General features: G+C 38.7%; 8 protein-coding genes across 18 annotated transcripts in view; 4 read left to right on the top strand and 4 right to left on the bottom strand.

The window, feature by feature from the left end:
* Positions 1 to 2,571: 2,571 nt before the first annotated feature.
* On the top strand, positions 2,572 to 9,502 carry LOC135468659 (tetratricopeptide repeat protein 1-like). Of its 2 annotated transcripts, XM_064747031.1 has the most exons (7): positions 2,572 to 2,731; positions 4,162 to 4,260; positions 5,075 to 5,596; positions 6,565 to 6,738; positions 7,797 to 7,982; positions 8,383 to 8,437; positions 8,956 to 9,502. In XM_064747031.1, exons 3-7 carry the CDS (start codon positions 5,111 to 5,113, stop codon positions 9,078 to 9,080), a joined length of 1,026 nt encoding a protein of 341 aa, XP_064603101.1. In that variant the 5' UTR covers positions 2,572 to 2,731; positions 4,162 to 4,260; positions 5,075 to 5,110; the 3' UTR covers positions 9,081 to 9,502. The 2 variants fall into 2 exon arrangements, with proteins under 2 accessions (XP_064603101.1, XP_064603102.1); XM_064747032.1 differs by lacking the exon at positions 4,162 to 4,260.
* An 11,561-nt stretch (positions 9,503 to 21,063) lies between these two features.
* LOC135468580 (PWWP domain-containing protein 2A-like) lies at positions 21,064 to 33,880 on the bottom strand. Of its 2 annotated transcripts, XM_064746917.1 has the most exons (3): positions 33,713 to 33,880; positions 31,542 to 33,559; positions 21,064 to 22,541 (listed from the first exon to the last, which is right to left on the bottom strand). In XM_064746917.1, exons 1-2 carry the CDS (start codon positions 33,859 to 33,861, stop codon positions 31,555 to 31,557), a joined length of 2,154 nt encoding a protein of 717 aa, XP_064602987.1. In that variant the 5' UTR covers positions 33,862 to 33,880; the 3' UTR covers positions 21,064 to 22,541; positions 31,542 to 31,554. The 2 variants fall into 2 exon arrangements, with proteins under 2 accessions (XP_064602987.1, XP_064602986.1); XM_064746916.1 differs by lacking the exon at positions 21,064 to 22,541 and having other exon boundaries at positions 31,491 to 33,559.
* A 2,747-nt stretch (positions 33,881 to 36,627) lies between these two features.
* LOC135468018 (histone H1-delta-like) lies at positions 36,628 to 37,737 on the bottom strand. Its single transcript, XM_064746021.1, has one exon. It carries the CDS (start codon positions 37,689 to 37,691, stop codon positions 37,077 to 37,079), a length of 615 nt encoding a protein of 204 aa, XP_064602091.1. The 5' UTR covers positions 37,692 to 37,737; the 3' UTR covers positions 36,628 to 37,076.
* Positions 37,738 to 42,110: 4,373 nt separating this feature from the next.
* LOC135466220 (xaa-Pro aminopeptidase 1-like) lies at positions 42,111 to 62,067 on the top strand. Its single transcript, XM_064743623.1, has 23 exons — positions 42,111 to 42,249; positions 43,670 to 43,806; positions 44,216 to 44,279; positions 45,280 to 45,384; positions 46,333 to 46,373; positions 47,046 to 47,097; positions 47,649 to 47,792; positions 48,155 to 48,250; positions 49,616 to 49,697; positions 51,035 to 51,200; positions 51,527 to 51,571; positions 51,892 to 51,978; positions 52,670 to 52,720; positions 52,867 to 52,925; positions 53,939 to 54,016; positions 54,405 to 54,476; positions 55,093 to 55,153; positions 55,601 to 55,670; positions 56,166 to 56,270; positions 57,032 to 57,103; positions 57,878 to 57,954; positions 58,158 to 58,256; positions 59,222 to 62,067. Exons 1-23 carry the CDS (start codon positions 42,237 to 42,239, stop codon positions 59,339 to 59,341), a joined length of 1,896 nt encoding a protein of 631 aa, XP_064599693.1. The 5' UTR covers positions 42,111 to 42,236; the 3' UTR covers positions 59,342 to 62,067.
* A 1,262-nt stretch (positions 62,068 to 63,329) lies between these two features.
* Positions 63,330 to 75,922, bottom strand: LOC135466631 (major facilitator superfamily domain-containing protein 10-like). 2 transcript variants are annotated; one of them, XM_064744223.1, is made up of 13 exons: positions 75,831 to 75,922; positions 74,780 to 75,028; positions 74,166 to 74,262; positions 72,426 to 72,529; positions 70,655 to 70,813; positions 69,495 to 69,686; positions 68,937 to 69,033; positions 68,617 to 68,728; positions 67,800 to 67,855; positions 67,597 to 67,649; positions 67,226 to 67,316; positions 66,357 to 66,494; positions 63,330 to 65,865 (listed from the first exon to the last, which is right to left on the bottom strand). In XM_064744223.1, exons 2-13 carry the CDS (start codon positions 75,005 to 75,007, stop codon positions 65,765 to 65,767), a joined length of 1,428 nt encoding a protein of 475 aa, XP_064600293.1. In that variant the 5' UTR covers positions 75,008 to 75,028; positions 75,831 to 75,922; the 3' UTR covers positions 63,330 to 65,764. The 2 variants fall into 2 exon arrangements, with proteins under 2 accessions (XP_064600293.1, XP_064600294.1); XM_064744224.1 differs by lacking the exon at positions 75,831 to 75,922 and adding an exon at positions 75,702 to 75,819.
* Positions 75,923 to 84,803: 8,881 nt separating this feature from the next.
* Positions 84,804 to 107,835, top strand: LOC135467932 (uncharacterized). 2 transcript variants are annotated; one of them, XM_064745863.1, is made up of 10 exons: positions 84,804 to 84,873; positions 97,808 to 97,896; positions 98,313 to 98,542; positions 99,563 to 99,691; positions 100,439 to 100,645; positions 101,538 to 101,792; positions 102,119 to 102,271; positions 104,467 to 104,652; positions 105,289 to 105,336; positions 105,803 to 107,835. In XM_064745863.1, the coding sequence occupies exons 2-10, from the start codon at positions 97,857 to 97,859 to the stop codon at positions 105,911 to 105,913; spliced, it is 1,359 nt and encodes a 452-aa protein (XP_064601933.1). In that variant the 5' UTR covers positions 84,804 to 84,873; positions 97,808 to 97,856; the 3' UTR covers positions 105,914 to 107,835. The 2 variants fall into 2 exon arrangements, with proteins under 2 accessions (XP_064601933.1, XP_064601932.1); XM_064745862.1 differs by lacking the exon at positions 84,804 to 84,873 and adding an exon at positions 84,953 to 84,995.
* Positions 107,836 to 110,721: 2,886 nt separating this feature from the next.
* Positions 110,722 to 126,674, bottom strand: LOC135466697 (uncharacterized). Of its 6 annotated transcripts, XR_010444148.1 has the most exons (6): positions 126,544 to 126,674; positions 118,946 to 119,392; positions 117,904 to 118,017; positions 117,538 to 117,665; positions 116,863 to 116,960; positions 111,338 to 112,514 (listed from the first exon to the last, which is right to left on the bottom strand). XR_010444148.1 is itself a non-coding variant. In XM_064744342.1 (4 exons), the coding sequence occupies exons 2-3, from the start codon at positions 119,366 to 119,368 to the stop codon at positions 117,904 to 117,906; spliced, it is 537 nt and encodes a 178-aa protein (XP_064600412.1). In that variant the 5' UTR covers positions 119,369 to 119,392; positions 126,544 to 126,674; the 3' UTR covers positions 110,722 to 111,310. The 6 variants fall into 6 exon arrangements, 2 of the variants coding, with proteins under 2 accessions (XP_064600412.1, XP_064600411.1); XR_010444146.1 differs by having other exon boundaries at positions 111,335 to 112,514; positions 116,863 to 117,665; XR_010444147.1 differs by lacking the exon at positions 111,338 to 112,514 and adding an exon at positions 113,989 to 116,222 and having other exon boundaries at positions 116,863 to 117,665.
* A 709-nt stretch (positions 126,675 to 127,383) lies between these two features.
* Positions 127,384 to 144,179, top strand: part of LOC135466179 (peroxisomal N(1)-acetyl-spermine/spermidine oxidase-like) — a 24,679-nt gene continuing 7,883 nt past the window's right edge. Inside the window, exons 1-4 of one of the 2 annotated variants that reach the window (XM_064743561.1) lie at positions 127,384 to 127,813; positions 136,529 to 137,440; positions 137,708 to 137,725; positions 142,292 to 142,418. In XM_064743561.1, coding sequence (XP_064599631.1) covers positions 127,618 to 127,813; positions 136,529 to 137,440; positions 137,708 to 137,725; positions 142,292 to 142,418 — 1,253 coding nt within the window. In that variant the 5' untranslated portion in view covers positions 127,384 to 127,617. The remainder of the gene's footprint in view (positions 127,814 to 136,528; positions 137,441 to 137,707; positions 137,726 to 142,291; positions 142,419 to 144,179) is intronic. The other variant, XM_064743562.1, reaches the window with a different exon arrangement.

Genomic DNA, 144,179 nt, shown 5'->3' on the forward strand with positions numbered 1-144,179 from the left:
CCTGAAAAATCCCTCAAGATAATGCTAAAAACAAATACAGCCATAATGGGGACATTGGGAAGCAAATCAAGATACAATTGTCCTACTTCATTCTTGATTTCAAGATGACAGTCCCCATAAACTAACATGTTTACAGATGATTTAACTGAACAACTACAGGTATGTCTTGAAATTCTAAAAAGTTCCCACTCCTGTTGTATGAATTCTTAGCATTATTGTTCATGTCTTTTTCCAGGTGTAACTGATAACCATGGATTGCCATAGAGTTAGAGGGTTAATTTTAAGTTCTACTGTTTTGTAAAATGATTTTTATTTAGTTAGAATTATCATAAAGTAGGTGGCACAGGGCATGTTATGATATAGAACATTTTCATGTTGGGGTAAATAGCAAAACATTATTTTGAACTAAATCCCACTTTGGCAGACATTACCGGTTACTAGACATCTCTGTCACTTCGCATAATAATAAAAGTCTCCATCTGAGCTGCTTGAACTGTCTTCAGAGTCAGTGTCATCGTTAGACGGATTGATTGGTTGTTGGCTAAAGCATCTGCCGAAGTAATCTGCTGTGAAGTTCGCTTCATAATGTAAACACTTACTACAATGACGAAAATCCACGCATAGCGTAGCCAGTATGTTTTGTGTTCCCTGATTGGTTTGTCAACCGTCGTGTAGCCACATGTTATATTATTGGGCCATGATATGTGTACACACACAAATAGGTCTAGCGGGAAGTTCTTCTGGAGTTCCAACTAATTAAGACCAGCATTTGTCAACCTATGAGTTGTCAATAAAGATCAGGGTAACAGATCGCTTGCAGGCAGCCCTTTCAATTCACCATTTTGCCTTAGCCAAAAAAAAATGCTGAGGCAAAATAATAATTCCTCGGCAAAAATAAACTTACCTTGGCAATAATATTAAAGATAATAAATACAAACACATTAATTCAGCACTGACTGTCAGCTAGAACTGGTTTAGGACTAGGAGGTTTAGCTATGTGTCATCTGTCACCCTAGGACAGCTTTGCAATGAATTCACAATTTGGTTACATGGTCAGTTTTACAGAAACATTACATTTTTTGATAACGTGAGTACCTCGAACCAAATTGTCGGAAATTTGTGAAACAAAAACAAAAGTTTCCTGAATTCAGTGAAAAGTTCTCAGAGTAACAGTCCTGGCAAATTTTGCACACTATCGAAAGGACTGAACCATCGTTGGCAAATTTACATTCATTACAATCAATACCCCATCCAGCCACAGTCCTTTTTCTTCACTTTTTCTTTTCTGACAGCCACGTGGTGTGTCACCTTCCTGAGATCTCATGCCACGGATCATCCCTGTACTGAGCATTGTACTATTTTTATACCATCACTGGCAACCCCTGTCCGATAGTGTAGATGTGTTTAGGCCATAATGATAACTAATTTCTACGCCTAAAACAACATTTTATACTTGAATTAAATCAAATTTTATTTGACAACACAAGAATCAAAGATTTTGTGTTCACACCCCTTGGCAATTTTTTTTGCTGTGGCAAAGCGATCATACTTCAGCATTCACTTCGGAAATTGTCGAATGCTGAGGGGAATTGAATGGGCTGTGTAGGTATATTATTTGGTGGGTTGAAACTTTGCCCAACACACCTGGCAGTACGACCAAAAACAGGCGTACCTAAGCCTAGGCTTTTATGGAGAGGCATGAAAAGAGGGACAACTCGTAGTGCGAACAGGTTGCTTAACCAAACTTTGGATATGTTCAAATTGAGTTTATGTAAAATTTTGCATACTTCATTCACAAAGCAACATCAAACTGAATAAATATAACCAGTTAGTGAGCTTTTTAATCAATCGACAGGCTGAATACTGCCACGCTATTAAGGTAGAACAGCGTGGTCATCTGGGATTATTCCAGGAGGGTTTGAAGCTGATCTAGCAGCTCGGTACGGTAGTACATTGTTAAATCTGCTGTCTGCTTCACTCGTGGAGCTAGTGGTAGCAGCACAGTGGGTACGGAAAGTAGGTCTTTAGGTTGGAGTCTTTTATTAGGGCGGAGACTTGTTCGATAACAAAGACAATTGGTCTGAACCTTCGTTGACTGCGAACTGACACTGTCGAGACTCCAACGACTCGAAGCCAGAATAAGAAAAGTAGCTGGGAGTCTTTCGGGGCTACAATGTAGCCTATAGTGTTGTTGTTGATGTACGGAAACAATATATGGCTCCGATGAGTGCCAGCTTCGCAGGGCTTGCAAGTAATTTGACAGCTTAAGCAACACACAGATACACTGGAAATTCAAAAAATACATACCGCTTTGTATTCGTACTGCTGCGATCTGGCAGCAGCATCGGCCATGGTGTGCTATGGCCAGGAAATATATCCTCAGCCAGCAAAATTGGAAAACAACGTTGATCAAACGTGGCGGAAGTGCAGCACTGCGCAAGGCTGCAAGTTCCCACAAACTTCCGGTTTAAATTTAAAGTCACCGAAAACTTAACTTTCTCTGTCAAAATCCTGAAAGAACAGGACGGATAGAAAATGCATCATTCTTTTCTGTGTCTCTATTACTTACTGGTTCATCGTGTGTAAATTTTAAAATATTTGTTTTGCAAAGATTGTTGTTGGTTGTCTCCCTTGATAATCATCTCTTCTGCTGGGAGTAGGGAAACGATAACGAAACTTCTGACACAATCGAGAGGAGATAATGCCAATCGACTATTAAGGCGATTTTCCGGTAATTATTAAGTATTTTAGTTGTGTGTTTGTTGTTGTAAAATGTTGCCGATAGTTTTTTTTTTATATAAAACTGATTTCATTTAGCAAAAGAATCAACATGGTCAGTAGTTAAACCAAAAGTGGGAGCTAGCCCGCTCTTTACCCTGCGATGGAGCTGCACGTACCTCTACACCTTCGCTAACACTACGGGGTAGAGCTACGCAATTCTGTATTTGATTTTCTTGAAGTAGTATCAGAGTTCTGCCAACTCTCACCTCAGGCACGTTTCTCGTGTCTCCAGCGAAAGTACAGACCGTAGGTGGCAGAATCGCCTGAACGCCATTTATACCTATATAACAAGGTAGATGACTTCAATCCCTAGGACAGAAGACCTAGGCCTAACTTTCATAACTGGACATAAAACATGGAAGTCTAATCTCAACCAAATGACATTCATTCCAAAGCTGACACACTAAGCTTTACATTGGTATTATATGAATTTGCAAAAAAAACATGCTTTCACTTGGCCACACGAAGCCGGAAACCTGTAAGCTTGTAGGATTTTTGTTTAGTTGGACAAATCCGGTAAAAGGGAAAAGACCGCCAAGCAACAGTTCTGGGTTGATCTCTCAGCAATAAAAGCTGCTGGCGCCACCATATTTCAGCGCTCAACCAACTGATATTTATGGAGGGAAAGAGCCCTAGATTTGTCGGATCGACGGTAAAGAACATTCACTGCTGTACAGGCATCAAATCTTCCATAGCATAAATTGGTGTCAGCTGCATGTTCCTACAAATTAACTAACCCAATCTTAAAAATTAAACGTTGAGGTCTATTTACAAGAATTTCTGATATTTACCTGCCTTAATGTTTAATCATTGAATTAAAAAAACCCAGTCCTCCACAGATTGCTTTGCAGAACAGACCATCTGGATTTTTTAATTCAATGATTAAATGTTCAGGCAGGTAAATATCAGAAATGGTTGGAAATAGACCTCAACATTTAATTTAATTGAACAGAGGTTGGTATTACCAAAAATTGTCCATGGCTTGATAGCTCATTAACTGCTATGGTATAGGATCGGAAAATGTGATTATTTTTCGTGAACAGGCATGATTGCCATGGACCCTTTTGCTTTGGCAAGTCTCACAACAGGTTAGTTAAGTGCAGAGATCACACGGTTGATGTTGCCCATGTGAACAGCAGTAAATGTTCCTTACCGTCAGTCTGACAAATTAGAGACTCTTTCTTTCCATAACTCTTGAAACTGCGTTGCTCGATAAGAGTTACAACGTTCCACAGCTATCTTTTTACTGAGCTGGTGGAGCATTATAGCCAGTGGGGCAACCAATGGTTAACCATACACCGTTTCATGCAGTGTCCGATAAGTCCTTTTTGAATGGTGCCAGCAGTCCAAAATGTGTTAACTGTGGCTTTTATCTCTTAGCTCACCAGTACCTTGAACAGGTATATTCCACTTGGTAATGGCACACCAGCTACGAAATCACGGGATGGCCACTGCTGAAGCATTTTGCTTACACAACAGGTATGGGTCTTGAAAATTTGTCTTTCGTGGATGGCGCATGCTCATTAAACCTGAAATCACGGGCAGTCTTGTTTTGAAATAGTTTGCAGTGTCATGAATACGAGGCTGGTATGCTGTTACAGAGTCGAATATACCTGGGATGTTGAGTTTCACAGTCTCGAATTAGACGCTAGCTTTTCCCCAGAGAAGCACAGTGATCCACCGGTCCTAAACGCCTACGCATGATAAATGTATCGTGAGATTGCTCTGACGTTAGGAAAAATTTTGTTTGGTGAAGGATGCCCCCAAACCAACGTCAGAGTGCACTCCATTTAAAAACATGATGCAGTCGCAACAAAAATTACCTAACAAATACATCTGCACAACCTGAAGTTTGCACACAGTTATGTTCCTTATCTTTCAGTTTGTGTGTGTTGATTTGTCGCTAGCACCATGCTAATCTCTTTCCTTCCTTGACCCGGTGGGCATTGAGGTTCCTTAGTGATGCTTAAAATGATTCGCTGTACTGACAGCCTTGACATATTTGACAAAAGCAAATAACTCCATCAGGTTTTTAAATGGCGTGTGCTATGAAGTTGGTTTGGGGCCACCCTTGGTCAAACAAAACTTTGCTAAACCTAGTGCCAAGTAATCCTGGTAGCCCTTTGTTGATGTTGAGGTCAGTTATTTTTATTAAAACAGTCTTTTGTTGTATCAGTATTATGAAATTAGATATCAGTGTTAGATTATAAATAATTTGTTAGATTATAAATAGATTATAGATTATATTAGTTAGATTATAAATAATTTGATTTTTAACTTACTGATGCTCCAGGTTATTCCACTGAAGCAGAAAAGCATAATTCTCATCATGGAGAGCAACCAAGAACAAGCAGCAGAGGAAAGGACAGAGCTCTCCAAGAAATTGGAAAACTTGGTATTCGTAGATGCAGAGGAAAATGTTGTGGCTGAAAACCCTGTATTTAGATCTGGTGCTAGTGGTGATTCTTTGGATGCCAACAATGAACAAGTGTCTGACTATGAGAATGTTCATCAAAAACCTTCACTAGCTGATCGTCTTAATAAAGAGTTGGATGAGAACTCTGAGCTCTCACAGTCTGATACACACAGTGCCATGTCAGGCCATGTCAGTGACTCTTGTTCAGAAAACAAGAAGAAAGCAAAGACTGTTGAGTTGTCACGAGGCGATAATTCTAGTGACGCAGAGCAGACAGAAGATGGTGAAGATGTAAGTGATGGGGAGGATGCTTACCACTCAGCTGAGGAGGGTGACATTGTGATAGATGAAGAGAACCTGAGAGAAATTGAGGAAACATTAACAGAAGAAGAGAAACTTGTAAGGAAGCTCTTTAATATCATATGTTTTGAGTTTATGTGGATTGTTCATTTGGAACCATGTGGTATTTATTTAGTGCATGCTTTGACTTTTAGTTTAAAAGAAACTTCTGGTTACCGTTTTTGTATTGCCCTGAGTCATTATGAAGATACCCAGTCTCTAGAGATGGAGTTTACTAGGGTTCTGAAAAGGTTCTACAATGATATGCTTTGACTAAAGGCCTAACACTTATGTGTCGTCCATTGTGGATTCCAGAAATTTGTTACTGATATGAGGATAGGATATCTGGTTGAAAGTTTGAGCACTTTTGCGTAAATCCATGCAAAATATTTTTCCCAAAACTCGTGATCTTTTTTGTTTGTACAAGAGTGAGGACTAAGTTAAAGTGATTTTCTAGAGAAACTGTGAAAATCTGATTTAGATAATCAGTTATTTAAACTAAAAATTCCTGGGTTCCTATTGTTATTAGTGTACACTATTATAAAATGTGTGTTCGATTTGGGTTTAATGTCTTTTACAACATGAATATATTCATATCATGATGGTGTCTCCTTGTACCAGGCAGGACCCAATGCTGGCTTTTGTTGTATTGTCCTTTCTCACTGGAAAGCCATGTCGAAGACACCTGACATGATGCCCAACCCACTAATATTATACTGACACTGCCTGGGCTGACCAGTACTGACCAGTACAAAAAGGGAGGTAGTACCAAGATTACTGATGTTACTGAAGTGTTAAGTATGACTTGAATCAAAATTGAACCCTGGATCTGCTGGTTATGAGGCAGTTGCTCTATCCACTATACCACCACAGCCTGTGAACTTCATGAGTAGATACTGTGTTGTGTGAAAATATACATAATGATCTGACACAAGCTGAACAAATAATTAAAATCCATGGTAGTCTTTTCACATTTATTAATTTATGTCATTGTGTTGTTTAAGTTTTGCTTGCTTTGCTGTTTACAGAGCAGAAGAGAAGATGCTCAGGCTTTGAAAGAAAGTGGAAATAATCTCTTTAAGGAAGGTGAATATGCAGAGGCCATCAAGGCTTATGGAAAGGGCCTCCAGTTATGTCCTCCATCGTTTGCCAAAGACCGCTCCATCATGTATTCCAACAGAGCCGCCTGCCACATGAGATCAGTAAGCTATATTCTACTATTTAATATTTCCTTTTGTGGTATGTTTATCTTTATGAAAGAATTTTCCACTTATTCAGCAGAGGTTAAGCATGTATGGATGAAGGTAGTCTGGAGGCTGTTTCTCAGAAGTGTCCGAATTTTACGACGGCGTAGGCTAACTTTTTTGGGCTACGTCTGTTTCTCAAAGCATGTCTTAAATCTCTCCAGCAGGCGTAACTTCTGCGACCTGTCAGCAACCTAGTTTGGACAAGAACTGGAACTCTTCAGTGAAAAAAGGACAAAAATGTGCATTCACCGACATAGATTCTACAACAGCAACATTAGCTTCGACAAAAGGCAGTTACACGCACAATTACTTCTCTGGTCTATTTTCTGTAGCGGGTTTCTGAAACATGCATAATAATTTGGCAGGTGCTATTTGCAGCTTTTTCATTGTTACGACCCACCTACAACATGTCATCGTCAGCGCAAAATTCGTGACCTGTCGAGGGCGTAAATTTGTTTGGAGAAACGGTGACGTTGTAAGTTTTATGACTTAAGACTGGCTTAAGTTTACGACCGTCGCTTTTGAGAAACAGCCCCCTGGATTGTACCACTGCTCTTTACCAGATTTCTGACAAACCTATTGCCTGTGAACTACCCATTACTTGAATAGCCAGAATGGGCCTATGTTTTTCTAAGGTTGATTATCGCTTGAAATTAAAGTTACATTCAACCATAATTATCAAAGACAGATCAACATGTTTTAAAATAAATTTTGCGGAATGAATGAATGATTTGATGTTATATGCAGTTGGCAATACCGGTATTTTGCAGAAACTGGGGCCACTTTCATAAAGCTTCATAGGTCATGTTTCTGTTGAATCTTTTCATCAGAGACAAAATGCTTATTTACAAAATTTTGTGAAAAGGGACCGAGAGCAAATAACTGTACAAAATAAAGTCAACTACATCACTTTTTATTTAATTACTGATTCACTTTCTGTTTTGTTGAGTGCCTCAGACAGACAAAAAAGGAGTTCAAACCCAGCATATGTGACTTTTATTTGGTATTTGCAGGAGAATTTCGAAGAGGCCATAGAAGACAGTACAAAAGCCTTGGAGCTGAACCCAAACTACATGAAGGCATTGTTAAGACGGGCCGAGCTGTACGAGAAGACAGAGAAACTGGACGAGGCTCTGGCCGATTACACTCAGGTTGTGAACATGGACCCATGTCAGCATGCTGCCAGGATAGCTTGTGCGGTATGTCTCCAACACTCTCTTCTCCAGAAATATGGAATCAGCTCTAGCTAGAACTACGTTCAACTTCATTAATCCAGTATTTTTTATTATTCTTTTTTTATAAGAATTGGCATTGTCTAGGTTAAAATGTGACAAGATGACATACGTTTAATTTTATGAAAAATTGATTTTGCGAAATTTTATGGAACTGGACCTAAATGTTTATTAATATATACTGTAATATATTGCACATATTAATATGTGCAGTATGTTACTGTATCATTATCTTGTTACTGTATCATTATCATGTTACTGTATCATTATCTTCTTATTGTATTATTATCTTCTTACTGTATCATTATTTTGTTACTGTATCATTATCTTCTTATTGTATCATTATCTTGTGACTTGTGAATTGTAGAGACTGCCTGATCAAATCAAGGAAAGAAATGAAAAGATGAAAGAGGAAATGTTAGGTAAGTCCATCTTGACTTTCAAAGTCAAATTGCTTCTATCTTGTGTGATAACAGTAACACCAACCTTGCAGTGCATAAGTTGCCTGAAGACGTGCAGATAACCATTGCTCCTTGTTCATTTTGTTACGTGTACCGGGTAAGGAAACTATGTTTGTTTGAATTGCTTTGCTGTTTGTTTGTGACTGCAAGTCGTGCACTGATCATGTCATTCTCAGTAATGTAAGCATGTCTGTGTGTTGTTCACTGAACTGCCTCATTTTTTCATCCTGCGGATAGAAATGGGTTTCCCCAAGGCTCCTCGCAGCTTCCCCCTACTATAATGCTGGCTGCGGCAGTATAAGTGAAGTATTCTTGAATATGGCGTAAAACACCAATAAAATTAATAAATAAATCAATAAATAAGTAAATAAATCATTTTGTCATATTCTTGTATTGTTCCATCATGCATGGAATTACCTCCCTTTGATAATTTGTTTCTGTGATACTGTGTACACTTGTACATTTTCTTTTATTTTCAGGTAAACTTAAGGACCTGGGCAACATGATTCTTAAGCCATTTGGCTTGTCAACCAATAACTTTCAACTACAACAGGATCCAAACACAGGAGGCTACTCTGTACAGTTTAACAACAATGGAAAATAACCAGACATGATTGATACAAATGTTCTATACTCTGAATTTAATTAATACTGAACTATGATGTGATGTTAGGCATTCGTATAGTCTTAATTTTCCTTTGAATGATATTGACTTCTTTCTCCATAATCCAAAAATGTAAAGAAAGAGTTAAAGCAAAAGTGAGTTAACAATGTTCAGTGAAAATAACTCAAATCAAGGAAGCCTTACATATTGAGCCCATTCACAATATAAAGTAAATGAGGCATTATTGGAGACTAAAGTTGACACCAGGCTTACTGTATTTCACCTATTAATAATTCACTTTCAGCAACACATTAAGGCATTAAAATGATGTTTTTGATGTTAACACTTAAGTTTTCCGGATAAGAAATTAATAAAATTTCACAAAAAGGTGGTCCTATTAGGTGAATGAATCTGTCAGAATCAAGCAAAGTGTGCCTCTTGAAAAATGCCAAACTTTTGGTAAAATGCACAAAATGATAATACACATTTGAGCAGCTGAGGTCTAACCTCCCTTGATGCCAGAGAGTCATTATATGTGAACAGCTGAGGTCTGTCCTAACTTGATGCCAGTGAGTCATTATATGTGAACAGCTGAGGTCTGTCCTCCCTTGATGCCATTGAGTCATTATATGTGAAAGCTGAGGTCTATCCTCCCTTGATGTCAGTGAGTCATTATATGTGAACAGCTGAGGTCTATCCTCCCTTGATGTCAGTGAGTCATTATATGTGAACAGCTGAGGTCTTTCCTCCCTTGATGCCATCATATGTGAACAGCTGAGGTTTGTCCTCCCTTGATACCAGTGAGTCATCATATGTGAACAGCTGAGGCCTTTCCTCCCTTGATGCCAGTGAATCATCATATGTGAACAGCTGAGGCCTTTCCTCCCTTGATGCCAGTGAATCATCATATGTGAACAGCTGAGGTCTATCCTCCCTTGATGTCAGTGAGTCATTATATGTGAACAGCTGAGGTCTGTCCTCCCTTGATGCTAGTGAGTCATTATATGTGGACATCGGAATTAATATAGCCACTTTCAATTAAACACATCCATGACACATAGCTGTTAATGGGTGGTTGTGAGCGTTGTATAGAGTCAAGTGGATTTATCAAATGCTGCAAATTTGTACCACAAACCACTCCGTGGGAATGGGGCTTTACTGGGTATACCTGTCATTTATCCAGGTGTATTGATTATACAGCCAACCACATATTTCTTATGATTGCTTGGGACTAAGACACGTGGTTCATTTGTTCTGTGTGAGTATAGGTATTTTTCTTCAGTTGCTGTCTTGTAAACAAAATGGTTCAGAATATACGCTATGCTATGTTTCTAAGAAGCTTTCCATCTCCTGATCTTTGATACAACGCGCAACTTAGTGGTGCAAAGTGTCATGCTTCTTGACCTATGAAAGGTTAAACCACAAACAGGCATCAAGTTACATGCCATGTGTATCTATTCTCTGTGCCAGGCTGAACTGCTGTGTGATTAATAATGGTATTTATTAAGACAGGGATGTATGAGTGGATGATATGTTTGCAGTTCCGAATTTTATTGTCATAGTGAATCTATGTGAGATGTCTGTTGTACATTTTAAACGTGGCAATAAAGTGATTCATTTTATTTGTAATCCATCAAAAACAAATGTGAATGTACTTGTACTTTGTGAGTGTTAGTATGTGCTAATGTGAAAGTTACCAGTGTCAAAGGTAACATCTGACTTCCCAGATTTGAATTTGAAGGTGAGAGGTGGCATATGAATTTGTCCCTTGGAGACTGTCATGCAGCCTCTTAGAAATGACTGACTGATTGAGTGGTGTTTTAATGCCGTACTTTAAGTTTTCAGTTAGATGATGGCAGTCAGGTTTATGAGTGGAGGAAACCCAATATGTAAGCCACCTACCTTCCCCAGACACCGGACAAACCTCCTGGCTTAAAACTGCAGCAGAAATAATGAGAGCTGGATTCAAAAATGTTAATAGTCTCAGCAGGCCTGTTCCTTGTCTGTATGAGCCATAGAAGAACCTTTTTGGAAATGAAAACCCAACAGAGTTCAGTGCAGGCTTATGTTGCTTACTTCTGCCAGACAAATTGAGGACTGAATTAGAGGTGTACGTGGCCTAGCGTGTAGCATACCAGCGAAGCACGATGACACAGGAGACTTGCATCAATGCGTTTGCTTAGACTTCAAGTTCTGTTGAAATGCTGGCTTTATCTCTGGTTATATGTGTGAAGGCTTGCAACCTGCAGATGGTCATGGAATTCCCTCAGGCTCTCTCCCCACCTTTGGGAAGGTCCAGAGGAAATAAGTGACATATTCTTGAGATCGACATAAACCACCAATCACATAAATAAATAAGTATCTAAATATATGCCAACAAACTGTGATGTGTTGGTCAGAATATCCAAAATGGGTTACAAGAACACAGAGATGCTAGCTGCCTTGTACTCAAATCTGTTCGAGAACCCTGTACTTGATTAATTCATCTAAAATGATTCCGAGATAAACGTGTCCAAGAGACAAATATCCAAAAGAGGCGACAAAAGTTGACAATGTTGAATAGATGTAGCCATTGGCTGCAAACCATCTACTTGACCTTTAGGAAAACCCAGTGCCTTGAGATTCTTGTAAGGATCCAAATGTACATGAACCTGTCTTGTTCGCAACCTGTGGATGGTCATGGGTTTCCACCCACTATAATGCTGGCTGCTGTCGCATAAGTGAAATATTCTTGAGTACAGCATAAAACGCCAATCAAATAAATAAATAAATAAATCACATTCCACCCCCTCTTCCCTACACACCAGAGATGTTTCACCCATCTCCCCCTTCCCTACACACCGAAATGTTTCACCCACCCACCCCTTCCCTACACACCGAAATGTTTCACCCATCTCCCCCTTCCCTACACACCAAAATGTTTCACCCTTCCCTACACACCAAAATGTTTCACCCTTCCCTACACACCGGAGATGTTTCACGTTTCACCCATCACCACCCCCCACCCTTACACACACTATGCAAGTACTTATATATAGTTGACTCATCGTGAGTGTCAAGCCAAATTAGGATATCCATTTTTCTCTCTTTGGTTTGACTATGTTCAGGATTGAACTCTGACAACCAGCATGGAAGCATGAATTTCTGACCAGCGCATGTTCGTTACCACAACGAACTAGATGAGCACAGAATATTACATAGAGTGCTCAGTGGAAACACTGAATTATAAATATGCTTTACAAGGACCATTTTAATAGATTTAGTTGGTTTGCTTGGGGTCATTTCACTGAAGGTTTCTCCTTGGGGCAGCCCTATGCCAATGCCAACACCAGGCATGATGCCTCCATCTGATCACGGTATCCTGACACCAGGCTGACCAGTACTTGGCCTACCGTCATCAGTTGTGCGCCAAACAAGGAAGCAGATTAATAAGTCTTGGGTATGACCCAGTTCAAGATTTAAATCTTCCAATGAAGAGACACTCTTCCTCTGTATTTTGTTAGCAGATTCTGCCAGAGGCTAGAAAGCTGTTGTATTTCATTCCTTCTCCTAAAGCGACAATTGGCGCACAGAAGGGCAATTTAAAATGGCTGATCACTGAAGAGTTTTCTCGCCCTGGGATCACAAAGCAATCTTAGACTTTAAATTTTAATCATTAAATTTGGTATGTTCCTTTCTGTGAGTTTAACTGAATTTTGTTGTGGAATAACATACATGTACCTATAATTTACATTGTGAAGCAGTTTCTTAACCATGTTACGCTAGAAATAACAATTTTAAAGTGATTTGAAATGTTGACTTCATGATCTTGGAGCCTGAGCTAGATGAAAGCTTTTGAGAGTCAATTTCAAAAAAACATTGATGAATGTATTTATTTTACTTGTCACACCAGAATATTACGGCCATATTTAAGAAAATTTTATTTTAATTCTTTCTTTCTATTGAAACTTTGCAAATAACCCTTCTTGAATAAAGGACAGTAATCAGCGGAAGGTCCAGCACGATTTTAGACCTGACTTCTTACTGGAGCAAACTTGCATGTGATGCACTTGTAAGATTACCAGGCTGAAATTCAAACATAGTGGAGTCCTCACTGGACACACCTTGTTCATGGACTGGAGTAAAGCAGTGATCTAATAAGAGAAACAAAGAACACTTGTCAGTTGAAAGGATCGCTGTTTATTTCAAAACGCAACTTTTCATTTTTTTAACAAGCTTGATGCAAGCTGACACAAAACCAAGTTACATGTTGATTGCACGTTTGTCTTGTACCTGTACTGTCAAATACATCCACATCAAAGTGACAGCAGACACAGTACTCTATATACATACAGGTCATATATACATGTACATAAGATACCTTAAGAATTTCTGCTTATTTGGTATATAGGCAACTTTGGCTGAGAAGCATTCATTGTTTCTATAGCATTATCACAGGTCACACTACAGGCTTAACATAAAGCCAGACTACTCCCAACTCCAGCACTGATACAAATTACATTGTAGTAACAACAGAAATGTGACTCCATAATATTTCTAAAACGCATCATTCCATCAAAACAAAAGTAGAAATAAAATTACATCCCAAATTCCTTTCTTTCACCCAGTGTATTAACAGACAAGTAACATTTCAAGCACACTTTTTTCACACTATCTTCTTCCCTGGTTAATCAACTAACATAACTTGTGACCAAAATATTTAAACCGGTACTTTTCTATATACAATACATATTTGGAAGGCAGAGATACTATATCTTCCATACTTTTTACTTTTGGACACGAAAATATTTATGAGTTGCAACGCTGCAAATAGAGAATGAGTGAAGCAAGAGAGTTGTAAATCTAACTAAACTTTGTTTTGTATAAGATTTTTTGACAAATAAAGATCACTATACATGTACATCCTGTCTCTCTTTGTACAAGTAGCTACATCTGAAGTGAACCAAATGGCAAATGTTGGCAAATGTAGACAAATATACAGTATCGCTACAGGTCACAACAAACTGGATAGAATCTGTAAAATTGGGTGTTGTGCCATGAACTTCATCTGCTATAAGCTGTGTAGTATATGACATGACCCATCCATATGTATATTATATCAATTACCTAAAATGAAGTAGCCAGTACATACATGTGTAATGTTAATTCTTATGGTACCACTACTTTAAAAGTAGGACTTCAGTGCACACAATAATTCTTACACAAATTCAGATTTTATCAGGTCCTGGGAATCCTGTGATAATTACATAAGGAAATAAGTTTACAGCTAAGCCACAATGAAAAGCGCCATCAAAAGCTGTCTCGGGTATGCTTGCCATTTCACAACAGGAAATTGCCATCAAGAAACAATACCTAAGTAACAAAAACACACAAAATACTTCCGGCCAGTCATAGTTGCACATGAAAAGGATGAAGATGTAGTAAAGAAACATAACTAAAAAGAAATAAGACACATTCCCGCTACTCGATCCTGCAGCTGGTCATCATTACATGAGAGAAGGCTAGAATTAACTAAGCAGTACTACAATAAGAGTTGGAAAGGGACGGGGGGGGGGGGGGGGGGGGGGGGTAATCACACAACAATTATCTTGTCTGTATTTCCAATGTAGTAACAGTTAAAATTTATCTGTTAGGCTTCAGTGGTACCACTAGCACTATTTTCAAGCACAAAATAAATATGGGTTGGATTTGAACTCATTTCTCTTCCATTTATTAACTGATTTGATTGATGTTGTACTCTAGAATGTCATTATATACTTTTGGTCAGCCTCTACGGTGGGTGAGCGCTTTCCTCCATCCATCCATCCATCCATCCCATATAAGGTACAGTATTTATCATAAATTAATACCATACTGAAGAATACAGAATAGCTCATTACTGCCATCATATAGATGTACATAATGAGTGAAAAAGGAGTATAGCAACTGGTCCCATCATGCCTATAAGGGCAGCCATCATTTCCACAGGGTTCAGGGCCATGGGTTTACACTTCACAGCTCCAGCTGTTGCCTAGCATATTTGAGGAGAGGAGGGGAAGGTAGGAGGGGAGGGGGGGTGGGGGGGGGTGGCGGGGGGGTTGTCAGGCCCTGGGGTAATGAACCAGGCTCCCCTTGCTAAGAGGACCCAGTCTGAGAGACACACTCAAGCCATGCAAATTAAGTCCTGTTGTCCCCAGTCATCAGCAGTCATCAGGAGTCGGGCTCTCACACGACATCTGGAACATATTAATAGTGTGTCACTCTTAGTTATGAACCAAGCTTAAAGGGAGTCTTTTCTTTCTTGACACTTTATGCGATCCAATAAAAAAATTGTAGGAAGTTTATTAAGAGATGATAGAGAGGCACTGTGACGAGTGTTTTAGCCGAAAACATTGAATAAATCTCTGATTTGGGCCTGATGTCATGTTGTCACTTTTTCTTCTTATTAACCCCCATTCTTAACCCAGCTATCATTCATGTAGAAATGGCACACACAAGGAATGTGTGTTGTAGTTAACACCGATATGTAAATGCATGGGGTGTGGTAAAGTGTAGTCTTTGCTACAATGTCAAGATGTTCAGCTGGTAGAAATCTTATTTACTTATTTATTTGATGAGTGTTTTACACCATGCTCAAGTACATTTCACATATATACGACAGGTTTTGTACCACATGCATGATCAATCTGAACCAGACACTCCTTAACAGGACTGTTGTTCTTAATTGTACAGTATTACATTAATATAACTGTGATTTATCTTTTTTTGCTGTAATACAGTTGTTCAAATTGAGACAGGTGTGTAAACAGGACAAGAGGTTAATGTGTAAAAAACAGTATCATATTAGAAGCTGATTTTATTATTGAACCGGCCATCTTTGAGCCAAGTTTGTGGATAACCCACTGGGTGTCTGTTGTTAGAGGTGTCATAAGCTTGGCTGAGGCCCTTGGCTGGTAAGGTCATACAATGGGCCATATACACAAACTTACCTCAAAGATGGCTGCCATTGCAAATCATCTATTACATTTCCAGGTGATTCATACCTGACTCGCTTTCAACTTTTATGACTTTCTAAACAAAAATCAATACAGCTCAAGTACATTTCAGAACTTTGCCAGATGCTGTACACACGTTCACCAGTGATGAAAGGCAAGAAAGCGGTCAGGACTTGTGTCCATGCTAATTCTGGCCTCCAGGGAGCTGCATTAAGAGGTGGCCAATGTGGAAGACCATGCTCATTACAGGCATGCAGTGGAGGCTGGAGAACAAAGGATATGCGCACTGTCTTCTTAATTGACCTGTATTCAGAGTAGGAAGGTGGAAGAGACATGGGATGGAGGAGGTGGGGGTTGGGGGGAAGGTAGGGGTGGGGGTGGGGGGTGAAGGGATAAAGAACAATGGTCTTCCTATGACCTGGCCATGGATAAAGGAGGAGCTGGCTAGTTTTAGGGACAAAGAACATCCATGTGCCACAGAAGGGTTTATACATCGAGTCAATAAACCAGGTACATATATGTAACTGAACTCCTTAAAATGGGTACTCAAAATTAACCTTATGGTCATGGTCTCAGCTAAGCTAATAATATTTATGATACCAACATGTTTAATGCTACACAGGTCTACCTGTCACAGATCAAAGAACAGCTGCTCCTAATAGCCATTCAATGCAATCCCACAATTTTTATCATAACACGTTGAACATTTGAAGTGACTTTAAGCACTGAAACTGATGTATATCACCCTTCAGCTTTGCTATTAAAACTTTATGAGGGATACTGACAAAAGTAGTTTAATGCATGTAGCCTACAGCAGAAATGTAGCGTATCCCATAATGTTTTAGGTATAAGAATAAACATTACCATACAGCACATGTAGCTCACACAAATCCATAGAACAGATGTTTGTCAGTCTGCCATCTGTCTGCACAGTACATAATCCTACTGAGATGTGTCAGAAACAAATGCACATAATGAGGAGCATATAACAGAAATAGGCTACCTAAAAAAAAATCACCCACAGAAGATACCAACAGCATTACATCAGCCAAAGTTTATTTAAAGCAGCCAAATGGAAATGGTTAAATTTACTTTATATCCTCATTTAATAGCTGCTTGTATGAAGAGCTAAAATTGAAACAAGGCATAATTTACCAAAATGTTTGATATGTAAGCTTGTCTGTGAAGCTGAAAACAATTAATAATGTGTTAAAACAAGCAGGTAGCAAAAATTGTTTTTGCCTAGGGGTGATCTTGATCTTAACATGAAAGTATCAATTCCAACCTAATATAACAGTATTCACTTTCAGCCTGATACCTTTGTTCACAAACCGTCGATTAAAACGAAAACAGTAACACCAATCCTTAACATATCAGCAAGTGATCGGAGTTCATTCAAAGGCTGCTATCAACTGTATCTTAGCGTACAAGCTATAGCAAAAGTGTGCTTTACCTGCCACTTTAATACTTCTGAGAAATGTATTTTTTCATAATTTTATCTTGTATTCTCTAGTTTTTCACAAATGAATCTTGCACACAATAAGAAAGGACACACATTCCAACATGAAACAAAGGTAAACTAGTGAACTTACCCATGAAAAAAACAGCGGAAATACCTGCACAAGTACACAAAACAATTAACCCACATCTAAACAAACACAGATTTCCAGTTTAGCTTAGGTTTATGTATCAGTATACAGCCAGTACGTATGATAATAAGCTACAGCTAATTCAGGTATAAATATTTAGCCCTCTAATCTTTGATACGTAAACTATCAATTCCCGAATTTTATTTACAGGTATTTACTTGATATGTGTTTTGACACCATTCAAGACTTTTCCACCTTCAATGATATGACAACAGGTAATGATGGTGCTTGGTGCTACAGGTCATTTAGTTTCATTGTAATTTAAATGTTGTACAACATCCCATATATATAACTAAAAACGAACTTGTACTACTTTTCTGGAACGTCCATGACGATGCATCATAGCGGGGTGGTTTCATAAACAATTCCTTTACAAAACAACAAACAGTGGATGCAGCACCAACTTCATTCACCCATGTACAAATAAGAAAGTAAATCACTTTTCGAGACTTTCAACAAATCAAAAAAGAAAGATACATTACTAGTGATACAAATTGTAACCTGGAATCCATGTCCATGCTGCATCACACTTCCACAGGCATGCTGTTCAGATACATACACATGACAAGTAAACCATATATGCACACACACTTACTCCTCAACCTTTCCGCATATTAAAGCGCATCTTTAAGTGTGGTTTATGCACATTTGGAGACAAAATTGTAACACTGATCGTGTTGGCCAATTTCTGGGCTTCAGGGAAAGTATAATTTTATCCGCGTACATGGAATATTGCCCCCAGCGTATGCTTTAACAAACATCTTGTACATACCTGTATGTGAAAAGGTTGAAGAAATACATTGTATATATATATCTGTAAAAAGAGATATCTACAAAATGCCCAATCCTCAAAGATCTGCTATCACCTTTTAGTATACCAACTGATGACACTGTGAATGGAAAATAACCATTTTCATACATTTGGGATAGAAGACTGGCACATTCAGAAGTATCAGTCTCCATGCTATGCCTGTATAAAATGCTTACCTGCATGATATTGTAGTGTGTGTACTGGTATATCTGAGAAATGCAGTGAAAATGTTAATGTTGAACAAACTGTCAAAACATCCAGTAGCAGCATTTTTGTTATTACAAATGTGACATTGCTAACTATAGTCACAATTAAAATGGAAGTGAATGTACATGTAGCATGAAATGTATGCTGAAATTAAGATGACATTTTAAAACTGTCACCAGTAATTAAGACACATGTACCAATAAGCTGAAAAATCACATGATTGCTTTTTCTCTGAAAATCTGAAGGTTTCTGTCATTAAATTTCAAATAACATAGTTTTATATACTACATGTATCTTGTTAAAATGCATATAGATTGGTAATAACATGTGAATGAATTGCAGACACAGGCTGCATTAAACATTCCGATCAGATTCATCTATTGTAACTGTTCCATAAGCAAACTACCATACACTATATAAACTAAATTTATACATGGAAACTTCTGATACCCGTTTTAACTGATGATCTGACTGATGATTGATGGAAGATGACGTTTACAGCTTATTTACACAAAACCTAGAAATATTAACAGTCAACTGAATGAGATAATACAACATATAAACATCCCAAAGCAATTTTAGAACAGACATGACTTAAGTATAACAGTGTGGATTGTACTTGACAGTATATATATCCAGTAGGCTACCTGTAAATAGCTACCAGGCCACATGTACACACACAGTAGGCTTCAACTACATGTACACGTTACAATTACCCAGGGGCTATACATCACTGTTTATGTGTATGTACCAGGATTTGGTGTGAGCTACCTGGGTCTAATACAACATATTAGTCCGGGGAGCTACTATAGGGAGCGTCCTACGCCATCTGGTTCTGTCAGTAGTACAATGTTTCATTGATGTATTTGCAAGAACACAAAAAAACAGGAGACTGTTTAGCACAAACCTCGTGAAGACAAGCACAAGGATGTACTTTTACACACACATACATTTGTTGTCAGACCTGATATCAATATTTATAATGAAGATATAGACAGCGAATGAATGTTTCATGTGGAAATCATAAAACACAATGTCCCCAACCTAAAATTAAACTTAAATTATCAAATTTCCTGTTTACCAAGATACTCAAATCAGAGTACATGTACAGGTTCTTTACAAAAAAAAAAGTCAAGCTTAATGTATGTGAAAGCTACACGAAATTAGTCTTAAAAGAGTTGTAACAATATATTAAAGCTTCAGGTAACTCATTCTCTTGTGGACCTTTGTTCTGGAGCAGTTACAGACATTAAGCCAATGGGTAATCACAACTCATGGCATGTAATCACATGTAATATGTACATGTAGCTAGACAGGCCAGTCTATAGGATGGGGCTGGCTTATGTTCGTATGGATGAATCAATAATCCGTACAGAACGAACATTCTCCGTATATATTTCAGTCGGAATGTCGATATTCAATCCATATACCATATACCAATACCGATAATCCTACATGTACATGTACACATTTGACAGTCACAAAATGGAAACACACAACAAAATACACATAGCAATACTGACAGCTGAATACACATGTATTGTACAGGACAGTCCAACTGCTTGTGCAGTGCATTATACCCACACCTCTCCTCATTAATAACATGCATGATCATTACAACAGGTGATTCAAAACAACGCATTGTCTCCTCCAAATTCTTTCCCAAGATGTTGTTCCTCAATCTGGGCAATTATACTGTCCAATGTTTTGGAGCAGAAATCCAGTAGACCCAATGATAAGGGTTTCCTGTTGTGTTTTGGCATTCAACAAATTTCAATATCTGTCCATACATTTTCTATGCATCCATACAGGCATGTGGGCATGAAATTACACGTCATCTCTAATACAGAAGTGCTAGAGATTATATATATTGTCTCCAGTACAGAATTGTAATTTAATTGAAATTATACAAGGTTTTAAGCAGGGTAGCACATGAAATAACAAGTGGTCCTAGCACTGGTAGCACATGAAATTACATGTGGTCCTAGCACTGGTAGCACATGAAATTACATGTGGTCCTAGCAGGGTAGTGCATGAAATTACATGCGGTCCTAGCAGTGGTAGCACATGAAATTACATGTGGTCCTAGCAGGGTAGTGCATGAAATTACATGTGGTCCTAGCATAGCAGCACATGAAATTACATGTGGTCCTAGCAAGGCAGCACATGAAATTACATGTGGTCCTAGCAGTGGTAGAACATGAAATTACATGTGGTCCTAGCAAGGCAGCACATGAAATTACATGTGGTCCTAGAAAGGCAGCACATGAAATTACATGTGGTCCTAGCAGTGTAGCATCAAATTACACGTGGACTAGTATAAGAAAAACTACTGTGGTCACTATTGTTGTAATGCAAAATATCTGTAGATTTGTTCAGAATGTATCTATAAATAGTTCACCAATCGCCTAAATGGTTTGAGGCGCATGGAATATATGGTTACAAACTGTCGGAGGGAAACTCCATACCTTTCACTTGATCGACTATTTGTCAATGCAACATTTTTTATGCCATGAATGAATCAACTGATCAGATCTTTGATTAGAGTTAAATGTGCACCAAATCTGTTGCAGCTTTGGAACATGTACAATGCAGATGAAAGCAAACCTGTCTGATTAAAAGTTGTGAAAATGCATTTTACAGAAGGTGTGTTAGTCATTAGCATATGTGGGATCTACATGCAGAAACCAAAGCACAACCCTGTAGTGCAACCCTACACATACCCTACATGACCTAACATTTGGCATTTTTAGACAGAAGCAAATAAGATGTTATAAATTATAATTTTTGGTACTAAAACATACATTTTTCCAAAAGACTATCATACAATCTTCCAAGCAAACCTCAAAACACCTTTCTATGATCCAGAGAAATCTCATGATCAGGGCAAATGATGATCTTATGCATGGATGAAATGTTAGGTCCCTCAACACATACACAGAGAGCTGTGCCAAAAGACTTAGCAGCAAGATCACAAAGCTGTCTTAAGCTTAGTATAAATTTAACATTTAGCCTGTACTTGTTTCCTTAGTCCTGATCTCAGGTTTGACTAAAACACTAATTTTCCTCTCGATCCATGTTCATTTCCTCTGGATCATGATCATTTACTCCCATGCAGGGTGTTCCAATAAAAATTTCAATCATGGTTAGTCAAAAATTTAGCACAACAAATACTTCTGAAGTTAAGTCTGTGCTAAGCCTAATCCCGTAGATCATTACCCTGTGGCCGAAAGTTACCACTGAGTACATGTCTACAGCATTCTATGCCACTGGAATACACTGATGCTGTCTCTCTTCTTCTGTTTTTCAAAAGTAATCTTCTCTGGATCATTTTTTTATGGGGAATCAGACAATGAATTATTCAGTACACAACAAAAACAAGTCAAATGGTATTCTTAAAGTCATGTAAGCATTGATACAGCTGTAGTTTAGCTGACCTGATTGAAAGCTGATGAATCAAAATGGGCATAACTTCTAGCTTGATATTGTAACAGGTGAGGGAAGTCTTCTTCATTTAAAAACTGACAAGATTTTTGCAAAATACTGACAAAAATGAGCAAAAGAATAATGAATAATGAAGGTTGCCGTGGCAACACAGATGAAGTGAACACCACCTGGCATCAGAATGCCCTAACTCGGTGAGTTAATTAGCACAACATCCAGGTGTAATGGATGAGGGACTATGTGAGAATGACTGACTCTGACCATAGACAGCACTGACAACCTGGGAAAGAGATGTGCACTCATCTCTGTTTACACATACACATACATCTGGAAGCACAACCGTAAGATCTTTGCACTGTAATTGGCAGAATCCCATCTGAAAAAAGAAATAAAACCATAAAAAATTACCACATTGTTATTACCAGCATTTACCGCTTTAAATTTAATCATAAGAAAATTCAGATAATTTACATCCCACCATAAATATGAAATCCTTATACAAGGAGCAAGCAGGATTTTGAACAGGTACCAATTTGATTGGTGTTTTATGCCATACTCAAGAATATGCTACATTACATAACCACATACATATAAATTATAAATGTCATAAGGTATATATATTAAGTTAATCTGAAGTGCAATCATCTCATAAAAAATACTGTCAAACACATACAGACATTTGTAAAAAAACTGTGCCGTGTACATCACATTGCAAATGCATTATCCTAGCTAGGGTACATTAGCACAAATTCATATATGTACATGTATATTCATGAACTGAGACCCTTCAGGCCATTTGGCATATGATGGATATTTTTCTGCTGTCTTCTTTAGTGTATCTGACATCTAAATTATCCAGAACCTCTAAAATCAGAAACATCTCACAATAAAACACCACAGGTCCCTGAGTGTAATTTCACTGACATACATCTGACTGTTTATTTTCATGAAAGCCAGTGAAAATTTTAAGTGGGCCTGTTTTATCTCTTGGTGCAGACTGCCCTGGGTTATGAATTAAAAGTGGGACCATAAGACTCTCTTTGGGACACTTAAGTGCTGGAGACTGAGGCAGGGAGGGAGAGAGGCAGGGAGGCTGCCAAAGTATCTCTAGACAAGAGCAAAGGGTCAAATGTGACATGCTGCCCTGTGAGACAGCTAGCCCAGCCATGGGTTAATCAGGTCTCTGTCCATGTGCTACTGCTAGCCACACACTCAGTGCCTTGGCAAATTACTATATAGTGGGGCATTTACTCTGGCATGTTCAGCAGTAAAACAAGCCACATAAACCAGGTAGTGCCTGGAGGTCACATGCTTAGGCCTTAATTAAATGTACATGTGTACAGGCCATACCGAATAACATGTGCATGTAAAAGATCAGATATTTACATATCCTTCATTAAAACATAAATTGTATTGTGCACAGTGTCAATTTGATACAACCACTTGAATCCTGAAGTCCTGGGGCAGACATGAAAGGATCCCTCTAGATATATGTACAGACGTCCTCATGAACAAACAGAGGTTGCAGTAGATATAAGCTCAGACATATGGAGCTGCACAACGCATCTACACAATGTACATATAGTAACAAGCTTCTGAACACCTACATTTAGCACCTTGTATGCACATGTATGGAAGAGGAGAAATGCCACTTGTTCACTCAACACAATAGTGTTACAAATGACAACAGCACATATACACAATGGAACAGCATTAAATAAAGCACAAAATTGTAAGGAAGCTTAGAATTTATGTACCAAAAAATTACTGGTACATCCACTCATACAAAACATAGTGTGTGTGTATGTACATCTTGACTCTACAACATGTAGGTGAAAGAGTGTTATAATTTCTAAGCTTAGGTAAGCAGCATATGTACAATAACTGGAGCAAGACTTGATTTAATGCACCGTATCTGGAAACACCACTGTTTGCACTGAAAAGTCCAGTGTTAAGAGATGAAATTGTTGACAATGCAGTTATTCATTAAAATCTTCTAAACTGAAAACAGGCCTTCTACAGGAAGGAAGATATGGAGCTGTGGATACAGGACAGAATTTTGTTTATTTATTTGATTGGCGTTTTATGCCCTATGCAAACCCTCAACCATCCACTGGTCAGGTTGCTGACAGACCCGACCATGCACGCTCAGCAAGAAAGTTGCACTCATACGAATTGTTCAGTTATATACAACAGGCATTCAGTTTTATAGCTGGAGGAAACGTGCAAGCCCCAAACAAACTTTTCCAAAGTGTGCATGAGATTTTCAGCCATAAAGTTATCCCAAAACATTTGCTACATTGGGGGAAGGCAAGTGACAACCAACCCACTTGTTAGTAGCCATCCTTAAAAAGTTCTTTGATTTATTTGTTTATTGGATTGGTCTTTTATGCTGTACTCAAGAATATTTCACTTATACGACAGCAGCCAGCATTATGGTGGGAAGAAACCAGGCAGAGCCAGGGGGAAACCCACGACCATTCGCAGGTTGCTGACAGATGTAAAATTTCTTTGTAATGGGTAACCCAACTGAACGCAATCAGAGAAATAGGGTAGGTCGCTAGGGATTTTTTTTTTTTTTTTTTTGGCCTTACTGCCAGCAGAGCCCAGAGTACAAGGTTCCAGGGCAGGAAATTAGAAGTCAGAGAACCAGTGGCAATTGGTAGCTCCAGTCAGACCTATCATCAGCCTTCACTCAACCATCGCTGATAACAGGCATCATTCCTAGCCCTACCCAGTATCCCATTTTGTTCTGATAATAGTTATCTCTGCAAATCCTTAATCACATACCCTCTTTTGCAGACTTCTTGGCAAAAATTTACTGCGCCCTTTTCCTAATATGATTTCAATATCCTGTGACATTTATTAAACCAGAAGTTACTGCATGGAAAAACATCTGATATTAACACATCTGATACCACTATCTTTTTATCACTTTTTTCAACACATTTTTTTCTCCAACAAAATCAGTTCTGCACCGTCATATTATACACAGCCACCTTGATTTACAGATGTACATACATTATGGTATAATAATAACATTAATGGTACACGGACATCTAAACTTAACAATGAATTCACTCTTACAGCTGTCTCAATAGAAAAACCATGAAGATTTTCAACTTGAACATACACTCCCGTACATGTACAACCTAACACATGGGCCGCCAAAAGTATGTATATCCAGGATTATGATATTTATTAATTTATCTGCAAAGGGTTTAAGGCAATATTGAAGAATTTCTCATTTGTAGGACAACAGTTAGTGTTACGGGTGGAAACAAGGGTGCTCTGAGTAAACCACTTGTCTTTAGCAAGTAAGAAAGTAAACTTTGGTAAAAAGTTCAACAAAGGCTATGATTGCTATGCAACATTGAAAATAGCTACTTTATGTAAAATGTAACAAATGGCACAAAAATTATACAACTCAAAGGATGGCAGACAACATGTTTAAGCTACTAGTGTTGGGCTATGGTGTGCATATATACATGGTACAATTTACAAAGGTGATTCTCAGTCAGTAATTTTACCTTCAGTTTTAAGGCTTAACACTGCGGGCAGGTGCCCTTCGCAAAGTCAAGTACACTCTAAGGTTAGCAAGTACACACTATGTATGGCTGCTGATCCGTTAAACTACGGTTGCAAGTAAACACCTGTACAAGTAGATGTCTGTAACAACTTGTTAGGAAATTCTTTGCTTTGATCTCCAGCTTAGCCACACTTAGTATCAGGAAAGCTAAACAACTTGTTCATGTGTCCAGAAAGACATGCATGTATTAGGATTTAAACTCTATGAATGTAATAAAAAATATTGCAATGCTTCATGCCACTGACTGAAAAGCTATGCACATGATTTTTTTTTATGACATGATTTGTATGTTGGAAAAGTAATACAGAGTCAGTGGGAAAGCATGTGAGTGGGCACCTTACCTCACATGAAATTTTATCTTATGCTAGCTTAGCCCCTAACCAGAAATGACCAGGCCATGAAATGATTCATGGTTAGGTAATCATCAGCCAGATACCCTCCTGTAAGTACTCTTATAGCCAGTGAAGTACATGCTCCACAAAGCCTCTGAGCAACAATCAACTGACAGGGGTCACTACGAGAAAACAACTCCGCCATAATTACAAATATGTTCACCTGGGTATCTTGATCTACCCTTCAAAAAAAGGCCATACTCTTAACTTTTTAGTGGGCTTTTCGCAGCTGAAATTATTGAAAGTTGGACAGCCCTTTCTTTTTATCAGCCAGAGCAAACACCAAAAAGAAAAAAATCCCTCCCAACTCTATCCTACCTTTTTCATACCAGGATTGGCAATTTAAAGCTCAGCTCAGGTGTGGCTATTTCATACAGCTGATGACTCATCTTCTCATGAAATATGTTACAGGCGACATTACACCTACAGACCGACATCGTAATGCTGATACATGTATAATATTATCGCTCCATGACTACAAATACCTTTAGACAGATCAGGTACATGAATGCAACTTGTCCAACTCATGTGGTCTTCTGGGACCAGTTTCACAAATCTGCGTACTACATATTTTCAGCGTACATTTGTTGTACAATATTTTACAAGTCACTATTACTGTCCTATATGTGCAATTATCGTACATGTATGACATCTTTGTGAGACTGGGCCCTGTTCAGCATTATGCCTTAGTATACATGCACATGTGCATGTTTTTCAGTACAAGCAACCCGCACAATTTTCATAGGTGAACCAGATGTTCTACATGAAGTAGCACATGTACGTGGTAAAAGATTTCCCACACCAACTTTGAAAAAGTTATAAGACCTAAAAATTAAACCAACAAATTTGGCAACATAAAATGTTTCTACTGGCTAAAGATTTCCACAAGAACTATTAACCAAACAGAACAATGATGGCTATGACAGCTTGATATCTATTCTGTAATGAGTCTTGTAAACCGTACAACTGTTAGAACGGGATGACATCACTTGTAGGGCCTCGCGTAGTCATGGATGGGTCCGATTTACCTTTGGGATGATCAACATCTCGGGATATTAACAGTCAGGTGCCCTAGGACCATAAGCATTGTAAAAGAGTGGCTGGATGGGCGAGGTACAATAAATAAATTTTTTTCTGAAATTTTACAGTTTATCCTAACGGGCTAAATGGGACCCAGCCATGACTACACAAGGCCCTAAGAGCATTGTCACCCAGGGCTATACAACTATATAAAAATATCTTTATTATGCTGTTCAAGAAGCCAGGAAGACATACACAGGTGGTGGATCTCAAAACATTTACATGATATTATATGGTTAAAAGAATGATTATGGCTTCGCGCCACATCAGCAATATTTCAGCGATTTTGGGGTGACATTTACATATACACTACCATTATAAGTTACACACTATACATTTGAAATCAGTGATGTCCAAGTCAGCCTGGCCAGTATAAAGGTACATTTCTTAGAACTACAACACTTTTGTAACATATACAGTACATTTTCTGTATATATCGTTCCTCAAGACTGCAAACATTACTGACAATACCAAGTACAAGTATTGACCTTAAATTTAAAAAAAGACAAGCTTGTGCCCTATACAACCATAAAAAGCTACACCAGGCCTGTCTGGTTATTTCCATGAGAACATGTGCAGTAGTCAGTCTAATCACAGCTTCGCTATCATGTTTAAAAAAAGTAAAAGGAGGGAGGGGGGAGTTGTCTTCCAGTTCAAAAATAAAGCTGTGTAAATTTAAACACTGCTGAGTGCACATGATCTGATCATCAGAGAAGATCAGCCCAAGCTCAAACTGCAGGCAGACAAAGCCTCTAGCTTCACATTGATTTTTCCCCTGACATCCATACCATGACTTCCCACAGGAGAAAAAGTCACAGGCTTCTGACTTGGCAGAGATCCGTTTGATCAACAGAAATCAGTCTTTAGTTAGATGTCTTATGACATGTGCACTCTCTGATCTTGAACAAATGCCCAAACATATTGGTATCAGACTCTCTACATGAAACAGACATATAAATACTGCAAACAGCTAATATTAAGTTGACTCTTCACATCTCATGGATGTACATGTATCTTCAAGTCCAAAGCAGAGTACTGCACATGTGCTTAATGATTCCTTGCTTGGTTTCTGTCTTTCAGTAAACTAAAATCACTTGATTCCTTGTTACCTGTCATAAGAGTTATGAGAACTGGATACCATTTTAACAGGTGTATTTAAGATAATCTCACACTTTGTTACAATGTCTAGCAAAAAATGAAATACTGAATTTTGGTGTAGGGGTTGGGGGAGAGAAATGATTTGCCTATACCAGTCACTCTGTAAATCGGTACATGTATGTATATGTGAAAAGTTCAATAAAATCCACTCAATCAAAACAATCAAGGAAATTGTTATTATGGAAAAATAATCTTCCTTGGTGCTCAGTTTTTAGCTCTCTTATCAGACACTTGTGTTACAATAAACATTCTGAAAAGACATGGCCCTGTCCTAATATCACATGTTTGTTTGTCTGTTTATTTGATTGAGGTTTAACATCCTTTCAACACTGTTTTGGTCATATAAGGATGGTGCCTCCTTTTAGCAGGCCGGATCCAATACCAACATATTAATTTATACTAAGTGTTGCCTCACTGAAATGCCATGCTGGAGACATCAGGCACGACACTCTGCCAAGTCACATTTTATGACACTGCATCAACTCATACTTGGCCTAGAGTATACACTGTACATTCCTCTGAGATAGTTCCAAAATTACCCATTTTAAAGTCTTCGGTGTAAGTCAATTTGGGAATGATACCCAGATCTGCCGGCTACAAGGCAGAAAAATATATCACATGTAATGCTGAATGCCTGCTGTTACACATGCTGATGTACATGTGAATTACTGATAGATTTACAAGTACTTTGGCCATGGATCAAAATGCAACACTCTCACATCTACATGTACATCTACATTTACCAGTTCAAAAGGTATATGCTAAATTTATCTACCCTTTCAGATATAGGTACTTGAATTAGGGGTTAACATACAGGCCTATTTTGAAGTCCTATATGAATGCAACACTGTAACTAACTTTGTTCACCTGGCACAGCAGTTATATGTATATTGCACAGTATGCCTTATGGGAAAAACAACATCTGTATGTATCTACATATATTTCTACAATGCATGGCCTTCAGTTACTCCCACACAAAAATACACTTCACAATAACATTGTACATGTTTCTCTTAGTATAAATACTCAGAGTGCTGCTACAAAAAACATTTTTTATTACATGTATTTGTGTTCAATGTCATCTTACAAGATATTTTACTTATGAATACATGTGGTCATATGTGGGAACAACCTGCGGATGGTCGTGTGTTTCTCTTCTAAGCTTTGCCTGGCTTCCTCCCACCATAATATTGTCCGCTGTCATATAAGACAAATATTCTTTTAATCAATTAAAAAATATAATAAACTAGAATCCTAGAAACTAGCATACTCCACAAAAAAAAAAAAAAAACCTGTTCCATTTTTTCCAAAAATAAAATAAAGAAAATCAAGAAAACCTTAAAAGAAATGACAGAAAGTCATGTTGCTTAATTTGGCTTCATATACATGTAGATTATTTCACGGGCTATTCATGGCGTGCACTGATTGCACGACTGGTACATCCAGTTTGAATGGAGAAATGTAGTAATCAGAAGAGAATACCGTGTAAATGGAATTCCATTGTTGCACTAAGTACCTGAACAAGAGTAATTATGAAAATAATTACCTGATTGTAACTGAACTTAAGTTTACACAAGTTTAGATTATAGCAAAGATGTACGGTAAGTTTTGGGAGGAGATGCATGGACCAAATCTGAATATGTACATGGTATAGCGCAGTTACGCGTAGACCCAAAAGAGGGTAATTATGAAAATAATTACCTGGCTGCCATTAAACTTGTGCATGCACAAGTTCAGATGATAGGCAAGAGGTATGATAAGTTTCATCGAAATTGGCCCAATGGTTTGGGAGGAGATGTAAGGACAAAATCATGTCTAGACAGACATGGTGATTTCAAGAAGTGACTTCACTGATCTTTGTTATGAATGTAATATCATTGCAGTAATCAAGGGTGAAGCTGGACAGCCTAAAGGCAGTGTGTACATTTGAACTACAATAAAAATCACTAAAACAAGGAAGGATGGCCAACCATATAAATAAATGAATAAACTGAGATCTGGCATTATAGATCAGAATTAGTGACTGGCAAGTTTTTTTGAATTGGTGCAGGACATAAATTAATAGCAAATCTTGCCTTTCTCCACATTATTAAAAAAATGTACATGACAGTTTTGTCCTGTATCAAACAGTTGACACAGGACAAAATAATGTTTGCCGCAGACATTGTCCTTGCCCTACTGCTTATTTCCTGGCTTGAGACAACACAATATGAATGAAATGATGAACATAGTATGTTGTAATAATGATATGTGTACCTTATATGTTAGCCAACATGTGCACTGTCATGAATGTATGGACCTGCATTTTCTTTTTCACTTGACACCTTTAATATATCACCAGATTGCCATTTTATCCTGATGATAAGATGCCGTTACCAAGGTTACCATCAGAGTCTAATAACAGAACATTCCTCACTGGAAGAGAACCACCATAGCTGTGGAGATTGCCTACCATGATATTTGTCTTGGAGAGTGCCAATAATTAAAGCACAAAATAATAAATTCTTGTCTTCTAATGTAGAGCTGAAATAATTACTTAAATAAAATATTTTTGAGCATTTAATATGACTGCTTACATCTACCTGAATACCAGGCAGTCCTCATATAACTACAAAACAATGAATCTCTGTACATGTCTGCCTATGTATACATGTATGCACATGTTGTCTTATGTCTTTTCTTCACCCCCTTTCACTCGATCAACTTCACACTTTGCAGGTGTATTACTGGTGACCCAAAATAGTGAGGTGTTGAATAAAAAAATGTGTTCTGCGGTATCACTTACTTGGAAAGTCAAGTAACGTACTCCCACTCATTCAAAGTGGGGAGTACCATACTCTTTCTGACAAAAAATTATCTGTAGCAATGATATAAAAATATTTCATTGTGAAACAAACCTTCAGGGCTTCACACATTGTCCAAACCTTTCCTGACAGTGACAAACGTCATTGCAAGATTGCATGTTCCAAACTCCAAATAGCACAAGGTTACTGCTTTTGCTGGTTCGCTGCTTCTCAGATGTTCATGGTGAAAGGCAGAATTTTCAAGGAATTGATATCGAACATAACTTTATAAAATTAAATCCCCCTGAACTTTACGTGTCCCAAAGCACTGTTGTATGTATGCAATGTTTAGTCATATAATAAACTACACATACCTTTAAAATTTCATCACAGGTCAAACTCATCAAGATCAATGTCCTGGCTTATATTCATACCACTCTGAGAAGCCATAGTTGCCTGCTTAATGGCCATCTTGTAAGGACCTCGCTTCTTTTTGTTGTAGCGTATTTTGAAATCCTCGAGGAAAGGGAACAAGTCTGAGCACTGCATGTGAGAGGTAGTTGATGACCCAAACCAAGAGACATGAGCTAGCTGTGTGATCACCACACTGTTGTCTTTCTGGCTGACCGAAATCGACAACACCCGGCCTGGCCACCAAGGAAAGCCCTGAATCTTTCCCCAAATAATGTCTCCCACAGAAATCAACCTACCCTCAGAGGTCACGCATTTTAGCACGCTTCTAGTTTGAATTCGCATCATCAGAGAAGGTTTCAAGTTCTCCACCGAATTCATCTCTGCCTCTTCCTTGAAACGAGTACTCTCGCGTAAGTTTTCTGTGAAGTCATCGTCTTCATCTTCACCATAGTCCGACTCGAGATTTAAATCAGACATACAATCCATTGGTTCCTTCTCGTCTGAACTTGGCTGAGAACTGCAGTTCGACAGAGCTGGAGAATTTTGTAAACTGCTGTAATTTGACAAAGCGGGTCTTTCCGATTCACTATCACGTTTATAGTCACTGTCCATATTCCCACGGTTACCATCCTCCACAAAATAGTTCCCGTTGCTACCATGGAGCTCCTTGACACCCATAAGTTTGGGTTCAAGACTTGACAATCCATCTTTGGGCCTCCATCGATAAAGCAGTCTCGGTCTATCACGTTCACATGTTGCTTCCTTTTCAATGTCATTTTCACTGTCAATTCTTGGAGGTGACACATTAATGTTTTCTTCTGAGGTGCATTTGAACTGTTGCTCAGCACTATAGCTTGTTGACGAAAGAGGTGAGCGAGCTACCATTGGGGTGGGTCGACGCTCTACAATATCATGACTGTGTCGGTGTTTGTGTTTTTTCTTGTGTTTGTGATGTCGCTCTGGGTGAGTGTTTTCCGAGTGTTCACCATATTTCTCTCGATACCTTGCCTTCTTCATTGCCTTTTTTCGCTTCTTATGTTCTGCTTTCTGAACATTTTCAAAAGGTTCTTTTTCTGCTGCTTTTGTGTCTTCTAAAAATGTACCTGGACTCTGAATTTCTAAAACGGGCATCTCTAAATGAACCTCGTTGTCAACTTCTGGTTTCATGACCTCATTTTCGACCCCATGGTCATTCTCATTGTCCAACAAGGCAGCATCCTCTTCCTCACATTCCCCTTCAGATTCTTTGATTTCATGGAGGCGGGGTGGAATTTTGAGAACTGTCCCTTCACCTATAGAGATCTTAATAATGGGACTAACTTTAGGAGGTGCTGACAAAGCTGTTGTGTTGGCTTCTGCTAGCGCTGAAGCCACATTACCATGATCAGCAGTTGATTCAGCTCCTTCATCAGTGTCCGATGTCTCACGACAAATGATTGTTTGTTTGAGCTTTGAGGAGTCTAACCGCTGAAGCTTAACACGTGGAAACGTATCCATTACAGGTATAAGTGGTCTCTTGCGTAATTCTATGCGCTGTGGCTTCTGCTTTATGGGTCTTCCCCTAGATTTTAGAGAATGTGGACCACTATGTTCCGTAACTTCGTTCTCGTTTTCACGAGAAGCTGAAGTGCTGCGAGCATTAGAGTTGTTGTTTTGTCCCTGATCATGACAAGAAGCCTTACATTTCGTACACAAAACCTGCCGAGGTCTAAGTCTTATGTTTCGCACTGTCTTGTCTTTAAAATGTCTTGTGCTTGCTCGTTTTGCCATTTCAGTAAGTTTACCCCCGACTTTCGACAGGTCCTGGTTATATGTATGTCGAAGAGGTAGTGATGACATCTCTTGTTGCTTGGTAACATCTTTTTCTTTCCCTTTGGAGTTGTGAAAATTTACAACTGTCACCCCTGTTGCTTTTGTTTTTGGCCCTAAACTATCCCCCGCCTGCCTCAAGGGAAGGCTCACACCATGTGGGATATTCCTATAAAGCAAGCAAAATTAAAAGTTTCATTAAAAATGTTTGTTTGAAAGTTTTTCAATTTTTTCATGTCTTGGTCATTCATTTGAGAGGTTGAGTATGACAGAAGTTTTCTACACGTAAATTGACGATATTTAGAAGCGTGATTCGGGTTACCTCTTGCTCGTGTCCAGCAAAATCCCTCGGAAGCATCTAGAATCATGTTCGAGGCAAACGACGAGCACATCGGCCAGAGCTTCTTCGATCAAAACGGGCAGTTTGGCGCCTTTGAATATGGGTCTGTGTCGCAGTTTCAAGTCCGCCATTTTACATGGGAAACTGCCATATCTGTATTTTCCTTTGCACAGCTAACACGAGGGATGATGTGCGCATGCGCAGACACGTACTATACAGCCGTCAACGTTTTTCGTCAGTTTAACAGCAGTTTCAGGGTAAAATGCGATGTGCAACCGAAAATAAAATATATACGGATATATTATGAAGAACGATGTACTAAGTCGCATACCATTTATTGTATATATATACCCTCCTAAGTGCTGAGTTACTCTAACGAGTGTAGCATGTATGTATGCCGCCTTACTCTTGCCGGAATCTGGGTCAATGTCATTCTGGCCTCTCAATTTTACGACGGCTCTATTTAGTGCATATACACAGATCTAGTAAACTTTCTTTCAACGGTATCATCTTGAAATCAACATTCTCCTAACCTTTCATGTGAATGAAGCACAAAACCATGAGAGAGTGTAAAGTATACATGTAGGCTATATGAAACTTGAAAAGAGCAGATAGATTTAACAGCCTGATAAAACATAACAACAGCGACAAAGGGCCTACTGAATTTTGCAGGTAGACATGGCCGAATTTTATCTCAGGAAAGCTCTACTGTTTTCATGTGCTCAAGGGTGACATTTAATTTTATTTCAGCAGCAGTAAAATAATATATGCATTGTGTGATGAAGGTACATATTCCCGAAGGTGAGGCTACGAGTAAAAAATTCATGCGCGCCATATGTTATTTAATAGGTGTGGTCTATGCTCCGATAAAACAATTTCCATTCATCGAAATGTGAATTTGGAGTTTGAGCCTGGCTAATTGGCCTGTGATATTTAACGGTTTGTCTATTTTCCCAGCTCGCGCTATACGGGCATCTTCGCTGAAAGTAGGAAAAGACGACTTCGAGGAGCTTGATGGAGGAAGGTTGCCGGAGTTACTCCCCTTGTTTCTAAACGCACACGTGCTGCCAGCTCTACAAAGGTTTCGTTTTATTGTAAAGAAATTTTTACCTATTCTACTGTGAAGTTACAAGTTAAACTTGTAACTTATATCTAAATGTCTCTAATATAGCCTCCTAGAGCTTCCAAAAAATTTCAAGATTCAAACGACTGTTAAGACCAGGACTTGCTCTTTTATAGTTTTACACGAAACTAATTGTGATGACCATTATGGTAATTATTATAGGGGACACCATTTCAAAGTAGGACGCTATATTGAATTATATGGACTTGTCGGCGCGTGCCTGTATAAATTTCAGATAGACGACCTTATAGATCTATCTGTTTATTGTAACGTCTGAATCAGATGGCGTACTCGATTGCCTTCAGAGGTTGACAAAAATACTCCTTGCATGTTTGATGGGCGGGGCGTGGGTGGGGTGGGGTGGGGGAGTGTTAAAACCTGAATCGAGCAAATCCAATAGTAATTTTAAAGGATTAGCGTAAATGTATATTGTGGTTAGAACACTGTTTGCAACCTTGTATATCGTGTCATTTCCTGTTTGAGGGAAGATCATTGGATTATAAATCAAGAATGTATAAACCGGACGAAAAAGTGACCGAGAATTTCCTTACCGCTTGAGTGTAAGTTTGACTGCAATCAACATTATTTGACATCCTCTGTCCGTGAGCAACTGCCCTATCGTATGCACACCTATATGAGAAAACCTATACATCGTATGTAAACATATTAAGCACTGAACTCCAGCTTAGAAACTGTACATCTGAATTATTAATCGTGTAAATAATGTAACCAGTCATGTAAAATAACATATTTACATTCATACATAGGCACTACGATTCCACTACAGATCAAGTGTAAATGCCGATCGATGATGCAGGTTCTTGACCTTTAAGGTCTCATGTTCAAATACACGCCTTGCTTCTCCAGCTGCAGCAAAAGCTAAAATGTTTGTCAGCTCCCTGGCGAAAGGCTGTGGTTTTCACAGCGAACCCCTTGAGGACGCCTTTATATACGCCAACCGCTTCGGAGTTGCAATACTGGGTTGTTTCGGAGTTCGATGTCAACGCTGTGTATGCTACACATGTAGCAACAGCCCAAAACCAGTTATTCCAAGCTTGGGGTTACACTATTTTTTCGCGGTCCTGGGTGACCACTCACTATCCCTAACATTCGACCTAAGGGCGGCTCATATTTATACCGATATTCAGAAATCGATTGCCATGCACTGTTTTGTTAATCATGCCTTACATAGCGGATTTCTTGGCTAAACGTAGGGGCCTATTTACATTCCTACTGTCGTTGCGCAGACTAACGTTTGTAGATATATTTGATTGGTGTTAAATGCCTTAAGAGTATTTCACTTACACAACGGCGGTCAGCATTATGATGGGAGGAAACCTACGACCATCGACAGGTTGCTGCTAGATCTCCCTACATACCGCCCTAGAGGAAGCCAGGTTGAGCTGGACTTGTAGCAACGGCGTTGGGGAGAGGATCCTGGGCCGGATCGCTACAACATTGAATTGCACGCTAACCACCAGGCCACGGAAGCCTTTATTGCAGTTTGACATCAATCAAATGAACAAGTCAAAATCGCTCCCAATTTTTTGTGGACGGTATTTGTTGGACGATCAGAATATAGACAAATGCTTACCCGCATATACGGCTGTATACCGGTAGCCGTGTCCTTTCAGGAAACGGACAAGGTAAAGGTACATCTATTGCCGCTTTGGAAATACTTCGTAGTGCTAACCACCTGCACAAGAACACAGAAATCGACAGGCACAAATCGACATCACTCGAGTACGAATAGTTTAACGTAAAATATAACAGAACCACACACATTTGCTGAAATCACGGAGAACAGTCCGTGGTCATTTTACTAAAAAAAAAAAAAATGATAAACTTAACAATGGGGATGATATATGAAGGAGATCATATGAAATAACTTATTAGCACATGCACTATACATTTTGTTGGATGAAGATCGATGAAAAGAATGTACATGTCAGTAAATCGAAACGTCTTTGCACTTGTCAGTGCCAGCACTGTTAGTGCCTGCAACCTTACACGAAAGGTCCATGCATAGGTCCTTTGATTATGCCAGTGCTCACATAGCACTCAAAAGTAATCACATTCCTAACGGTTCTGTCCGTGAACATGTTTAGCACTCTACAGTGTAACTTTTCTAGTATTCAACACGAGCACTTAACACTGTTAAAATAACAAGGTTAGATGGTTTGACGTTGATAAAATGTTCAGATGTTTGCCATCTCAGATCCTTCACTTCTTCTTTGGCGCGGCTTTTGTCTTCTTTGGCTTGGCTTTGGCGGCTTTTTTGGCGGGCGACTTGGCTTTCTTGGGCTTTGGTTTTGCTACTTTCTTCTCCACCTTGGGCTTGGCGCTCACCTTCTTCGTCTTCTTCACTTTCTTCTCTCCCTCCTTCTTTGCTTTCTTCGCTGGAGATTTCTTGACTTTCTTGACCACTTTCTTGGTCTTTGGTTTGATTCCAGTCGGTTTCTTCAGTTTCTTTGGTTTTTCACTCTTCTGTTGTCCCAGGCGAAATGACCCAGATGCACCTGTACCTTTGGCTTGTTTCAGGGTTAGGTTCTTCACTCCAGCTTTCAGGGACATCTTCAGATGGCTGTTCACAATTTTCTCATCTTTCCCAACATTGTAATTTGCCATAATGTACTTGAGAATTTTCTGTCGGGAAGCGCCCCCACGTTCCTTCAGTGAAACTATTGCATCGCGGATCATCTCGCTGTATTTTGGGTGGTTTGCTGGTTTCTTGGGCTTGGAAACCTTCTTCTTGGCTGGGCTTTTGGCGGCCTTAGCGGGCTTTGAAGGTGCCACAGCCTCTGCTGGTGCATCCACAGCGACAGGTGCATCAGACATCGTGTAGCTGTGTGTTACCTTCGGACGAACGTGCTCTAACCCCGTCTGACTGTCAGCTGAATGTAGTCAATACACCGTCTCAGGTCGACGTGAACTAAATAGTTAGAGCGCGGACCTCGTCGAAAGCACCCGGGAGAGACGAGCACTCGCGTCTGACAGTTCTTCCTTATGTGCTTTCTACCTGTTTTCATACCCAGTTTATAAGCATTTCCTAATAATGTCGATACTGCTTTCTATGCTCTATGCATTCTTGACATATCAGAGTAGTATATTTCAAAAGGATTTAAGATATTTCTCTGTCTTAGGAGTAAAAAACAAGCAATAAGCGCCTAGGTACCATCCCGTTGAAAGTATCGGGCTCGCTTTGTTTTGCAATAAACAATGCTTTGACGCTCTTGTTTTGTCTTCAGTTTTGCCAGGTGATAGAATGATAATGTAATGATGTCTTTGTAACACCAAAAATATGACCAGCAATGTACAAATCTAGTTAGAACCAGTCAAACAGGCCAACGGTAACACAGTCTAATCTTTCACTCCGCCATCTTTGTTTGACATTTGCTATCATAGGTTAGAAAAATTTTCTGAAAGTGCTTTTTACACATAGTTTTATTTATTTATGAGAGTACCAATGCAAAGATCGTGAAAATATGACTTAGAGGGACTAATCACATGACTTATCTCGTCCCAGTAAGTTTAATTTCCGTCCATCAAAAACACACCCATATTAAGGCTTATGACGAGATCTGCGTATTTCTGGTCTTGGTGGTACTAATAGGCTATCAAATTAAACACACAAAAAGAACTGTTTTGTCTGGTTTTGGGCTATGTTTAAATTCGTTTGAAGATATTTTAAATGTATTATGCTCACAGGATAGTCAGTATGTTGTATTATTCCCCAAATTCACGCGAAGTAAACGAACATAGCCATTTCGTTCTGCCTTCCTTGGCTACACATAAGGCCATGTCTAACAGCCATTCAAAAATACCACATCACGGTTTCACAAATTCTTCAGTTTAACACATGAAGTGGAAATATTTACTACAAACAGAATTTTTCAATAATTTTAATGTTTTATTATTTGTATATAACAGACAAAAATATCATGACACAACATCATTTTACGCCATGCATATATATGTCTATTGTGTGAATACAGACAAAGATATAGCCTTTATCAGTGAAGGCCGTTCACTGAATGAGCCATATTTCCAGTTTTGAATGATGCAATTTTGGTTCTTAAATATCAAATATCAACTACATTATATAAGATATGATGTATCTTGTTGGTATATGTAAATGTCACATTTTTAAATTTCCATATTGCCCTGTAACACTATTGTTTATAACGTTACATTTTTTTATCATATTTGCATTCAGTAGAAGCGAACTCTTAATACTTCAAAACTATCATGAGAACACGACTTTGAAGTTTACGTACGCAATACTTTTTATAATCAAACACCTGTGACGTATATATACATTATAATTTTAAGTAAATAATTAAGTAACAAACAATGTTGAAAATAAAACATTTTTTATTATTATTTTTTTTAATAAAGGAGACATAGTAGCCATTATGTATCTTATATTATTATATTATATTATGTCTTATTATTATGGGCAAACTTCATAAATAAAGCATTTAATTATTGCTATACATTATGTCAGTCGATTAACCAACCAATCGATAAATCAACCAGTTAAACAAGAGTACCAACACATGCATGTATGAACCAGACTGGTTGCTTGCGATTTATAATCCCCAGCTTTCGTATGGGTTCAGATCTATAACAGCTTTAGACTGCATATATATACTGTATCGCATTGGCCGGAAAACAAGGCCGTAAATGCATCCGTGTTCATTTTTATCAACGTGTACGTATATGTACACACACACACACAAAGGAGTGTACATGTACGTGCATGAATATGACATGTGGGTATGTAAGAGCATATTTATCTAGCTCCCAAGTTCGAATCTGGAATAAACTAGCCTAACCGTATATCTACACGTCAAACTCCATGTGTTATATATACATTCTGTCTGGGCTAATGCTGACCGAGTTGTGTGCGCGAACGCCATAGCTACAGGGCATTATGTAGCCCTAGCTTGATTAGTGAGGTTGTAGGTTCGAATCCAACTTACGCCGCAGACTGGATTGTCGCGTAATTGACGTATATACATAGGTTTAACCATGTATAAAGGGTGATTTAATAATCAATTATTATTTTTACATTTATTGAAAATCATCATATTTGTGGAAAATGTGGGACAATGTTGACAATTGATGACATGTTTACATGCTCGGAACGCCTTGAAAAATACGATATCAGGAAAAATCAAGATCGGACAAAAAAAGGGAGATTTTCAGTTTTATCTTCATTCCATGTCTTATATATGTTATTGTCGGCTCGCTTGTAAAAAATAAAATTGGTGTCGCCTTAGCCTTTTCGTCCCTGTACAAAAAATAATTACACACACTTTCCGAGCTACATTTATTCATCACGTGCAAGCTTGCAAGTTTCTTTACAGTGAGGTCACGTAGCTTAATTTACGCAATATAGTGCAATTGGACAGACGTTCAATGATATTAGCCTGTAAAACTATTTATTTTAGTAAAAATGAATGTGTTAAAATAGAAAAATTGCCCCAAATGGATAGACAGTGGTAAAGGAATGTAGCAATGGATAGCCCCAGTGTTCGTATAATGGCGTGTGCACGTCTAGACTGAGTCTCCTTTTGAAAGTTAATGAAGCAAAGTCGCCCCCAAAAACGAAGGTTTGTGAATTGATTGTTTTGAACAGTCATCATTATGTTGTAAATATAAGGACAAACTTCAAGTTACAAGATGGTATAGATGTACTATTTGAATCTCAAATTACCGACAGCGCTGATGACAAATGGACATGCACCGTCCGTTTTCGGCATGCATCTAAATAACGCAAAAAAAAAGCCTTAATTGCATCTTGTCAAGTCCAAGGTTTCTTATATAGCTGCAGAAAAACAATCCGATTTATATGCATGTGTGCTGCAGTAAGAACTATAACTTCACATCTGTGACCTATATATGTTGGAATGTATATATGCATGTCAAAAGAATTTTGCACCTCCAGTCCATGCATTTCGATTGAGGAGACCCGTATAAATGGGACAACACATACAGACCTCCAGCATCTTCCAGAGTTAAATGTGGCCAGTTAATAAAAAACATATTTTTCAAAGTTTTTTTTTAAATGGGCAGAGCCTGGGTGAAACCCACGAACATCCACAGGTTACGGGTAGACTTTCCTTATGTAGGGCCGAAGAAGAGGCCAACATGATGAGCTGGACTTAATCGCAGAGCAACCGCGTTGGTTTGAGGCTTCTGGGTCATTGCGTCGCGCTGTCACACTGACCACATCGGCCCCGGAGGCCCCACGTGGTTTGAAGTGTAACCATCGCGGTATAGACACATAGTGTAGACCGAACAGGTGTGATTTTAATTTTTGTTACACCCGATTTACAACTCAGTATAAGTAGCACGTCAGCATATATACAGTTTTAAACTAAACAAGGCATCCTTGTCACAAGGCCCAAATTAAGGATACTTATGAACATGGATAACTGTGTACCAAGGAGACGTTTATCAGCAACAATGGCAGTCATGACATATATATATACAGGCGCTGCAAAACAGGACACAAAAATTCAACCTCTCAGAACCCCCCTTTTTTTTTCTTGGCTGAAGGACATCGTGCTATGATGCTAACGCAAGGAAAAAGCCATTTACGCTTATGATTTTATTGATTTTAAATGAGAAGTTTTAGTAATTGGGTGTATTTTACCAGTAGAGGAGGGTACCACTTTTATTCAGCTTTATAATTTTGACTGCAGACCAAACTGCTTTGTAAAGCCATATACTAACAATGCGTGGAGACCAGAATGCTGTGAGTGTAAAAACAAAACGTAAATGCCTGCAGCCGGGATCGAACGCTTTTCCTGAATCATTAGATCTATCAGTCAACGGTACTCATTTATGATAATCTTGTGAATACATATTTAACATATAGCACAATCATGCACCTAAAGCCCCCCCCCCCCACCTTTTTTTAAAATATAAATATTCATTGTCATCATTTAACCCTAAGAATGTACCATGACGAAAAAACGTTTCGTGGCATTCTCCACGCCCTGGGATTGTTCATCTTGACTCGTACATTTCTGGGGCCTTTGGCGGCATTGGGTCCTCGAAACCAGATCGGTCTAGCAAAGTTGAGCGCAGTGCAGAAAGTATTAGTTCGACAGGTGATTTTGGAGCTTATGTGTGGTCACTTCAGTTTAGTCTAGATGGCCTAGGAGCCATCTGTTTCGTTCATGTGTTGGTGTCTAAGTTTTACTGTGAAGTGGATCTAAGTTGTGTTTGTGTGCCATTATCTTGTGGCCTTCATTAACCTAATCTCAGTACGTTCAGCTGCACAAGTCTTGTGAAATTGTGGAGACAAAACGAGTTGTTAGAGATGTTGCTAGACATGTAATTGGTAAATGGTTTACGATTCAGCCATGCATGGTCACCAGCCGTAAGTAATGCCTTCCATGGTGTAAGCTGGGCTGGGTTTTCAATGATGATGTTTTTTGTTTTGTTTTTTTCCTCAAACAGGTTGAACAATTTTAGAAAAAAAATTAAATACCAGTACTTGTTTGAGGAGAAGTGCAGAAGCATTTCAGATATGTGGCACTAAGGCCAATTAAGGCTCAGAAAAATGGCTGCTCTCTAGAATGAAGGGGATGGGGGTAGGGGGAGAAGGAAGGAGGTGTTGCATCAACCAGCCACCACCCTCTTTCATGGGTCGATGTCCTCCGTTCATCTGTGTGAACATCATATTTTTGGAGTTCAGACCAAGATCTGGCCACATGTAGGCCCATATGTAGGCCTACAGCCTTTTATTTTCAGATTTCTGTGACAGGATACAAGATGTGTCAACGAGTGTGTTTTGTACACCAGGCCTCAGGATCATGAAGCAAATCTTAGATTTAAGTCAAAAATTCGAATAACATTGTTGTTTCTTAATTTATAAGGTCCAAATTATGCTTGAGGGCGAAAATTCTGGGTAAGTTATTGTCCAACAATTTTCAGCTAAAATAGCATAAAGGAACAAGTTTAATGCTTGAAATTTTGACTTGTCTAATATTGCTTCGTAATCCTGGGGCCAATGACATGTAGGCTGATAATGGCAATTTTGTTAGGTAGTGAAAACTCTAATGTGTTACTCAAATAAAGCTGTGCGTATAATGACTGTGTTTGTCCATAAGGTATATGTACAGACATAAGACATCAAAACCAGCCAGGGAGTGGATGGATAGATGGATTATGTTTAGAGAGGGCATGGAGGTACACCCAGTAAAGGAACTGATGCTCTGATTACTATATTTCTATGTTCATTATGAACATACAGGTAGCACTGTGTATCTTTACCTGTATTTAATGAGGAAATTTATATATAATGTGGATACCACATAAAAATAATCAGTTAAGCAGATAAAAAGGATCACTATGCTAAAGTACTTTGGCTCTGTACATGTATGTAATAAACCTGATCAGTACATCTTTATGAACCAGGAAGTTGTGTGAAAGTAGCACAAAATTTGATCACATTAGTAGCAGTAAATTATTACAAAGATCAGATTTAATTAGATTTGTTTTTATGAGAAAGGGCATTAAGTTAAAACAGATGTATGGTATGTCAGCATTACTTCATTTAAGAAGGTCTATGGAACATACAAGAACCCAGAGAACATGGGTGTTGAAAGCAGCTTATAGTTTGTCTGTAAGCTGTGCATTTTTAGGACGGGCAAACTTTGTTACACATAATCCGATATTAATACAAACACAGCAGGTTTTAAAGATCCCTGGAACAGCAAGCTTAAGATGCTACAGTCTCCACTGACTGCATTTGTCCTGTATCAGTGAGTACAGCTCATAGTTTTATTGTACTTCAGGCAGGAGAAGGACAACTTTCAAGATGGCAGCTAAGACGACGAATCTGCTGATGAAACTACGCAGCCTGATGAAGAATCACAGCTACGTCTCTGAGCCTCTACACGCTTATATAATACCTACTGGCGATGCACATCAGGTGAACAGTTCTCTCTTCAAATGTTATTATAATGGCTTTGTTTTGTCTCTGACTGTACGTGGGAAGGTCTGCCAGCAACCTGTGGATGGTCGTGGGTTTTCACTAGGCTCTGCTCGGTTTCCTCCCACCATAATGCTGGTCGCCGTCGTACAAGTGAAATATTCTTGAGTACAGTGTAAAACACCAATCAGATAAATAAATCTTTAACATATACAGTTGCAGAGAGTGTCCACATTTCTGATAAAACAGATGAATTTTCAATTTTATCTTTCATGCTCTCCTCTGCCCATAATAAAAAAAAAATTCAGTGTGGCCTACCAGGCTATATCTGAGGATATGAATTTAGTGGTTGAAATCATTTGTCCTTTGTGAAAGTACTTTTCATTATAACATTTCTTCATGTTTTTAGAGTGAATATGTTGCACCTTGTGATTGTCGGAGAGAATTCATTACTGGCTTCACAGGTTCGGCAGGTAGGTTCAGCAAGTGATACATACAAATAATTTCATCTTACAGCAAGGTAAGAAAGTGATACATTAATGGTAATCGTTATTAAATTGGAATGACACTTTGCTGGGGAAGTGCTGATTCTAGTGCTGAAATTTAGCTTAGACCACAGCGCATCCCGACTGACATCAAGGATCGCCAAATCAGGCAACAGATTGCCAGCAATACATGTCAACCGTCCAACCTGTAGACGGCCGTTGACATAGACGGTAGTTGACTGGCAAATATTATAACTTATTTACTTAACCACTTCCTAAATAATATCCACAAAACTGGCAGTGTATTGCTGGGAATATTTACATTTGAGACATGTTATTTGAGACTTTCTCATTTTTATTGGTGTTAATATTTTTTGCTTAAAAAAATATAAACTGTGAAAGGATTGTGAATCTGAAAATGCATAATTTGGGTTGGCTCGCATCTCATACAGTTAACAGTGAAGAAGTGTTTTCACTGCAACCACCGACCTCTGAGCAGTATGAAGACTTCAGAGTTGAACCCAGTTGTCACAGCGTCCTGAGCAGCTGTAAAGTCATGTGTTTTTTCCAGCACCTGGGAAAGGGCTGTAGGTTACTCCAGGCACTCAGGTCTCTTGCAACCAAATTCTTGAGAATGGCTATGTAAGCACCAGTCTAGTAAATCAGTAATTTTGAGTAAGTACTTGTCAGGAGGCTGTTGTTTCACAGATTCCTTCATCCATTAACCTGTATGTGTTCTAATCATGAGAATTACTTCTCTGAATGCATTAATATTCAAGTAATACATACTGGCCCCAGTGACTTAGATGGTAGAGCGTCGGGGATGTTAGATCTAGGGTCAATCCAGTGGAAATCTGTCAACAGGGAGGCACATTACACGTACGTGCACTCTACGGACTCCTTCGTCATCATATGACTGAAAAACTTAAGAACAACATTACAACATAAGTGCTCGCTCATTCACTCAAATAACATGTTGTTGTTGTAGGTACTGCTATCGTGACAGAAAAGGCAGCGGCATTGTGGACAGATGGACGATATTATCTGCAGGCAGAGAAACAGATGGATGAAAACTGGAAACTTATGAAAGACGGTAAAAGGAAAATTAGCCATAGTACTTATATTCTAATCCAATGTAGGTATATATCTGATTGGTCAGCTGGAAGAAATTGCAGCCATGAAACTAGCATTGTCAGACGCAACTTACAAACAAATGAGCTGAGCACAAATGCTATGAGCGATGTGAGGTCTTCCTGCGGTAACCTCATAGCGCCCACAAACATCGAAAGGGGAAAAGGACTACAACATAACGTAAAGAAAGGGCACAGTGTTGCCACACTAAGTAGTTGTTGGCTTGACATGACAGACAGTTAGCATGTCCTAAATCGTACAAAAGCTCCATCTAAAGCAGCATATTTTAATGTTATCAGGCCCCAGGATCACAAAGTTGTCCTAGACTTAAATCGGACTTTGTCTTCCAAACAGTTTATTTTGCTAAAACTGTAACTTATCTCAGTAATAGAATACCAGAAGTTCAGATGAAGTCTGACTTAAGTTAAGGCAGAAGTTTTGCTTAATTTGATTACAATGGGAATAACCCTGTTGTATTAGCTGAATTGCAGATGTTAATGGAGGTTTTTACTGTTACAAATATCTTTTACAGGCCATGTGCTAATGCAGTTTGCAACAGTATAACTAACTTTATTGTTAGCAATTCAGAAAATACAGGAAGGTTAGCCCCTAATGACAGTCACACAGACAGTCATTAGATATGAATTACAGATATTAATGTAATTGATAATCTTATTCATATGGTGTAATTTACTTTTTTTTAATTCCGTTTCTGTATAGTAATCCTCGCAGATCTGGTTTGACTGTATTACAGTGGAGACAGAAAATCCTAGCATTTGCTGAAATCAGATCATAGATCCAGGATATCTCCATCTGAACACCCACTCTTTAGGCACTGAAATACTGCTAATGTTGCTCTGAGCACTTTACCATTCATTAATACATACCTGCGTTTTCTCCCTTTATACAGGGTTACCTGATACTCCTTCCCAAGGGGACTGGCTGATTAAGGTATGGCACATGTCCTCCACCTCAAACTTCAGTTTAATATAAGATTATTTATCTTCACTTAGTTATATTCAGAGGTTCTATTTTTATTTATTTATTTATTTGATTGGAGTTTCACTTATATGACTGCGACCAGAATTATGGTGGGAGAAAACCCACAACCATCCGCAGGTTGCTGGCAGACCTTCCCACGTATGGGCGGAGAGGAAGCCAGCCTGAGCTGGACTTGAACTCACAGCAACCACAGAGGTTCTGTAAGGCTCAGTCTAATGTTTATTCATTGAATGGTCAGATTACTTTTATTTTGTTCAGCGCATAGATCCCACAGTGAGGGTTTCTGTACTATATTATATACATATCTTCAGGTTCTCAGGCATTTTTTTTAAGATTTAATTACAACATAGTAATTCACTATTTAAAGTGACCTTACATTAAAATAAATCTTTATATACCTCTGTGTATGTTGGTAATAATTACCTCAAAATGAAATAACACAAAGATAGTGCACACTGGACGACAAAACATAGCGCTAAATTGTTCAGCCATGTGTCAAAGGCTTGTTAAGCTAGAGATTTCTCATCACATCCTGTCCCCATGTTATATAAGGTATGTGTCTGCATTGTCATTGCTGTAGTATTTGTGATAATTGTAATGACAGTAACAGTGTGTTTTCAGGTATTACCTGAGGGAGGAAGAGTTGGCGTGGACCCCTTTCTACTCTCAACAGGTAAACAAAATCCCATCATATAACTTATCTAAAAACCTTTTGTCTCTGGCAGTATGTGGGAAGTTCTGTCAGCAACCCTGGCCGTGATTTTCTCCTGAGGTATGCCTGGTTTTCTCCAACATTAATGCTGGATGCCGTTGTAGATGTGAAATTTTCTTGAATACGGCATAAAACAGCAATGAAGTAAATAGATAAATTACAAAAAACTTCTTAGCAGAGACTTGCACAAGGAAAATTCTTCTTAAATGTCTTATTCAAAATACCTTAACTATATGAACAAAATATTATTGACTTATCTTAATTTAACTGTGAGAGGGATTCAAAATGTCTGCTTGTTATTTGTATTCTCCCTATGTGTGGTACCATATTTTTCTACATATTGCAGTTTATATGTTGTTTTGATCCATTAGTTTTCGCTTCAGTAATCGAGAAGAGTTCGCTTTATTTTGACTGAAATAAGGTGATGGTAACATTTAGCATTTGTTCACTCAGTGAAGTTATTCCACTATGCAGTGATATGGTCCTTCAGGAGAATTTGAATCCCTTCACAGAAACCTGGAAGCCATTGTCGAAGCAGCTGCGGTTAGCTGGCCACAGCTTAGTTCCTGTGGGTCAGAACCTGGTGGATTTGGTGTGGATAGACCGTCCTCCTCCCCCCAACAACAACCTCATTGTCTTGTCTGATAAATATACAGGTAATGTGTGCTATTAATATTTGTACACTTTAATAGTTCAGCCAGGTGTATGGCTAGGTCACATGAGTGTTGGGTTCAGTCCCATTCTATGACAGCCAAGTGTGATGATCTGGGGACTAGCTTTGTTTCCTCAACCCAGAAATCTAACAGTTACTGTTTGTAATCTGTGTTGTAATAAGTGTTGTAATCTTGAGTACATCAGTCTAATGAGTTAAGCTTGGGCATGTATATGTACTTGTATACAATTGGACAGGTAAGGTAAAATTGGGCACTGGTTTTTGCACACGTTGATCAGACACAGATGTGATTGTGTTTATTTTGTGACATTTTCTGACATAAAGCAAACTTACACATTTCCTCAGGTAAATCATGGCAGAACAAAGTGAAAGCTGTCCGAGACAAAATGAAGGAGAAGAAAGCTGAGTACCTGATAGTGACGGCACTGGATGAGATTGCGTGTAAGTACTGAAAACCTCCATCTTCCTTCTGTGCTTACGTCATGTCGTAAGGTGTAAATTCTTATCCTTTTGGATGGTCCAGGGGCAGTGAAATTTGTATGTGAGAGTCCATGATCTGAATCTGTATGTCCAACTGGAGAGAAAGAATGCAGCCATGCATTAGAGATGATGACTATTAGTGGGTAATGATGGCTGCTAGTGGGGGAATGATGACTGTTAGTAGGGGAATGATGACTGTTAGTGGGGAATGATGGCTTAGTGGGGAATGATGACTGTTAGTGGGGAATGATGGCTTAGTGGGGAATGATGACGAATGATGACTTAGTGGGGAATGATGAATATTAGTGGGGAATGATGACTTAGTGAGGATGACTTAGTGGGGAATGATGACTGTTAGTTGGGAATAAATGTTACATGTATTTGTAAAATTTAACTACACTGGTGCAGAAAGTCATAAATATATAAGATTTTCAGTAGCTTAATTTCACTGGTGACAATGCCTAAAGAGCTGGGCTGTTGCAGCTACCAGGCCCTTGACCAATAAGGTCACATGTTAAAATCCAGCTCTCACAGTTTTATCTGCGGCTTGTAATAAGTTAAGAGGTTTGTCAGATACCTAGCGATGGTCGATGGTTTACTCCGAACACATCAGTTTCCTGTGCCTATAAACCTGATTTGTTATTTCAGTACAAAATTCACAACATCAAACACCAGTCAGCAAGCAATGAGCCAGAATGTTCTCCTGACAAGACTCCCAAACAAGTTGAGAATTAGCAATGTGGTTTACATCTTGGTTTCAATCCATAAGTTTCCCCAAGTTCATCTTTTCCGGGTAATGCGGTGTATGCCCAACTCAAATTGAAGATGGCAGTTTGCCAGGTTTGCCTTGCAGCAGGTACATTGTGAGGTTGTTATCGGTATTTACAAATAACTAGGTGGTTTGAAGTCGGAATCACTGTAGGACTTTGGGAAACATGTTTTTGTAACATGCTGATTGAGGATAGCACAGTCGAAAAGATCTGGCCCCAGGATCATGAAGCTATCTTAGACTTAAGTCATAATTTCAAATCACTTTAGAATTGTTGTTTCTTGTATTACAGGTCAAAATTTTTGCTTTAAAACCTAAATTCCGGGTAAGTTATTGTACAACAAATTTCAGCTAAAACAACAAAAGGGAACATACCGAATTTATTGATTGCAGTTTTAATGTAAGTTTAAGATCGCTTCGTGATCCCGGGGCCTGAGTTCTAGCTTAGAGGGTGGAAGAGTGCAGATCTGTATTCCTTTCAGATAAGCTGGAAAGAATGAAACAGATCTCGCATCCACATGACATCATACCATTAGTACTGTGTTCTCTGTTTGTAGGGCTCTTCAACCTGAGAGGCTCAGACATTGAGTACAATCCGGTATTCTTCTCCTATGCAGTGGTCACAATGACATCAGTGAAGTATTTATGTTTCTGACAAACTCATTTTCTTACATGGTTGGACCAATTTTGTTCTGTATGATAATTCACGTACACGAGTTGAATCGCGAGATATTTTGATTGCGAGTTAAACTGAATTCCAAATCCCATTATTTTATCAACACAAGGCTGTACTTCTAAAATATAACAAAACTGTTATTTGGCAACAAACTGTTGCGAGAACCCCCTGCGAATACATTTAATGATATATACATCCTGATCCATGGTAACCTGAAATTTTCTGGCGTCCACATGCTGCTGTTCTGGTTGACGTTTAAGATTAAGGGGAATACTGGTCTGGCGGGGGTCAGTGTTCTCTGACATGGTGGCTGTCATATGGATGTACTGGTCTGGCTGTGGTCAGTGTCCTCTGACATGGTGGCTGTCGTGTGCATGTACTGGTCTGGCCGTAGTCAGTGTCCTCTGACATGGTGGCTGTCATATGGATGTACAGGTCTGGCTGTGGTCAGTGTCCTCTGACATGGAGGCTGTCATATGGATGTACTGGTCTGGCTGTGGTCAGTGTCCTCTGACATGGTGGCTGTCGTGTGCATGTACTGGTCTGGCCGTAGTCAGTGTCCTCTGACATGGTGGCTGTCATATGGATGTACAGGTCTGGCTGTGGTCAGTGTCCTCTGACATGGTGGCTGTCGTGTGCATGTACTGGCCTGGCCGTATTCAGTGTCCTCTGACATGGTGGCTGTCATGTGCATGTACTGGTCTGGTTGTAGTCAGTGTCCTCTGACATGGTGGCTGTCATGTGCATGTACTGGCCTGGCCGCAGTCAGTGTCCTCTGACATGGTGGCTGTCATGTGCATGTACTGGCCTGGCCGCAGTCAGTGTCCTCTGACATGGTGGCTGTCATGTATGTACTGGCCTGGGCGCAGTCAGTGTTCTCTGACATGGTGGCTGTCATACGCATGTACTGGTCTGGCTGTAGTCAGTGTCCTTTGACATGGTGGCTGTTATGTGCATATACTGGTCTGGCCGCAGTCAGTGTCCTCTGACATGGTGGCTGTCATGTGCATGTACTGGTCTGGTTGTAGTCAGTGTCCTCTGACATGGTGGCTGTCGTGCCTGATGTCATTGGCATTGACAGCATTGTTAGTGTGACCCGAGTCATGGGAATAGTCCTCTTGACAGGGAGACATTGTTGTGATCATAATGTTTAAAGTCATGGTAAGTCCAAGAAATTAGTACACTTCTGAAATAAATGTAGTATTTTGTGCCTGTTATGAAAATGAATGAAAATAGATCAACAAATTATAGGAGATGGCACAGGGTTAGTTTTTTTTAAAACGGTTGTGTCTATGTTTAGTTTGTTTATAGATGAAGTGAAGCTTGACAAGCAAGTGATGAATCACCTCCAGCTGAATGGATCAAGGGGGACAACTGGGGATGACATCACAATCACTGTACATCCTTATGGAGACATCAGAAAGTTTGTAGAGAGCTTTCAGGATGAAGGCAATGGGAAAACCTGGGTAATACATGTGTTGCATGTATTCTTCTGGCTCTGTAATTTTATAAGTCTTGGTTCCATTCAGCAATGTTTGTCCGTCACATAGAGAATATAGAAGTGGTAATGAATCAGATATGTGTGTAGGTTGCTCAACTTTAACGATAAGTGTAGAGAATGAGTGATATTGGCTTTGATTATGACAATAATTTAATATCGCACATGTGAGCCAAGTCTTATTTTAACAATGTAAATGGTGCTTTTTTTCATAATACTTTGCGAAATTTTGTGTTACTTCTAGGTACTTCAGTGTGAATATTAAATGCTAATATTTATTCCTTCTATTTACAGATAAGCACAAAGTCCAGTTTTACATTAGCTGACCTTATTCCTAAGGTATTTTATGGATTATATAGTTATTTACGTATTTAATTTTCCACGTTATTTACTTGTTATGGAATTTGCTACAGTCTTGTCTGAGTCGTTTGTTTGATGAAGAGTACTTGTCTTCTACCAGTACAGTGTGCAAGTCTGTGTATCACAAGTGTGAAAGTTTGTCCCTAACTTGCCAAAGGTCTGTGGTTTTACAGCTGGCACCCATAAAACTGCCCACGGTTTAAGTAAATTATTCTTGAGTATTATGTTAATCAACAATCTTTCATTCAGTGCGGTTGTTTTGGGAGATCATCATTTTAAGTACATTGTACCTGTTGCAGGAGAAGAGAGTGACCTTGCCATGTCCCATATCCCTGATGAAGGCAGTCAAGAACAGAGTGGAAATAGATGGAATGAAACAGGCTCATGTAAGTTCAGAGTTGAAACACTTAATTGATATATGTTTCTCTTAAGTTTCATTTGGATGAAAACTCGTAAAAATTTCGCTGCAGGGCTGTGTTTCACAAGGCTTTTTTTTTTTACTGTGTGTTAGTTAATATTTCTTTGGGGGTGGGGGGGGGGAGGGAGAAGAACAGCCTGTGTGGCCTAGTGGTTAGCTTGGCAGTGCAACACAATAACTCAGGAAACTCTTACCAATACAATCAAGTCCAGTTCAGACTTTCTCTCTGACACTAAATTGCCACACCTCAAAAATATTTGTACCGGCCCGGATAGCACAGTTGGTAGAGCGTCCGCTTCGGGACTGGTAGATCCAGGATCAATCCTTGGTCGAGTCACACCTAAGACTTTAAAAGAGGAAGTTGTAACTTCCTCGCTTGGTGTTCAGCATGAAGGGGATAGTGCAACGACTGGTTGACCCGTATCAGTATAATGGCTCGGGCGGGGCGGCTTACTTGCCTTCGGTAAGTCGTCTCAGTGATGCAGCACTAAATAAAAGAGCGGTGGAAATCCGTCCTGCAACAAGGAGGCACATTACACGTGCATGCACCCTAATGATTCCTTCGTCGTCATATGACTGAAAAATTGTTGAGTACGGCGTTAAACCCCAAGCACTCACTCACTCACTCAAAAATATTTGTTTGATTTTCTTTTTAACAGATCAAAGATGCAGTGACACTGTGTGAATACTTCTCATGGCTGGAGAAAATGGTAAAGATTTAATTACCTGCATTTTTAAGGTACTGTTATCTATTGCCTGGGTTTAAGTTAACGATTATGATTATATCAATATGATGCAATTTTAATATGATAGTATGTTGTTACATGTCTAATGATGACTGCCTGATTTTGCCCAGGTACCAAAAGGTAATGTCACAGAAGTTTCTGCCGCTAACAAACTGGAGGCTATCAAGCGGTGAGTGTTGAGAGGACAACTTCCAGTTCTGCTAATATTTTCGTAGATCACATAGAAATGCTGCACAGAGACAACCTTTGACAGCTGTAAGATTTTAGACTTGGAACTGGGACTGTTTTGTGTTAGAAATCCCTGACCTTACCGACCACAACTTTGAGATAACTCTGTTCCAGAGGTGGATAGTAGAATCCACATGCTCAGCTCATGGTATTTTCTATAAATTATGTTGACTGCAGCCTTAAGATGTTTTTGAGGTACCTGACATTGAAGGGTAAATGGTTTATGCCAGGCACCCTGATTTTGCATGCCCATAAACCTAACCGCTATCATAGAAGTGAAAAGTTCTGAGGACACTGTTAACACCAGTCAAATAAATAAATGAATTCTTTATAAATGAAAAATTTCTAAAAAATCATTAACTGACCACCACTGTGTGTATCAGTATGAAATAATTTTATTTTGCTGTGTGTCAGTGACATTGTCAGGTACTTAACAAGGTGTCCTATAATCTGCTTTGTCACACTGACCTCTACACCTGAGTATTCCACATCTCAGATTAATATTCTGGAGTAAGCCATCATAGTCTCATATCTCAGAGGTTGTAACCCATATATGCAGTACCTTATTGTAATGTCACTTCATCAAAATCTCAAAATCTAAATGCCCCCCCCCCTCCCCCCGCCGCACAAGTTGGGGTGGCCTAGTGGTTAGCGTACTAACTTAGTACAATAACCAAGCATCCTCTCATCAATGTGGCTGCTATGAGTTCAAGTCCAGCCCACGCTGGCTTTTCCTGTGGTCATACGTGGGAAGGTAACCTGCGGATGGTCATGGCTTTTCCATTTCCCAGTTTCCCCCACCTTAGCGATGGCCGCCGTCATATCAGTGAAATATTCTTGAACACGGTATTAAGCAACAATCCATTATAAATCAAATAAATATATCACATAAGTTACATCAGTAAAGGAAAGCAGGAAAGTTGTGTGTTACTTGGATATGTGTCTGTTTTTCAGGGGTCAGGAAGATTTTGTCAGTCTAAGTTTCTCTACCATATCCAGTGTGGGTTCAAATGGTGCTGTCATCCACTACAAGTAAGTGTCACTAGTCAGGATTCTACCTTAGCAGTGTGGCTTGAAACAGAATATTGTAACAAAGATGTCTTTTAATAGAAGAGCTCTGAATATTTGCAGTGGACTTTTGAAATTAAGTTCATATGTTGGTCTGTGCTATGAATGTGTGATGTACCTCGGTAACCTGGTAGGTGACATTTTGTTTACGCTGGTCACTCCCATTGTCTGACTGTTGTGGTACTGTATAGTGGAAAATTCCCGAGTATGGCCATAGACAACAGCACCAGCAACCAAATAAATGATAAATAAATATACAGATTGAAGATGTTTTCATTGTACGTGTAGCTAGTTCATTGAAAAACAAAAAAGCTGTATTGCTGGAAGTGACAAAAAATATTGCACCTCACAGACCCACTGAAGAGACTGACAGAACATTAAGTACAGAGGAGATCTACCTGTGTGATTCAGGGGCTCAGTACAAGTAAGTGAAAACTACAACTTCGAAGAGGAGAATGATAGTGATGGTGGCGATAATGGCACAGTGGAATTTTCGCTACAAGTTATGCTTGTACTTTGTTCATTGATCTCATTGGTTGTCTTCCTGATTTCCTGAATTTTGCTAACACTGTCATGATAGCTACATGTGTGTTTTTTTTTTGGTGGTAAAATTTCGATGGATCAGTTTAAAAGAAATGTACATAATAAGTTCTTGTAGCAACTTTTCAGAGAGGATTTTTCAGAAAATAATGGCACATTAAACAGAATAAAAAATTTTGTTACATTTTTTGTAAGCTAGGCCTCTCGTGTGTCTGAACTATGTTTTAAGCTGTAACAGATACTTTGTGATGATGTATTACCCTGTTTCTTCTAATTTTTGGGACACCTGGTCTGCTCATTTTAGCCAAAGTATATGTAATTAAAGCACGAATATTGAATTTCTTTTTTCTCACATGGTTAGACCATCTAACAAACAACATACATGTATCTTTACTTTTCCAAAAGGCTGGTTAACAAATGTAATATTTTATTTTCAACACTTCTAATATCTGTTCCAAATTTTAGAAGAATTCAGGTATCTAGCCAGTTCTATTTTACAGAGATGGTACAACTGATGTCACAAGGACCATGCACTTTGGCACACCATCTGGCTTTGAAAAGGTGGGGTAAAATGTGTCTTAAGACTCATTAGATTGAATTGTTGGATAAAGCAGTCATTTTTTTTTTTTCACTTTTAAATTCTGTTACAGTTTTGCACCTTCATGCATAATACATGGGGATATGTTTTGTATCATTTATTTGGAGAAGGGTAGGGGCTTGAACTATCTGGCCCTGGACCAATGAAGTTACACCTTCCAATTCAGCCATAACTGTTTTAGTAGCGGTTTTAAGTCCCGAAGCTGGTCAAATGCTTCGAGAAAGTCTGGTTTACCCCATTTTTTTCCACCCATAAATCTGACTGCCATCATATAAGCGAAATATTTTTGAGCATGGTGAAAAATAAATATATGAATAGATATATTATTTATTTATTGAAAAAACTGGTTCATTTGTGTGTAATATTACAAAAAAAAAACCCTCAGTTGAGATATTTCTGGTTTGTTCTAGGAAGCTTTTACTCGAGTTGCAAAAGGCCACATTAACCTGTGTTCAGCAATATTCCCATGTGGTGTAAAAGGTAAGATTGGGTGAAGTGTGTCAGTGATTATGCATCATACATCTGTGGTTTTAAAGAACAGCAGAACTTGAGACATGCTTATGTTACATCCTGTGCAGGTTATCAGGTAGCCTACTGCTTGACAGTCAGTGGTTAGTCCAGTCACTGTGAGTAGAAGCCCAGCTCATGTTGACCTCATGTGCGATTGTATGTGGGACATTCTACCAGCAGCCTGCAGAGGATCATGGGTTTATCCTGGGCTGTTCCCGGTTTCCTCTACCATACTGCTGGCTGCCGTTGTACAAGGGAAACATTCTTGAGTAAGACTTAAAACATCAATCAAATGATTAATAATCAATGATTTCCGCTAAACGGTTTCCATTCATTCACACATATAATGTCCTCCATGTTACATACATGAAATATTTGTTATTAAATATCAACCAGACAGATACATTGTTGCATGAAGAAATGCTTATACTTCATCCTTTATCCTTTGAACTGGTAACATTGTAGGTCACATGCTGGATACCTTGGCTCGCACAGCCCTGTGGGATGTGGGTCTGGACTACATGCATGGTACAGGGCATGGGGTCGGAGCCTTCCTTAATGTCCATGAAGGTCAGATTCTCCTCTCTTCTTTTTTTTTGAGAGTAGGGGGAGAGTCGGATTGGCACAAAACATGAAATTATTCCATTCAGTGGTGAAGTACAGAAGAAACAATCCTACTGTTGTTGACATGAAAACCTAGATTTGTGCATGAGCACATTAAACATTTGAATGTACATGGGTGTACACATAGTTGATTCTTGTGTAAGATATATGGATGGACGTCTACAAGTTGATGTGATTTGTCAGCTATGAATATTTTTCAATCTTTTTGTGCTTTTGTAAATCAACAAGTAATGTGCAGTTCAATGTTCAGTCTGGATAAAGTAGATGTAATGTTGGAAATGGCTACTGGCTGAGAGGCTTTACTTTCAGGTTGAAGGAATACATCAAATTCTTGAATAAGCCGCAGTTTTATGTGGACAGAAAAAAAAAGCATTTTCTGTGTTGTCTAACCTACCACAGCAAGATTGTGACCTCGTGGTTCTGAAAGGTTCTCAGCATTGTGGAACTGCTCAAAAAATTGCTAAATTCGACCATTACCATTTGGCAGCTGCTTATTATGTGTGGCAATTGTATGCTGGTGCAGTAGTATTGCAAGGCTTAAAACTGTGGTATTGTATGAGAACCTCTTGGTGTAGTACTGTACCACACAAAAATAAGTGTAAGCTGTGTTGATTTGTTAAATTATTTAAAGATGTGTGATTTGATCAAGGAAAAGTTCAGGGAAATCGATTTCATATTCAAAAATATATTTTTTTTGCTCATGTCAGGTCCGTGTGGGATCTCTCCTCGTGTGAGCCTGGCTGATGTCTCCCTCCAGGAAGGCATGATTCTCTCTGACGGTACATTTTCTTGTGGCTCTGACTGGTTTACTGTGAGGCAGGAAGTAGTTCACCAGTTTGTGACTTACATGTACATTGGTTTAAGTTCTCACGACCAGATTGTCATAACAAAACCCTAACGTTACACAGCAGCAGTTTTGAATAGACTGCAAAATCGAGATACATGTAGGACATATGGGTACAGAAACACCTCATGTCATATTTTCCCAAGAAAGTTTGATTCACCCTGTGTCTGATGGCATCTGGTCATGTTTTCAAATGCCAGCAGTATGCAAAACCTTTAAAACTTTACATTGTGTGTCTTTAGAAGCTACTTTACAATCTTTCATGAAACAAATGTTAAACTTAGTTTAGAATATGGTTGGAAAACCAAATGTCATTTACCCCAACCTTAGACCTGACGGCTGACACACAAAAAGTAAAATATTTTAAAGGACAGAAGTAAGCAGTTGTCTGATAAGTAAACACTTCGCACCTTGAATGTCACCACTTTCTCCATGTCAGCATCAATGTACTTACCGGTACTTGCTAAAAGGATGAAGATGGAGTTCAGACACAGTTCTTCTGCTGACAATATTTATTGCATTCTGAGTCCAGTTTTCATTTGAATAGAGAGTGTGATGTTTATTAATTTTGGTAGGTTCAAAAATTATCAGATTAAGTTTATTCATTAATGTTATGTTAGCATTGTTATTTTGAAATAAGAGTCTGCAAGTGGAAGACCTTTGGTTGTTTAATTTGTTTGAATCGTGGATTTCTCCTGATTTTGGACAGAACCTGGCTATTACGAGGATGGTCAGTTTGGTGTAAGGATAGAAAACTTGATGTTGGTGGTCAAAGCAAAAACAGAGGTAAAGTAGCATTGCTAGTGTTTTAGTCTCTTTTGTCATGTACACTGTCTATATGATCTGAATACTGTAATATAAGTCTAATGTGTTGATATAATTTTTTTTATTGTATGAAAAGGTTTAATGTTGTAAGGGTCATATTAAAAACTTAACAGAATATGTAATTTTATCCCTCGTTTATTTTCTTTCTGTTTTTTTGTTCAAAGCATAATTTCAAGAACAAAGGCTTTCTGACCTTTGAACCCATTACATTGGTGCCCTTACAGACCAAGATGTTAGCCCCTTCATTGCTGACAGAAAAAGAGGTCAGTCAGTTAGTGACAAACTATTCAAGAAACTTCACAATTAATATTAATGTTGGTCATTCCTCACTCGCTACTCAGCATAGTTAAGTCACAGAAATATGCTGACCGCAGTGTTAGTTATTCCTTGCCTTTCTCTCACCAAGTCACTCAAAAAACTTCAAGTCAAGCAAATCTTAATAATTGATCACAACCAACTGTGATCTTGGTATTTCCTGACATTGCACTGTGCAGAGTCAAGCCCAGGAACTTGACAGCCTTTATATTCTTGCTAATTCCTCTCTGGACAGTTAGAATAAGAAAGGTCAAACTGGGCTCATATTCAGATCAGTTTGCTAAGACCGGGTATGTTGACCTTTGTGGTGCACTTGGCATGGTATTTCAGTTTGGAAGATCTAAATATATTGAGACTTATCTGTTATTTGGAAAACAGTGTTATTGTATGCATTATTGGGGAACAGTGTTGAGGTATACATTACTAGGGAACACTGTTGTTGTATACATACTAGGGAAGACGGTTGTTGTATACCTTTATGGGGAAAACTGTTGTATACATTACTAGGGAAGACTGTTGTATACATTACTAGGGAAGACTGTTGTATACATTACTAGGGAACATTTGTTGTATACATTACTAGGGAACACTGTTGTTGTATACATTACTAGGGAACACTGTTGTTGTATACATTTCTAGGGAACACTTGTATACATTACCGGAGAACACTGTTGTTGTATACATTACTCGGGAACACGTTGTATACCTTTATGGGGAACACTGTTGTTGTTTGCTTTACAGGGGAACACTGTTGAGTTATACATGGCTAGGGAACACTGTTGTATACATTACTAGGGAACACTGTTGTTTACATTACTAGGGAACATTGTTGTTGCATACATTACTAGGGAACACTCTTGTGTACATGTATGTCAAGTAAACAAATAAACAGTATCTTTTCATACCTTTACAGATCAACTGGCTCAACGAATACCATGATAAATGCAGAGATATGATTGGTCCTGTCCTATTGGAACAAGGGAAGAAGGAGGCTTATGATTGGCTGATGAGAGAGACAGAGCCATTGGCTTGAACCAAGGAAATTAAGTACAAACTCTCTGTCGTAAAGCAATGTATTAATTAAACACAAGACTGAAGTTTTAAAGTTATTATAAACAGAGAAAATAAGTGGTTTACAATTATGTTACCTACAGTATGATTAACTCATTTTTATGAAAAGTTTATGACTTATGACTTTCCCTATGACTCCGTGAACCCTCAGTTATGATATGGTGTGAGGTTCATTTTCTCTTACATGTACATTATGATACTTTTTAATTAGCATTTATTGGCAGATGTTGCCAGTACTAATTTCTTGTTTCTTAAAGCCAATGATTGAAGGAAAAGGCTTTCAAGTTGAATTCATATTAGAAATCTGAAATTGACATTGTGAAAAAATTTAATGTCAGATAAACACATTTTAATATGGAAAAACTGCACAAGAAAGTCAGTGCACATTTTAGAAACTGCCTCAGACTGTGTATTATAAATTTTTTATCCCTCAAACTGTGGTCAGGTAATTTTGATATTTTTATTTTCAAGAAGATTTAATGCACCTGTATTATTATTAAAGTGTCAAGTCCAAATGTATTCCCTGCACATTAAGTGAATAGAAGGAAACCTATGATAATGCAATACTGCAGCAGCACTGCCCATTTCCCCCCGACCACAAAGTGCACTGCCATCATAAAACAAGTTCTTCAGTCTAAAATTCCAATCTGCTTGGAAATACATAATGTAGTCCTTGCTTCACAAAATAATTCATGTTGCATGTTGTGGTAGGGAATGGTGTCCTTATGCCAGAGGCCTGCCGTTATGGAATGACCAAGTTTGGATATTTAATGTGTCTTAGGAATTATGGGAACTTTCAGGTTTTCAGTAGTAGCAAGCCCATTTTTAGGGTTTTCCATATACCTCACGATGTCACATACGACCTGGAGCAGTCACCAACTTTATATACTATATTTGTATGCTGTATCTAGAAAGTTGTATGTAGCTTATTGAAATTCAAGATTTTTGGAATGTAATTTTCACTGCAACAAGCTACTTTGTGAATCACTGTTTCTCTGATGGTCAGTTGGTCTGTAAAATTGTTGACATCCTGTTTTAACATGGGCCATTCTCTTAACATTGACTTTTTGTCTGATGATATTGTGATTTTGTGCTTATTTTGCTTTTGTTCTGAACACTTCTTGGGAACAAAGGAGGTTCTTTTTTGACACAGTGTTCTTTTCTGTGATGTGTATGTTTTCTCATGTGATTTTTGCCAGCAACACCCTGTACTGTCACAAAAGAGAAGGATGACTGTTTTTGTACAGTTTTGGTATGAAACATTCCTGGTTTAAGAAATATTAAATCAGTCTCATCCATCTCCAGTGATATTGTTTCTACACGTCTTTGCTCAAACAAATGTTCATCAGGCTGATTAATTTCATGAAAATGTCATGAAATCCATGTATTCATCTGTTACAGAAGTCAGTCTTTTGGTGTTTCAAGTAGATTATGTCAGAGACAAGATTTTCTGTTGATCACCTCATCAAATTCAGGAAGGCAAAATTATGTTTGTTTTAGAACAATATTTTCATGTTATCAGATAGAATCAGACCTTACACTACTGGTTCCACTTAAGCCCCTGCGGATGGTCGTGGGTTACCCCCAGGCTCTACCTGGTTTCCTCCCACCATAATGCCGGCCGCCATCGTATAAGTGAAATATTTTTTGAGTACAGCGTAAAACACCAATCATATAGATAAATAAAGGAAATCCTGTTATTCTCTTACCTGATATATGTCCAGATGTTCCCTAAAACTTTTACAGCCGTTTATGTCTGTAAGGTTATAATTTTATTTTATTTTCTGAGACATGCATAAAAATTTACATAAATGTACATGAATATGCCATTGTATATGTCACATGGGAAATGTGTAAAACATAGTTTATGTGTAACACTGTAGCACATATTTGTACACAAGTGTATCAGACATTTCAGTGCTCAGAAAAAAGTTTATAAAACATGTGATGTTTACATCAGCAAGCATGATCTGATTACAACATGTACCAGTATATGTAACTGATGAAGTTTGTTCACACGTCGGCCCACTGAGTTTACCATGTATTCAAATCCAGTAAGCCTGCCATAAGTCAACTATGATATCCTGTATTTTGTCAACAACTAATCCCTCTGTTGTCCAAACTATAGTGAAGATGGGCAATTAGGTGAAAACGTCCATGAAGTCATAGGTGATTTAGTACTGTACTTGATTATTGTTAGCTATCAACTATCATTAGTGCTCATTAAGTCTGAAAGTTTATCAGGTACTTGGTCAGTACATGTAGTGGAAGCATTTCTAGGTAGGCCTACTTTTAGTGTGCAGTCATCAACTTTTCCTACAGGAACTTGTGATCAAATTGAAATCTGTCTGCCTCAACAGTAAAGTTTCATATTAAGCTAATGTTTGATGAAAAGATGTGCATAAAATATTGAACAGTGGCAGATTAATATCTGTGGCCTTTGTCTTGACATTCTAGGACCACTCAGTGAGCCATTCATGGTGTCCAGAGAGGTTGGGTTTGTTAAACACACAAGGCACTAGTTCAATCCCAGCCTTGGACACATGGTTTTCAAGATTCAAAATAGGACAATTCATGTGGTCTTACAAAGTTTGTAGGACATAACTTGCTTTTCACCGATGTCGAGTACACACTGATCATTGAGGGAGATAATCGGCAATCTGGGTACGCCCCTGTAGCATTGTGCAATGATGGTATTAAAGTTTACTTGACGTCACTTGACATCATTGGCTGTTGCTTCATGTCATCGCTTTTTGCCACTCAGGAGATGCATGTACTACGACTGGTGAAAGCAGAAGAAGTCCAGTTGTATCATGTAACTTGTCAAAGATGTTAGGTAACTATTATTGATCACATTCACTATAACATGAGCGTCTGAAAAGTGTGCCGTAAAAGTCATTTAGAATAGACACATGATGTAGAAAGTTGAGAATCAGAATGCTTGTGAATTTGAAAAGTTTCTGAAGGAAAGAAGTGTCAGTGGTGCCACTCAATAAGGGTGAGACAGGTGATCAGTAAATTAATGTCAGCAAAGGTTGCCTAACAATTATCACAGGTCGTATGACAAAGTAGGACTGTTTTTACCTTTGCTCAGAAAAGAGTTCCAACTCGAAACTCCCCTATTGTAAGAGGTGTTCTGTATCGCTGGCTTGGAATGGAAGACGATCACAGGCCAAGGACTGTCGGCATGGTGTCTGTACACTGACTGGGAAAGTGCATCATGTGTGGTAGGCCTGGTCCAGACTAGCATTTGGATTGACCTGCTGCAAGAGTGAATGGTTGGGGTTTAACTCCACACTGGCACACCACACTTTTCAATAATATCAAACCTGAAACAAGAAGGCACTGGTAAAATGTCCAAAATAGTACAGAAATGATAAATCGAACAAAGAGACATGGGGTAACTCTTTTATCCAGATGATAGTTTTCTTTTGACTTTGTCGGGTTAAGAGCTCTGACTTTAGTTATGCTGTGAAGGAAGACCTTTCTCGTTCACACCACTGAAATCTTCATTCACAAGTGTAATATCTGTTTACCTGTTTTGTTTTGGGTTTTTTTTTTGTGCCATACTCTAGATTATTGCAAGGTTTCTTGGCAACCTGCGCATGGTTGCGGGACTCTCCTGGGTTCCTCCAATCGTAATGCTAACCACTTTTGTATAAGTGAAATATTCTTCAGCATGGCATAAAAAACAAATCAAGATTACTGCATTTGTAAGACAGGAGTATGAGTGAAGGAATCTTGGCTGAGCGCAAAGGAAACCACGTACTGGCCTATGATTGATCTCCATTGGTAACACTCCAGCCCATTCAGCTTCAGCCGGACTCATGCTCTCAAAGATTTTCCACGTGTGGGAAGACCAAAGTCAGTGACAACTCCCACTAACATTACACGGCATAGCTACCAACTGCTTCATCAAGAAATGGGAGACAACTTGTTTTGGTTAAAAAATAGTCTTTATTATATACATTGCACAAGAAGTTTTTCCTGTTGTCGATTTACATGGATTTGTGTAAGCCTATGAATATAATCCACCACAGTATAGCACCTTTTCTAATATAATGATAACTGAAGATCATCCACAAATATACTCTATCACGTAGACAAGAATTCTTTCCCACAGTGACAATTTGGGCAACATTCATGCAAATGTACATATGCCAATGCTAAATTAAAAACAATCTGCTAGGTTTGGAATACGTGACCTGTCACAACAGTCAGCGAGGTTTGGAATACATAACCTGTCACAACAGTCCGCTAGGACTGAAATACGTAACCTGTCACAACAGTCAGTGAGGTTTGGAATACGTGACCTGTCACAACAGTCTGCTAGGATTGGAATACGTAACCTGTCACAACAATCTGCTAGGACTGGAATACGTAACCTGTCACAACAGTCAGCTAGGTTTGGAATACGTGACCTGTCACAACAGTCTGCTAGGTTTGGAATACATAACCACTCACGCACAAGTTCTTACTTGCTGTTTGACGTAAGTCAGCCTTAACAAGAAATGAAATAACTTTCATGCATGTGCATCTAATTCCAAAATTACGCAAACCAGCAGTACCACTTACAATCATGTGACTCTCACAAGGGTATGTTATGGTATTCACTACAACAGTAACCTACTCCTAACTCTTACAGCAGTGATGTTATTAAATTTGCATGCAAAGGAAAGTATAACGATTTCTTTGAGTCTGAAAAAAAAAAATGAAAATGATGTAGAGAAATATCTAATAAAGTTTGCACAATAACTTTGTACACAGATATGTACCAGTACTTAACAAGTCTTCTCCCTTAGCACTGGAAAGAATAACAAAAACATATACATGTAATATATCGAACATAACGAAGCCCGAAATTGTACAATTGATATTTGTATTATTTAATGCACTTCTGCTATTCAGTAAATTGACATTCAGTAAATTTCTAAAACAAATGTACCTTTAAAAAAAATGTAAAACATGATTACATTATAAGTACATGCACCAAAATTGCATCTCTGCAGCACTTTAGTCAAACTAAATATCACAATAAGCAGATTTGTAGAAACTAACATGAGAGTTCATAGTCAAATCTTTTGTCGACAAACTTTCAACATTCCATTCTTTAAAACATACAAATAACTTGTAATTTAATCCTTTAAAGTCATCAAAAAAGTACTTCAAAATAAATGGATGTGATCCATTTGAATATATTATGTCCACACCACCAAACTCTACCAAAAAATACAATTCTATTTTAAAATCTAAGTCTCAGTAGATTCATAATAAAAAGTATGCTGTTGTCAAACTATGCACAGTCCAATCGGAACAAGGGAACAATCCTGTGCTTAGAAAAGTGAAAAAATATTGACATGTGTATAAAAACTATACCCCTGTATGATTTGGTCACACGATAATAGGTATGTACATGTACCAGTGTGGTCACAGACAGCCAACATAGTTAGTTACTGGCATTGGCTTACCACGGTTTTACAGTGTTTACTTGGGTTTTCCAAAGTTCACCAAGGTTTCACAAGGATCAACAAGGTATCCATATCACTGTGAATACAGTAGAACCAACGATACATTAAATGTTCTGGATAAATGGAATGTCATTTATTGCATTGAGCATGTATGTGTTTATGGAAGACACACTTTACTGGGGATATAGCCTGAGCAAACCTTATCCCCATGGATACAAAAACCGTCTGACGAATGGAGATCCAGAATCCGTCCTATATTCAGTGCTGAAGTTAAACAAAGTGTATTCCACTGAAGTTCTTAACTGCCTCTATGCAATCTGGATCTACACTGACCAATACCCACAAGACTATTAAAGTTGTTCATAAACAGTAAGAGAGTCAGTTACTCAAGTTTTGGCGGCTTTACATCTTTACACAGTTAAATGATAAGCCAATCTGGATTCATATGCCATGTGTTAGTAGACTCCTTGTTTAAAAAAAAAAAAACAATTTGATTTTCAAATGTGTCAACAATATCAACAAAATAAAGCAAATAAAACTGTTGATAAAAATAAACATTTAAACTCATCACAAAGATATATGATCTCTTCCACCTTGAATTTTTTTCACACAGAAGTTACCAGATTTATTTATGCAAAAACACAAAAATTAAGGCATTCACTTTTATACATGTTCTATATAGTCATGACATCTGTGATTACAATCTTAACAGGAAAAAAAAAAACTAACATAGCACTGGAGTTTTCTATCTTTTCCATTATCCATTATGGTGTTCACAGATCTTGCTATTTAGGAAAATATGCCACCATCTCCTGCCTTAATAACCAAATTTATTTGTCCACATGAACAAATTTAATACTTGAAAGATTTTGATTGATTTTCTTCATTCTCAAGATCAATTTGCACATTCTACAGCTTTATGCATCTACGACTTGAATTCCCCTGATGAGGAAAAGTGGCAGAAGTAAACAAAGTCCTCCGACACAATAACAAATCTGTGGTCCACAACTCCAGTACACTGAGGAAAGGAACAGCAAACAATAATATGATTATTTACATTTCTGTTAATGTAATTTTATCTAATTTGATGAAGATGACATCCCAAGGATGTTCTAACAACAGACCTGATCAGTGTGTGACACTAAAAAGACACAGAGTCATTTACCTGTCCTCGTATCTCATTTTTTATTAATGAATTTATTTATTCGTTTAATTGGGATTTGACACCATACTTAAGAACTTATTTATTTATTTATTTCACAGGAGTACGTGTGTGTCACCTGTACACACCTGTCCGTTAAATATGTGGAGGAAACCTGAGTAAAACCCCACTGACCGCCCTTTAGAAAAGCCACTGCTCAGGTTTTCACCAGTAGAGGTGGCTCACAGTGACCACTTAATGCCACCTGGGAAGAGCAGTGCTCCCCTAGCTGCCACCGAGGCCATGAGAACATTGGTGGCAACTTTTTTCTTGCAGCTAAGGTAAGGGGAGGTAACTGTGTCACTAACCTGTTGAAGCCACGGCTGGTCCTAATGCTCGTGATAATGCCCCCAAGGATCTGAAGATACCCATCACAGCTCCCTTTTGATCCACCCCTCCAAACCTAGAGATGACTGTTGTCAGGCAGGGGACAATGGTGGCTGATGCTGAAACAGGCAATGTACAGGTATAAACACTGTACAGTGCTTCTAATTCTTCGAACAGCTTTTAAGTATTGCCCTAGGAGGCTGTTCATGTGAGAGTTGCGGATGAGAAATGGGGGAATGGGTAATCCTTTTCAATGCTTAGCTTGAGATCAAGGCCATGCCTCCATACAATACTGCACAGGAACAATTTTAACTCAACCTAAAGCTTTCAGGAAATATTGCCTTCAGAATACTTGCGCCATTAAAACAATCTTTTTAAATTGAAAGTTTAAATTCAATATATTCCATGTGAAGACAAGTACGAAAACAGAGCAATTAAGACCAAAATTTCTCCATATGAATCAAACAGACCGGTACAAGAACCAGATTTATAACTTTACAGGGTGAATCATTACGCACATCTGTTCAGATTGATGACTGATGGACTGACCTGACTAACATGATTGATGGACAGCATGTGAACCTAAAGACCACCACCCCACCCCCAACCTCCCTGGCTACCAACATGAAAATGAATGATCATGTGATTATCTGAGCTAAACTTGTCTTCACTGCTTATCCAGAAAGAGCTTGTATTCACTGAACTTTAACTTTTAACAAAAAATTAACATTAAGAAGGTATGCAAATGACTGAACTAAAAATATGTTTAATTTTAGTACAAAGTGTTTCAGATAAAAAGCTGAATTTGTGGATATGACAGAATTCACAAGAAGACATTAAATAAACTTACCAAACGCAAACATTGTCAGGCCAGCATAGAGTACCACTGCAGAGTTAGCAAATGCCATCAGGACAAAGGCTGGAATTAATATCACCATACTCTGGAAAGACACACAAAAGAAAACAGCCATCATTTTATGAAAATTTTGCCATCATTTTAATGAAAAGTTTATCACCATGAAACACTTCACAAGCACCCCATCACAAAAAAAATCTACATGTAAATAAATCAAGATCTATTCATTTCTTTGAATGGGACTTAATCCCATACTAGAATAATAAGTGGAGGAAGTCCCAAAGAGCCCCGAGGAAACCACCATCCGAGGGGTATTACTTTGGACTACCACCCAGACTGAGAGGGCAGAATGCCCAGAAGCTTACCCGTGTTGTCACTGTCTTTTCTGAGCCAGGTCTCAATCGCCTCACATACCCACCTGTAAGAAAACAGAACAAAACTACTGATTAAGCAATGGCAACAAGAATGGATTATCTTTCTTTGTTTCATTTGAAGGTGACTTTAGCTTTCAGGTTGAATGTTTTGGGTAGACAACAGAACAGATGATACACAGATCTTAGATACTTACCCTGAACCAGCATCATGATAATTCCAATAAAGAAGAACATCTTTCCTTGCTGCATGCTGAAAATTAATGAAATGTTTTCAATGTGAGGGGTTACGTATAATGTTCAATGTCTATCAGATAATATTATTGTATAGAAAAATCAGCACTCCTAGCATACTGGTGATCATACCGACATCTTATGATACGTCATTTTACTGCCTACAGAAGGTCTGTAAACCAGTTTGTGCATTGCTGCTTCCTCTCCAGCCGTACTTGGGAAGAGCCATAAAATGGGCAACATTTTATAATAAATGCCATTATTCATATTCAGCCACATTTATTCTAAACAGCCATCAGTGATTTTATGGCTGATTATGCGTCCTTAATAATTTTCATTTTCTGCCTAAACAATCATGGCCGAAGTCGTACAATTGAAATATTCTTAAGTACCGCATAAAACACCACTCAAATAAATAAATAAATACACAAACCTGAGATAAAACAGTTAAGTTTTGATTTTAAATATGAAGGTGTGGTTCTAAAATGAATATTAATTTCACCTTTCATAGAAAAAACAATCTTTATAATCAGGGTTTTGTCCTGGGTTGGTTCCTGCAGGCTTTAACATAAACAAATATTAATTGAACAACATTATAAATCCAAATAGCCCTATTCCAAACTCTGTAAAGCTGAAATTATTTTTTTATTGAAAACATCGCACACACATTAGTTATTATATATATATATATATATATATATAACCAGTATATACATATGTAGCAGTGTTTAAAAAACAGTATATCTCATTGCTTTAAAATCAAAAATAAATCATACTCACTGGTCATACTGAAATCTGTTATGAACCATAAATGTCAAGGTGAATTCCAGGCCAGAATAGAAAAATAAGTACAGAAAATACACCATGCCAACTTTCTGCATCGATTTTAAATCTGGTAAAACATAAAAAATAAAAAAATTGCCAGTTCAAATAATGCACCCAGTTTAATACACCTGACACTTCACACAGGACTTTCTGTAATGTTCTCTTATGAGCATGTACACATCTGATGATACAGATATCAAACTTAAAAAATTCTACACATTCATTCCACAAAACTTGTCACTGTTTTTACAAAAGCATCTTATTCATACAGATACCTTTCATCGATATATTGTCCACAGCTGAAAATCTAAATAAGGCCACAGGGTTCACTAGTGTTGATGCATTCTTAAATTCACTGGTCAAGGACTTGGCCTGGAATAACAGATACATGATCCCATATAGACATGGAGGGCACATACAAGACAAGACAACATCACCCAGCATTAACAACATCATCACTGAACATGTAAACAAAAACATCCTGTTATACAAAAATTTAACCTGAATGAGACATGATCTTAATTTTTCAATCTTATATTACCCTGGGTTACTTCCATGTCAACTGTGCAGAGTAAAGGTGATAGAAACAGCATACTGAGACCTGCGTCCAGTTGTTCACAGGTGTTTTCATATGTAAGCCCAGTATTAACTATAATCTGGAATAAAGTCACAATAGTTTCATAAGATTTAAGCCAGGGATCAGTTTTATGAAAACTACTTAGTGCTGAGTATCCCTTAGCTAAGTGCACTGTGTGTCTATATATACAACATAATGCTGTCTTTTTAATGCTGGTACAGTTTTCAAATACCCTGACCCTGATGTGTAAACTTACCCGTTTTTTGGGAGGCAGTGATTCCTGCAGGTAGAGGTATACATATATGATATCAATGACGGACAGCACTAAGGCAAAGAGAGCAGGTGTGGTGTAGAACTCCTGAGCATGACTTCGTGCCCAGCCAGCAAACAAGGCACCGATCATAGGCCCCAGAGTGAAGCCCAAGCTGAAGGCTATACCAATGAAGGCCTGCAGGAAACAAAAACAGAGCTCACATGTTAATGTCTGAAGAAGCTTAAGCACATATCGGGCATGTCTCAGTCATTCATTTATTTGGTTAGGGTTTAACAGCACTTGGTAATCTTACATGATGACGGTAACCAAGTGGGTGGAGAATCAGTCAGGGATATATGTAATAGTATACAGTTCCATGAAGTTCAACACATTCCTTTTATCTCACCTGTACACAATTACACATAATGCTTTATATGAGATTTTGTTTTTATGTTATTAAGATATTTCATGTTAGCCTTCAAGACTTTGCACAGTAGCCAAATTTATACACATAAAACAATACATGACAATTTCAGAAGAAATACACATTCATTTGTGCACCCTTGTCCAAAAGTGAACTGACAAGTAAGAATAATGTTTCTAAAATTAACATATTTCTCCTACTGTCTACCACAATGTGCAATTCATTCCTCTTGCCTCTGGTACATCAAAGAGAGAGACTAATATGATTGCGATTGCCACAATGCACCATATCTTGTCACAATGAGTGTGATCTCTGGTATTACTAGAGGAGACATCAGTCACAATGGCTGTGTCAAAATGTACCCCAGCTTGTCACAGTCCAGTATGTACATGCTGTGTCTGTTACTTACCATTCCCTTGCCTCTGGTACGACTGGAGGAGACATCAGTCACAATGGCTTGGTCAATATGTACCCCAGGTTGTCACAGTCCAGTATGTACATGCTGTGTCTGTTACTTACCATTCCCTTGCCTCTGGTACGACTGGAGGAGACATCAGTCACAATGGCTGTGTCAAAATGTACCCCAGCTTGTCACAGTCCAGTATGTACATGCTGTGTCTGTTACTTACCATTCCCTTGCCTCTGGTACGACTAGAGGAGACATCAGTCACAATGGCTGTGTCAATATGTACCCCAGCCTGTTACAGTCCAGTATGTATACTCTGTGTCTGTTACATACCATTCCCTTGCCTCTGGTACGACTAGAGGAGACATCAGTCACAATGGCTGTACTCAGGTTAATGTTGGCCTTACTTAGCCCTCCTACAATCCTCGCTAACACAAACACGGTGAAGTTCCTAGACAGGGCCCACAGCACATAAGAGGAGGAAATCCCTACCTGTAAACAAACGACCCAGACCACATACAGGACAGTGGAGATATAACATGTACACCAGTCATTACAGCCATTACATTACAGTCATTATATCAGAAACAACATTCAATTGTATGAATAATGATCCCATGGCTTTCTATTAATCTGGCCAAATTATACCACAGTCAAACTTACATGTATATGAATGTAAGGTTGACAGACTAAATCATAAAGCCAACACTTTAGTAGAACACATGAGGACAAAAAGTTTATTTGTTTTTTTTGTTTCCTTATCAGGACAGTGCAGCATAATGATGGCTGTGAATTCCCCCCAGACCCAACCCGGATTCCCGCCACTACAATACTGGTCGCTGTCAAGCAATATTTTTGGATACAGTGTACAACACCAATCAAATAAATTAATTACTAAATATTTATTTACTCCACTGATGTTTTAAACTGGGGTCAAGAACATACCCTTGGGTTTCACAACAAGTACTTGTTTTTAATATAATTAGTCTAGACAAAACAATGTCTACAGAGCATGCCATCAGGTGTCATGAAATGTCAAAATATGTAATTCTGTTCATGAAATTTGTCCTAAACATTAAACTTTTTACACAATCTGAGTGTCCACCAACGATTTGTTATGAATCTGTTTGGCATGGAACATTACGACATAGCTTTTCACCAGTTATCTGATAGTGTTGTTATGGTTACCATCACTCAAATGCGCGATACTTTATCTCCATGTGTAGCAAAAGCACTAGATCCCTGTGAACGACCGCATAAGATTGACCCACTTTGTGGTCAGTGCTAAACAGGTCATATGCTTCTAGTGTAGTGCCGGACGGCATTTTGGGTCAGGTGATTTGGACATATTCCTCTCCGCAAGTTAAAAATAGGTCTCAAGACTGGCATATTTGGAGACAACCAGAAGATAATGTGCAAGACAGAGCTAACAGAGAACCACCAAGCCTACTAGCCAGGACCACTGATGGGACGACACATTCCGCCCGCTGAGTCTCTGGCAAGGCCCGTAGCTGTTACCTCATCTTGCACAACACTAATATAAACCTTCTCAGCATGTAAATGTCATGACGCAGAAAAGTCATAATAATTGGATTGAAAAACAGCAACTTGTGTTTTTATTCAACAGCATTGAGTCTGGACTCATTCAAAATATTTTTTAATTTGTTATTATTTTCTGAATGGGTGTGTATCTTTTTCATTTCTTTAGTGTTAAATAATGCACTGTAGTATTTATCACTTAAATGATGGTAGACATGAGGTACACACACATCAACAGGAGGTAACTGGAGTAAAACGCCACCTTCCACCAGGTACCAGACAAACCTCCTGTCTTAAAGTCATCAATGCACTTGCTGGGGCTGGATTCAAGTCTGAGGCCTTATGGTACAGATGCAACTGGGTCAAGTCTTGAACAAACTGAATGAGTCTTACATTTACTTATTTATTTTTCACATATACAATGGCGACCAGCATTATGGCGGGAAGGAAGGGGCAAAGCCCAGTGGAAACCCACAACCATCCGCAGGTTGCTGGCAGAATGAGTCTAAAGACGGATTTCTAGCCCTGACACTACCGCATAAACATAGGTAATACTTGTACTTACCAGAGTGAGAAGCATGATGGGTTTTCTTCCATATACATCCGACAAGGCACCCACCACTGGGGCAGTTAAGAACTGGAGGAGGGAGAAGACTGAGCCCAGCAACCCTGGGGTACACGACACAAAGGGAACATGTCACAAAGAGAACATGTCAGTATATCGACTGAATTTGACTTTATGACGATATTAGTATGCACCTTACAGTTTTAGATATTCACCAAGGAGCATAGTACATGTGGTGTCAGTTGACAGGTTCTATACATGTACCTGTCAGTTGACAGGTTCCATACATGTACATGTCAGTTGACAGGTTCCACACACTGACATGTATGAGTCAGTTGACAGGCTCTATACATGTACATATACGTGTCAGTTGACAGGTTCAATAGATAACAAATATTTATTTGAAAAGCTTCGTTTTAATTTGAGTATCACATTTTCTATGCCATACCATTGTGAGTACATTTAGAAAGAGCATTATACCAGTATCACACCTTCTATACCATACTATTGTGAGTACATTCAGAAAGAATGTTACACCAGTATCACAATTTCTATACCATACCATTATGAGTACACTCAGAAAGAGCATTATACCAGTATCACACCTTCTATACCATAGTACTGTGAGTACATTCAGAAAGAATGTTACACCAGTATCACACTTTCTATACCATACCATTGTGAGTACATTCAGAAAGAGCATTATACCAGTATCACACCTTCTATACCATACTACTGTGAGTACATTCAGAAAGAATGTTACACCAGTATCACACTTTCTATACCATACCATTGTGAGTACACTCAGAAAGAGCATTATACCAGTATCACACCTTCTATACCATAGTACTGTCAGTACATTCAGAAAGAATGTTACACCAGTATCACACTTTCTATACCATACCACTGTGAGTACATTCAGAAAAAGTGTTATACCAGTATCACATTTTCTATATCATACCATTGTGAGTACATTAAGAAAGAGCATTATACCAGTATCACACCTTCTATACCATACTACTGTGAGTACATTCAGAAAGAATGTTACACCAGTATCACACTTTCTATACCATACCATTGTGAGTACATTCAGAAAAAGTGTTATGCCAGTATCATATTTTCTATACCATACCATTGTGAGTACATTCAAAAAGAGTGTTACACCAGTATCACATTTTCTATACCATACCATAGTGAATACATTCAGACAAAGTGTTTTGACTTTAACTTCAATGGTTAACCAAATACCTGGCCTAATGCAAGAGTTTTGCAATTATGCTCCCTCTCCAGGAGTACATGGAAAGGTCTGTCAGCAACTTGAGAATGGTCATGGGTTTGCTCCGAGCTCTGCCCAGTTTCCTAATTCTGGTCGCTGTTGTATAAGTGAAATATTCTCGAGCACGGGGTAAAACACGAATCAAATAAATAAATCAGTTATGCTGCTATGACAATATTTCAAAATAACATACATGTACACATAATGAATTTGTATATAAACACGTTTTATATATCAAAAGCTGAACTATTAGATATGTCGTTCATGATATAAAGAGCCATCAACAAAACAATCACATCTGTACACTATGCCAAACTCCATTATACATAAATAAATAACATGTTTAAATTCACAACCATAAACAATATCTACATGATTAAGATTACATTTTACATAACACATACATGCAGAGACAAAGCTTGAGGATGGTTTAATAGTACAGGTAAAAAATTCAGATGTCTTACCCCCAAACAAAACAGAATTCCATCTGGGAGTGTCTGGAGCCCCGACAAGTTCCCTAAACCCAGTTACAGACTGCTTCAGCACATGGTACAGGCCATCCTACATCAGACATGTCACATTATAAAGGCATGTACATGTACTGTAGGCATGTATTTCACAAAAACTGCATAAAATAGCATGTTTAGATGCTAAATGTAACCATAAATCTATGCAATTTGTTTTTGTACTTAAATCTTCACTTTTTAAGTTATTAAGCTGTATGTATAATGTACACTATACCACTGCCCTTAAAAAATATACACTATGCAGATAGAATTCACACGTAAAATGGTATTTTTTAACATTTCTAAGCATCCCATACTCTTAATAGTTCTTATATGGATTTGTGTAATATTATGCAATGCAATCAATTTTATCAGAGTTCTAAATATTCTGTCAGCATCCTTAACAAAAGGGTCAAAGTCAGCACGACACTGAATAAGTCGTATTTAAATTTTATTGTAACTGATGTTTAAAAAAGCATTAATTACTTCAACCCGATTGCATTTAAATTTTACTTTAATTGAACTAAAAAGTGAATTCATCAATTACTTTAATCTATAATTATCAAACTCACCTGATCTTTTTGACCATAATAATCCAGCAGTGATGGCAAAAGGGGCAGAATAACTGTAAATCCCAGCAGATCAAAGATCAAGGATGCAAATATGACATATACAGTTTTACTGGTGGGCTCCTTGCTGTCATGTTTGCCATCTCTCTCCTCACCATACTCAGCTGCATTTTTATTTCTTGACGCATCTGGATTCTTTGCATAGGGTGTATCTCTTGATCTGGTCTGCATGGCTTCAATAAATCACCTTCTCTGAATGGAGTGAGGAAAGCAGAAATGCACAGTGGTTACAGTAAATATGGTATGTTCAAACCATACTTGAATTCTATGAAGGTAAGTTCTGCGTCCCTCCCTACACAATACACACTAATTTATATATATTTATATATATCTAATTTATCTTATTTCTTATTTCAAAATATGTATTCATAATAATTTATAGAGGCTGGTTAAATGACCTAAAACTTGACTGATTGCAAGCCACAAGAACTGTTATCTGGCTAACATGTGCTGCACGTCCCCTACCTACATACCGTTACCATTCTAGGAGTTCAGAAACTTTACCACCTCCATGTATGCAGTTAAGCTTACTCATCACTTTGTAAATTAAATTGTTCAGCGAGATAAATGTGATACCTGCATTCTCGTTCGACATTTATCTGGTCAGTTTATACATCCGTGAATGTTAGAAATAAAAAGTACATGTAATGACTTCTGAACTTTTGCGGACATGAAAGGGAAAAAAAGGTTGGTGGGTTGGGGGTGGGGGAGGTGGGTATAACAGCTTGCATGATATCAGAGTCTGAGAGTTGAATCTTTCTCCGTGGTTACCCAATAAATAAGCAAACGAGTCAAAATGAACATTTATCCCCCGCCGATTCGCTACTTCTGAGTTTGACAGTATCAGTTTGTTTGGTGAGCTTACCGATCAATAATTTCGTTGTTGTTGTTTCACAAGTCCGGGATGGTAACAATTTTCAGAGCTATATGTTTATGAGTGTTAAAAACCCGGTATATCGCCTGAGTTGACCATAGGCTCTCAGCGTGTACTCACCAGGACGTATGGTAGCGTAGTCAGGTAGACGGCAGCTAATCTCCAAATGACACGACTGATTTTCATGTTTGACAGACTTCCGTGAACTCACATGGCCCGGTACCCAGAATGCACCCCGGGTCACGTGGGTATACAAACCCACAGCGATGTCGGGCCTGTGCTCACTGACATGTGTCAAGCAGAAAAAGTTTACCTTGGAACATTAACTTGTTTGCCACGATTAATATTGCCACCAAACAAAATTAAAACAAACTTTAAGTAAATATATTGTCATTTGTTTAAATAGTGTTTTGGTGAGGTGTTGTAGGCTATGTCCCTGGCACACCGACTTTACTAGGATGGTTTCAATTTTGTAAATTATTCTTACATATGTGTACTCCTGCCTATAGATCCACAGTTAGCACTCTGGATATAGATGCCTGTCTTGGTACGTGCAGACCCACTCTTGGCACTCAGGATATAGATGCCTGTCTTGGTACGTGCAGACCCACTCTTGGCACTCAGGATATAGATGCCTGTATTGGTAAGCCCTACATGTACACTCACGCTTAGCAGTCAGGATATAGATGCCTGTCTTGGTACATATTCACCCACGCTTGGCGTTAGGGATATAGATGCCCCTCTTGGTACCTGTACACCCAAGCTTGGCGTTCGGGATATAGATGCCTGTCTTGGTACATATTCACCCACGCTTGGCGTTAGGGATATAGATGCCCCCCCCCCCCCTTGGTACATGTACACCCACGCTTGGCGTTAGGGATATAGATGCCCCCCCCCCCCCCCTTGGTACATGTACACCCACGCTTGGCGTTAGGGATATAGATGCCCCCCCTCCCCCCTTGGTACATGTACACCCACGCTTGGCGTTAGGGATATAGATGCCCCTCTTGGTACCTGTACACCCAAGCTTGGCGTTCGGGATATAGATGCCTGTCTTGGTACGTGTATGCCCACGCTTGGCGTTCGTGATATAGATGCCTGTCTTGGTACATGTACCCCCACGCTTAGCACTCAAGATATAGATGCCAATCTTGTTACATGTACACCTACGTTTGTCACCGAGGATACAGATGACAATCTTGGTACATGCACACCCAAGCTTGGCATTCAGGATATAGATGCCTGTCTTGGTACATGCACACCCAAGCTTGGCACTCAGGATATAGATGCCTGTCTTGGTACATGCACACCCACGCTTGGCACTCAGGATATAGATGCCGGTCTTGGTACATGTACACCCACGCTTGGGACCGAGGATACAGATGACAATCTTGGTACATGTCCATCTACGCTTAGCACTCAGGATATAGATGCCTGTCTTGGTACATGTCCATCTACGTTTGGCACTCAGGATATGGATGCCTGTCTTGGTACATGTACAACCACGCATCCTTATTGACACCTGCTCTGATACGTGTACACCCACGCTTGGCGCTCACGATATGGATACCAATCTTGGAACGTGTACATCCATGCTCCGCGCTCAGGATATAGACGTCTGTCTTGGTACATGAACATCCATGCTTCGCGCTCATGATGCAGGTGTCTCTCTTGGTGCATGTACATCCACGCTATATTGGAGCTCAAGATATATGAATGCAACTACTGATACATGTACGTGCACACTTAGCGTTCAAGATATAATTGCATGTCGTTGTACAGGTACACCCACGCTTAGCGTTCAATACATAGATGCAAATCTTAGTACATGTACATCCACATCTGGCGCTCAGGATATAGACGCCTGTCTTGGTAGATGTACATCCAAACTTCGCGCTAAAGATATACATACAAATTTTTGGTACATGTACATTCGGGTCTTGGACCTCAGGCTATACAAATGCCAATCTTGTTTCATCTACATTTACGCCTGACGTTCAAGATACAGATACCAGTCTTTGTACATACGCAGCCACTGTTCGTGTTAAAAATATAGATGCATGTCTTGGTACATGTACACCCACGGTTCTTTCTAAGGAAATAGATGTTAATGTTGGCACATGTACACCCACGCTTGGCGCTCAGGGTACAGATGCTTGTCTCGGTACTGGTACACCATAAATACCGATGAATCTATGCGTCGAAACAGGATGGACCAAGATGGACGTTTCGGATCAATAATCGCAAGGCCAGTTCCAACGACATTTATCACAAACTACCAAAGATCTAAGAAAGTATATGTATATGAAAGTATAAGAAAGTACGAGATTGGGACGGAATCATGCAAAGAGAAGCTGTCAACAGTTTTCAGTACTGTTGGAAAGATGCAAGGATTGTTCTAGGTGAATGGGTGAACTCAGTATTCAGATCGTGTACCATGCTAGTATATAAGTTGTTGATGATAAAAATGTACCTTTGTTGCCCTTTGATTGGCGTTGTTCATATGTTAAAAGTGATATACAGTCCCTAACTTCCGCTCAAGCGGAACTAGACACAATCATAAAGCAAAGTACTAGATATTCTGGACGCTCTGTCCATAATAACTTACAAGAGAACTATGCTCATTCTTAATTACTCAAGACACTTAGAGTGAAGCCGTGTGGTGGAATAACCTTGACGCACCAGTTTTTGCATTAATAACTTGTGACGTTGACTGAAATCGTCACACAACACAAACTGTTCAAGTAAGGATAATTTACAAGGTCAAAATTTAAACTATTCCTCTTGTCCACAGGAAACCGTTTTGATCTTTTTAGAAATACAGGTCCAGATAACATCAACCATCTGGAGAATCTGTAGCTTGCCGGCCACAACTAAGATTCATATTTTATTATCGGCAACTTATATACTAACATGACACTCGGTTTGAATCTATGCGTCGAAATAGGCATTGGTATACCAGCCCTCAACCGAGGTGGTTATTACAGCTCAGTAATCGGAAGGCCATTTTCCAAAGGCGACGTTTAACACAAAGCACCAAAGAATTAAAACAGTATATAAAGTACGAATTAGAACGGAATCATGAAAAGAGAAACATTCAACAGTTTCAATGATGTAAAAGTGCAAAGTGTGTTTATAAGCAAATGAATGAAATCAGTATTCATATAGTGTCTGTAACATAGACAATTTGATTTCACTCATTTGCCTAGAACATACCGTGCGTATTTCCACCCTTAACGTAAACTGTTGACAGTTTCTCTTTGCATGACTTTGCATTACTCTGATATCTGGTCCAAGGACGTGAAGCCATAGTTGACATTTATTAATTCAATTATTTTTTTACAACCTTTGCTAAAGGCTTAATTACCACATAATGTGATCTTATTCTTTACGGGAAGTGTGATGCATTTTTGCCTTGAAATATACGAGGATTGCATTCTCGATACCACCAGACTGCTGTGAGTGAGTGAGTGAGTGAGTGCTTGGGACATAAAGTCGTACTTAACATTTTTTCAGTCATATGACGACGAAGGAATACTTAGAGTGCATGTTATGTGCCTCCTTGTTGCAGGACGGATTCCCACCGCTCTTTTATCTAGTGCTGCTTCACTAAGACGGTTTACCGAAGGCAAGTAAGCTGCCTCGCCAGAGCCATTATACTGATACGGGTCAACCAGTCGTTGCACTATCCTTCATGCTGAACGTCAAGCGAGGAAGTTACAACTTCCTCTTTTAAGGTCTTATGTGTGACTCGACCCAGGATTGATTCAGGATCTACCGCTCCCGAAGCGGACGCTCTGCCAGCTTTGCTACCGGTGTAACAGACTGCTGTGTGATGACTGCATATGTGACCAGTGTTAGACCATGCATATAATACAACACATATGATTTGGGACGTGAATTTCACATAACTTGCATACTGCATAGGCCAATGGACATCCTTATAAGCATCTTAGCTTTCAGCTCCATCTTAAAGATACATAAAATACATAAGATACGTATATGCCCATCAGTGAATGGGAGCAAATGACCAGTTCAGCCGAATTTTAAACACCCGTCTATTTGTGAGAAGAATGAATGAATGAGTGCTTGGAGTTTAAGGTCGCACTTAACAGTTTTTCAGTCATATGGTGACGAAGAGTCATTAGGTGTGAGTACATATACCGTGTCTTCTTGAGGCAGAGCGAGTCCATGCCGCCAAAGTGCTGCCGCAACTGAAGCATCATGGCGAAGACACTAGAGATGACACCCCACCCAGTCACGTTATACTGACTACGGGTCAACCAGTCCTTCCTTCCTCTTACCTTTCAGTGCCCAACGTTAGCGAGGCAGCAACAAGTGGCATTTTCTGAGTCTTTGTTATGGCCTGACTCGGGTTTGATCCCAGGTCTCCTGACTTCGAGGCGGATGCTTCTATAATCTTCTTTGTGTACTGCAGTTTAGACAATAGAAACCTTGTCCCGTGTACTAGAATCCTCGTCCCGTATACTAGAAACCTTGTCCCGCATACTAGAAAAGTGAGGGGAACCATTCTGTAAGCTCTTAGTGTATGCTGCGAGGTATTCATTAGCCAGTGTATTTCCACTGCGTATTAATGTGTCGTCATGCGATATAGATACACATTGAAGGGTCTTTTTAAACATTTACATTAACAGTTGAAATTAAACCCTAATTAGGGTAAGTGGACAGAGGTCAAAGTTCATCGGTTATGTTTGACCATTTGAAAATTGTCACATTGTCGTCACTGGTCTGTTTTTACTCGCCAAGCTATGCCACAGAGGTTTACATTGCCAAGGATATAGGAAAATGTGTATATTACATCTCAGATATCTTCATATACAGTTGTATATTTCACCGCATCGGTGCCCGGTAATTATTGCTTTACTGTCAAAAAGGCCTTTGCGAAATACCCCGCTTGCCCCTGTTGACTGCAACAGGCTGAAAGGGCTTTCGGTATGTAAAACTTCTATACTACCCATTTGAACATTGCATCTCCCATATTCGAATGTAGGCTGTTTACTTCAGTCGCATTCATTCTTTAAAAATTCCCTTTAACATTCCCCAATTATTCGTAAACAAAGCCACAAAGAACTAATAAAAAAGAACCGGCTTCGTACGCCTACTGATTTAGTTAATGTTTTGTTACTATCTGTTGATTGTCTGATTGGTGTTTTGCGCCGTATGAAAGGATATTTCACTTTCACGACGGCGGTCAGCATTATGGTGGGAGGAAATCGGGCAGAGCCCAGGGGAAACACACGACCATCCGCAGGTTGCTGAAAACCTTCCCACGTAAGGGAGCCCATTATATTGCAATGTAGCAACTTAATTTCCTTGTCAGTAATTTTGACAAAGTTCAAATGATGCTTGATTGTTTCTTAGGGGAGCAGATATTTATGCCAATGTCCAATATAAAATAACCAATTTCCCAGATCTTGCCATGAACTTCCACGCTTTTGTTTCACCCACTTGTAAATCGTTTTGGTAACTACTTACATTCGTGTATCTTTAGTGTACAAGCTTACTGTTATCTAGGCGGGAGTTAAGATAAAGTAATGGATGTCATCAGTGACTTTGGAAGCGGGGATGCAGGGGTGGCCCGTGCTCCCGCACTTTCAAAAGTAAGGGGGAGGGGGTGATTGGGGGGGGGGGGTGTTAGCATATGCTCTGGCCCCATCTCACTTTTCGACCTAACCATATAAACCAAAAATACACCACAGTGAATGTTCATTGTTTTCTTCACTGTTTTAATTTGTTCAAGCAGATTGACGCACTGTAATTTTATAGTGGAGATATTTTAGCCTGAAATTTTGTAATTTGCACAACTGGGCAATGTAACGCAGCATTCAAGCAAAGTGAAAACTCACATCCATTAATTTCCCCGGAAGGTCTCTTACCCTTCAGCACTCAGGAAAACTCTATTTGCCCTATTTTGCAGTATTTGCCCTATTTCATGGCATATTTTCAGCAAGGCGATAATACTTACAAACGATGCTAATATTTTATAAAGCCATGCCTGCATGCTTTCTATCACAAAACACGTAAGAATATAAATAACGAATTTATCTAGCTTTTTTTATCATAATGCTGGATTGGAATTCCCTTTGGCGATTTTTTGGCTTCTATTTGACCGTTCAGATGATCTCCATCTTAGCACACAAATTTTCAATATTTTCAAGTTAAAGGCTCCTCTCCCACCTCTCATTTACTTCCTACGCCCCTGGTCATTTTCAGAGTGAATTTTAGCCCAAACATGTGTGTCACATACCAGAAAGTCCAACCCCCAAGCAGCAAAAGTATTGGGCTTTACGAATACACAAACAAAAGCTATTACGTTCGCTTATGTCATTACTTTGTCAATAACTGCAGTCTTTGTATACACTCACCATTCGACTATAAACAGGCAAGCCAAACTGTCGATACGGGGTTATTCGCTACCATATCAATACTGATCATATTAGCGCGTCTGCGTTACTTTTGCTGTTACTTTAAGTTATGGATAGGAATCACACGTGTATATAATAAAAGGCTATCTCTGTTTCCATGAGCAGAACCATCTTCAACAACCATTGCCTAAGTAGATCCAATATTTTTTTTTGTTTTTTTTTTTGGGGGGGGGGGGGGGATTTTCACGTTAGTCATCGCGGACATCGTTCGTCAAGAGAATGCTGAAGTATCGGTGTCTCACGATTGCTTTCAGCCTCAGACTTGTAACACCCCGTCAAGAATATTCATGTTTTATTCACGGTTCCTTGTTACAGCGTATTCGTTCAATGCTATCACAATTTTCAATCGGCGCACAGACTGCTTATACCTGTATGTAATTCGCTTATTACGATATTTATAATTTACCACTGAGCCATCTGCCTACTTCATCATTTATATTATCTTTGCCTTTGTCAGCGCCATCAGCTGTGTTTTGATTTTCTCCGTTTATTAAATTCCGTATTTGGAAGACCAATGCGTTTCTTGTCAATGGTCATCTACGGCTGTCCACATCGTTGTTTCCCCTCGGAATGTTCGCTTCTTCGACAATATTCCTTATATAAAGGTTATGTTTTGTGCAGGCTGCTTCTGTGGGAATTAGGTTTGGAGCATACCATAAGGCTGGGCCGGATTGCGCAAAGCTATTGTGAGCGCCGATGTTACATCAATGTTTAACAGCTCTGTAACATGTGTTAACTCCCATGATGGTATAGAGGCAATCAAATCATAACTTACGTACATGCAACAGCGCATACGTTGTAGATGAATCCTATGTTCAGCACACTGCGTTAACGACCACAAGCAACTGTTATCCTGCTCTCTTCATGACCACTGCCAATGTCAGTTTGATCGATTTTTTCTCAAAGGGCCACTTCATATACATGTATAGTGAATTTGAAAGTCGTAAATAGCCAAGTATTTCTAATCTCATACTTAGTCCATGTGTCATTCTAAAAGGTTTTGTCTTTTGTACGATGACAGCAAGATGTAGCAAGGAATCTGTTTTGTTCTGCTATCTATCACACATGACCTTTGATAGTATATATCTAAATACTGAATTCAATTCTTAAGACAAAGAGATTAAGTCCCACCTCGTGGCACTCAAAATACTGGTTCAATTTCATGGTATAATAGTAATTTAAAAAAAAGTAGCACCTTCTACGATTATAAATAAGGATGAGGAAGACAGTTTATAGATAAAACTACCAAATGTATCAAACAAAAGTTTTATAAATTTTATAGAATCATTTAAATACTTTCCAGAGCCTCGAGAAACGAGTCCACCGTACACAAGTTGTACATTCTCAGTGTAACGGGTTTCTTCTAGATTGGAAACTTTTCTCCTAGACACATATGATTCCTTTAATAGATGCAAATGTTTTTACTTGATACAAAGTTCTTCTAGATGCAAATGTTTTCGTCAGCGAGTAAATGTCTTTCCCCAGGTTGTATAACATGCAGGCATTCTCGGCTGTGCAGGTTAGGATTCCAGGCGATTGAAACCTGTTCTCCAGTTTTCTACAGCACAAATCCAAGAGGTATTTAAACTTATTATCGGGTGTCAACCACAGTATGCCAATATATAGAAACCCTTTTCACCACAGAAATAATCCTTTTCCATGCTGAAGACCATTTCCACTTTGGTGACAACTTTCCTTTTTAATCCATACACTTTCGGATATTGTCATTTTTACATCTCCGAAATCTTTTGTTGCATTTAAGAGAACATAAACGAAGTGATGAAGTCAGTGTCATTTAAAGCCCCATGTGAAAACTGATGTGACATCACTTCCCTTTCTTCAAAGAATTTCCCTTATTTGGCTAGGGAGCAATTTGAAGATAATTATTTTCTGCAAAATCATCTCCAATGAACTACCCTGGGATCACTATGATAAGTTTTAATGGATTATTAATGTGAAAACCTTTTTGAAAATATGATTTCAAAAACCCGTCTTAGAAAATAATTGATTTTTGTGGAACTTTTTGGAAAGAAAACATACAAAAAAGGAAGAAAAGCTGAAGTTTATCTGGACACAGTTTGTTTTTGTTGCCTTTCAGATAAGGCACATGATACTTTTGACTTTAATGTTCACTTTAGGCAGACCGGTGAATTTATGGGTCACTCACTGTACAATAAATACCTAAGCCTGTATAGGCCTGTATGCATTATCGGGATCATGGGAAAAATCGCATACAAGTAGTGCTACGCACATGTCCACACTCTTCTCTTTCACATGAAAGATGTATTCTTACAATTTGACATGCTTTTAAGATTGATCTCTTTATAAAGGCCACTACACGACATATACGTACAATGGAGGCTGTCAAAATGAAAAGCTAATCCTTTCAATGTTAACTGAAAGTAGATACATGTAGGGCTAATCCTCGACATTAAACTTATTTGCCACTTGAGCGGACCTTGTTATAGCCTTACAGCATTTTCTATTCCACGCACTTCATAGGACAACTGGTTGTACGGACTAGGACAGGGGTGCGTGATATTACATGGTTTGACAGCCTCTCGTAATAGCCCGCTTTGACATCATCGACCTACTGCCGTTCACTCTTCACGCCACATCATTCACGGCTCAGATGAAGCCCAACTGGAATATATTGACCCACGTCATACATGTTCATGGGCGCCAGTAGCTACACGGGAACATAACTGGGCTGACAAGTAAGTGGATCGGTAGCGTGTATAAATAAAATACCTGTATTGCCTTTCGAATCCAGGTCATATTCTCGCCATGCATGCACACCCATGTCTATTGGAGATACCTAGCCTGTACATGAAGCCAGGTGAGTTTTAAATGACTTTATTCTGTGGAAAACATTCCAAAGGGGTCGTCAGACATATTCAGTATGTTACCTATGACTATGAGGACGCGGCACCCATGTTCTCCGACGATTCCCACCTTTAAAGGTAAAGTGTATAATGGGCGATAATATAGTTAGAAATGGGCTATTGCCTCCCACTGGACATACCCGTTAGCTGATTACATACGGCATCAAAACCAGGTCAGCTACGACAGGCCAGATTCATCGGGGCTGTCACTTGTTCATTACCTGTATTACATTTACAATTCAGCAGTAAAAAGCGTCCACGGTAACAAATTGGTGATGATTTCACGGCGTTTTGTAACAGGTGTTCAAGATGCAGGAGGTTGTATTTGACATCAGTATATACCTGCCTTCAGATTGAGTCTGCAAGCTTGCACCGGCTGTAAGTTTTATGCCTAGGGATGTTTTTAGCTCAGTTTAAACCTATTTGATTTTATCAACATTTGTAGACTGCATATCCTAAAAGCAATCTGCTGTTTGTTGTTTAAATTAATAACATGTATCAGTATTATCTAGAACCTATATATCTACTCAGGTTATGTTTACACGAAATACTTTAACTGTGGATGCTTATATGGAATATATATATAGGCTACTGATATATACTCGGGTGTTCCCGTATAAAAGGCTGGGCTTCTTTATAAACGCTGTTATGATATATGATTATAAGATTCTTGTCTGGTGTTACATGCCCAAGAAGTGAAATATGAAATGTGGAAATCTGTATCATCTGAAAATCAATAATTGCACAAGCATGTGGCCTGAGAAAAAAAGTGGTCCATGTGGATCGATACTGTTGAAATGAGCTCGTGTGTGTGTAGTGATAAATCATGACAAAAGTAATGGGCATTTAGTGGATCGGAATCCCACTAGAGGCTGTTCTCCTCGGCGAGTGGGGTAAGTGATTGCTTTAGTTACAGATATTGGTCAGATGTTGTACACAATACAATCACCTGGGGCTAGTCTAAAGTACAACGAGTGTAAATACATATACAACCGAAAATGCGCAGGGCATCTAGCGTAGGCGATCTGCTTCACTGCATCTCACAGTATTTAATTAAATTTGATGTACGGACATCATTTAATTGTACATCTAATTATATGAAATAATTTATGTAAAAGTGACGATATAAGCCTTTGATCATCGCCAAGGTTTGCAAACGGAGAATGTGATGTGGTTTGAGTTGAGCACGAAAACAAACTCATTAACTCATTGATAGTATACGGGTTATTCAGTACACGATATGAACGAAGTATACACCTGTGGACGGTTAACATGGGGTTAGTGTACGACAGCTATCTGTAAACTGGCTCGTGTGTTTCCTTAAACGTAGTTTCGGGCGAAAGTTCTGAAATATGTTCATAAACAATGTTGGTTACTGGAATCAATCAGGCTTTACATGTTTATGACAGATAGCCTACTTTTACTGAAATATTTCCATTCGAAGTCATTTTCCAGGGCGGTGTACCAGCCGAAGAGGATAGATGTACCACCCAGTTGAGTCTGACCATTTTTTTTGTCTTTATCTAAACGTATCACACGTATATCTACATAAGACGATGAAACTTCGGATAAACCCAAGCTTTTCCCTCATAAGTCGAAATGCATGCATGTCAGCTGTCAGAATCAGCTTAACATTGGGTACTTGTATCAACTTTTGAATTGATAGTTACGCCTGAAATTCGGTACGCCTGGCATTAGGATAAAGCTCAAATTAAGTTCAAATTAGTTTACTTTTGTGAATTATTATACAGTCATATAACATATGGTATTAATTTCAACTCGTTTCATCATTTTGTATATTTGCAAATGCAATCCTGCCATTTCGCCCGTGTGAGATATAAATATATGAATATTAATATAAACTGCATAGGAGCCTGTAAACCTTTTATTAATAATTTTGGATATATGTCAACTGACTATAAATACACTGTAAATAGATATTTTTTATACAAGGATGACCTGTCAAAGCGCACTGACCGTCATGCACATCGCATTAGCTAAAACCCCTGAATCTTTCCTTACATTCAGACATTCTTGTCAACTGAATTCAATTAATCCACCAGATTATGTTCGGGCAATTTCACCAGTTCCCGCTCTCATCCGAGCCTTGAGAATTTCGTCTATAAACTGTTATAGGAGTCTTCGCTTTTATCTCTGTTAGAGGCATTTAACCATTTGTGCATGTGGCATTTAGAATGGTCTTAAAAAGCTGAATTACACTGGAACTAAATGGGACTTAAATTCAGAGCATCCTCTTGTGTAACGAGGATATCTGGTTTAAATGATAGGATAACCTGCCACGCATGGTTGTCAGACAGTCCACCACGAATCCCTAGCATCAATACCTTATCATGTCGCCATTTAAGGCTTGTTCTGTACCGCCAGATTTCCCAAGCTTGCTCAACATGGCTTAGCATTTTCTGCTAATTGTCTGTTCATCTCATGCACAGCTCTGGCCCCGGGATCACGAAGCAATCTTAGACTTAAGTCAAAAGTTTAAATCGGATTTAAAATATATATTTATCATATACAAGGTCGAAATACCGCATCAGAGAGTAAATTCTGGATAAGTTATTGTAAAACAAATTTCAGCTAAAATAACGGAAAGGAACTTTCCAAATTTAATGATTGAAATTTTGAATTTACTAGTAAGCCTAAGAACGCTTCGCCTGATATACGCGGGGACTGCTGACAAAAAGAAGTCGTGGGCCGTTTACAGAGTTATTTGTTGAAGACCACCAATAAATAAATACAAATAAATAGCTATACATAGCTTCCGATTGCTGATTATGTGGCCGTTCACGTAACTTCACAAGAAGTCGTATTTCACCGGTGTGGTGTGACCATTTGCCAGCTATCACGCTGCCGCCCCTGCGCTGGTTTATCCCTCTGTCCTGTAGTCTTGTATATATTTCAACTGTATACCGCTCTTCTAAATTTACTTCGATTTTCTTACAACTGTTTTCACAAATTTACATATATTGTCTGCTAACTATACTTGTGTGGTAAATGGACGTGTTGTCTATTTTATCCATTTCGTAAAATTGTAACCAGTGTGTGAGAAAACCTGCTTTCTTCTGAAACCCACCAATCCCTTCTACATGGAGATCATTTGGGAGTATGTGTCATTTCATTCATTTTCAGACAATCTTGTCCCTTTCTCTCGTCTATGAGACCTTGATTTGTGATCTAGTATAGCACATGGTATACATTTGTTCTTTATGTGGCACAAGAACTCTACATTGATCTTTCCTAAATGAAGTTGGCTCAAGAGAACATGAATCTGTCCGCTCTATACCCAACCAAAGACCGATCGTATCAGCAGATTGAGCCCCGGAGAACAGCTTTATCAACCCCAGGCTGATTTTGACACGTTGGGCTCCTAATCTCAATTGCTTTGTCGCCCTTTTGACCATATAAAATATGACACAGTCCTGAAGTAGGATAGACCTTCCTGATTGACCCTCAACTTCTTACAACCCACAAGTATTAGTTCCGATAGATTTTTCCTTTCCGCGATGCAGACACTTCGGAGCCAAGTAAAAGTTTTATAACATAAGCCTTCCTGCTGTAGAATTAATTTTTTATCAGATGATCTTCCTTCGGGAAGAGGTTTCCTAGCCAACAAGCCTGCGTGACCCTAATTTGTCATGATACATTCATAACACACTACCGCCTTGGCTTTTGTACATAATCTCATCTTTCCATGGCAAATATGTTTTCTACTCGAAGCCTGACACCATCTTCACATACGAGTTTCCACATAGTCACACTTTTAAACAATACTACCAGATGTTCTGTAAACGCATCTATCTTTAACAGCAAGTCGTCTACTTGAACCCGGAAAACATCTGCAAGCCCGAAGCCCTATAATGATATCAACTGCCATTCCAAGGTGATCTCTTCTTATCGAAAATATTTTCTACTGGAAGCCTCAGAACGTTTTCAGCTCTGGTACTCTAGACTTTCATGCTTGTACTTAAAGCCACCAGCCGTGCCAAACAGTTTCTTCCTCAGCTAAGAGGCTTCCTACTCGAATCCTGCCTATCTCTTCAGGACCGAAGTTTGCGTACATATATCGGTATATTACCACAGATAACATGTCTGGTATCTTATGTTACAGTGCATGATAAGAAGTAAGTGGTGACCAGCTGATTCCAGCCTTTGTCAGTGAATCTTTTTTTATTCACATAATAAGTTCATTTTGATTCCCTAGAATTTGTTAGATCATAGTCGTAGCGTGACGATTTCAATCAACGTCACAACTCAATACCACAAAAATTATAGTATGTCAGAAATATTCCACCAAATGCATTTATCCATAAATTATACAGTGAATATGAATCTCTTGTTAGTAAATGTGGAGATAGGAAATGAGTGTCCAGAATCTCTGCTTTATAATTGTATCTAATTTCGCTTTGCCCGTGGCTATGGGAGCTGTGTATCTATTGTGTTATATAATCGCAACGTTGTAGATATCTGAACAGTTGCAAATAAAAGAACACGTGAGACGCATATTTTGATCATCGACACCATATACACGATTTGCATGATCGTTAAATTTAAGCGCCTAGAACACTACTTTCTTTCCTGTGTCGTTGAAAACTGTTAGCCGCTTTTCTGTACATCTTTATCCAAATTTCGAACTTAATATACTTTCTCAGATCTTTGGTGGTTTTGTATTGGGCGTCGTTTTTGAAATTGGTCTTGTAATTATTGATCTGGACCGACCACTGTGGTTGATGGTTATACCTTTGTGGCCTGTGTGAAGGTATAAAAATGATGACATTTCCTTCCATTTCATTATCAGTTATGTTCTTCTCGCTTTTACGGCTGGGAACCCATTTGGTTGTTTTATTCTAGTAGCATACATTTTGTTCTCATCACCAACACCACACAAAATTTTGACTTTCTGCGTCTTGGCTTTTGTACCGTTCACCCTAAGTTAAATAGTGGGTTTCGCGACTGTCTAAGCAGCTACAGAAAAATCGCTGCAATTTGAAGCCAAGCAGAGAGAATCCGTTCGAGGAACAAACAGAAAATAAATCACGCAATTGCTGATCGCATGGGCGTCTTGACATTACTGCGGATCCTTGCGCCCGTTTGAACGTGCATATAACCAGCGTGTATATCGCTGAGAATGCTTTTATGTGGACTGACATTTTGAGTTCAGGGAAAGTTCTGTTTTATTTAGGCAAGACTCAAGACTTGTTTCTGGCCAGGGCTTACATAGCCCACTGTTGTCTTCCCTGTTCGTGGCCGTAATTAATCGTAACGATGACGCCCGAGGCTATTTCCAGTCACTTTTGTCTACGCAGTTCGGGGAGAAAAAGGCCGAAGCTAACAAAGCGAGCGGTGTGTTCGTCTGCCCTTCGCAGCTACCCAAGTCGCCCGTCTTACCCGTCCGTTTACTTCAGCGATGTCATGCTTCGTAGTTAAGAAATATACGTGAAAGTTATTTATATATGTTCACACATCTACGGCACTAAATCTAAAAACCGACCAAATAAAGCAAGAAAAAGATCAGAATTACTTCCATAAAAATTCCGATGTGTTTACGTTTTTTTTAATTACTTTTTGAACTGACTCAATCTTGGCTGGAAGCTCTTGGCTATGACGACACCTTATATGTAAGAACATTTAAGTGCAAAAGGTAAGAATGTTGATGGAGGTATGTTACGTAAACGTATCGAGCTTAAAAACTCCCTTGACTTCTGAACTGTCGAGATTTTGTCTGTCAAGGGCTTCGATGAGGATTTAGGACCTGTCTGCAATGTGTCAGATTTCATTTTTAGATAGTCCCTTATTAGCTGTGTAAGGTTTGATGTGACAGGTTCGACATGTATTTGTGCAGTTATGTAATCTAGGTGCGTGCAGGTGGAGTTTAATACGGAAATAATGCACATTTATGTGGCAGGCAAACAAGATATTTCCACCTTTATTCCCAAAATAGAGACCTGTATCTGGGCTATTAAAAATAATAAGAACTTTACGTAATGTAAAATGGTCTCCCATTGTTTGTATTGTATAAGTCGCTGCCTGCATATTTGTCACACATGTGTTTGGATCTTGATGGACTGCGTCTGTCTGGTAATTTACTTGATTTACAACACATATGTATATGAAATTCTATCTTACATGCGCCTTTACAATGCTTGATCACCCTTGATCTATAGCTGGGATCTTAACATCTTCGAATGCGCTACACTAGCGTATAGTGCCTGATTTGTTTAAACGTTCGCTAGGATTTTATGTTTAATAATCGGAGCGGTTTTTGTGATAACTGTCATGTAACGTTTTTGCATATAACGGTCAAGAATCCACATCCTGGAAAGAGTGTAACGACCAATACACCGTGAATCGCCAAGATTGTTAGTGTGGTCATGTGTCTGGCTGAAGTGAACTTCAAAGATGATCAGTCTGATCAGGTGCCTAGCTAGGATGAATCCCTAAGATGGTCAGTCTGCTCGCGTGCCCAGCTGGGGTGAATCCCGAAGATTGTTAGTCTGCTCGCGTGCCTAGCTAGGGTGAATCTCGAAGATTGTTAGTCTGCTCGCTAGCCTAGCGAGTATGATTCTCCAAGATTGTTAGTTTGATCACGTCACTTGCTGAAGGAAACCACTAAAATTTAGCTGTAAGTTTGCACTGAAGCTCCTCATTGACTTAATGTTAAAATATAGGATGTCAAAAATTTAACCAACCAACAGACTACGTGATGGACCAATACACCGACCGACAGACAGAGCCTTTTAATAACTGTCTTTCTATATATGCCTCATAGCCTTTTAACTGCTTGGAATAGCTAAAACTTAGTATTTTCATGGAATTCCAAAGTTGCCTGTCTGGTCAGGTGTCTAACTGTTCATTATTAACGTATAAATACGCTCTAACTAATTGGACTAGAGTGGTCGTGTGTATTTTAAGAACATTCCTTTGGTACCTATGTAAAATTGCTCTGGGTTGTATTTTCTCTAGAATTCTCAACGTTCGAATCTGAAAGGGCTCCGCTGCAGTAAGTATTGTAAGACTGCATAGTTTCAGTAAATGATTTAAAGAGTGACAATGAATTAACATATCTTAGAATGGAGGGGTGTAGCCAAATCGACCATGTCATTGCTTTCTAGTGCAACATTTTTAATGGTTCAAAGTGAATGACTGAGGCTCAACGCCACACTGGCGCTTATTTCAGCCGAAGTGTGGCAAGGTTCAAACTGAGTGAGACCTAACCACGACAGATATGGGAACATTATTGAAATATAAAGAAACAAAGAAAATGGGTATTTTATTCATTCTTTTATGATTAGTTCAATAATTGATTAATTTCAGACTATTAGGCAATTGATTAACCTGAAAAACATCATACCAAATCTCAGACATATGTATTAATCTGTTAAATATAGGTATTCACAATGAATCAAGAACAATGGCTGTAAATAAATATAGTTTCTTTTTTTCTGAACCAGTTAGCAAACGATCATATATATTGTATGAGGCTTTATTCATACAGTTGTGTGCATCGGGTAAGCTTCTTGAGAAAGCTAACTGGGCATTTTCCGGATAACATCGAGGCATAAACGTGTCCTAGTTTTTACTCACTTAAACCATGTCATTCGTTTTGGGCCAGAACTTCCTGAATAGGCCACCCCAACCCGTTCCCACGCCCCTCCTCCCTAAATCATAGTTCACGAGCAAATGTACTGAAATCTTAACTAAATGCAAAATTTCAGTCAGCCATAGTCAAACCTGTTCCTCCAGTCTGCGTTAGCTTTAGCCCCCTGGCCGATAGGCCAGTGATCATCCTTCTCTCTTAAATATGTTACGAAATTAAACCACGTTTACCACCTTTGTTGTAGGTTTCCGCATATTGTTCATATGAAATGTACATCCAGAGGTGTTATTTTAAAAACCTATAGTGTACAAGTTTATCTCAACCCCCACTGACAAAAACAACAACTTGGTTTGATCAGCTAAGCTCTTGGAAAAATAAAAAACAGTGACGTACATGAGGAGATATGTTAAAAGGCATATCTATTACAAGTGGTGTTTACTTCGTGAAAGTTCCGTGTATGCAAATCACAGGAGCACAAAGGTGTGATCATGAGCCAGGGCCAGTTGGCCGTCACTTTGGCTACCGAGTAAAATTTACGTGTATACATTTACAGGTGTCTTTCTTGTGAGCCCTGCCATCAGCCCCAATAATAGACCTACCGCCACTCACAGTATGTGCGTGTTGACAGACTAACCTGCGCCAGATATGCTGTTTTGTGTAAAGCGTTATTGGGAATCAGCGGTGCATGACGGAACAGCCACAGCGAATGGCATTATCATAATAACCATCGTCTACAGATATTCCCCTTTTTATGTATGTACGTGTATACGACAAACTAGGATTAACGCGCTTCTCGTTCCTTGTCCCGTTTCTTACGAAACAGGTTTTTCTTTTCGACATTAGATGAACCCTGTTTTCCAATGTTTATCTTTGGTTATGCGTATGAGCTTGAATTGTTATCGCTTTTTCATACATGCACTGAATTCATTGTTTAGCAGAAGCTATTATGTTTCATTTGTTAAAGACGACTTTATATTAACCAGTAAAACAATATATGTTTTACTTGGCTTATACAGGGTGAATTCACATGGCGTTAACGCTTACTATTAGCTTCGTTTCTTCAATATAAGAAATGTTTGCAAATAAAAGCGATCCAACACCAAACACTGTAATATTTGTTATCTGGTCAGAAGTGTTTGGTTATGTACAACCACTGGAGATTCTAAACAGTAATTATTTTATTCATATTCACATCGCTCGTGCTCTCAGCACCATGCCTGAAGCGGAAGTAAGTAATTGGGAAATAAGCGTACGTTGCATGGGAAACCCACGTTTTTATTCGAAACAAAGTTAAAGCAGCACCAGCAAGGTGCAAGATGGGAACAAAACGGTGCAAGCAGGACAAGCAAGGTGCAACATGGGAACAAAACAGTCCAAGAAGGACAAGCAAGGTGCAACATGGGAACAAAACAGTCCAAGCAGGACAAGAAGAGTTCGACATGGGAACAAAAAAGTGCAAGCATGTTGAAAGCACAACAATACAAACAATTATCAATCCGCCACTTTGGCAAAAGAGACCAGCCATGACAAGCGTAGAGCTACACGCTCAAAGCACTATGCAACTAGGACAAACAACGTGCCACATTGGCAAAAGTGTGCAAGCAAGACACATGATGTGCCACAATGGCAAAAGTGTGCAAGCAAGACACATGATGTCCCACAATGGCATAAGTGTGCAAGCAAGACACATGATGTGCTACATTGGCAGAAGCGTGCAAACAAGGCACATGGTGTGCCACATTGGCAAAGGTCTGCAAGCAAGACACATGATGTGCCATATTGGCAAAGGCGTGCAAGCAAGACACATGATGTGCCACATGGACAAAGGTGTGCAAGCAAGACACATGATGCGCCACATTGATTTTCTTAATTCTTGTCGTGGAACTGAGAACATATACTTTATTTGTCCACTCCCTTGTCATTGATGTAATTGTTTAATTGAGACAAAATCTACTTTGATTGTCCATTTTCTTGAGATGGATGTAATCAATGAATTGACACAAGCATTTGGTTTGATTGTCAGATTCCTTCTCATGGATATAATCGTTGAATTACGACAAGTACATCCACTTTGATTGTGGGGGATGTAATCATTAAATTGGGACAATCATTTATTTTAACTACCAAATGCCTTGTCATGAATGTAATTCTTCAATTAAGACATAATTTACTTTCCACTGATTGTGCATTTGCTTGACATGGATGTTATCAATGAGTTGAGACAATCATTTGCTTTGATTGTCAAACTCCTTGTAATTGATGTAATCTTTAAATTAGAACAAGCATCCACGTTGATTGTCCTGGTCCTCTTCGTGGATTGCATTGGACAAGTTCATCTACTTTGATCGTCCAAGTCCTTGTCATGATGTAATCATTGGATTGGGACAAGCACATCTACTTTGATTGCCCAAGTCCTTGTCATGATGTAATCATTGAATTGGGACAAGCACATCTACTTTAATTGTCCATTTCCTTGTCATGATGTAATCATTGGATCTGGACAAGCACATCTACTTTGATTGTCCATTTCCTCGTCATAATGTAATCATTGGATTGGGACAAGCACATCTACTTTGATTGTCCAAGTCTTTGTCATGATGTAATCATTGGATTGGAATAAGCACATCTACTTTGATTGTCCATTTCCTTGTCATAATGTAATCATTGGATTTGGACAAGCACATCTACTTTGATTGTCCATTTCCTCGTCATAATGTAATCATTGGATCTGGACAAGCACATCTACTTTGATTGTCCATTTCCTCGTCATAATGTAATCATTGGATTTGGACAAGCACATCTACTTTGATTGTCCATTTCCTTGTCATAATGTAATCATTGGATCTGGACAAGCACATCTACTTTGATTGTCCAAGTCTTTGTCATGATGTAATCATTGGATTGGGACAAGCACATCTACTTTGATTGTCCAAGTCCTTGTCATGATGTAATCATTGGATTTGGACAAGCACATCTACTTTGATTGTCCAAGTCTTTGTCATGATGTAATCATTAGATGGGGACAAGCACATCTACTTTGATTGTCCAAGTCCTTGTCATGATGTAATCATTGGATTGGAACAAGCTCATCTACTTTGATTGTCCAAGTCCTTGTCATGATGTAATCATTGGATTGAGGCAAGCACATCTACTTTGATTGTCCAAGTCCTTGTCATGATGTAATCATTAGATGGGGACAAGCACATCTACTTTGATTGTCCAAGTCCTTGTCATGATGTAATCATTGGATTGGAACAAGCTCATCTACTTTGATTGCCCATTTCCTTGTCATAATGTAATCATTGGATTTGGACAAGCACATCTACTTTGATCGTCCAAGTCTTTGTCATAATGTAATCATTGGATTTGGACAAGCACATCTACTTTGATTGTCCATTTCCTTGTCATGATGTAATCATTGGTTTGGGACAAGCACATCTACTTTGATTGTCCAAGTCCTTGTCATGATGTAATCATTGGTTTGGGACAAGCACATCTACTTTGATCGTCCAAGTCTTTGTCATAATGTAATCATTGGATTGGGACAAGCACATCTACTTTGATTGTCCAAGTCCTTGTCATGATGTAATCATTGGATTGGAATAAGCACATCTACTTTGATTGTCCAAGTCCTTGTCATGATGTAATCATTGGATTGGGACAAGCACATCTACTTTGATTGTCCAAGTCCTTGTCATGATGTAATCATTGAATTGGGACAAGCACATCTACTTTGATTGTCCATTTCCTTGTCATGATGTAATCATTGGATTTGGACAAGCACATCCACTTTGATCGTCCAAGTCTTTGTCATGATGTAATCATTGGATTGGGACAAGCACATCTACTTTGATTGTCCAAGTCCTTGTCATGATGTAATCATTGGATTGGGACAAGCACATCTACTTTGATTGTCCAAGTCCTTGTCATGATGTAATCATTGGATTGGAATAAGCACATCTACTTTGATTGCCCAAGTCCTTGTCATGATGTAATCATTGGACTGGAACAGGCATATTTACTTTGATTGTCCAAGTCCACGTCATGATGTAATCGTTGGATTGGGACAAGCACATCTACTTTGATTGTCCAAGTCTTTGCCATGATGTAATCATTGTATTGGGACAAGCACATCTACTTTGATTGTCCAAGGCCTTGTCTTGGACAAGGATTTACTTTGATTTCAAGTTCTCCTCATGAACAACCTGAAACAGAAATTTTTTCGCACGTTTCGATAAATATATCCCAGCTTTGTTTTAAATCTGCGTGAAATTAGTCAATCTACATTCTAAATGTAGGTATATTTTACTCTCTCGTGTGTTGTTATGATGAATATAAAAGGCATTGTATGATAACAAAATCACATAAATAACATAATGTTACTAACGTTTCTCATACTGCAATGAAAACAACAGCAACTTCAATGGTTCATCGTGATGAATTGAAACATGGTACATGGCTTCACCAAATTACAGATCAAGTGGGCTAGTACGTCCATCTTGCACAAATTCATCGCGTTGAACTGAAACTCAGACTTAGAAGTTCCAGGTCAAGTTTGAATATCGGGTCCTTTTGTCTATTTTCTAAAACATTATAGCCGTTTTTGGCGTCTTTTGGTTTTTGAAAAATATATGAGGAAAAGGGAAGGGCGGCTTACTTCACTACCTGTCCGGAGCCTTCTTGGCAAATACTTACAAAACCTAATTGTCACGTATGACATTCTTATACCACTCACAAACCATGCAGCGACGTTTTATGTGTTCATGGTGTTCCACCCACCTTGCAATCTTCAGAAAAGTTTTTAGTCAATATTTTACTGAAAAATCCACAGGTCTACACTTGCGTCTTGGGCGATTGAAAGTTTTCCCTTAAGTCTCATTGTTGGAACCGTCGCATTTCAGTTAAGTGTCACATCGACCTAGGCTTCAATTTGACAATACTGCTCTGTTCTGACTAAGCAGTCAAATGTGCGATGGGAGTTACCTCCCCTGGATAGAATCATTTTACAAGAATTAAATCCATCACGAAAGTTGGAATTTATTTGGTGTACAGGTATTATCATGATGTTCAACTGATTATCTTTACACCAAAATACATTAGGTTATGTGATAAATGTGATTCTGTGATACTATAAAAGAGTGTTTTTTGTTTTCACAGATGACTCCAAAAATTAGAGCACCTTATATTCCAGGATTACCTGAAAATAATGAGTTACTCAAGCAGTCCGCCACCTACGCCGCCTACAGGTAAACTCACTGTCTTCTGTTATAAAAGAACAAATAAAAAACCCACTAATCTATCAGTCATAGATACTACTTAGCTTAGTTTTTGAAAATTTTGGTACAATTGCCCGAAAGAGCATGTAGGCATGAATATAATTTGCATTGCTTAATTCCCTGAACGACAAATCAAAATGTATGTGTTGTTTCTCCTGCCTATATCACTTCTTCAGTCCTTCGGGATCACTGAAATGTGTTGACTGCTTTCTAATTTCTTACTTTATCTTAGTTCTTTAGTGGTTTGTTTTACAATCTGTTTTGTAAATTGGTTTTGCGATTTTTTGACCTGGATCGTTCATTATAGTTGATTATGAGTCTCAGCTAAGGCTCACAGATTTTGGAAATATGCCATTCTGATGTAAATTTTCTGTTTGACCCCACAGTAAAGGAGCGTAAGCTAAGTCTGCTGGTTGAACCGGTGTCGCATAAGGACTACGACAGACTGAACTCTGAAAACTCCAACGACTTACAGACCATCTTATCCAGAAACAATGATTTGATCAAAAGAAACGCCAAGGCCTTCAGAAATCTGACTGAAGCTTTGAAATCTGGAGACGATGATACCACCACGTCCAGAGCCTCATTCCTCTCTGGCGTCAGGAGACAGTTTAAGGTAGGAGGGTCATACGGGTATTAGCGTCTTTGTGAAATTCCTCGCGGGCGCCCCCGTGTGAAGTTTCAATAGGGAAGTAGGTAAACGAACACAGACACCTGAAGATATCAATTATCATTGGCCTCTAATTTAAGCGTTTTTTGTTGTTGTTGTTGTGTAACACCATAATCCCTTTTCCATGTATACGATGGTGGTTAGTTTTGTGCTTGAGGAATCCTGTGTGCCTGAGGTAAACCACCCACCCACGTTTGACAAGTTATGGATGAACCGACCGACTTTTGACGTACAGATAAGCATTCCATATTTGTAAACAAGACAAATGGTCTTCGACGAATGCAAGGCTGTAAAACGGGCCTAACAGGCCTAACAGCACCATGGATCACTTATTGTTTGCATCGAAAGCAGCGCGAACAATGAAAGCGGTGAAATTTGGAAATTCCTTGCCCATGTCTGAGGTTGAATTGGCCTAGCGGTTGGATTTATTTATTTATTTGATTGGTGATTTACCCCGTACTCAAGAATATTTCACTTATACGAAGGCGGCCAGAATTATTCTGGGAGGAAAGCCGGCAGAGCTCGGGGAAACCCACGACCATCCGCAGGTTGCTGAACGACCTTCCCACGCACGACCGGAGAGCAAGCCAGCATGAAATGAACTTGAACTCACAGCGACCGCATTGGTGGAAGGCTCCTGGGTCACTGCGCCGTGCTGGCGTACTTAACCGCTCGGCCTAGTGGTTGGAGTTGCGCACCTTATTACAGAACCATGTACAGCTGAAACATATCGAACGCTGAGAGACACCACCTGGTTAAACTCAGATGATCAATGGATAAATTTTATTGCTGCAATACTGCCGATATGGCGTTTAGCCACAATCATTCATTCATTAATTCAGTTGATTACTTAATAGGTGGGATTATTACGATGAGTACAACAACTGTAGTCAAAGCTGAATAGACGAAGCTTGTGTCGCCGGTTGAATTTCAAGCAGTGAAGTCAGTGTTGTGTTTGGTTTGCAGGTACCCACAGAAGTGAGGTGTTCAATATTACAGATCCTGAATCTGAACATCCCCGAGCAACAGTTTGAAGCGGAGATACTGTTGGAGGCTCGCTGGAGGGATGCCGCTTTCCGGGGACTACGGGACACAGTTAGTACAATCATCAGTTACTGTGTAAAATCCAGTCGCCTTGAGACATACTGGATATAACGTCATTATCGGAAAAGTTAAGGAGCTGAAGTAACAGTTTCGTAAAAAGCCCCTGGATATCAGTATGTTCTCAATGTCTGCAGTGGACCAAAAAATAGCGACCAAGGATTAACTTTCATTAACTTTCTGATAAATTTTATTTATTTAATTGATTGATGTTTCACGCCGCTCTAAAGAAAATTTCACTTATACGACGGCGGCCGGCATTATGATGGGAGGAAAGCGGGCAGAGCTCGGGGGAATCCCACGGCGATCCACAGGTTGCTGGAAGACCTTTCCACGTACGACCGGAGAGGAAGCCATCATGAGGGAACTCAGTGTGAGAGGCTTGTTGGTCAATGTGTTGAGCTGGCACGCCAGCCAAATCTGCCACGGAGGCCACCGCTTCTAATTAATGCCTGTGGAATGCGCCAAAGTTTTCAGATAGCTTAAGTACAATTTTTACGTTTTAAAAATATATTTACCTATTTCTTACAAGACTTTGCTGTGAATCTCCGATCAGAGTAAAATGCAATCAACAGGAACCAATTTCTTAAAAACATTTAAAAGTTAGGCCATGGAGATATATATGAACCTCCATATATACCTCCATGGGTAGACTAACCCTAGATTCAGCGAATGTATTATATTAGTTAAGAATAAACATGTATATAAACAACTAAAGTTGGTTGCCTGTTTCTGTTACAGGAGTTTGCCACAGTGGATTTTGAACGATACTGGAACCCGAAGTTAATCATTGCTAACGTCAAAGGGGATTTGGACTATGATTCGGTGTTCCAGTTAATCATTCCATCCCACGTGGTGGCAGAGGACCCCACGGTGGTCATGCTGAGGAAATGTAAAGGAAGATTCCACCATAAGTTTAACCTGCAGCAGTACCCTTTTGACACACAGGTATAATGCATATATATAGGAATATAGAAGTAATGAGAAACGACTGCTGGATTTTGGTACCATGGCTGACCTGTTTTATGCAATCTTATGAATGCCCATTTCAAGCGTCTGTACATCTACTTTGTATATCCTTCATCAGTGTGCCGCGTTTTTTTTTTCTGTGTTTTTATGTTTGTTTTTCATTGGACGACTTTTCATGCCTAAGTAATTGAGCCAAAGCTGTGTAGTATATTGTTCATTGCTGTCTGTTGGTAAGCGCGCTAGCACAGCGCAATGACACAGGAGCCCCTCACCAATGCGGTCGCTGTGAGCTCAAGTCCAGCTCATGCTGACTTCCTCTCTGGTCGTACCTGGAGAAAGTCTGCCAGCAACCTGCGTGTTTTTAATCTCAATCCATGTTATTAGAAATTACATTCTCCACTCTAAGTTAAGAGCTGTATATATGTTTATGACCACCGCAGTTTAGAATTAAGCGTTTCTTAGAACAAACTGAGATACATGGTAGTACACCTGCTCACAATAGCCGTAACCTTTTCCTGGGTTTCCTGGGTTTAACCCTGCTACTTAAAAATTCTATTTATCCTAAGTATAGCCTGGATTTCTCACATCAGCCGGCAATGAGAAACGACTCTCAAACTAAACTGTTAATGTTTCATACACTCTCTATAAGATTAATTGCAACACATTGTTTAGGGTAAGGGAATTAACAGAAGATTTATTTGTTTATTTTTGCAAGAGGTCATCAGTTTATCGATAACACTGTATATCTTGACATGTAATATCCTTTACCACTTACGTAAATGTATCCCTATGAAATCCTTAGCCAATTTCTTACATATCATAGCTTGGATGGACGTGTGAATTAAACATTATTATGGTATTATTTTTGCAGGAACTAAGTATACGAGTGACGTCAGCCCGATCCACCAATGAGATTGACCTGCGGGAGAGCAAGGTTCGGACGAGTATGATCCATCTGGAGTCTGTACAGATCAGAGGGGACTGGCACGTCTACAGTCACATCGATGTCACCAAGGATTGTGTCTCAGAACTGTCACGAAGGATTGTCACCAAACCAGTCTTAACTTTCCGCTGCTATGTGTCACGGAGATTAGGTTATCTGTGGTGGAATGTCTTCTTGGAAGTGGTACGTTTCTGCATTTGTGACAGGTTTCGCTCGCCATTATATATCCTAACTTTCTGACACAAGACGATAGATACGATACCCAAAATATATTTTATATTTACCAAATCTGACATTCAGCATTTTGTGAAGCTCCATTTCGTGTCACTCTTTCGAGCTTGACACAAATTTGTACACGTACATTTATAAACGAATTTTTGGTCCGAAGCTCGTAAAGCCATTCATTGACGTATCACCTGTCATGACAGGATTTGGTGAGCTTTTGTCAAAGTACTCTTTTGTAAAGATCGGCAATTCCAAATATTGAATCTGATCCTTATGCTTTTCAGTTTATGATCGGGCTTATGTCATTCCTAACAATGGCCATGCCTCCCGATTCGTCCGAACGCCTTCTTGCCGACTTGCTATTGGTGATAACATTACTGGTGTTTCGCTACAAGTCTGCTCAGACAAGTGAAAAGGTCTCCTTCTTATCCTACCTGGTAAGTGTTAAAATCTGAGCTATAAAGGTCTGCTAAATTGGAACAATTCATTTCATTAATACGTTTCAAGATGGCTTATGGGGAAAGAACAGTAGTTTCTATAATGTTTAACACATCACTGACTCAAACAGGCTGGCTATTCTGGTTGTAAACCATCGGCTGGTTTATTGTCTGCCTGTACACTGTGAGAGCACATGGTCAGAGCATGACGTAATGATGGTGACGTCGTGTTACAGTCATAGGTGCGACATTACATCTCTCCATTTCTTTGAATTAAAACTCTCTTGAGTACACATCAATAGGAGACTACCTTCGGAGTACATTCAAATAATCATGACATCTGATAACAGTCAGTATTATGCTTAACAGAGGAAATTCAGTGAAACAGAACTAAAGTATTTGAGGTACTTGTATGTTTCTCACCTGCTGTTTCTGTTGTTTTCTTAAGCGTGATCGACAAACCGACGAAAAGTGATTATTTTTCCACAGTAGTGTTACAAGTCTTCCCTTTTGCGGGCATGAGGAAGGCTGTAACCGCAGTAACAACATAGTGATTCACCTTCAACTTTATTAGTTGACAGTCCACCATTACGAGATTGTGAACGATTACGATTTAAAGACTTACCACGGGCGTGACGGCGACGCGTGACTGACGATTTGAACTATCATTGTTCGACGAATAGTGGACAGCAGCTGCACGGCCTGTAGCTCACTGAAATCGAGGGCACGACCAGCATCGAGTAGTTCTCTCAGGGTCAAGTTTCACGTAAGGCACGACGTCTTAGTCGTTGTGAAGTACACGAAAGGACGATTTGTGACGCGATCTCCTTGTCAACGTCATTGAAATCACAGCGTTTTGATAACTGTCTCAAACGAGTGTGGTAAGAGTCGATGGATTCTGTGTCACCCTCTTTCGCTTGGAGAAAATTATAGATTTCATAGGCAGTGTTCACATGAGGGGTGAAGTACGTAGGCTACTTAATTTCTCTGTCGCTGTTATAATCATCTGCCTCACCAGTGTCTGTCAACGTGTCGAATATCTCATCTACATCCGGGCCAGCGTAGTGTAGAAGTAATGCACGCTTGCGTGACTGATTATCAATGTCCAGGGCTACCATCAGCCGTTCAAAACATGAGATCTATTTAGCCCAGCGAGGACCTATGTTCCCGTCTGCATGGAAGTCAAAACTTGGGAAAGATGGGAGCCTCTTAGCCATTGTCACATATATTTCATTAAAGTTCATTGATTATTACTGCTACACACATTTGAAATCACTGGAGACTGTGACAGGATTGGCAAAATTCAGCAGACGATAGACTGCGATAACAGGCAGGGACAGTGACGCATTATGCAGTGCTCAGTTGTCGTTATTGACGACAGACAGTTCAACCTCCGCCTCTCGATAATCGAGCGGGAGTAGTGGAAAAACCCTCACAAAGTCTTTTGGCACAATATAATGTTTAACACATCAATGACTCAAACAGACTGGCTATTCTGGTTGTAAAACATCGGTTGTTTTATTGTCTGCTTGCGTCTGCCTGTACTCTGTGAGAGCGCATGGTCAGAGCATGACGTAATGACGGTGACGTCGTGTTACAGTCATAAATGCGATATTACAGTTTCGATTATTCATTAATGCTTACATCACCATAATATACACAACCTGAAATGCACGTATATCTGGTAAAGGGGAGGTAAACGTCATCGAACTTAAGGAATGAAAAAGTCATTGAAGAACTCCTTGAGCTAAGACCCCAAAGCTCATTTGCACGTACAGATTAAAATGGTGCTTGAACAATGCCCAGCGGTCCTATAACCATGCATTGTAGCTAGAACCTGACGATTGGGAAACCAATCTGGGTGATACATGGCAAACTGAAGGTTTCAAACTTCTGAGCTCTTCACGATAAAACCGTGAGGACCAAAACCACACAGAGCCGTTAGCCTGCAGGCTTGCGCGCTTCCATCCACGACAATCAAAACCTCAAACCTAAAAGAAACAGACTAAATTGTTAAAACAACTGTTAAAATTCGTGCAATATGAGTGGCAATACCTTGTTGTAAATTCCTTTATCTTTAAATGGAGTAGGCTATACAAGGAAGAATATGAGAGAGCTATACACAAATTTATATTCGAATAAATTTGTATAATGTGTAGTCACTATTCATCTCATCCGCTTGTTTCACTTTACAGGATATTTACACCATTGCCACGTTAATGTACCTTCTGTTGGTGTGTCTAATGAACGCGGTCACAGCAGTGGTTGTCAGGGAACATGGCGGCAGCATGGACATGTCACCAGACGGTGCTGTCATCGTCGTCATGGCTTGCCTTTACTTCGGTTTCCATGGTATCATCTTTGGTTACATCTTCATTACGGTAAGTTTGACCAGATTAGTGGTTGTAATAAATGTATAAACTAGCTTGGACATGCATGGTGCGTCATCTGACCGGGCTTTAAACTGCCCGGACGATTTGTACCGATATTCACGAAACAAACCGCTACAATACTAACATTTGGCCAGGTAGTGCCTTCGTATATGTTCTTCAGTCTGTTCTCTACAAAGTACACTATACAATATTTATAGAAAATGCAACGAATCTTGTCCGGTTGTAAAAATTGAATATGGACTGTTGCGTGACTTTTTTGACGGATGCACCTTCACTGTTGTTATCCTAATTGCAATCATTTGCACGAATGAGTCCAGAGACATCTGTCCGTCCTTACCGAAATTTCAATGAACGAACGTAACAGTTAAGCATCTATCTCCTTAATGAATGTGTATATTGGGGCTCTGATTAAATCACTGAAAACTACGACGGGGAAATATGGCTCACTCACGTCTTCTGCATATTTTGCTCCCATTCTTTAAAACAGTAGATAGAAAGTGTTAAGAGATATGACGCCGAATACGCTATATTTGTTAAGCGATCTCTTCTCCCTTACATTATTCAAGAGTACAGAAAGTGCTCAGTCTTTCATGGGAAACAATTTTTTTTCGCTTTGCTATTCAGGTGTACAGAACTCGAATTGTTGTTTCCAGGAAAGAAGAGGAATATAGGGTTAGTAATAGTTTTAAAAATGATAAGTGATGTAAAATCCATGGAGATTTGAGTGTAACAGCTAAACTCATCTTGGTCTCCTAGACCAGTTCCAGACATAAATTCACACAAAACAACCAAAATAACAAAAATCAGTGAGATCGATTTCAAAACAGACCTCGTACAGTGTAGATTTTATCTGTGTATGTAATATGTTATGCAACAGCTATGCTGAATTCAACTCGTGTTAAACACGGGCTTACAATGTAGATCATTCAGTAATGTGATCTAGGACTATCTTGAGTGAACAATGTATAATAGTAATTGTTTCTTGACATTTGTGCCAGTATATATTCTCACCCAACGATGAATGCCTGTACATTTGAATTTATTGTTCAAAATTTGAATTTCTCAAAAAAACAGGATAGCTAAAAGCCCTTTCAAATAATGATTTGATAATTTCAAATACTCTTCTTTGTTTCTTCAGTCTCGATTAGCGCAGCAGTTTTCCGCCGGTTCACCTGACATATCCTTTGGCCAGTGGGAACACGGGATCAACGACTCTTTCACCAATCACGACACGTCAATGTTATACTGATCCGGTTGCCATAGTGACCGTGCTTCTGGTGCCTTTTTTCAAAATGGCCTTCTTGCCTCAAAACGGACAATGCAACAAACTGACTTAACACAGAGACTTGTATATGCATCCAGTTAACGTATTGTAAATAATGCAGTCGCCTTTAATTCCACATAAATTCACATTCGAAAGTCACAAATTTTGGATTGTAAGAAACAAAAGCCTGCAGCTCATTTGGATGACGTAGTCATTTGCAAATATATATGTATATGTATTGCATGAAACAGAATATGACAGTGAAATATTGTATATACATGAATGAAGCTCAAAAGAATTTTTTTGTGCAGCTGCTTTACAATGTAATCAATAAGAAATTACCAGTGTAGGTCGTTTGGAACCCAAGCAGGTTTTACTTATCTAACCAGATGATTCTATTTAAAGCCTCATTTTTCACTAAATAGTAGTAACAAATTTTCATGTTTAAAACTGTTAGAAAAGCACAGAAATTGTTTTAATACTGAAGCATTTCAAGGCTTCCATGCTGACGTTTTTAACATGTGTGTTTCTCTACAGATTCATTCGAAGGTCATGACCTTCCTGTCTTCCACGATATACCCAGAGAATCTCAAAGTAGAGAACAGCCATTACTTAATCCAAGATTATAGTTCACATTGTGCCATAGTTTGGAGCGGTCACTTGCTTCATCATATTACTGTATTGTGGATTATTTAGATTATTGTTTAAAAATTGCTGCTAGTCGAAAATTTTGCAATTTTTATTGTTGTTGTAAATCTTTTTTATACAGAATTTGCAGCGAAATATAACAATATATTTATTTTAATTTACATATATTATTGTATAGGGCCTGTCTTAAACCGAAATGGCTGCAAGCATGGATGTGTTGTAAACAGCATGGCTGTTTGCATGAATGTTCCGGCATATTTTGATTTTTATATCACTGGAAGATTGGGTCACAGAGAAATCGGAAAGAATGGAACTAACGGGACAAAAAGTTATTTATAAGTACAGACTGTAGGCCTATAGGCCTATAATCCACCTTTTATCTAGCATTTCAAAGTTGTTTGGATCACACTAAATGGAACTGAATTACAAGGAGTATTTTGAAAAACTGTCATAACAAATGATAAGACGATCCCAATATAGGCTAATCTTGTTTCTGTACTGGGATGATCATGCACATGCACATAAACGGTTGCTTACATTACCATAACAAACGATCCCTATATAGGCTACTCTTGTGTCGTTCACATTACCATAACAAACGATCCCTACATAGGCTACTCTTGTGTTGTTACATTACCATAACAAACGATCCCTATATAGGCTACTCTTGTGTCATTCACATTACCATAAAAACGATCCCTATATAGGATACTCTTGTGTTGTTTACATTACCATAGCAAACGATCCCTACATAGGCTACTCTTGTGTTGTTACATTACTATAACAAACGATCCCTATATAGGCTACTCTTGTGTTGTTTACATTACCATAACAAACGATCCCTATATAGGCTACTCTTGTGTTGTTTACATTACCATAGCAAACGATCCCTATATATGCTACTCTTGTGTTGTTACATGACCATAACAAACGATCCCTATATAGGCTACTCTTGTGTTGTTTACATTACCATAACAACCAATCCCTATATAGGCTACTCTTGTGTTGTTTACATTACCATAACAAACGATCCCTACATAGGCTACTCTTGTGTTGTTTACATTACCATAACAAACGATCCCTATATAGGCTACTCTTGTGTTGTTACATTACCGTAACAAACGATCCCTATATAGGCTACTCTTGTGTTGTTTACACTACCATAACAAACGATCCCTATATAGGCTACTCTTGTGTTGTTTATATTACCATAACAAACGATCCCTATATAGGCTACTCTTGTGTTGTTTACATTACCATAACAATAGAATATTCTTGTTATAGAACTGGAATGATCATGAACATGACATCCTCTGGCGGTTGGTTATGGATCAAACGTTATAGAATTATTCATGTCTGTTCTCATATGTTCTGACGCGGTCCTCCCTCAGTGAAATGCTGTATTTAACTTTGTACAAATTTACATCACGTTGCAACCCCATATATAATTTATATCTACGGGTATAGTTACAGCAAAATATTAATTACTGTCTTGTACATATTCTGCTGGATAAAAAAAAATATTTGTTGAAAAAAAAAGTGCCCTGCAGTTTTGTTTTAAAAACAAAAGAACAGTTAAAAAGAATCGAGCTGATACGATACGCTTTAACGAGGGCCTATATCTGCGGGTCCCTTTTTTTGCCTTCATGAAGTCAAGCGATATGACACGCAGATGTCGTCGCCGATGAAATGAGCAAAATTATATATTATAATTATATAGCCATAGCTTTATTACCCTTATAGTGCACTAACCGAGTTAAACGATACATGCACATGTAAATCTATACACTGTTGGTCGCATGCATGGCTTCTTCATTTGTGGGGTTTTACTTAATACTTAACAATTTTTATAGTTCCTATGATGACGAGGAGTCAGGTGTGTGTGCTTCTTGGTCTACTGTGGCATGATGATTCCATCAAAATTGTGTAATTTGCGTAGTACATTCACAATGACGTGTAACAGCGGCACACACAGTTTGTACCATACATATGTCATTGTTTTGGCACGGTCGATTTTAGAGAGTCACTGAATCTGGAAATCGAAATACTTTGGACGCTTTGCCTCTTGGATTATTTCTTTATATCTGGTTTCGAACGCCTTATTCTAAAGATTTGTTTTACGTATATGGCGGCGCTGTCATGAAACCGGCGTGCCAGGAGTAAACCAAAGCGACTGACCAGGTATCTGAAAAACCTATTTAATTAGAACCGCAGCCGGATTCGAGCCATCCAAAAACCTTAAGGACAAGGCTTAAGTAATATCTCAGCCAGAGAGATATCAATAACCAGAGAGGTATCAATTTAACTCCTGCTGTGCTTTGCTACACAGCGCACTATGTCACAGAAACTGAAACCAGCATGCAAATAACGAGTTCTGTATATAGGCCTAATAAAACATTTTCCGCATGCAACCAATTCAAATGGAAACAGTATTAAGCAGCTAAGGATACAGTGTCAAGTCTCAAGCGGTAAATCATGAGCTCTAGGCCTACCGGTACAGTATATATATGCCATACAAACAATACTAGCATCTGAAAAACTCTGTGTGTTCTATTTTCATCGCTACATGATACATTTCTATACTCAGCGATCAGTTACCCATTTGTTTTCTTGCTCACGAAAGCGTTCTGTTTGGTCTCAAATTACCCATTTCATTTTGAACGATACAATAAAACCAGGGTATGTATATACTGCATGGAATTTCAAGTCGTCCAGTTTATGATTCGCTTTAATCTACATGATTGCTCTCGATGGCACAGGGGACAAATTTAAACATGTGATAGGCTGGTCAAGCAAATGGCACATATATATAATGGCTATATATTTCGCAGAACACAAGGCCCTATCCCACAACCAGTGCAAGGTGGTGCCATTCCCGATAGCCATGCACATAATGACAAGATTTCGTTCACATTCAAACTTTTGTCCAGTACTTTTACCGTGATTAGAGGCATTCAGCCCATAGCAGAGTACGTCGTTATGCGTGTTACATACACAAGCAATAAGGATTAACAACACACTGAACCTCAAAGCCTAGATCAGAATATTGATTTTTATATCAACCTCTGTCGAGTTGCATAGAGCGTACATGGAAGGGAGGCTACTTGTACGGACATGTACTCCATGATATATATATATATATATATATATATATATATAATCACATCTACTGATGAAGATGTTCGTTTGAATCAACGTTTAGGAATCGAAAGACCTATATATGCCACTCCGCTACACAAGTCAAGATTTATGTACGATATTGATTATTTTGGGGAACGAAAGATTGAATTTCAATACGCCTGTATCGATTGCCTATATGATGCATGTATTAATCTGTTAGTAATTCATGCACCAGCCTGAGAACAAGCCTTCCATCGCCTCTCTACCAAGTAAACACGTATACACCTCCTGGCGTGATATTCTAGTTGAATCAGTCAAGATCGCATTAAATGAGTCACCTTTTGCCCTACAACAGCTTTTCGGGCCCGTGCCGGATTGGCATGAGAAGAATAATACACAGCTTGGGCCCAAATCACTTCAAGCTGGAAAGATTGCCCTCTACATGTGTAAGTGCGACACTTACAACGACTGAATCATTGTCCAATATTAACGACCTTGATTATGGTCATACTAGCCTTGTCCTTGTATAACCCGTTGCTGGGGAGCGAGTCGTGGTCGAGTGGTTAAGGCGCTTTCCTTTCAATCGCTAGGACAACACTGGGCAGGGAATTTGTGGATTCCCCATCCCTCTTCGTATTTCTTGGGATTTAATTGGTTCGTTATGTTTTCTAAAGTTCGTAAAGACCACATGCAGCCGTGGTATATAACTCCACAACTTACGTATAGCTAGATATGTTTGAATTTGTTAGCATACACATGTACATTTGTGAGTCATTTTGAGTCACAATCCATATACATAAATATATATGTATAGTGCGTATATAAATGCATTATTTCATATCCGTTTAAGTCCAGCTCATCCTGGCTTCCTCTCCGGCCATAAGTGGGAAGCTCTGCCAGCAACCTGCGGATTGTCGTGGGTTTCCCCCGGCTCTGTTCGGTTTCCTCCCACCATAACGCTGGCCGCCGTCGTATAAATGGAATATTCTTGAGTACGGCGTATACCACCAATCAAATAAATAAATAAATATTTCATATCCTGCATGGGTATACTCAGAATTTTAATATTCTGTTTTTAAACATTTTTATACACAAAGACATGATAAACTTTTTGTGTGCATCTCAGCTACGTGTACTTCTTTGTGGACATCATCTCAGTCACATGTTTAAAAGCAGAAATTAAGACCACTGCAAACTGTACCTGAAACTGGCATTACCTACTATTTTTCTAAAGATTTTTACCACTCATGCCATTAAATAAAGACAAATTGTTTGGATTCTTTGCTGGGCTTAATGGATCACTTTAACAAGTTTTGTTTTCTTTTACAATAAACCTGGTATTTAAAAATCAATTAAAGTTTCAGATAGGGGTTAAGTAGCCTTTCCTGTGAAGTTTACCTTCATTTTTTTCTTTCACTTTAAATGAAATCATCTTCGTTTCTATAGCCCTTTTTTTTTTACACCGCTCCGCTGCCATCCCAAGTCCTAACCACTGTCAATTGATAGCTCAGTAGATGTCACTCCTTACATTCCGTACATGTTTCTTGCACATATAGTTCACTTTCCGCATCTTTGTGTACTCTTCGTATAAGCGGCCATCAGCTCTGACTTCGGCTAAAATAATAAAGCATCCAGTGTTAGACCTACATTTCTTCCCCACTCTACAAAACGCTTCACCGGGCTGAAGAGATAAAACATCTATACAATAACGGCTTCTCTGGCCTGTATTCCATTCTGATGAATGAGTATTTAACCATTGTTTGAGTTCAGCAGCTATAAGACCAAACATATATGAAACATGGAAACTTCTGTTCATAGTTGTGTTCATATACTTATCGCATAGAAATATGCGATAAGTATATACATATGGAAACTTGAAAACGGGTTTTCATTGGAATCCACATCTATGTACAGTCTCTGTTAGAACAGGTAAGATGTAACAATACAAGCAGAAGCCATGATATACACATTCTTTCGAACATGAAGTATCTATTTCTGTACCTATTTGGTCCAGGATATAGTCCGTTGGCATGGAAACATGTTTTACTAATGCTACTGTCAACTGGCGGTTAATATTTTTATTACATATACATACATGTGTTACACATGTATAGACGTGGTTTCCCCGTTGTTACGAAATGTTACGAAGAAGATTATATTTTGTCGTTTTCCCCATATCTATCAGTGGCAATTATTCAATGGGGTCTGCAAAAATAAACAAACGTTCAACGAACAAAGGATAGACTAAAATTACATTTACTGGGCAGCAATTCTTATAACAACTGATAAATGTATCAACGATAGGAAAGTGTTCTCATAAATAAGGAATGTTGTTGAATAGAGAGGTATGCTAATAGAAGATAGCCCTGGTTGAAGTGTATACAGGGTTGTGCTAAACAGGTAACTAACTCAAATTCACACTATGATCCACAATAAGTACAATTCAGTGTCAAAGAGGGTGCTATAGCTTCCATGGTCAACTGGACATTTAAGAAGGCAAGATAGTTTGGCTCACTGCATTCATGTATGAATGGTCTAAAGGGTTGACCGGTTAATTAAGTAGGTTTAACGAGTAGAGGTCAAAAGTGCGCTAATGCCAACGCAATGTACGCGATGTGTGGTGTGATCAGCCGCCAGGACTGTAAACTCTCACACAGTGATATCCCAAGTTTCTACGGAACTGGCCAGCCGCCACGGCATGCCACTCACAGCTTTCCATTACAGAGCAGTCTAACTCTATTGCTCGTCACGAGTTGAATCGAGGCCAGTAACAGGCTCTGATGGGTACCTAGATCAGCAACATTCAGCAAACGTAGATCTGTAAAGTAAAACAAAGGTTGATCGTCGTTAGACGCCATGAGGTGACTACACTTTTTATCATCAGGGAACTTCAACAGAAAGACAACAGCCTCATTTCATAATTCACCATATGAATGCTCAGATATTTTCTATAAAAATATCAAGGGACTTAGTCACCAACTTATCTTCCCACTTCCCTACCGGTCGCCGGTAGACTTTTTCTGCTTCAGCGCTTGTTGCTGTGCAGTGGCTACTAGGTCTGAATTCCAGACTATCGCAGGTATATAGTCAAACTCTCATGTGATTGAACATCACATATGTAAATGCACTATACAGAGAATCGATGGATATTTAATCTGAGATGTGAGAGGGTTTTCCTTAACGACAAAGTACAGATCACACGGAATCTAGCATCCCCATGTGGTCATTATACACATACAGTTGTATATCCTATTACATGTCAACTGACTGATTCGTACAGAGATTAAATTCTTCCGTTGAAAATTACAACCCTTGTGTTAGACTAAACAAGAAAGTAAGTTTAAAGCATGTATATTTGTGATTCTCATACTGAAACACCGAATATCAGACATATATGACAGCCTTGAAGAACATCCACATTACGTTCTCAAAGGCGGATGAACATGTCTGTGATATATGTCTATACACAAGCAAATGTATATACATATATACAGGGTAATATACATACTGAGACCAGGCAGCAAGATTAACGTTTACTCTGTATAAAGGAACCATTTCCATGCTCAATCAACACGTAGAAGCTATAAAACCTTTTTGTCACTTGCATATCTTGACCCTATAGCCTATGTTCACATATATACGAAGAGTGTTCGTGTCCATCCCAAAAAGAACGTACAAATAACGGCTAAAAGATTACACTTCAAAGTGACGACATACACATTTTCTGGTTAGCCGCCTTCGTCCGTACGTGCCTGGAATACATATTGGCATATTTATACGTCTATCGCTGCTAACATATATTATAACGCGCTTACGTCATACTACGAATGCATGCATGCTGAAAAGGTATATTTATACATTTAACTTCTTTTACAACATAAGCGTGATCTTTAGCAGTTAATTTGAATTGTACAGCATCCTACGATATACTTCAACAAATAAAAAATCTAAGTTTATAGTGTACGCTTACATTTACATTTAATTATGTAGTGTAAGTAAATTGCTTCGGCTGTCACGCGCCGAAAACACTTCAAATTCTAAAGTATATTTGCCAATTAAATACGCTCCAAAAACGTGACGTAATAAAGATGAACAAATAAATATGCAATAGATACACATGGAACATGTAATCTTCCTTGTCAAAAAGTTTCAATACGTGCCTTGATATAAATACCAACGGTCATAATCATAGTTAAAAGAGATAATGTTTTTTTTTTTTTTTTTTTTTAAAGAAATGGTGGTTCAAGCCCCTGCGACCTTGAAAAGATAGGCCAAGGTCCACAAAAACCCCCCAAAACAAAAGTATTCTTTGTGATTAGCTGCACGTGTAGCACCAGGTTGATAAAAATGATTTTAAGGCTTCAACAGATATTCCTACCACGATAACATGCTTGTCACAAAAGATAAATTAAATGACCGTGAAAAACATTGGCCAAGAACACCAAATATGAAAAGATTTCATCCAATTAAACGCCTGTGTGAACATGTCGTATAACTTTGGTACTCCTGGTTAAAAGCGTTCAAGAGCCCGGGGGAAATCCATGACCAACCGCAGGTTGATGTCAGACCTTCCCACCTACGACCAGAGACGAAGCTAACATGAGCTGGGCCTGAACTCACAGCGACCGCATTGATGAAAGGTTCCTGGGCCATTGCGCTGCGCGGGCACGCTACACACTAGATCACAGAAGCTGATGTCAATTAAAAGCAATAGGGTTCCTTTGATGACAATGTGCACATGTGGTAGAGTTTGATCAAAAATACTCTAAGATCTATCGTTTACACGCGTGTTCCAAAAAAGCCTATATCTTTATTGACCAAGATGACATGAAAAAAATTGCCCAAAGTCACCGACAATCAATACGGTTTTTCCCAGTGCCTACGTGTACGTGTAGTGCAAGTTTGGTAAACCTATAAACAAGTGGTCAAGAGATGGAGTGTTTATAACAAAGTGGACGAAAGCTGGACTGAGGCGGACCGCTGCGACAATACCACTTGGTTATTATTTATTTACTTGGTGTTTTACGTCGTATTCAAGAATATTTCACTTATATGTCGGTGTCTAGCATTATGGTGGGAAAAAATTGGACAGAACCAGTCGGAGAGGAAGCCAGCAGGAGCTCACAGCGACCGCAATTGTGAGCGGCTCCTGGGTCATCGCGCCGCACTGGGACGCTAACCACCTCGGCTACGGAGGCCACTTATAGGCCATTTTTGGCAGAGGGGTAAAAAGTACAATTGTCATGGGTCCCCGTGTCGGTGCATGTAGATATGCACCTATACGCAGTCAAACAGTTACGCACAATGTGGCATATAACCCTGTACCGCAGGTGGTTGAAAGCTTTTAGCTGTGGTTTAAAGGAGACAAGCGCCCCACGGCCAATGTCAGTATATTGTTACAGTATACAAAGGTCAAAAAGATATGTCATTTGTTTTTCAGTGGATGAGACTGAGTGAGTTTTGTTTGTGACTGACATCTACAAAATGAATGAAATATTTAACAAAAATGCCTTGTCACATCATGATTAACCTGATAGGTATTAACTCTACACTACAACAACACACATTACAAAAACAATCTATTTAAAGACGTAACACTCTTAAATAGACCACTTAGCGAAAGAGTTCAAAAACATGAGCACGGGTACATAGTAATTGCGAATTCTGTTAGTGGCCGATATAACAAACGTCAGTGACAATCCTTTACAGTTTAAGATATATGGTTTTTAGCTCTTTATCCATAATTGTGACTACTTTATAGTTCCCATCGATACAATATGAGAGAGAGTTTATACACTCGATTTTATGGGAGCATATATACAAAAAAAAAAACAACAACAAAAAAGTTGTACTGTATGAACACAAACTTCCCAACAAAAGTCTTGTCTATCTTGTGTTGAATTAATACAAGGTCTTGAGTTTAAAGAATTGAACACAAGGTGTGTTGTATGTTATACACAATACTTGTTGCAAAATACGTTGTTGTTCGTGTTGTATTGCATAAATTACCTCATTTTGGTTCAACACAAACATTTGCATTTCATATTTATTTAACACCTTTTCGTATTGGGGTAACACATTTCTGTGTTTCTGTTGTATTGTTGCGATAGATTTCAACACAAGTGATTTTTGGTGAGCATGTGTACATATACGAGCCTAATATAATGCTACATCTACATAAGCTAGATATACAGCATATTATGTCAGGCTCATTCGTAAATGTGCTTGCAGAGGAAACTCTTGCTTTGTATCTTTGCTTTGGGTTTACTGTCATTTCAATGTTATTTCGGTACATTATCAAGATGTTGTCTCCTTGACACATTTAAACTAGACATGGATGACACTGGATCACCGACCCTTATATATATTCATGTATATGAAAGTCACTCCGTGTAAACTGTGTATACTTCAAGTGACATAGACATCACCTGCATCAATTTAAGGGAAACTCTTCTGCGAAGGCGTCCATCAGGGGCCGGGGATTGATTTTCTTCGGCCGTCTAAATTCTACACCCAATTCTTTTCTCTGTGCATAAACAGTCACCAATACTCATTATCATATACCGTTTATATGCACACACAAAAATCTCGACCTTGGTTGGTAGGTATTCATACCCTTAAACCCTCGTAAAGATTTTTAGCGGCAGGCCCACAAATATAACTCGCGGTTGAGCTTTCATATCACTACAAGACATGCCTATACAAGAAAGAGAAGTCAATTTTCAGAAAACACAAGTCTTCACTGAAGTATTGCCATGCCCCAAAGGTACCAAATTAATCACACAGACATCTAGGACTAACAGATATCGGTGTTTGATCTGTCAGAAGATGCAAGTTGGTTCCGCGTCACTAACGAGACATGAAGTTATTGCCATGAGGGCAATGGTGCATTTAATAATTAGATGGCTTACAATGTACATATCAAGGTTGTGCCTCCTGACCTAATTACCCCCATCAACGGGGCTATTATATAGATATGGACCATGTGTGTCCTCAGGGATAAAAAACGCTTTATGATTTTTCACGTTTTCAGAAGAAAAAAAAATGGAAAACTTCCATAAACCCAGGTGTGTGGTTTTATTAAAATGCAAGCCAAGCTTTCGAGAGATGTCACTTTTTTGGACCATATACATGTATATCACATATGAAAATTATAATGATCTCACATGCGCTGATCTGTCGCAGCCTGTTTCCTGTGGCAACTGAATTTGGGAATGCGACCCTTTAGAGACTTTAGCGGAGCTCTTCGAAATCATACCATATCCTGTAGTTACAATAAACCAACGAGTTGTTGAGATCAAAAACACGCAGTAATTTAACACACTGTCAATGCACGGAAAAACATTGCGAAAACATTCTGTATGGCATTTACTTCAATAAAATCGTGTTGTTTTACACAACGTGTAGTCTTTATAAAATCTTTAAATTATCACAGTTTTTCGTGAACTTTCGAGAAGATGTACATATTATATGCTACAAAAAGCACGTGGCACGTCACGTGTATGTTCACGGTTCAGTGAGGCAAACGTTTAAAGTCCATAAAAACGAAACTGTCATCCAGTCACTGGATCGAGAAAACGTCGTGAGGTGACCCGAACAGTTAAATTAGCTTCACGCAGGGAAAAGTAAATATTATGTTAATTCTCCATCGCAGCACAAACGTCGCCTCACAAATGTTTTACTTCTTTTCGACATTTCACATTTACATAAACTATATTTGTCATTTCCTTAAAGTGTCAACGAACCAGTTACTAATATAGGCCTATTTTATTTACAACCTCTGTCTTAAAAGAGGCATTAAACAAGCCTCTTAAATCAACAAGTAAATGGTGCATACTTACCCAAGCTATAACACAAAGCCGAACAACATGGATAATGGCATACACATCGGGACTTAACTGGGGTATTCGAAGGTCAGGTTTGTCAGTTAAAGCACTGGTATGATCTCGACAAGGATCTGTAGTTTTTACTGCATATGTGAAGTAGAATTACTATCAATTATAGTAATATATAATAAAGGCTTTGGTGGCAATTATATCTGCAATAAATACATGCAAGAGTGTCTACGTGATTTGACAGCATAAATCCATCTCGACAGCCTTTTTAGGGTATGTGACGAAGTTGGTGCCATGGTGGCATCTTCGACACCGACATGTGTAGCAATTAAATATAACCAATGCAAAACCGAACACAAAAGTAACTCTTACTTAAGCAAGTAGTTCCAGGTAAGATCGTCTTAGGTGCTGCTGTCTCAGACGTAAAGTTCTGAGTTCCTCTGCCATCTTTTGGATCGTTCTCAATACCTGACGTTCAGCTAACCTCTTCAACAAAGACGGAAAAACTGAAGACACACACAACAATTCGATGAGAGACGAATGAATGATTAAGGCAAGTTACACAAGATGACGGAGATGGGAGATGACGTGAGTGACCAACTGTAGACTGACGGATATACATGACTCACAAGTGTGTAGAAAACTAGAAGCATATCAAGGGCACTAATATTCCAGTAATCGTAGGGCCAGAAATGACATGATATCACTGGGTGTATATCACCTTTGCGCATGAAGAAAACTACATAAAAAGTAAATACCGGTTTATACTCGAAGTGGACATAAACCATCAGAAGGGCTGTATTAAATGTCAGCTGAAAGATAACACGAAACTGTCCCCATGAACATGAAAACAATTTCGATCAAGATTGTTTATGTGCAGCAATGTTGTTCAAAGATTAAATTTACATGTGTACATGCCGTCGCCTATAACACTTTGGCTGCATGGTTGAAAGTTTTGCGAAAGAGCATGTAAAACAAAAGGCTAACAAAGAATTTATTTATTTATTTATTTGATTGGCGTTTTACGCCGTACTCAAGAATATTTCACTTATACGACGCGGTCAGTATTATGGTTGGAAGAAACCGGGCAGAGCCCGAGGAAAACCCACGACCATCTGCAGGTTGCTAATAAAGAATTAAGTTTATGGAAGATGTTCCTCTTTGTAAGGCATTTCGTCTAGAACTTCTAAAACAACTTATGTTTTCAGGCAACAGCATACTGTCATGCAACCACCGAATATAAAACGTATCCAATCATAAATGATAGGTATCACTTTTTCATTTAAAAACAATAAACCAAAAAATATATAAATGACACGTATCAGTTCTTCGATTTACAAAAAGGAAACAAAACAACAAAAAAACAACAAAAAAACAACAACATTATATTAATCCGTTCGTAAGGCAAACTTACTTTGTTAAAGTCACGCTTCACCTTCTGTCTGTCTTGGTTTGGAGATTCTGGGAAGTCATATATTTCGGAAGACTGTATTTCTTGCCTTGGTGGCGTAAGACCTGCATTCTCAGAGTCTTGTAGAGGTGTCTTTTGGAATTCTCTCTGTTCCATACGTAGACAACTTTTCGGTTCTGAGCATATCTTGTGGGCTACTTTAGCCTTGGGTTTTTTTGCTCTTGTCAGTTTTACTTTCACTGCCTTTTTACTTCCCTGAATTTGAATTTGGCTGGATTTCTGTGATCGACCAATCAAATCCAACATGTCACCAGCATCATCTCTCTGCATCAAGCCGCTAACCTCGTTTCCTGTTTCTCTTCCTGACTCAAACCGCATATGGTTTTTCTCTCGATATGGCGTCCGGAATCGCTGAGACAGGGGCATCTTACCAATTTCACTCTGCAGTTTCTGAAGGAAGAAAAATATATTACATTATGGACGAGAATTTTTTTAACGCTAAAACAGAAGATATATATGCATGCCACATACATGTTTACATGAACGCACTGAGAGAGTAAATGCTGATATCCATGCACGGAGCAACGGTTCCTGAATATGAATATGTTAAAAACAATTTGTCCATTTCGCCGCTTCCGCTTAAATATATATATGTAAAGATTATAGTTAGATAGATGAATTATTTGTATACTCAAAGCAGATAAAAGTATGTAGGTAACACATATGCCATATATATATAACGGTGGAGTAATTTGTGGGTGGATGCGCGGAGGAACTACTGGTCTGATCAGGTTAAGGCCCATTTCCGACAATAAGCCTGTAACACTGTAAGACCAAGCGTTTAGGAAATGAGCGAATAACTAAACACATAACTGTAACAGATTTTAATCATTTCGGTATGTTTTAGGTGTGTTTACGTTAACATGGTGTTTATTCTCTTAAACACAATGTCTTTCGTGAGTGAACGCATGGAGATGTTTAGTTGGTTAACATAACGTTTGACTTTAATCATAGTGTTCAGTATAATTTAACGCCTGAAGTGTTGATACCACTTCCATCTGTTTATAGTCTGTAACAGATTTCAAACACATGGAAATGTTTATTTTGGTATAATCTAAACAAGACGTTTACAACATGCTTCATGTCATGTATATGGTCAAATCAAGAGTTTGTTGATAGGATACGCTTTCGTGAGATCCTGCTCTTCAATGCCAAACAAATATTGCTGAAATAAATAACAATCCGCTCGACACTGTTCGCTGGATAACAGCGGGACTACTTATGTGCCCACCACCGACCTTTGCCAAGATAGTGGCTAACTTTCTCACAGTTGTGACAAATGTCAGATTCTAGGAATCAAATCTAACGAACAATTTACTACCTATAACTCAGTAAGCCCTCCATGAGAATAAGCAGCCAACAGGTAAGAAGTTTATATATAACAATGAATTTGTACAATCTTTTCTTTTTTCCAGCCAGTCACCGATTCATACACTTTGCATAATGTTTTCTTCTTTCTTTTTCTGTTCAAATGCAATGAACAGAAAAAAGTTAGTCAATCCTTAAATAATTCTAAATACTAAAATTAGTATCAGTAGTTCGAATATTCTCATGTCTGTATGAAGTAGATCTAAAAAGCGCAACAGAATTTGAAAAACAATAAAACAGTATAAATACAAGTGACAGAAATCTGAACATATTTATTCAATTTGTACTCAGACTAAATCAATATAAGTGTATTTTAAAACACCTTTGCACGTGCAATCGCAACCTTGTCATCGTCAGTTTCTCAATATACATAAACTTTTGATGGCGTAATCAAAATACCAGCAGAGGACTATAGGGAGGGCACTAAAGCTTAGCAATAGAAGCCAATAAATTAAAAGAATAGCTCAAATTACTGTCAAAATATCAAACTCTTACTCAGGAAATTTAAAGAAGTGCTAAATTTTACGAACTATTCCAGACTGAATACATAATATTCCAAAAGAAGCAAAAGTATAACGGTTCGCTGCACATTATGGTAACTCCTTCACACACAAATGCGCAGATCAATTGTCCACTGTTCGAGAATAGCCTTATTTGGAGAGGAGCAAATTTCAGTGTCATCAGTTGTCTTTCCTCATCTTGACATGGACTCTCCTGTAACGTAAAAAGGCACAAAAATTGAAAAAATGTAACAACCTGGCAACCTATATGGTGTCTTTCATACATGAGTTTGCAGGAAATGGGTGGATAAGCTGTTCCTACATTGTCATTTTTGGGTAAGGAGAAATCATGGCTTTTATAATGTCACAAATTCTATATTTCCGCCACAAACACAGCAAAATGTTTCTTTCTACATATATAAGTTTATAATGATTTGGAAAATCCTAGGAAGAAGTCAATGATTAGTACTGGACTGGATACAGGCATGAACCAGTAGTAGTTTTCTATTTTACAATTCAGCAAATCAGAGACTATTCAGTATATTTCAGACTTGTTTAATGAAGGAAATGGAAACAATATACTTGCCATTAGTTCTGTAACAATGCTTTTGGTTTTCTTCGCTTTGCCTCTGCCATGTTTAGTCAGTAAATTTTATGATGGGCAGCATTCTTCAGAGCCTTAATTTGAAATGACATCGGAAATTTTAGTTGTAAACGTCACTGTAAAACAGCTTACAACAGTGTTTTCATGTGGATTTTAAAGAGGAATAATAGAATTTGGTCTCACAGCTGTTTTGTACTTCAATAAACGTACTTTAAAAAATAAAAATGCATAGAAAAACATAAAAAATAATTACATTACGAAAATGTATCTCCTGTTCAGATACAAGTACACAAAGGTTATGATGATCATCATTTACATCTGTTTCTCCACTCACACTATTGTCATCATTATTTGTATACAATGCACTCTTGTGCTTCTCACTCACATGTACTCTAAAGGTCCCCATTTCGTTGTCGAATAATTGCATTTTAAAATATCACAGTGAAATACAAAGTTTGGTTTGTGTATGGGCAACACCATTATTGTACGTTGCAATGATAGCACAGGAAGCAGTTAAATACAGTGAGGAAACCAAACTAACCAGAAATTTAAACACAAAAGCGTCTCTTTGGAATGTGACTTCATACGTACCAATGCATAACTGAACTGAACAAAACAAAACGGAAGTAACAAAGAAGTCACAGAGGGGATGCCTTCCATATAAAACATAATATTTAATTGCTTAATTTAACTAGAGCTGCGAAGGGGGCACTTACATATCGCACATTTACGTCGCAGACCTACTAGTATGCACTTATCAGGTTTCTGTAAACATTAGTCAACATCAAGTTGTTGTTGTACAGTTGTTGTGACAGCGGAGGCTACCCAATTCATAATGAGTATAGACCTACAACCAGGTTACGTCAGATACGGCAGTTATTTAAATATGTGTTGAAATATACTGTGCCGGGCACACCAAGAATAAAACAACACATACTGACCAAAAATAGAACCTCCACTTTCCACTTCCAGCAGATGGCTGCACACTCCCACCACATGCACGTCAGTGGAAAAAGTAAAACCGCACGAAACATAAACACATCATTTAGACGTATATAAGCGTGCAACTGAGCGTGATGAGATTATCTTCCTATTAAAATGTAAACACGTCTTACGTCTTACGTCTTACTCTAAGCAAGGCATTTATGAGGGATAATAGGACATCGCATATAGGCCTACTTATTTGATTTATTGTTGTCCTAACAATACCAGACCCAACAATATACTAACCTCAACTATGCTTTAATTCCTCTTCATTACAGATGGTTTATTTCATAATTTGAAAATTGTTTTAAAACGTCCATTAAATATGATGCCTTTATTTCGAGAGAGAATCCAAAAATGATACAAATATATTAAGAGTATGAGTCAGAGATGTCCGTCAATGAGACCATTACAGGCTATATAGATCTGGGTGTTCTCTATAAAGTCCATAACTGGATGTTTAAAAATGATTTTATTTATTGGTTTATTTATTTCATGGATGTTTAATACGTCGCAATCAAGAACATTTCAGCATTTGGGTGGGAAAAAAAACGAGCATACCCCGGGGAAAACCCATACACAACCATGCGTATTGCTGCAGGTTGCTGGCTGACCTTGCCACGTACGACCGGAGAGGAAGCCAGCATGGCTGGACTTGAACTCACAGCGACCCCATTGGTGTGTGGCTCCTGACACATTGTGCAGCGCTATCACACAAACAACTTGGTCACAAGGCATCACGCCACTGCACCGTCTATGAACTGAATGCATCATAATCATATGGCATTACACATTTTTGAACGTTTCAAAAATTAAGAAATACGCTGTGATCACTGCAGTAAAAAAGGAAGTGTCCATTGTTTTTGGACGAGGCCGCAAAATCGCTTATCACAGCGTATACGCCATGAATGAAGCCAATATTTCTATTCCAACACATCACCCTTTAACATGTATTTTACACTCATTTTCAGTTTTTACTCCCTTTCGATTTTCAAACTGATACCTATGTATATTCACCCCTTTATTTTGATTACACTTCTTTTGAGTCGATCGCTCCATGAAAGTGTCCATTTCACAGAACTACATTGTCAACATGTGGAGAACCAATTAGAAAGCCGCATTTCGCACGTGATATGTCCAAGCCCGTTGTTGGTTGAGTAATATTCGTAAAGTAAGTCTTCGCGCGAAGATTTCAGTCGGGAGTGTTGAAATATGGAAATAAAAAAGATGAGATTGACAGACGGCAGTCATGAACGGGATATTCAGCTAACAAGGCGACAAGCGCTACGCAAGAAGCTTCGACAGTCAGCAGTAGTGAATGCACTCAGTAAACACGTACGCCGGTACCGTAAGCAGAATGTCACTTGCTACGAACTCTCGGCTAGCTCAACTGCTTTGTGCAGCCACTGACAACATGAAGCCCTGGACGAATGCCTGCAAGCTGGGATATTTTCGACACTTACTTGCCCCGGTCAACAGATATTCGCGCGCCCAGTATGCCACACAAACATCGGAAAAAAATAGGTAGGGTTTTTATGTGGGCGCTGGAAAAGACTTTATTTGCCACTTAAAATGATAAAGACTGGACGTTTTTGACTGGACATGATCATCATAATTTCGATGCAAGATTAAAATAAATAAATTAACATGTTTACGTAGAATTTTGCTGTTGCTTTTCGTTGTTTATACTTCGTAGTTGCTTAGTGTACATAGATCTGTCAACGAGTGTAAGTAAGCTGCCCTCAAGTTAAACACTTACATGTAGATTGTACGGTTTCATGCTGATGACGTCATATAGTTTGCTTTCATACGTTTAAACTGCATGCAGTACCAACCTATCCTCCCTACGGTTGGAACAACCCTGCTGAACGCTCTGACGTTACTCTTCGACAACGGTGTTGGATGGCATGCAAAAATTCACTGCATATTTGACGGTCCGATATATCCAGTCGACGTCTCTATTTTCTGTGTTGTACACATTTGGCAGATGTGTTTGAATGTCCTATTACATGCATGTCATCTCTGGTAATCAGGCCTATATATGCTTTTACCAACCACTTTACCACATTAAATAATATCTAAACACACCAGTAAACACTGCATTTAGAAAGTAAATGTATAAATGTTTTAATGAACAGCTGAATCGTCACCAGTGGGAGATGAACTTGAGCTGCCGCACGTATATTGGTCAAAGAAGAGTTATAACTTGACCTCTGTCAAGATGTAACAGTGATGATATAGACACTGGCATGAAATAGAGAAAGCTGTAGTTTACATATATAATTCTGTTATAGCACTACTATAATATATGTTAAATCCATACCATTTTGCAAAATTGTTGTGAATAAAATGAGGAAATTGCATCCAAAAGGAATTGTCTTTGAGTCATTTGTTCGGTCGGGGTTCTCGAGGGCCGTGTGGTATAAATATACACATAGAAATCAGTTATGTATAAATCAAAACATGGTGTGACCTATTTTCAACAAACCTATAAATAGAAACTCAAAATTATAGGCTACATGAAAAATGAATAATTCCTATATACATTAACACATAGTATTGTTATGGACATGAATGCATGGGTCATGGTAAATAATTACCAAAATGACCTAAGTTTACACAACATTTTACAAAAAGATTTGTAGTGAAAATGAGAACAATGGAGTTAATATTCACTGCCTATAACCATGTGCATGTCTATATATTAGCGAAGTCCGTAAATATATGAATATTTCGACGAAATGTACATGCTAGGTATATAGATCAGTATTCGGCCTATATATATGCGTCAGTTTTGTTTACTCTCAACTTAGTTTATTTGTTGGTCTCAGTAAAGACTCCTGTATTAGTTTCACTTAAACAAATAAGTGTGCCAAACAAATTTGTTAAAATAGATTACTAATTTTTTAAAACAAATTTTCAATTCATAATTAATAACGATTTTACAACTAACTGGAAATCCTTATATTTGTTGAAAGGCATAAATGCCATTGTCATCAGGTATTTTATACACCCTGTTCGAATTGCCGATCGACCCACATGGCTTACACAGGACTATACTTGGAATATGAAGTGATGGAGCATTACCCTTCTGAGTGGTAACACCGGATAAACTACGAGGTAAATAATTGGACAGGCCTAGTCCTTATTATCGGTTAAATTCAGGAAACTCAGCAAAAGCAAGTTTAATCAGTGTGAATCTCTTTCAATGTCTGACGCAGATATAGCGTCAGTGTAGACAGTGTACTGTATAGGCTTACCTTCGTTGTGGGAGTTTTATACAGTAGACAGTCCTTCACACGGTTCTGTTTATCAATGCGTGGCTTCAGTGAATAAAGCAAAGCTTGTAACTTCACACGTCAACACATTTGTACTAGAGCTGCTGATCAACAAATGATCTATTCATGCACAACACTATAGTAAGACTTATTTATGCTGAAATTAAAGTAGGTCATGTAGGCTGTGTCAGACAGGAAAACATGTACTTTCGATCTCATCAACTGTTAATCAACCACCGGAAATGGCCGCTAACTCATAGCTATATCAGAATTAGTATTCTACAATACCTGTAGGCCTATGGTGATTATGGTAATTAAGTCAGGTAGGAATAAGTCAGTAAACTAAGTAGGCCCAAGTCTTGCTGTTACCAGTAAATTAGCTCTTTGATGCTATATTTATATACCGGTAGGCCTTTAAAAATTGTACATAAACGCATAGGGGCCTACCCCCCCTCCCCCCTTCCCAAAATAAGCAAACAAAAAACAAACAAAATAAAAAAATACACGTACATTTATCTGATATAGGCTTATAATACCATATATGTTATGCATGGCTATTCGTCATGGTCTATAGGCTTACATCTCTTAAAAAGAAGTAGGCGTATAGATGATAACAGTTTAGCTCTCGCTGTTTCACAATCAAGATTTAAATTTAACGTCATTAAAGTGGAAAGTCGGCGCATTTGAATAGCACTGCACTCTGACAGTTGTGCAGGCTTCAAGAACAAAAGGAACAAAATATTATTGGTTTCTAAATTTTACAATGGCGACATGGTAAACAATAATTTTGTTGTTACTATACAGCACCTGTCGCCTAACACAGCATTCGGTCACGGTTTTTTTACGCTACAGGCTAGCTGTTAATCGATTCTGGCCACCACACTTGGCGTTGTCACTTCTCCGTGTTGAGCAGACGATCTGACACGCCTTCATGGTTTCTATAGTAACGGCCTTGACCCTGCACTTGGGGACTCCCCCCACCGTTCACCTGGCAGGCGCACCCATTTTTTTTTAAAGGAAACTTTTTATCTGTTTCGACGTCAGTGAGGAACTTTCTGTGCATGACTAAAGGAAAAGAAAAGCATTTGGAAATCACACGTACTGTCCCATCCCATTTTGATTTTATGTACAGATGAAAATCTAGTATGAGGCATGTATTCTGCTTAAAGGTTTTTTCTTTAAAAAATCGTCTTATAACTCAGTAACCAGGACAAAAAATATTACTACTCCTACATTTTCTGGGAGAATAGTTTGTTTACAGTTTTTTCAAGACTGGGCTATAACCACACAATAACTGTGCGATTATTTTTAGTCGGGGAATAACCTTCTTTCTCTCCCCTCCTTCTCGAACTCTGAGAACAAGCACTGATGCAGCTGGGGAAGGGGTATCTACACAAAAAACATCTCAGCTGATTATACATATACATCATCCGTGGCCAAATAAGCATGAATAATCTTGTGGACATATGCGGTCGAATTTGCTGGCGTTTGACAGCTGTCGGGGAAATTCGTGTACGTGAATCAGAACTCGCTACCTCCTCCCCCCAAAGAACGAAGTGGTTTCTGCTGCGCGGAAGGGGGCGCTACATTTAGTGACGTCAAGAGTAATGAATACTGGCTTGATGCTTAGCGAGGCGTTCACACAAAGCACAGAGCCATTCTCAGCGAAGAAGTACGATGACCTGAAACGAAGCATCAGCATTCGTGTTGTGGGCTGAGGTGACGGCCAGAGTTACTTGCGAAAACAGTAGTAATTAAGGCGTAATCATTGGAACTGTTCGATCGAGAGTTACTTTCAGTTTTCTCTCGAAATTAGGCCTTGCAGCTACCCCTTCTTGGTGTAAACGGCTCTTGGTTTGTTCATCAGCTGATCGCGGCGAGATGAACGGAATGAAGACAGCCGTGAACCCTGCTAAGGGCGATCGAAGCTTGACTGAAAACCCACAAATTTTAATCATCGGGGCTGGTATCGCTGGTATTTCGTGTGGGGAATACCTTACACGAAATGGTCTTACGAATTTTAAAATTCTGGAAGCCACAGACCGCACGGGTGGTCGAATATGGAGCGTGGAGCTGGGTAGGTATTTTTAACCACTGCCTGGGTGCCTTCCCTTTTCTGTGTTGTTAATACTACAACCGCCTGGGGACCAGCTGTACGGATAACATACATTCAGAAAATGGCTTTCAATCTTTCTGAATGAATGCATCCTGTCTGTTTAACCTTTTACATCAACCTGAAATAATAATGCTTGGGCTTACAGTTACACACTTGGCTCAATGACCAGTTTATATATATATATATATATATATATATATATATATATATGCATACACATGTACTTATTCAGGTAACAGCATTACATGTACATGTAAAGTTACAGAATAATCCTTGGGATAACATGGGATTGGGAGTATTTATGAAATATGAGTGAAATTTGTATGTATAAACGAAAATTTGTGAGATTTTAGGGCCTTGAGAGCAGATTGCGGGCACAATTAGTGGTTGAAATTCTTGTCTTTAAGTTGATAGTGATGCACAAGGTTGCAAGTTCAACCCTAGAATTGAACAGGGAATTTGTGGATTACCCCGCTTTTAACATTTGTTAACAACAACACTCGTGAGCTTGGTCTCTTCTACCAACAAGGTGGACATATCTGTGTGCCATGCAAGGGAAAGTTTTTCAGTAACTTGCCAAAGGTTGTTGGTTTACTGCGGTTTCGACTGCCCATCCAACTTGTATTGTATTTTGTACAAGTGAAGCAGTTTTGAGTATGGTATTAAACAGCAATGAAATAAATAAAATAAATGAACTGGGCCTAGTTGTTCAAAAGTGTATTGGCAGTTAAGCCTGGTATTAACTTTAGTCTGGAGTAAAGTTCCATTAGTTTTGCATTAGGTCAAAACTGGTATTAAGACTCAAGCCTGGCTTAAATTTTAATACCCTGTTGAATAACCAGCCTCTGGCATGTAGTGTCTTAGATTTTCCGGCATTGCCATAAACCCATCAAATACAGTTAACTTTGACAACCGGAACTTAATAAAAACTGTCACTAGATTAATGTATCTTCTTATGACTACCCGTTACCCGTTGTCTTTGTAGAGGGTATGCAACAACAGCTTTTTTGGTGTGCCCCCAGGCTTATGTCTTGAAATTGGCAGAGTAAATCAAGGCAGATGAAACTCTAAACTTGCTGCTTCAGTTCATCTCATCACTCAAGAAAATATTTCAATCACATGTATTTCATGTTTTGTATATACTAGCATCAGATATCTAAATCACCCATAGTACATTCTGTACAGTAAATTCACATTGGACAACATTAAGTACATGACTAACCTTACCTCGTTGAAATCATAGTAATGCCTACCGCATAGAGAATCAATATTGGCCTGTGTACAGATGACACATACATGTAGAAGTCATCAGTGAGCAATAACTTACAAATAGGTTTAGTTTCTAAGGTTATGATAGTTTGTGTGGCCACATGTATTACGGATCATGTACCTTTGTCGTCACTCTGTGAGAACTTATGATATTCTGTATTGGCATTTGATTGTGGATTGGAGCTTGTGCGCTAATAAGAGTAATATTGCTTGTGCAACATGTGTAGTGTCTTGAGCTTAGTGATAGTAACTGAAACCAGGATCTAAACCTTGCTCAATTTGAAACCTCCATATAGATTCATGTTCATTGAAAACAGGATTTGATGATGTCATATGTGTACATGAATGTATCCATACATGTGACTTATCCCTATCATGACGTGTGTGTTTATTTGTGTTTTCTTTTTAAGTGACCTGTACACTGTTGTGTCTGTAATGAAGGCATGGTATTCCCAATCCTGTCTGACATTACTTATATAGGTCAGCATGTCTTCAAAAGAGGTCCTTTAGTTACAGTTGACTGACAGCTGTTATAGTGGGCAAACATCAGATATACACATGTACATGTAGGAGCAGACTCTGTACTCAGAGAAACCTTAATATGTGTTGGTATATAGTAGTTATACTTTTTGATACAGCCGTAAGTATTTGCATGGAGAAACATGCATAGTGGGCAGAAAATCTAGCATCTTCCTGTACATAGGTGAATGGCAGTGGCAACTATACAGTATGTCTTTTCATGTACTAGTATGTGTGTACTTGTAACAGTAAGACCATAATAAAAATTCTCCAAACGAGATTGACTTATTTTTTCTAAAATTTGGGACACCCCATCTGCTCATTTTAGCCATATATATGTAATTCTAGCGGGAATATTGAGTTTCTTTTTCTTGCATGGTTAGACCACCTTATGAACAACCTACTCACATCTTTACTTTTCCAAAAGGCTGGTAAAGAAATGTAATATTCTACTTTCAACTCTACTAATATGTCCCAAATTTTAGAAGAATTAGGGCAACTGGGTTTATAACTGAGTATTTGACAGATTTAGTTACGTGGATCAAGATGTTTGTGAACTATTAAAGTATTATTTTGTAGAATTTCTTTAATAGTTAGAGTGTGTACATCTACATCACACATGTACATTGTTCACGTGCCAGCAGTGATGCTTGTGCATATCTGTGAAGCACAATGTAGTGGTATTTTGAACTTACCTGGTCTTGCTCTCCAGCTGTTAGCTAGACACTATGCTATCTGTGACGGTATCAGGTTTTGAATGACCACGTCAGTCATGTTGGGCCATTAATTGATGCTGCATTACATATTGAAAATGTACTTATTAAGTTCACATGAAGCCAATACAGGTGATGTCTTTTTACCTGCCATAAAGCTTTGCTCAAACTTGTGTCCGTAAAGCAGCAAAACAGGAAATGTCAGTGAGGTAACCCTTGATGTATAAGGTTTTTAGCAGTTTGTCAGTCTAATGTGGATTGCTGCCATTTCCTACGCTGTCGCTGTCACAAGTGCAACAAATTAGAAACTAATTGATATTACTGACCTTTTGGGTAACTTGAATGCATTTTATATTCTTCTTAAAAAAGAGGTCTGTATTTAGAATCATAAGAATTCACATTAGTTGTGTTGTATTTTATAGTCAGGCTTTGTGTGCAGTGTTGCTGGGTAGCCACATAAACATGTGCAGTTGACATGGTGCAGTTGACAGTGTTTGACTGTGTCAAATATCCTCTAGCTCTGAGGGGGAAAACAGCTGCAAGTGTGTGCAGAGGGTCTGCTTGGGCCAGTTGACATCCTCAGGGATTAGGGCGCTATGTTCCACATTCGTGCAACCCAGATGCTTTACAAAATCTCTTAAGACTAAGATTTTTTCGAAGTCTGCCCAGCATTTGACAATAACTTACATATGTACCTTGCTACCTGCCATCTGTTTTTTAAGTGTTCAGAGATACAGTAGTACAGGATGTACAGGTACTGTACATGTACAATTGTAAGTTTAACTGTGAATGCACTTGCTAGTATATTTACATGTGCAGTAGTTGGAGATGATCCCAAATGTTGTATGTACATGTAGTTATTCTGTTGGTTTTGGGAAGTAGTTAATGTAGCTACATGTAGGTTGTGAAACGGTGCTTTCATGAAATATTAAGTTGAAGGATACTTTAGTATATCTTCTATTCTGATAGTTCATATAAAATCTGTTCTAGAGCTCCATGTTCTATAAAAGTACATGAACAGTTGATTCTTCGGTCATTAATTATTGACTCCTGTTGTCAAGGTCTCAGCATGTCTGCTCCCACGTCTTGGCCTTGTAAAGGCCTACCTCTATATGGCTGCACTGGGGGCAGCTGTTGGCTCCATTTAAACCAAATGACAGTGTCAAATATGAGATGAAAAAGAAGCCATGTCCACTTAAATCTTTGTAATGCTGACAATGATTACAGCTAACTGGCTACTGTTCATACATTGGGTAGCCTATAAAGCTGGCTATCACTTGTCATGATTATATTTAGAAGACAGTGGTGTAGGCCTACATGTGACATAAAATAATGATTTCAATGAAGATGTTAAGGAGCCCTGTCTGTTCATGTGGCTTGAGGTGTCTCTTTCCTTCATTCAGGTTAGGCCTTGTTGGATCAATCTGGTAAATTGTTCAGATCTTTGTGTAGTTCTGTCTGATTGTGCCTTGTTGTATCAATCTGGAAAACAGTTCAGATCTTTGTGTAGTTCTTTCTGATTGTGCCTTGTTGGATCAATCTGGAAAATTGTTCAGATCTTCAGTAACTATTGCTGGTTAGGACGTCAGGTATAATATACTGGTTTTGTCACCTGTGTTTCCAGGGCCTAAAATCCAGGCAGCTGTCTTAAGAATGGTATTTACATGTACATGTGTATGGCAAGAGTCTCAACCTTATTTAGGCAGCACATACTGTTGCAGCCTGATGGCTCTAGAAATCATGGGTCTCCTCAGTGGTAAGAAGATAAATCTGAACTTAAGAGACAACAGGTCCTGTGTTCATCAGGTCTCTGGAGAGCAGGTAGTGCTGAAGATTGAGGTACTAACAAGTGTGTAGTAGTAATGTTATACCATGTAAAAATGATTATAAATGGCATATGGTAAGCCCCATTCACACTAGTTTTTCAAAGTGAACTATCATTTGTATGGAATAGAGTTGGTCGTATTCTGATTGGACTGGTCCCAGTTGATGAATTGATATGACCTTGTGAACACGGCTGTATCATAGCAGATTGTATGAATGCAGAAATGATGTTGGTGGTGAATTTATATACAACATTTGTTTGTGTAGCGGGGCTCCAGTGTTTAAAAGTAGAAATATTTGTCCACATATGTCTGACTTTCTTGACTGCAATTTGTGAAACTTTGTACCTTCAAACATGTATTCACTGGAATAGATGTAGTTTTGCGGTGTTAAGATGTGATCTATTCTACTCAGAAAGTGGTACAGGACGTGTATATTTGTAGTAGCGGAGGGATGAAAATAGTAACCAAAATTGTTCTACAGCAGATTGGCAAGATTAGAAAATAAAACATACATGTAGGTTACATATGTATTTATGCCGCAAAGAGAAACACATCGGCTTACTAATGCAGTCTTGGTTACCTGTATCGCGAATGGAACACACATGTAGAGAAGAGTGCTGGTGCAGCACTGCCAGATAAGATAATGTTGTACAGCTGTGTCATCGGCTCATTCATACAGTCTAGCGAATAATTAATAGTGTTTTGATCAATATCGCGGTTACCTTGATTTCATGTACAGTAGTTCTGGCTGTGAACGAGTCGAAGCTAGATTACATGGGCTGCCAGTGGCAAATGTACATGTATAAATATGCTATCCTTGCAAACTGCTTCTATTAAAGAATGGAATCCATGATGCATTGGTGTGTGGTTGATGTGTGTGGAATTTTCTTAGGCCGACTTTAAGTAGTGTAACATACTGCTAGTCTACAAAAACTCACTTTTCATTGTTGACAAAATATATTGTCCCTGAATTTTTCACGACGCTGCAGAAATACCTGTACATGCATAGCGCTGACATGCATACATAGCAGCAGTAGGTGTCCCTGAATTTCGAAGAAGACAGTTGGATAGCATGCATCATGAAGTAATTGTAGATAAGATGATATGGTACTAGATATGCCTGTATCTGTTGCAGGTGATTGTATAGTATATCAAGTCTTGTGTATCCACGTCTTGTGTATCATCAAGTCTTGTGTAATGTAGTGTGGCAGATTGGATAAATGTGAACTTGAGCCCTGACTGATATATGAGGCTGGTTAGAAATAGGTTAGAAATATGCAGTCTCAGTCAGTGTTTCGCATGCAGGTGGGACTGAGAGTGAAAATAAACAATTAGAGCATGGCTATGTGGCACACAGCCACAGGTATATAAACCAGGGCTCAAGCCAAAAGTTCAGTCTGAGATCATATGATCCACAGTCTGACGTCTGAGCTGGCCAGCTTGAACGTGAACTGCGGGGCATATGTATCTTCTTACGAGGAGACAAAAAATCGACTTCCATAAGTGATGCTCTGGAGACATGCATGTGGATGTTCCTGATCAGTGTTACTGTGTGTATAGTACTGTGATTTTATGGACATGCGTAAGTGATGACCCAGTTAGACGTTCAAGTGCCAGTGCACCAAGGAGGTATGACTGCCCCAGAATTATTAAATATACAAACATGTATACATACCCCAGGCCTACCAATCTATAGTCATGTGTCCAAACCTACAGTTTTAGGTCAGCTGCATGAACATGAACCTTTGCTGACGGTGCAGTGAAGGTATTAAAATTTAGATTAATGCACATAAATTTATTCATAATTTTATGAAATTCTCATGTAAAGTTGACTAATGGTGTAACTGTACACATGTGACATTTTATATATCCGTGTGACATTTTATTTAGTTTTAGCAAACGTAGCAAATTTTTTGTGAGCGTAAAATTTTACAGGACGTATGTTAATATGGTTGAATGTGCACACTTTGTTAACTGGATAATTATTTCAATTGTTTATTAATTAATTAATTTCATTAACTAGACTTAAAAACCACTTTAATGCAGTGGAAAACATAAAATTTGAAATCTGTAGGGTTGGTTGAAAATACTCTGTCACATGTACTGTTGATATGCTACATGTATCCGTATGAGCTGGTTTGTGAGAAATTCAAATCAGACTGTGAGAACAGTTTATGATCTTTGTTACGTACATACATACATGTACATGTTAATGTGAAAGTACATGATGTGCCATTGGATATGCTGTAGAATCGTTGGATCAGTACATGTATGTTGCTCTCACCCAGTTATATTTTATCAGAGCAGGTTATCATTATGAGCACTGTGAAGTCCTCATTGCTGGGAGGTTAGCCCAGACCACATGTTTTATTCCTCAGGATTCAGTAAGTTGTTTGACCCTGTGTCAGACATGAAGGGAGTGAACTTGTCCCTTCTGGTACAGCTCATCAGTAGTTCTGACCTTAGGACTCTCACCCTGCTTCACCCCCAGCATGACAACACAGCTCAGAGCATGTGCTTCTGTCTGACAAAGATTTAGATCTGAACGCTTGCTCTTTTGTAAATAAGTTCAAAGATTACCACGGCTATTTTCGGCAACCTAGTTAACAATGTCAACTTTAGGATACTTAAAATAGCCATTGGTGCTCCCTGTGCTTTGAGTTTCAGTAGTGAAAAACTTAGCTTTGTGGCTGATTTGGTGTTTTAAGAGTGTCCTGTTGAGAATAGCATGGTGCACATTGTACTGAAAAAAGTGCTTTAGTGGTTGAAAAGGTTTACAGTACTCCAGTTGGAAAGAAAACAACATATTCTGTGCCACTAAAACATTCCATTAATCAAAAGACAAACACGTCTGTAACCTTTTGTAAAATGGATCAAAATCAGAATTATTGACTTAGAAGACAATCCTTCTGCCTACCCATCCTATGACGTCTCTTTGCTATTGATTTCTTTAAATCAGCCTGTTCATCTACCTTCCATGAGGATTCATTAAATGCAATAATGATGATATGACTGAGGAGCTTTGTGGTTAGGCTGTTGGGAACTGTATGATCCAATGAAGGTCAGTGTCCTGGCTGTTTACAGCTCTGGGGAACTCTCATGAAGACAGTCTTTTGATCTTCACTGATTGGCCCTTAACGAACACTGCATGGTGCTCATAGGTAGAGCAGGAAATGCATACAGGGTAACATTTTCACTTGTTCTTTCTCTGTCTACAAGTGTGTATGTACACACATGTATGTATACAGTGTTCAGCACATTCACATCAATCAGCACAAACAGTGTATCAATCAGCACAAACAGTGGCACTGTATCAAACAGTGTATCAGTCAGCACAAACAGTGACACTGTACGAAACAGTGTATCAATCAGCACAAACAGTGGCACTGTACCAAACAGTGTATCAATTTAGCTTAACTATTTTTTTGGTACTTTCATGCCAGAAAGCCTCAGTGTCAGGCGAATGACGTGTTAGTTTCCATAGTAACCCAGAAAAGTCCTCAGGTCTTCTTGTTTTAATTAAATGCATTCTTTTCAAACTATGAATCAGTCTGTGCTTTTTTGCATGTACTGTATTAAGTATCATATACCGTTGTGTTAACCATCGTCTCATTAGCTTGAGCACTTCTGCTGCATGCTCATTGTCCTTTTGTCATGTAGAATCCCACAGTGTACACGTAGTTTGAGGAGTAAAGAAGAGATCATGACCAAATTAAGTCCACATCTTGCGTCAGTAAGAATGTAGACAAATGTTACAATTGATATACTTTGTCATGTACATGTAATTGTTGAGCCTTGCCCTTTGCTGGCTCATGCACCTGGAGAGTTGATCTCACCTCAGACAGTTTGCCCCTGGAGAGTTAGGCAGCAAGCTTGACTTCAGCTTTCACTTTAAGTAGTTCAACTACTTGTTTAAGGTCTGGATGGAGGGTGTGTGGTATTTTACACTGTGCACTCCAGCTTCTTCCACCCACAGCCTTGACAAATTTCTGCTAATGGTGTTAATACCAATCAATTAAATAATATAATTGATTTTTCAACTAATAGGTAGGGGTAAGGGGCATCAGTTAAATTTGCGCACGAATTCAGTAGTTCTTCTTTGGTTCATTGGTGTTCTAATGGTTTTGTCTTGCCAACAACTACGTATTCCACTCATTGCACTAAAATATTTGCTTGTTTAAATCCATCTCTTATTCTAGACATTGTTCAGGAAGTGAAATATTCTTGAACACCATTCAACTTCATGTACATATACGTAAAGAAATCAGACAAAACTGTACTTACTTGTATTTTGTAAAAAGTTTTACAAAACTGTTTTTTAATTATTTGTTTGTTTCCTATGTTGATAGATAATGAAGGTGGGAAGGCAGAGATGGGTGCCAACTGGATCCATGGTATCGAGAGAAACCCCATTTATAAGATTGCCGATCAGAATCACTTACTGCAGCTGAGGAATGCAGATAAAAGTTTGCGACACAAGGATGTTTTCATCACAGAGGATGGAGAGATGATCAACGACAAAGTCGTCAAGGAAGTGGACTGGGTATACGGCATGACCATCCAGGAATGTGAGGAGTTCTACCAGATGGGCATGCCCACTCCTGGCGAGAACGACAGTGTGGGGGAGTACCTGAGACAGTGTATAGATGAGCAGCTGGAGAAGTACTCCAATGACCAGAGACGCATCCGAGAGCTGATTGTCAATCAGAGGATTTCTCTAGAGTGTTGCGTGTCCGGCTGCAATAGCCTCAACGACCTGTCGCTCAGCGAATACGGCAGCTACGAGGAACTACCAGGCATCCACTACACCATTCCACCCGGCTTTGAAAGTGTCCTGGAAGTGCTGAAGAAAAATATACCTCAGGAAAACATGGTCCTTAACACTCCTGTCAAATGTATCAACTGGAACCAGAACAACAGCACAAACAATAACGAATACGGTGTGTGTGTTGAGTTGGAAAACGGAGAAAAAATGTATGCAAATCATGTTGTGGTGACAGTCTCCGTGGGCGTGCTCAAAGCCAATGCTGCGCATTTTTTTAATCCCCAGTTGCCCATAGAAAAACTCCGCGCCATTGACCATATAGGTTTTGGGGTGGTAAACAAAGTGATGTTGGAATTTGATGAACAAATTGTGGACCCAGATGTCTTTCGTATTGAGCTTTTGTGGGACAAAACCCCAGATGATGATAGTGACCTAGCGTCTTCATGGTTTAAGAAAATTTATTCTTTTGAAGTGGACCATGAACATGTTCTCATAGGTAAGTCTAAATATTACAGCAGATACATGTGCACGTAAGTCAACAGTGGCAGTAGAGTCCTGCAACACAAAAGTCTATCGCTGATTTCATAGATTGTATTCCTATGTAGTTATCAAGATTGGACATACGGTAATTTGGAAGATGAATGGTGGAAACTTTGCATTAATGGCTTGTTACAAATTTCGCACATACCTGGAATTATAATGTACAAAATATATATACAATGTTCATGGACATCTGACTACCTTGGTGATATAATTCCTACAGGGCCCGTTGCTGTAGTTGGTAAGTGCTTGTAGCTGCGAAACATTAGCTGATACTTACAACAGATATCTAGATATACAAATTTATTCACTTATGGCAGTGGTAAACCTATCCTACTTCTCTCTGATCAGGTTTGCTTAAAAGGTTGTGCTTGTTCATTTGTGGCCGTGTGTACGTTTATTGACTATGTTGTGACATTATCATGTACACTGGCGTGGGAATGTATTTATTCATGTCCACCAAATACTCTACTGTTTGTGGAGGAGACTAAAGTAAGCGGGTCTGATAAAGTAACAATAAAGAACTTATCAATGACATTGATTTATTCTCTTTGTACATGTACATGTAAATAGTGGACACATCTACTGGGAATAGACATTCTTTATTTATTGTTATCTTATACTCGTACATTACCTAGCTGAATGAGTGATAAAGGTGCTTTGGGCAGAGTCCACCAGTGCTTGGTCAGTGAGATTACACTGCTCTTGCTGGATAAAGGGGTAAAAGTGCTTTGGATAGAGTCCACCAGTGCTTGGTCAATGAGGCTTTACTGGTACATTACTCTTGCTTGATAAAGGGGTAAAGGTGGTTTGGGTTGTCCACCACTACTTTGTCATTGACATTGCACTGGTACATTGCTTTTGCTGAATGAAGGGATAAAGGTGCTTTGGGTAGAGTCCAACAGTGCTTGGTCAGTGAGGCTTTACTGGTACATTACTCTTGCTTGATGAAGGTGCTTTGGGTTGAGTCCACCACTACTTTGTCATTGACATTGCACTGGTACATCGCTTTTGCTGAATGAAGGGATAAAGGTGCTTTGGGTAAAGTCCAACAGTGCTTGGTCAGTGAGGCTTTACTGGTACATAACTCTTGCTTGATGAAGGGGTAAAGGTGGTTTGGGTTGAGTCCACCACTACTTTGTCATTGACATTGCACTGGTACATTGCTTTTGCTGGATGAAGGAATATTGATGCTTTGCGTAGAGACCATCAGTGCTTGGTCAGTGAGGTCACACTGCTCTTGCTGGATGAAGGGATAAAAGTGCATAGGGTAGAGTCCACCAGTGCTTTGTCAATGAGCTTGTGGATTGATTGCAGTCTAAGCTTTTGTCTGGATATTTGCCAGGTGCACATGTGTGTAGAGAAATGTCCTGTTTTTCCCAGGGTTTTGCCTGTTTTTTTTTTTCCACCCTTAAATATGACAGCTGCTATATAATTAAATCAGGACATCTATTGGCCATGTGTGACTCTGTATTGAGTGTGGCTGTGCAAGTGTGGTTAGTTCACATTATCATGTAAGAGACACATCAACAGTACATGAATGATTGGAGGAACTTTTATCAGTCTTATTGTTACATTGCAATGTCATAATTGGCTTCTTGTACTGAAAAAAACTAACCATCTTTAATAATATGTGTTGTATGATGCCATAGAAACATATGTTACTCTTTTGTTTACCGCAAGCTTCATTATGGTGTTAGAATGGCCCCAGTAAAGGAACATGTTAGGATAAATAGTTGATATGTCCTACTTTGATTTCTGCAAAATGTCAATGAATTAAATGAATATGGTTATTAACTCCTTATGGATTGATCTCATTACTCAGTGCATGTGCTTGTTTTCAGTAATTTATTATACCTGTACATGTATGGATAAAGTTCTGGTTCACTTGCTACATGTTCTGTGGGATAACCACAATACATGGTTATGTGCAATATATGCATGTCCATCTGGAGCTTATCCATTTGTGAGTATCTGGGACTTGTTCACTTGTTGGGTGTGTCTGCAGCTTTATCAAATGTGTAACAGTGAGATGTGTTTTTACAAAATAATCTACCGTAGACACCATGATACATTTAAGGGCCACTGAAGAGGCCCAAATGAATGAAGACGGATGCATTTTACACAAGTAGTAGGGGTATGATTTCTTACAAAGAAGGATACATATACATGTATGTGAAAGTACGTGTACTGTATCAGTCTACTTTTATAGTATACATGTACTTTAGGGACAAGGATACATCATTTATAATGTTTGAATTGTACATGTAGAGTTTTGACTTAATCAGCAGTATATTTTCCAGAAACTTACAGAAATATTCTGATTAAATAAAAGTGCTGACTTCATCAGCTGAGAAAGAAATGGAGCGCTGTGAACATATTTAATCGTCTACAAACGTTCTTGAAGTGAAAAAGTGGGGCAAAGTATTATGTACATGTGTATTACATCAAGCTGAACACCTACAAATTTACATCACTGTGTACATGTGCCCTTGAATTCCATGCATCACATACAGTTTATGTACATGTACATTGTTCTTACTGTAATGTGCGTGTACATTATGTCGTACATTGCACATGCCTGTGCATTTCATGTAGCATTTCTTTACATTTGGCATTGTAGCATATTACGTGCATGTATCCAGATTGTTATGCTGTTCCATCAATGACCCCTCCGAGTCCAGGTGTATTGCTTATAAATTCCTGTACATTATATACTGGAAACTGCAAGTAAAGCTGTTAACTTGCAGTCTGAATCACCACCACGAGATTGTTAACCGCTGCAGTAAACAGTCTACAGTACAGTGCTCGTACATGTATTATTTGTAACGAATGCTTGATTACCACAATGAAAGAGTTGGCTCAATTGCCACTACAAGTCAAAGGCATCACAGCGCTCATTTCCTCAAGGGGGCTCATCATCTTGCCATTAACACGTGATTTTACACCTTTTGCCAGTGATTGGTTACATCTGCTTGGTAATTACATTTGCGTTCCATCATAACTACATGTTAAACACCTAACAACTGTAATGGTAAAACGGGAAACTAACCAGTATTTTTTGCCATTGCTAGCAGTGTCAGTGTTAACATTATTGCCCTGGCTGGAAGTATCTGTACATCATGCAGTAAAGGTACATTTTCGTTTGTACATATAGTCACAGTGTTTGTAAGACCCTCAGGTTTGTAAATTCATTAGCCTTGAATTTTAATTTGATGGGATTATTTTAGACTATTGCTTTGGAGACATTTGTGAAGCCTTCATCTGTGTCCTGATTTATGTGTCAGTTTCAGATTCACAAATGTACATTAGATTTCTATGAAAATGTATATTTGAAATGTTTATTTTACCTGGCTCACCTGGTGAACTACATGAGAAAGAACAACTACATGAAATAAGAACAGTGCTAAGGATGCGTGACAGTTCATAAAGGTCTATAGACATGGATGTTTGCTCTGCCGGAAAAAATATGCGTGTGTATTCTACATTTTGACTGGCTAGCTGTCACTTCAGGATTTTTTTAGTTTTTGGCTCGTAAAAGAGGCTTTAGGAAAACTTAAAATCCGGCTAATTTAAATGAGTGCAAGTCTTTCAGTTGTAGTTTCTACATGTATACATGTACATGCCTAATGTTGATATGTTTAGGTAGATTACATTATTTCTCACATTGTGTATGTGTTCATATGTACATGGTACGTGTACATGTGGATTATGAGTAATCATTTCAAGTAATCTTATTTTTAACGTCTTGAAATTGCCTTAAATTGCACTTTAACATTGTAAAAAGACTTTTTTTTTTAGCGATGTAGTGTTTATCATTCATGGTGGAATAGTCCTAGATCATTAGACCTGTGACCCTTACCATTTGGTACTAGTGTGATGTGAGGAATAATTTCTACATGCAATGTAGTTATGTGTGCCAAAGAAACTCCCACCGCTGGGCAGTTGGCACTCCGTCATGGAATTGTACACATGTATGTCCTGAGTGGAAATCATTTGCAGACGTGAGCTAAGGCTTTCTTTTGTGATCAAGTGAAACGCTGGAAGCTTAACCTGTGCTACTGATGGAATGTGTTAATTATCTCCCCCCTCCTACATGTACTTGTGTGGAGGTGTAGGGAGGGGAACAAATGGCGCTTGCCTTCTTTGCCCGGCCATCAGTTACACTTACGATAACTCAGTCAGACATGTGCCAAATCAAGGATTGGCTGTTTTGTGTTACATTTACAAAGCATGATACAAACTCATCCATAAAAGAAAATGATTTGCACAAATATTGTTGGAATATGTACAGTACAAGGAAGAAGGCAGAAGGAAACAATTTTTTAGTAGACTGTCAGATTAAATGCATAATGTGTAGTTCCTGACGTCTTTCGAAGTACTTTCTTTTATGTACATTTACACGTGTAGAGTATGGCTACAAGGACATGTATGGATATGCTGATAAAAATTGTCAGCATGGAGTCCTGATTTGAACCAACAGACAACTCAACAATTCATATTCAGGAGATAAACAGCAAAGTGTTCCAGACCCTATAGTTTCTTAGTGTTGATGTAGAAGATCAGCCAACAAGGGTAGTGATATTTAAATTTTCTACATGCATGGTACATACATGTATCTTCAAAACTTTTCAACCAGTCTTACATACATTGTGGAGTTTCTTTTCTTTCTTGTACATCTGTGTCTCCCTTTGCCTGTTTGCTTGTATATTAATTATGAAGTTCCTGTGTTTCATCTTATGAATCAAATATCCAAACCATTAGCTTTTGTTCAATCACTCATGATAGTTTGCTCTACTTTTTCTAGGTTGGTTGTCAGGCAGAGAAGCAATGTATATAGAGTCTCTAACAGAAGAGCAGATTGGGAATGACTGTGTGGCAGTACTGAAGAAGTTCCTGAAAAAAGACATTCCAAAACCTAAGCGAGTTATCAGGTAAGAGAATTTTAGACTTTTTTTTACTTTGTGCAGTTTGCTAGGTTTATACATGTACATGCGCACATAGTAACTTTCATCCCAAGCACTTGCATCCTGGATGCTTTGAATTGATGAATATATTAATAGAGTTTCCCATTGTCAGCCCTTGATCAATAGACATGTTAGTTATACAAATGTGTGTACATATGTTTCATGGTATCATAACAATTGGCCTTGATATTTGAGCTGTGCTATCGCACTATCGCACCTTTGTATTCCTTAAACAAAGTCAAGTTGTGCTGATAACACACGTATTACATATTCGATATGAATTCAGGAGAGAAAATCACACTCCCGGTTTTCAGCAAAGGGTGTGATAATCTTGCATCTGTTCAAAACAGAATGACTGATAGCAATAAAATGTATGTGTTGTCGTTTGTAGAACAGAATACTTGAATGTTTAAATGTAGTTTTTCCATTACACAAGTACATTTATTGGTACACATATTGCATTATGATGACTTGATGACTACATGTACAGTATGTGTACCTTACTGTAAAGTACTGGCAGCACTCATCAGCTTAATGCCTTGACCGATTGCCCTTCTTCATTAGGAGATACTATGTATGTGTGACGTAAACACAACGGATACAGATTCCACATGTACATGTAGTCATTGCCAGCCGCTGCTGTATAATTCATCCATGGACACAGCTGAGGCATCATCTCTCTCACACAATTTCACCTCATAACTGGCTTGTCTGAGTGAATAAGCGCATAGTCCACTGGCATCCCAAACCAATGTTAGGGTCTGTGGCATGGAAATGGTGCCTTCAGGGAAATTCCTGACCAAGCCTTAGCAGACAAGTGGTAGAGAGGTTATAGCAGAGCCCTCTCGCTCCTCTTTGGGAGTGCGCCCTTTACACTATGCACAGGAATAGCAGCAGCCACAGGGACACCTCCATTAGACACATATAGGTACATGTACACTGTACAGGCATGTGGATCTAGCATGGCACCACTTCCCACTCCCCAAACCCTGCTCAGCACGCATGTACATGGCCTCAGACAGTTTCATTTGTGCAGGGTGTACATGTATGATAGTTGCAAAGACATTCTGACTGCACATAAAGTTCACCATTCATCACATGAACAGACAAGTATGTGTTCCTTTTGGCTGTGGCAGACAATATCTATTGGCAAATTTTAAAAATGTCAGAATCTGAAATGCTAATGGAATTTATCAGTATGTAAGTTTGATTTCCGACACTGGAACTACCTTTTTGAGGCCAGTGAAAATACTGGCTCAAGTGAGAATTGAACTCATTATTAGCCCCACTTCTCCTCCAACTGAACTACCAAATTACGACAGATGGAAATGGCTCACATCTTAGACTTGAGCCCACTTACATTGCCATTTGGCTTGGTGAATCAGTTGGTAGGTCAATAGGGCTTGACACCTTTTTGTGAGTTTGCGTCTCTCTAGAGCCACTAGTTTCACTAGTCTTCGGGCAGTTGTTTTATTGTCGTAAATCAAATATAATTCCATGATGAAAATCGCAGCTCCTAAATGGAATTACAGTCAAGTCTCCATACAATATACATGTATGTTGCGGGAAACTGGGGGATTTTTTTTTCTTCATGAGAAGGGCACTTTGAAAGAAGGGCAACATCCAATTAGTAATGGTAGGATTAGTCACTGATAAATGAAGCCCTGGATTCAGTCAGTTCTGCTAATGAAGTCAAGGATGCAAACACCTCCAGCCCTAAAATGGTGG

This window comes from Liolophura sinensis, chromosome 6 (assembly GCF_032854445.1).
Source record: "Liolophura sinensis isolate JHLJ2023 chromosome 6, CUHK_Ljap_v2, whole genome shotgun sequence".
In the NCBI taxonomy this organism is placed as follows: domain Eukaryota; kingdom Metazoa; phylum Mollusca; class Polyplacophora; order Chitonida; family Chitonidae; genus Liolophura; species Liolophura sinensis.

Bases quoted from the DNA above. Each gene is read 5' to 3' on its own strand.
- LOC135466697 (XM_064744342.1), bottom strand. From the start codon at position 119,368: ATGCCCCTGTCTCAGCGATTCCGGACGCCATATCGAGAGAAAAACCAT. The intron at 118,018-118,945 runs GTAAGTTTGCCT...TCTTTGTTGAAG, and splicing joins TGAAGCGTGACTTTAACAAA to AGGTTAGCTGAACGTCAGGT.
- LOC135467932 (XM_064745863.1), top strand. From the start codon at position 97,857: ATGAGTTACTCAAGCAGTCCGCCACCTACGCCGCCTACAG. The intron at 98,543-99,562 runs GTAGGAGGGTCA...TTTGGTTTGCAG, and splicing joins GCGTCAGGAGACAGTTTAAG to GTACCCACAGAAGTGAGGTG. The intron at 105,337-105,802 runs GTTAGTAATAGT...TTGTTTCTTCAG, and splicing joins GGAAAGAAGAGGAATATAGG to TCTCGATTAGCGCAGCAGTT.
- LOC135468018 (XM_064746021.1), bottom strand. From the start codon at position 37,691: ATGTCTGATGCACCTGTCGCTGTGGATGCACCAGCAGAGGCTGTGGCA.
- LOC135466631 (XM_064744223.1), bottom strand. From the start codon at position 75,007: ATGCAGACCAGATCAAGAGATACACCCTATGCAAAGAATCCAGATGCG. The intron at 69,687-70,654 runs GTATGTAACAGA...TGTTTCCTGCAG, and splicing joins GTACCAGAGGCAAGGGAATG to GCCTTCATTGGTATAGCCTT. The intron at 65,866-66,356 runs GTTAGTGACACA...TCCTTTCCTCAG, and splicing joins ACCAGCCGTGGCTTCAACAG to TGTACTGGAGTTGTGGACCA.
- LOC135468659 (XM_064747031.1), top strand. From the start codon at position 5,111: ATGGAGAGCAACCAAGAACAAGCAGCAGAGGAAAGGACAGAGCTCTCC. The intron at 6,739-7,796 runs GTAAGCTATATT...TGGTATTTGCAG, and splicing joins CCGCCTGCCACATGAGATCA to GAGAATTTCGAAGAGGCCAT. The intron at 8,438-8,955 runs GTAAGTCCATCT...TTTTATTTTCAG, and splicing joins GATGAAAGAGGAAATGTTAG to GTAAACTTAAGGACCTGGGC.
- LOC135468580 (XM_064746917.1), bottom strand. From the start codon at position 33,861: ATGGCGGACTTGAAACTGCGACACAGACCCATATTCAAAGGCGCCAAA. The intron at 33,560-33,712 runs GTAACCCGAATC...CTTGCTTTATAG, and splicing joins TTGCTGGACACGAGCAAGAG to GAATATCCCACATGGTGTGA.
- LOC135466220 (XM_064743623.1), top strand. The intron at 46,374-47,045 runs GTATGGCACATG...GTGTGTTTTCAG, and splicing joins AAGGGGACTGGCTGATTAAG to GTATTACCTGAGGGAGGAAG. The intron at 54,017-54,404 runs GTAAGTGTCACT...TGCACCTCACAG, and splicing joins GGTGCTGTCATCCACTACAA to ACCCACTGAAGAGACTGACA.